We start from the raw sequence: 131043 nt of genomic DNA on the forward strand, positions 1-131043 counted from the left end.
GGTGCTATGCTCACATGCAAAAAAGGTACCTCTGCATTTTGCTGATAGACTTTACTATCCCCGTCAATTATTATTGCTTGTCTGAGCTAAAAAAAAAAAAAAACATAGACGTGCCAATGTAACATTTTCCGGTCCTCAACTCAAGATTTCGATTATTTCGAAGGATCCTATGCTTGCATGGCTAAAAGTCAGACCAATTAAAGGTCCTCCAATCTCCTTCCCAAGCAAAAAGAAAGAACCTATCCAGATTACGACCGTATGCAGTAATCTTGATGAATGCATTCCTTGGAAATTGATCGTAATCGTGCATCGTAGACATAACAGAACTTAGTAGCAAGTCCACGGAACTTCATTTTCTAATCATTGTAGAACGTTTTCTAGTGTTGCAAATCCATATTACTCCCTCCGTCCCACTTTGATAGTCTTGTTTTCCTCTTTCGTCTGTCCCAAATTGTAGTCCACTTTTCCATTAAAAAATGTAATAATCTTTTAAATTGTCTAAAATACCCTTATTAAATATCTTGTTATTAATACATTGTTATTAAATACTAACCCACTATATTGAATACATTGAGCTTTTCCAATACTAACCCATTAGCTGTAAATGATATTAATTGACACTCTTCGTGATTAGCATAAGGGTATTTTAGGAAATTAGTAATCTAAATTTATGTTTCCAACCAAATTAATTACACTTTTTTAATTTGTGTGAAAAAAAAAAACCAAGACTAACAAAACGGGACGGAGGGAGTACATGATAGTAGTACACTTGTAAATGAATTTGCCTCCTTATTTGAAGAGCTTGCCGATAATTTCATGTAATTAATTCCTCAAGGTATCGGTTTGATTACACCTGCCAGGTTTGATTACATCAAGGTCTTTGAATAACGGCAGAAGGTTAAATCTACAAAATTAGAGAGAAATGGGTCTCTTTCAGCAATTGTTAGGTATAGTAAGGGTATTGAGTACAACGAGTGGTCTGGACTAGTACGTGAGAAACACGTTTCCATAAAACGCTTTTACTAATTCCTATGGCAGGCTTTGTGCCTGTACTCATCCAACTGACAGATGTTCCTTCACAAGCCACCTTCCCTATCTTTTAATCCATTTTGGAGCCCTAAGGAAGAATCATGAAATCTTTGTTCTCTTTTCATTCTATTCTTTTCTAAACATAAGTAGTCGTGATTACCGCCTGGCGGTGGGGTTGCTGATAAAAGTACTCTAATTATTAATATACACAAATTATCGTTTTACTAGAGTTCCATTTTTCTTACCTTTTAATTACTTCTTCCGCTAATCAAGCTATCCGCCAGACACATTTTTTTTTACGTTCAAAAAATTTTTTTTTTTAACTTAGGCACGAAACTCGAACCGAACAAACAATAGCATGTGATTATTGGAATATCCCATGTATAGTCCACTTTGGATAACCTTTCTGGAAAAGAGCCTACTCCTTTTGGTATTCAAACAAAAAACCACCTACATCATCCATAACAGGTAAGAGAATGAAGGGATCCACACAAGTCACAAATGCGGGCATTTACTTCGATCCCCTTTGGAGAGGCACAGGATTAGGATCTCAAAGTGGGTACATGTTACTAACCATGCACCATGTTACCAAACAGCTTGTCCCATCAAATAGAATACTCTGGAGAATAAGCTGAACTTAAAGCCAGGTTAGAGTGCAGCCAAGTTTTTTTTTTTTTAAATAATAAGCTGAGAATGTTTTTGGCTTCAACAAATTTTAGCAATTGACTTTTTGTGACCCAAAATACTAAGTGGTGATTTACTCCCTATCTAACTTTGCATGACAATTTGAACCCTTTCTTCCACCTAAACCCTAAGATGCAGCATCAGTAAATACAGATCCTTGTTGACCCTGGTGCTTCCACTGCCAAAATTTACCCCATCCTCTCATGCTTATGAAAATTAAGACGGACGATCATATCAAAAATTAGGACAGACAATAATCAATCATGTTAGGTTATACGATACATAAAACTTTTTTAACTAGGATTGTAGGGCTTTACCCCGAAGGGAGCCCTTCCAGAAATTCTCAATGGCCTAGGCCAAACCCAGGCCAAAGAGGGGGTTTGGAAATAGTTTTCAACCAGCAATAGACGCGCCTCGGTTAGAACCTCACTAGCTGCGTCATTGCCCCAAGCGCAAAGATAGAAAGTACCGAGTCCCCAGGCGGCCTTTTATACTGCACTGCTCTCTTGGGTCTCCTATACCAAGTCGATGTGGGATGTAAGACAAATCCTACAAATAGATGTAATCGAGGCAAGACACACCAATCAATCCCACTCGAGGCTTCTAAATCAGAGACTTCTAAATTTTAAGTTCAGCTTATTATTTAAAGCAACCATCAGTTCTCCAGCAAAATCCTTCAATGAAGTTACCGACAAGAAGCAGGCTGCACTCTAACATAAAGGGCGCCAGCAGTGACTTCGAAGTCCAGATATTATATTGAGAACAAGATTGCATCCAGCGCTCATAGATGACGATGGTTTCACCACCTTCCTATTCCAAAATGTCATCAGATTCACTAATAATATCTAGAAACCCCCAGTAAGGAGTAAAGTTTGATGACAAGCTTAGCAGTTGAATTTCTCGTGATCCTTTTAGATCGCAGTACACTAGAACGCTGTTTAGATCATACACCAATATCACGAAACCAAGAGTGGGCTGTTCAGCCTTCACATTATAACCAGACATCAAGCAAAGAAGTGCAACAAAAGCTAACAGAAAGAGATGGACTCTCGCTGAAGATTAAAAACGGGTGCAGAACTTGGTATTTCACTGTCCTCCGAAGAAAATGGAGAAGGATATCTTAACAGTCACTGCAAGATGTATATATAAGAGCCCCAAGCAGAAATCTTTTTAGGGCCACGAATGGCAAATACAGCACAATATCTAGAAGAAATCTGAACCTAAAATGAAAGCAAAGGAGACATCAGTTGATGGTTTTAATTAACAGTTTAATATCTTCTGATTGCATTTGATGATTGAAATGTAGAATGTTATTCAGATCAAAAAGAAACAAAAAAACAAGTCAAAACTAGGCTGTTGACATTATAAGTGACAAGCGTCCTTGAGAAGAAAGCAACGAAAAGGAACGGTGAACAATTGGATGTTGCTTGAACATTAGAAGGGTGCATAACCTGGCAGTTCATCCTTTCAAAGAAGCAGAAAGATACTCTGTGATATACCTACTTAAGCTTGAGCACCAAATTCCAACAATAATGTGTGATTAACCTTGTCAGATGCTGGGCCAACAAATTGAATAGGACCTGATACCAAGTAAAAAATAAAAAATAAATAAAAATTAAGCGATTAACAGCGAAAAAGCAAAAATAAACAAAAACAGATATTAAGTTCTCCTAGGTAATAAGCCAGATTAGAGGAAAATAGAAGCTAGCATCTCTTCAGAGGCAAATGATATAACTAGACTAAGCACATTGAGATTAACTTAAAAACTATCTTCAATAACAGAACACAGGATGATATCTTAATCATACCAGGAGAAATGTATCGGTTGTTGAGAGCCCACTCTTCTCTCAGTGAAGCAAATTGTTTGAATGGTGCACCTGAAATATCCGTGATCAGAAATTAGTTTACTGTTACAGAAGGTCAGAAAAGAAAGTAAAACTGAATGAAAATCACATAAGTTCATTGTTCATGCATTTTGCAACAAGAACCACCACATTTGTTGTAGAACATTGCCAGCATGATGGACTGATGAACCACAAGAGGGAAAAAGAAAAACGCTTGTATGTGAAGATTTTCATACCTTCAAGTTCCACCATTGCTTTTTTAATCACTGGCTTGAACTTACCTAGACAGAAGTAGAAGTAAAATATAAAATGTAATGCTTTATATTTTGGCAGAGTCAACAAGGTTAAAAAAGCAAAAGCTCCTATTGCAGGCCAAATTTCCTAGTAGAATGATGTTCTGTGACACGAGCTGTCAGACAAGTTATAAATGGCTGTTGATTAGTATACCATGTCGCCTCTCAACATCCATTAATGAAGTCAATGCCGTTCCTCCAACAGTCCATTCTTCAACTGGAGCGGCCAAGTTCCCAACCTAGAAGAACAACCAACCACTGATACATGAAAGTCTGTTCAAGGGTAAATAAAAAGTTCTGAACACCAGTAGGAAACAAACTTGTAAGAAGACTATTGTGAGGAAATCCAGCCAGAATGGAGCTAAACATGCTTAATGATACAAATAGTAGTAAAAGAAATTGGGCAACAGAGTCAAGAAATACGTACTGATGAAATTAATCCCGTTTTCCCACTTTGAAGCAGTGCTCCAGCACCATAACCCAGTGCATAGCAGTACGTAGAGTCAAAGTTAGAAGGCAAACCGCACCTTCCTTCGTATCTATGATGTGGAAAAACGGAACAGAAAGCCAACAATTTAGAAATGTCAAAACTTGCTAAGACAAGGTGATATTCATGGTAAAAATTGACACAACTCAAAGGGCAAAACACCTTAAATAAAAAAAAAGAAGAAGAAAAAGAAAGTTGAGACATCAACATATAAAAAGCTGACAATTACCCGAAAAAATGAGATTGTCCTTTAAATTGAGCCTTGTAAGCACCAGCCTGCTTCCTGTTCTCCAACTCAGTTTCAACCATTTGAATGAACATTTTCTCTGTTTCGATTTTTGCAACCTGCATCCATGTAACAACCATAACTAAGATGCCCATCGTAACAAAGATATGCGGATTGACATACTGCAGCAGTGAACCCTATCAGCACCTGGACATTTCCATGTGGATCTCTCTCAAGCATCAGTTGTTCCTGAATTGCTGCAGGCAAAAGCTTAAAGAGCTCCAGGGACTGAGGCTGGAGTTTCTGTTTCCAAAGACCAGCTTCATCAACTTTGTCATGAGCCAAAATCTCATTAAGCTCTGCAATGAGCAGCTGGACCTGAAATTTGCAAGCAAAGAATCAGCCAATCCAAGGCCAAGCAAGAGAAAAAACTAAAGTGCAGATGGCAAGCAAAGAATCAGCCAATCAAAGGCCAAGCTGATAGGCTAAGGAAGAGAAAAACTGAAGTGCAGAAGGAAGAGCAATGTTACAAAAAAGACTTTCAATAGCTTGTGATCACCAACTAAAGAACAAACAATCAAAATAGCACAAGTGATGATTTTACCTCAGGAATGAAATCTATAAGCCCTTCTGGGATGAGAATCACGCCATAATTGTACCCAAATTCTGCCCGTTTTGTTATTATATCTACAATGTAGTCGGTCACATTCTTAAGCGTCTGCTTGTTAGCTGCAACCTGCATAATAGAACTTTTTTCAACAAGTGCTACAAGCTTCTAACTTGAGAAAGAAATGGCAGAATAAACTGGATAGGAACATATAATTCGATCTTTAAATCACACTAAGGCTCAAGCTTTTAGGATTATTATTTACCATACTAAGAGAAGATTCATTAGACATTCACCCCCTCACAATATGATAGATATGCAGTGCATTAAAACGAGTATGGTGATCCAGGAAATTGAAGATAAAGCTAGGTTAAGTAAGAAGTACCTCTTCTCCAATAAGAGTAATGTTAGGATGGGTTTGCAGAGCACACTCCAAAGTGATGTGGGAAGCAGCACGCCCCATAAGACGTACAACTGTAAAAGGTATAAAGTCAACAACACGTATAAGACAAAATAATAGAGAAATACAAAAGCTTATGCATAGGCTGAAAAGAGAATGCACAGCCATGAACTGTATATCAGATATTACCATTAAATACTTATATGTAATAGCCTGATCAAAAAACATATTTAGGACAAGAAAAATATGGACATAGACAATATCAGCCAGAATGAAAAGGTTCTAGTATTTAGTGTTATGTGATCATCTGGAACAAATACACAAGCAAACACACACAACCCAAGACACAATTCAAGTAACACCTGAATTTATGCTATTTTAAATAACTGAGCAGCGGTTGGAAAATACACAAGAAATTAAAAGCATTAAGAGACATCCAACAACCCAGGATGACAAGGTCAGAGGCAGGAGATAAGACAAAGTAAAAGAAGATTTACAGGAATGGAAGCACATGAAGATGGACAAAACAAATTATGCAAGAAACCATATACTGGCACCATGCTGGCAATTCATTATTTTCCCTTCCCAGATTCCTAAAAGAGTTTTTCCAGCCAAAGTCAAAGTTGCATATACTACATACAAATCCTAAAGCAGAATATGCTTTTGATAAAAATGCTGAGTGTAATTGACATTAGGGACAGGCTTCTATTTCTGCTTCAGGCTAAAGGAATTTGCAGACAATTCTTTTGAAGATTAGATTACTTAAGTGGTCACGACCAAGCAACAAGCTAAAGTTCTATAGCGGCCAATAATGGAAATATTAAACGCAAATATGGATTGAGCATGCTACGGTGCTTCCTATTTCATAATATCCATAAAAGTAAAAAAAAAATGTCATAGAATGAATTTTTAGGCCTACATCACTCACAATGATAATATTTTCCAGTTGAGCGAGCATCTACCATGACATTTCCAATCATTTCAGCATATATCTGCATTTACAATACATATTTAAACCAATCATCAGCAGTTGAGAAATAATCACAATCTTGACTGACAAGGAGAGTAACCAGAACAATACATACAGTGCCTAAGACAAGACAGATTTTGCATGCAACCTGACGTCCATTACCAGATAGCATATCAAGCTAAAATCAAATTATAACTACATGAAAAATAAAAAATTCATCGAAGATGATTTCAGTTTCATAATTGACAAAGACTGTGATGCATAAAAATGTAAAAGATTTAATATTGAAGATCAGATTTAATATTACCTTGCAGGCAGTATCAAATCCAAAACTTGCTGGAACCTCTTTGCATTTCAAGTCACCATCAATTGTTTTTGGACATCCAATCACCCGAGTCTTCATGTTTTTACTCCTGAAGTATTGGAAAAAGTTAAACAAGCTATATCAAAATTTTGCAACAACTTCTAATCACTACAGAGTGATGGCTAGTATCAAGAAAACTAAGCATCCTGAATGGATTTCAGAATAAAAGACTATCATGGCCAATTAAAAGCAATTTACCTGAAGTTCTCAGCAAGGAGACATGCATTTGTATTTGAATCATCACCACCGATCACAACAAGCCCATCCAAATCAAGTTTCAATGCAGTTTCTGCAGCTTGCTTAAACTGAAATCGAGTTTCATATGTAACCTCTTCATCAGTCTAAACCTCGACACCCCATGGATACAAATGCAGATAGTTTAATGGAGAACCGAGTCAATACCTGTTCAGGAGTCTCAATCTTGTCTCTACCACTACGGATCATATCAAATCCACCCTGATATGAAAGCATGTAGTTAGTGAAGATTTACTATACTAGCAAATGTACAGCAGAACTGTGTTCTGAGTAAAATGCAGAATGTTTGACCAATTGCAGACATCATTCTCAACTTTCATTTTCGAGTAAAAAAAATTTCCTAATAGAGTTAGGAACAAAGATCAAGACACAACATCTCATGGATGATGTGAAGGAATGACCACACTATCAACTTAAAGTGGTAACCATATTACTACCATAAGTTAATAAGGATACCTTAAGAGTGCAGGCTCAATCAGACATTCAGACATCTCGTCTGAAAAGTATAGAGCTCGATTAGAGGGAGAAGGGAATATAAAAACTAAGAGCAAAATCATTCATCATGGAAAAGTGTGGAATGCATTATGCCAGGTCTGGTGCCTTGTATTGTAAAGAAAAACACAGTGACACAGTAAGGAATCATAGGTTCCAAAATTTGTTGCCTATTCGTATCGACATTTGATGAATAACGTTATGTATATCAGAATATGTTGCATCACTCTGATGTGTGAGAATTAAAATCTTAACATTGTCATTGAACAGAATTTGGTTAACAGAAGTTTAAGCTTACCTGGTTTCTGAATGGGTAGATATATTCTGAATTCAACACTGTGTACTTGCACTTCATAATTCCAGCTGGTCCACCCCTAAACCCATACAACGTGCTTCCTTTGCAACGATCCTGCAAGTAATCTAGGAACAATTTCCATAGACAAACCAACGATCATCCATGTACCAAGATCATAGAAATGCCAACAGTCAAATGTTCACAGAATACTCTCAGATCTAGGCAATTGGAAAAGTAATGAATCAGGTAATTCCCTCTTACTATTAAAAGAAGAAAAAGATTCTGACCATAAATTCCAGAAATAACATTGTGTCCTCCAGGAGCTTGGCCTCCTGATAACACCACGCCAACCTTCAAGCTTTGTGGTGCATTTCCAGCATCACCTGGTACCAACACTGCTGATGGTTGTCCAAACAAGCATGGGAACAGCTTTTTTATCTCATCTATGCCATCAAAGCCAGAAAAAGACTCAGTTCAGCAACACCTCAAAACATAACAAACTCTGGATCTGATGTTTAAACTCAAGCATGGGGTGTCTTGGTGCAGCTCACAAGAGCTCATAATAATTATCGCATAAGCAGCCAATGTCAAAAAGAAAGAAACGGAGTTTCAACCACTTTCCAAATCATTCATCAATTGAACATCCAAAGTAGCCCAAACAGAGCTTCAAACTAAAAATCTGATTTTTATTAGCTTTGTAGTTGAGTCAACTTTCATGCTCCAACCAAACAGGGCCTAAAAAGGAAGGTGCACTTGATTTCTGCTGATACCAGCGATAATGTTAGTTCATTGTTAAACTATGATTTGTTAAGAAGCTAGAGGTTTGTCTAAACAGCCTCTTGCCCTTCCTGTAAGTTAGTTTCGCAAAACATGGACTAAGATAAACTTACAAAATTACAATTGTTTCATATCAAAGTGGAAAACTCAAAATCTTTTTTTTTTCTCGTAAGCTCAACTTTTATTAAGCGTTTGACAAGAACGCGCACGCATATACATCAGAGAGACTATCAAGGCAAATCTGTAAGAATATACCTTCATATAGATATAAAAACTAGGAAGGAAAGGCCTAATGACTGAGACAAATCTACATTAGCCTGACTTTGACTTTATTCCTATCCAACCTGCTGCAATCCACGTTAGTCTTTCAGAAAAGTCGAAAGCTTTACACTAATATCTATTATTCACGTGCAAGTTTTGAGTCAAATCCTAGAAGTCTTATCTTTCTACCTTGCTAGACAAATAAATCCAAAACTTTGACTTCATTCAGCAGTCTAGTGAACAGTCTTAGATCAACAAATCACTCACTGCTCTCAATGACCACGGATTAAGCTACTGCAACATACTAATCGCCAGTTGCACAAAGTAATTAGATTCAGGTGCAGAACAAGACTAACAAATATGTCGTCAAACATCTGCAATTAGCAAAAGACAAGTCCACAGAACTTCCGGACTCGCTACTTTTCCCCCATAATTTACCAATCTAAGCATAACCACTAGCGCAGATGACGAAATGCTATATTTTCTACACGCAGTCAGAAGTGTTGGCGCGTGCAAGCAAGCCACCAAGACATTGAGCTCAACAAAACAAAACAGATTCGAAGATAAATCCGACTACTACTACCACCACCACTAATTGGCTTCCACGAACAGATCACTTTTTAATATAAGCGCATTAATAAACAAAAGACTGATTCCTATACAGGAGTAGTGCTGACCTGGATTGCCGGCAGCGGAGCTGGGAGGACCGTCGACGACTTGGAAGGATTTGCGAAGGACAGCAGGGAGGGAGAGAGAGTGATCAAGACGGTTGTTCTGAACTTCACTGTAAACGGAGGCGAAGCGGCCAGTGTTCTGAGGCTTGGCGTCGCCGTTAGAGAGGAGAGTAGCCGCAGCGGCCGCCATTGAGATCGGAGGGGTGAGGAGGAGTAGAAGTGAGCTTTTGAAAAAGCAAGGACCAAATTCAGATTCTTTCGGGAGATAACTTAGCAGTAGAAGAAAGTGATAGCTTTTTGGGGCTTGCTTTGCGCCGTTTGTCTCTTTCTTTGCTTGTGAATACTACTTGACACTCTCATCGAAATGGCAAAAAAGTCCTCAAAGTCTCCGCTGGATTCCCAGTATAGTTGGGAAACGAGGTAAGGGCTTTTACGTAATCAATCATCCTAATACGCACGCGAGTTGAACATGCGCTTCATTGTCCGTTTGTCTATGCCTCCTAGTGCCAGTGGTACGGAAATGTTAGTAGTATGATCTGACTCGAGAAGAGGCTACAATATGTTTACTCCTAATTTCTCATTTTAAGTTTTTTACTTTTTGAAGCATCTCATTTTAACTTTTGTGCGTTTGAAATTGCATAGATTATTATTTGAAATATTTATCATAGTATTTTAATAGTTTACCTTTTTAAATTGATTAATTGTTGTTGCAATACCCAAACCTTTTCTTGAGTTTTTTTGGTTTGATGGGGAGTAGTTGGTGGTGGGGGATGGAGGGTTTTGTTTAGGAAAGGTGGTGCTTTCTTTTGGTTGTGGTTGGTAGGTAAGTGCAGGTATAGGTGTGAAAGGATATTTCAAAAGACAAGTCCGTTTGGATTAGTTATTTTCTGGAGTGTTTTGAAAAATTTTGCTGTAACAGAGTTTTTAGATTATATTTTGAAATATTTTCAGAAAATATTTTGGGATATTTAAGAGTAGAAGAGTTTCTAGAATATATTTTGAGATATTTTTTAAAATTTTAAAAAAATTTAAATTAATTTTTAGATTACCTTTTAGAGTACTTTTAAAAATTTTTATTATATTTGAAAAACAATCCCATCCCATCCTATAGAGGAACTTCGATCCCATTTGATGGGTAGGTATTTAACACTAGAAACAGACCCAACAACCAAATAATAAAGAAAAATGTTATTTGCACTCCCATCATTATTTTATCATATTATTTTTATTTATTAGATTATATTATAAAATAAATAGTGAAAATGTAATTGACAAAAAATGAAATCATATAATTTTATTTATTACACTATATGATAAAATAAATAGTCATACTGTAATTGATAAAAAATAGAGTGCAAATAACATTTATTGAAACTGCCCGCCTTCTAAGGCTTGGTAGTGTTGGGAGGTCAAGAGTTCGACTCTTGCCTCTCACCAAAATTATCACAATATGTGACGGTCTTCGTTGATCATTTTCGATGGAGTTTCTACTCATATCGAAAAAAAAAAAAAAAAAAAAGACAAAAAAAAAAAAAAGAAATGTTAAAGGGTGTGTTCTAAGATATCAAATGGACTTGTTCATTGCACAATTTGACAGGCCTATTTGCACTGGGGAAGCAGGCTGTTCATGTTTTCCCAACTTGCACATTTCAGTCCTCGAGGTTCAATACTTTAAATTTATCTCATTAGCCTGATCTCTTTAATGGGCCTTCGGCCTCTCGAAGTATTAGATCAGACGAACATGGAACTGGGTTCCATTTGGACCCTAGCCACTCCGCATAGCCCATAGGGATTTACACTTCACTAATCGAGCTCCAATCCAAGATTTTGTTGATATGCATAGAGGTCGGAGGGATCCCATCAGTCCATCCAAATCCTAAATACCACATTAAGCCTTCCAAGATTTTATTTAAATTGTATTAGTACTTTAGAGCCCTGCAAACTTTTTAATTAATGGTTATATATATATATATATATATATAAGTTGTGTATGACAACCAAACTGCTAATCTGATATCGTATTGGTAGAATGCAAACATAGCAATTCAAGATGCAAGGAAATTGAAAAAAAGAAAGAAATATGAAAGGAAATAGAACTCCATGAGAAATCTATTTGTACTACATCGAAATTAGGACAATTATCTCTATTAGCCTGTGAAACTATGTAAGTTATATAAAATGTAAAATGGGAGGACCAACTCTTATGCCTATGTAGTTTGTTGTCAAGTATCGGCTTTCCTTCATTCCTGCAAACTCTTTTGTTGCAAGGACCCTTTTATTTTTCTTTATAATTTCTTCTATTGTATTAAAGTCTTAGTTTACTTTTTATTTAAACAATTGTTTTTCTTTAGATATAAAGGTGCAACTAACCTTTTTTTCACGTAGAAGAACTAAAGAAAATTATAAATTTTATTTTAATATGTCATTTTATACATTCCATATTGATTTGGAAATCATTAATAAACTACTATAGAATTAGTGTCTCTTCACTTCGTGAATTTAAGTTTTGTTATTTTGATTCATACTTTCTCTTTTAGTATAAGCTTTTGAATGCTAGCTGTTGTGTTATAAGTTTTGAATTTTTTTTTATTACACTCTCAACCCTTCTCACACCTTTCCTACACCTCAATTGCTAATTCTAAGAATTGAATCCTGAATCTGATAGTGGAGAAAACTCTGAAAACCCTCTTCTAATTACTGAGCTAACCCTAATGGTTGAATTTAAATTTGTTATATTTTAGTTAGTAAATTATTATTTTTTTATTCTGTGTATTTAGTTCTTGGCCCCCCTCTAAACTAATGTCCCGGTGCGGTCCACACATTTGTTTTGTTCATATTTTCTGCATTCATTTGTATATTTCATTTACAAATTCAGCCCATTATGTATGATGTATTAGATATGTTTCCCTGAATAGATGAAACAACGAAGTGCCCTTCTATCACCCTTTCGACATTATATTGCTGATTCGGAATTGTTAAACGAATTGAATAGAAAGTTACAGCATGCAGAACGGGTCCTTGCTTAAACTGGAAATACTCCATACGATAATTGTCTTCCTTTTAACCAAAAAACAAACACTCGAAATCCTAGTGTATCTTTGCTTGCTGCATAGGTGCAACTAAGTCGCCTATAATCCACGTTCCTGTATTCATTATAGTAATAAGTTAGCAACTTCTATATGGTAAGGCTAAAGCTTGAAAGTACGTATTGCAGGTACAACTTGGGTTAAACAATCAACTTCTTGTCTATCATAACCAAATTCCGATAAAACTAGTCCAAGTAGTTGATTTCATGTCCTCTCCCACCCCAACCCTCGGCCAGAAGACAGTTTTCCTATTGGGCATGCTTTTGGTTTGTGATCATTGCACCCACCAAGAATCCATGTCTGTATAACAACTTGGTTGGAAGAAAATAGGAAGATTAATTAGTGGATAGAAACATTTGATACCATGCATGCTTTGTACCATAAGTGATATCCACTAAACAATGACACATATATATATATATTAAGGGTGCGTTTGATAAAATTGAAGTGTGAAAATTGAAATCTGAATCAATTAAATTATTGAATTGTTAAGTATTAAATATAATACATTTGAGTGCATATCACATTCAGTGATAAGTTAATTTTTGGAACAAGTTTTGCTTAAGAAATTCAATGCCAATTAATTAATTCAGATGTTCAATTTTTGGTTATCGAATGATCTGTATATGTTAAGATCTGAATCCATTAAATTCAAGTACCAGTACTGAATTGGGTTTTCAAACAAGGCCTAAATCTTTATTTGCTATACTTTGTTTTGTTCCTCTTGTCCGCATGAAGCAACCGTAGTACAAAGAGGATCTGTAAAGTGGAAATTCCCTTGAGCTGTGAAATCCATGCCTCGATTCTTTCCATGATTATAACAAGCTTAAACATTTGTTCTGGCTTCCTAAACTAGCTATATCAACTCTTAGGACATCAAGATAAACTAACTCTCTCTTCATCTTTAGTTAATATATTCAAAAGCAAAGACATGATAGGGTAAAACTTACTAATAATAGTACCGAATCACGAGCACCATCATAAATGATTTATGCCTAAAGGCAGACAAAGCTACATTCTCAAATTCCAACTTTCAATTGCTGCTCATTTAACTAGCCTAAGTGTTATGCATGTGGTCCTTTCCTGTTCATGAACATGTTTCTCAGCAATCATCTTTGCACCTACCGAGTGTTCAAAACTGTTTCTACGCTAATTTAATCAATGATTACGGATCAAGTTGCCAAACCAATTAAGTCAACTGAATCAAAGATTACGTCATCCCACATATAGATTCCTTGAGCAGCCACTTCAATCGGCGTGCTCTTAAAATTCAGGGTTGAAAATTGTAGCATACCATGTACATGAAATTTTGACATATTCAGCATTTGTCTCAGTGATATACACGTCAAATCATGTAATGTATCTACATAAGTCCAACTAAGATGTCAATACTGCTGGACTTGGGGACTGCAAAAATGCTACTAAGCTTACATTTCTTTTGCTCTTAGCCTGCTATTCAATGTTTCAAATGGCTATCCAAACATAACCTTGAAGATCTAGAATCGTTAATGTACCATTTTTTATTACTGTTGCCTAGACTTCAAATGGTCCTGGATCTATCACCAATCATAATAGGCTCAAAACAAAGCAAGGATATCTAGTAGATTGGATTCAAAGGCATCCCCAGTAGGTATTCATGCTTGAGCACCAAAACAGCGACGCAAGATGGAGGACTATGAAGGTTTTCCAGAACTGGATAAAAGAGGGTGTAATTCATCGTGCCTTTGATGATGAAACCAAGTGGTTTAACGTCAGAAGTGTCTCCCCTAACTTAAACTTACAGCTTCGATACCAACTTAGACTATATTAAATCAACAAGTGCGTGATAGTTTAGACTAATCAACCGATAGATCATCCCTTTTTCCTTTTCCCTCTATTCCCTATTTAGTAGTAGTATTTTAGGGTTAATGGAACGTGCTCTTTCCATCTCGACCTCACGTACAAAAGCTTCCCATCTAATGCACTCCAAGCAGCAAAATTAAAGTAGATCCTGATGCGTCATGATCATAAGCTCTTCTGCATATTTCCCCGTCTGACCTTCACACTACGGCCAGACTGCAACTTTTGGGATATAAATTACAGTTTTGTGGAGACATAATCACAATTAGTGCGCCCCACTTTCTCATTGCATAAATGATTTCTTTAGCTGGCATTCTTCTTCAGGGCTTTGCAGTAATGCCTAAGAATGCAAAGCACCAGAGAGGCCAAGAAGCAAAAGCTTCAAGTTAGAGGATGCAAGGCCTTGTGCTGCAGTTGCAGGCTGAGTGTTTCATCATCCGAAGAAGCTGAAAGCTCTTCCAGTTCTGATAGATACCCAACAATTTCAAGCCTTGCACATGCCATGGTACAAGAAAGATTAGACCAAATGATCAAAGAGAGGCAGGAAACAAGAAACGAGGAGAGGAGGCGACGATCAAGAGGTGTTGAAGGAACGAAGTTCGTTGTAATGGTAGCCATGGAGAAGTCCTCCTATGATCCAAGAGAGGATTTTAGAGAGTCAATTGAGCAGATGATAACAGCTAATCGGATTTATGAACCTAGGGACTTACGTCGCCTCTTGAATTATTATGTCTCAATGAATTCTGAAGACTATCAAGGTGTTATACTTGAGGTATTTCATGAAGTATGTACTAGATTATTCTTATCTTGTAAACACCATTTGTGTAGAGGTATTTCGTAACGGTCTTTATAGGTAGACTACTCCTGTTTCAAATGCCGTCATAGGATTTGTATGCTTAGTAGCTCATCCAACCGCAACTTTAATATTGTTAATGAATGCTCTAAGCCTGAGATATGTTTCATTTGTTTGAATCTTGAGTTTCCCATCACGCTGCAAGTAATTGCGTGTCATCCAATCAACTAAACCAAAACCAGGAACAAAGTGCATTGGCATTCAATTTCTGATTCGTGAATGCATTAAACATTTCGATTGAGGGTTTTAAGAATGATGTGGAATCCTTCTGGGTCTCTCTAGGTTGTATAGATGACTTGACAGGTATTTGGATTTGTAATTCATCAATCATTTTAGTACTTAAAATTAGGAAAATTTGTTCAAAATGTTTATCACATCTTATCAAATGAATTTTTTGTCTTTCATTTTTAAAATGACAAATTTACATCTCTTACAAAATCGAATTAGTAAAATTTGTTCCCAACTTAGATTTTCAACCACTTTTTATCTTAAATCTATCATATGATCCACACGTAGTCTTTTTTTAGGAGCAAAAAAATTAGATCATTTTAGTGTTTAAAATTAAGAAAAATTGTTCAGAATGTTTATCACATTTTATCAAATGAATTTTTTTGTCTTTCATTTTTAAAAGGGTAAAAGACAAAAAAATTTCTTGTGGTAAACCTAATATATAAAAAATTCCCTCATGATTTCAAAACATATAATGTGATACGTATAAAGGTGACAGAATCTGTTAAAATTAACGGAGACAGACGAAATGATAAAAATGCCCTAATATAATGAAGCAAAAGAAAGACAATAAAATCATTTCTCTCATTCTTTAGAGAGAAAGAATTGGGGGTTAATGGGTAGAACATGTATATTTGTTAAAATTAGGTATAAAATTTTTTTTTCCAATTAGTTATTTTCGTTAATTTTAACAAATTCCGTTACCTTTACAATTTAGTTCAGAGTATGAGGTATCGTTTTGTACGTTTTGAAACCAATGGGGACTTTTCTGTATATTAGGTTTCACACAAGAGGTTTTTTTTGTTTTTTACCCTTTTTAAAATGTCAAATTTACATCTCTTACAAAATCAAGTTAGTAAAATTTGTTCCCAACTTAGATTTTCGACCATTTTTTATCTTAAATCTATCATGTGATCCACACATGGTCTTTTTTTTGGGAGAAAAAAATTAGTTCGTATTTGTCAATAAACAAATGACCTAATCAATCTTTATTTTTGCCCCAAAAAATAAGATTTGACTTAAACCATATCCATTTTTTTTCCAAAAAAAAAAGGTAAGATCTAAACCAATCTATGTTCATTTTTGCCATTAAAAAGTAGGATTTGACTTTTTATACATAAAAGATAATTAAATATGAGTCATGTAGTATTTCAAGCTAAAAAATTGGCCATAAACTTAGGTTGGGATTAAATTTTACAAACTTGCATTTGATTTGTAAGAGACGTAAAGCTAACATTTAAAAAGAAAAAATTGAAAAAATTCATTTAGCGAAATGTGATGAACATTTGAAACGATTTTTCCTAAAATTATTTAAATAATCGATGGATTACAAATTCAAATATCTTTCAAATTTTCCAAACAATCTAGAGAGATTTGAGAAAGTTTCATATTTTTTTTAATCAATTTCTCAACCTAAACGAAGCCCAAAATAACTTTCCCCATGCTCACCCTACTTCTTGAGCTTTTCACTAGTTAATAAAGTAGCATGCCTTCCTTAGTTATACAACACAGCACAAGTTATTGTTTATGCATTTCAACCAGCCTTTAGACCCGTTAGGACAGGCAAGTAAAGCTATCTCGAGATTATAACTGTTTTTTTATGTCCGCCTAGTTAATTTAGGCAATGGTGAAACCGTGAAATCCTTATCGCTCATGATACTGCAACAACTTAGTCTGCAATGAAATCCAGACTGCATACCCTGCTTTCCACCTGCATAAATTAACTTCAATATATTTCATTGGCTTTGTATAACGTAGATTAAAAACCAAATGTTCTCTGTGTCATTTATGGCTCAAGAACACCCGAAACTCTGTATGTATGTCTTACGCCGTAAATGCCACTCTTTTCCAGGTCATGTAATCAACCAGAACAAACTCCTTATCCCCACTTGCGGGGCTGCAGGATCCTGCTAAAACAACAAAATCAAATCAAATAAACAGACCTGTAGGCTACAAACCTGCAATTCGTCCAGGCATGCTATAGGTGCTACAGGCCTATCTATACCCTTCGAGTTCCCATATGCTATACATGTCCCAAGCACAACCATATGGAGACATTCTCGCAGACATCAATTAGTCATAAAAATTTCCTTTCATACATATCCAGTGTACTTGATAGTTACATCTAGTTTTACAGACAGGTAAAGGAAGGAACATTATAGGTAACAATTCAGTAAGCAGTCTAAGGTTTCAGAAGAGGGCAGCCTTCCTTGATAAGCACAAAAATACTGCCTCCATCTCCCCTTGAAATCCGAAGCTCATCATCCAGGTATGTGGTGAGAAGCCACGACTCGGCATTCCTATTAGAAAGAGAGAATTTCAGTGGTGGTCGGCTAGAAATGGACTTTGCGACTGAGGATGCTGTGTCCTGGACAGAAGTAAGCAAGCCCTTAACGGGGTTAAGATCGATCTTTTGTCCCAGAAGCTCCACACTTTCTGGCAGCTCAATGGAGTCTGTCAACTGGGGAGTTCCAATGACACCTTCTTCAAACTTTATCTGAAAATGAAGTAAGCGCAATTTACGCGAGTAGCACCAACTTGTACCAAATAAAACAAAAGTGAAATAGGGCAAGATTAACATCTCCGTAATGACAAAGTTTAGAGCACTCCAGAAGAGTAAATTGACATAAAGACCACAAAGACCTTTACAATATGAAGCTCCAAAAAACACAAACACAGATTCTTGTTCATAAGAGAAAGGGCCCCCATGCTATTTAAGGACTATAAAAAGCACATCATTACAACATGAGAATGTCCTTCAGATGATCTACAAGACGAAGGTCAGAAACCAACCTGCACGCGCTTGGGACTGCGGACTTCAAATTTGGCATTTGTAGTAATGGACGTCGTAGCCAATGGCCCAGCAAACTGGACGACATTCTCAACAGAGAAGGCCTCTGAGTCAATGGTCTGTGATATCTCCTCCACCTTCACCAAGGGCAGTGTGCCTCTCGACAACAAAGGAAACAATCCAATAAAAGACGTGTACCTGCACTGACTCGCATGAAAGAGTTTTGGCATCACCAATTGATTAAACTGACATGACTAGAGAGTTTTTCATCGAGGGTCCTTAACACAATCAAGTTTCTAGCTAGCTGCTAATACAACCAAGTTTGATTAAGCCATTTTCATTGACAAAAACATTCCATATTTCGAACCTAAACAACCTTGTAGGCAGTGCAAAAGAGACATCAACAAGAATCACGATAACATGCATCTCCAACAGAAAAAAACAGTTTAAGCACCATGCATGGGTTTCAATTTGACCAATTGGATCAACTAATCAACGGGAAAAGTAAGTTTCCCCGGTCAGATAATTATCTCTGACCATCATTCAGCTGCACATCTCTCCAATTTCAATCGGTGAAGGAGTAACTGACGTAGATTCCTCAGACAGAATGTCCATCTCATCCACTGTGATTGTCTAAAAGAAGAAGAAGAATAAAGCAGAACTTTTGAAAACTAGCAGTTACTTCCAGCAACAACACACAAACTGATAACCATACAAGCATTATTTGTTGTATGAGTTGTACGCTGATATCATTCATGAATAATCCCGACCTATTTGTGTGAATGCTATTAAAAATTTAACATTTTATTCCCTAGCTGGCAAGGCCAAATTTTATCATTAATTAGACAGCAAATGGCACAAATTGCCATTAAACTAATGACTATTTTTTTCAACTGCTATTGTTTTGTGACGAAAAAATGTATCTTTTCATTAGTTGCGTTATCAAAATTAAATTATTTTTTATAATTGAAATAACTATTTTGGCAAAATAAAAAAGTTTAGTGACACAAATAGATAATTCTGAATAGCTTAGTGACTATTTTTGCTGTTAGCTCTTAATTAGAAACATCTTTCTTTGAGAGAAAACAAAAAAAAAAAAAAAAAAAAAAAAAGGCAAAACACATATCTGTGTTACTACTTACAACTAAATATTTGTGGCAACAGCCTGGTTAGTACGTCATATTGTAGGTGGTACGATTTAATTACTCCTACACGAGCATTATGAAACCGCAATTACCCTTACAAGACCTGTCCAACCAACGTGCACAAAAGTTCGTCAAGGAAAACACACCAGGTCCATCAACACTAGAAAAGTACCTTCACTGAGAGGTACAATCATTTAAAGGTTTAGTTCACCGTTAAAGGTCCACGTAAGTATATTCCCAAACTAAAGTACAAGAAATCGAAACAACCACATGCACACCCTTCGGCATTGGTTTTTTTTTTTTTTTTTTTCTTGGTTAAAAAAGAAAGTATGGAGATGGAAGGGATTTGAACTCATGACCTCTAATTTCGACGACAACACTTCCTACTCTATAAACAACAATAATTTTGGGGGAAAAAAGGAAAATTAGGATGAAATCGAAACTCATGGAACTGAACCTAGAAGGAGGATAAAAAGTACTTATCATAAAACTGATACAGGGTGCAATAATTAAACTTAAAAAGGAAAGATGATTAGCACTCACGCAAGAATCCATTTGCCATTGAGCAGAGTCAACGCCTCAGTTGGAGCCGGAGTTGGGTTTTTAGCCTCCAGCTGGGTGATCAGTTCCACCACCTCCGCCCTCGTCTCGCTGCTGGCATTCAATCCTCTATCGGTTCCATAAAACGAGTCCACCAACCGTTTCTTCAAGATATCAATCTCCCTCGGCTCCTTTGGCTGCGGCTCCTCCGCCACCGCAACCCCGGCTGCTTCCTCCTCTGGGCCATAATCATCGCCTGCAGCCACCAGTACTACAAACCCAGGCCTTTTCTTTGACGATTCTTTGATTGAAATAGAGCTTTGGAGCGGCTTTTTCAGTCCGAAATCGGTGAAATTCACGGCAGAATTTGAAACTTTAGTGCCGAATTGAGGATGTTGAAAGGTTTTAGACTTTATTGTGTATGAGAATTGATTGAAAGAAGTGATGGAAGCCATTTTTTGTGATGGAGATTGGGAATAGAGGAGCGTGTCCTGTTTGGAAGTGAAACAGAGAGATTTTGATTTTTCGAAGCTGGAGCAAGAAACAGAGGAACTCTTATGAACTGTTTCGAGTCAGATTGGCTGTTTGCATGACTTGGCGGTTGACGGATAGTCAAAAGACTTAACAGTCCTTGTTTTATTACCAAAGATTCGTTGCTTAATGAGGGTAATTTGGGGGTTTGGAGTTTGTTCTGCAGTCTTATAGTATCTCGACACGTGGTGGAATTTTACGAAGCAGGGTCAGATTGCACGTCTTTGATTAGTCAGTGGGTCCATTTGGATTCCTTATTTTTTCTTCTGTTTTTGAAAAATTGTTTTTCACATTCACCATATCCAAACATTATATCAAAAACAACTCCATATATATATTTCAATTTATATATTGCAATTATATATATTATATATATAATATTAATACAAATTAAAATATACAAATTGAAATTTATATATTTATATATTATATAAATATTTATATACATTAATATTATACACAATATTTTATATTATACATAATATAATATAATATACATAATATAATATACATAATATGTAATATTGTATACATAAATGTATAAATATTTATACATAATATATTATGTACATTATATTATAATATATACATTATTAATGTATAATATTATTATGTACATTATTGTGTATAATAATGTATAATAATGTTATGTATAATATATAATATACATAATATGTAATAATGTATAAATGTATATTATGTATAATATCTTATATTATATATATTATATTATATATATACAATATTATGTATATTATACAATTTGAAAATTATATATAATATATTATATATTATATAAATATTTAGATAATGAAATATACAATAAATATTACAAATTGAAATATTATATAAACACCATATTCATAATATTATAATATTTATAATTAATATTAATGTATATTATACATATTATATATTTATATATTATACATTTATATAAATGTACATTTATACATAATATATATATTAATGTATATTTATAATATACATTTATATTATGTATTATATATAATATAATACATTTGTACATTTATATTAATATACATAATATTAATACATTTATACATTTGTATTAATTATATTAATACATTTATACATAATATTAATATATATTTATAATATATTAATTTATACATTTATATAATAATCATTTATAATTTATGCATTTATAATGATATACACTTATACATTTATAAATATATTTATATTATGTATTATATATAATATAATATATTTTTATATTTTTATATAAATATATAAATATATTTATTTATAAATATTTATAAATGTATTATAAATCCATAAATGTATTTTTATATAAAAATATAAAAATTATAAATTATAAATTATAATTTATACATTTATAATAATATACATTTATACATTTATAAATATATTTATATTATGTATTATATATAATATAATACCCTTATAATACATTTATATATATTTATATAAATATATAAATATATTTATTTATATATATTTATAAATGTATTATAAATGCATAAATGTATATAAATATAAAAATATGAAAATTATAAATCATAAAAATACTCAAAAATATGTTTTAAAAATACCTCTAAAATAATCCAAAAAACATCTACAGTAAAAGTTTTTCATATAGTTTTTCAAAAACAACCCCAAAAACAACTAATTGAAACGGACTTGTATTTCAAAAATGAAATGCTACAGTGCTGTTTTTGGTGTTGTTTTTCAAAAACACCACTGTAGCATTTCGAATCTGAAAAACAAGTCCGTTTGGATTAGTTATTTTTGGGATTGTTTTTCAAAAATTATATGAAAAACTTTTACTGTAGATTTTTTTGGATTATTTTTAGAGGTATTTTTGAAACATATTTTTGAGTATTTTTAGAATATTATAATTTTTATATTTTTATATAAATATACATTTATGCATTTATAATACATTTATATTTACAAATGTATAAATGTATATTATTATAAAGGGCAAATTATCCAATTGGCCCTTGAACTCTTTATCTAGGTAAAAATAAGCCCCTCATCTATTTTTTGCTGACTTTAAGCCCTCGAACTTGTAAAATTGGGCACCCGTGACCCTTTTACCTGATTTCTCCGGTTTTGCAACCGGAAGGTCAATTCACACGAATGTCAGTGTGCTTCTTCAAAGGGCATTTTTGTCCGCATCTTCTAAGTAAAAAGGAACAACTCCTCCTTCCCTCAATTTTTGCAAAACCCTCGCCGCCGCCGCTGTCTCAACCTGCCCCTCATCTGATTTTTAACCTTGCTTTGCCTTGAGATACATCAGCTCCACCACTGGCAAAATCAAGCCGTACAAAGCCAGGCGGCAAGAAGGGCAGCGAGGAGGATGAGAGAGAGGGGGTTGGTGAGGAGAGAAACGGCGACGACATCGGTGATGACGGCGAGGTAATTGACGCGGAAGTAGGCGTAATTCTTGCGGATGCGTTGGGTGGCATCGGAGATGGAGTCAGGCTTGGAGAAAGCGGAGCGATCAGCGAGCTCAGACCAGGGGCGGCGGCTGGCGAGGCCGTTGCGGACGGTATCGCTGATATGATTTATAAAAGCACGGAAGGCGGAGGGGTCCGGACGACTGAATGGAGTCGGTTGTGGTGGTGGTGGCGGCGGCGGAGGGCTGAGGGTTGGTGATTGGAAGGATGGCGGGCGACGAGGAAGCCATTCCAATTCCCAATTTCTGATCTGAGGCCTCTGGTACTTTTCTTCTCTTATTATTGTTATTATTATTTTAAAGCTGTGTTTCTTTTTCAGAGGGAGGGAGAAATAGACAAAAGGCAATCTACTACTAACTAAAGGGGGAATTGGATGAACTTGAGGGTCAGGTTGAGAAAGCGGCGGCGGCGAGGGTTTTGCAAAAATTGAGGGAAGGAGGAGTTGTTCCTTTTTACTTAGAATATGCGGACAAAAATGCCCTTTGAAGAAGCACACTGACATTAGTGTGAATTGACCTTCCGGTTGCAAAACCGGAGAAACCAGGTAAAAGGGTCACGGATGCCCAATTTTACAAGTTCGAGGGGTTAAAATCAGCAAAAAATAGATGAGGGGCTTATTTTTACCTAGACAAAGAGTTCAAGGGCCAATTGGATAATTTGCCCTATTATAAATTATAAATTATAAATGAATATTATATAAATGTATAAATTTTAAATTATAATTTTTATATAAATATACATTTATGTATTTATAATACATTTATAAATAAATATATTTATATATTCATATAAAAATATATAAATGTATTATATTCTATATAATACATAATATAAATATATTTATAAATGTATAAGTGTATATTATTATAAATGCATAAATTATAAATGAATATTATAAATATATTATAAATTATAAGTGTATATTATTATAAATGTATAAATTAATATATTATAAATATATATTAATATTATGTAGAAATGTATTTATATAATTAATATAAATGTATATATGCATTAATATTATGTATAAATGTAAAATTAATATTATGTATATTAATATAAATGTATAAATGTATTATATTATATATAATACATAATATAAATGTATATTTAAATGTATAAGTGTATGTTATTAAAAATATATAAATTATAAATGAATATTATATAAATGTATAAATTAATATATTATAAATATGTTTTAATATTATGTTGAAATGTATTAATATAATTAATATAAATGTATACATGTATTAATATTATGTATATTAATATAAATGTATAAATGTATTATATTATATATAATATATAATATAAATGTATATTATAAATATACATAAATATTAATATATTATGTATAAAAATATACATTTATATAAATGTATAATATATTATATATTATATTATATATAATTTATATAACATATAATATTTATGTAAATATATTATAAATATATAAAAATATATTTTAAATAAAATAAAATATTTATGATATGTATATGTAAATATATAATATTAGAAATGTATAATATATATAATATACATTAATATTAATATAATTTATATATAATATAGATAATTGAAATATACATATTAATATATATTATAAAACAAAATTGCATAAATATATTTATAAATTTATATATAAATAAATGTATTTCTATAAATATATAATATTTATTTCAATTGACATAATATATATAATATTATACATAATTGAAATAAATATATTTATATTAATATAATATATATAATATACATAATTGAATATACATGTTAAAATACATAATTGAAATATACATATTAAAATATATAATTAAAATATATTAAAATATAATTGAAATATACATGTAAAATACATAATTAAAATATACAAATTGAAATATACTTATTAAAATATACAAATTAAATATGCATAATTGAAATATATTTGGAGTTGTTTTTGATATATTGTTTGGATTGGTGTTTTTGAAGTTGTTTTTGAAATACATATTTACTGTAGCATTTGGAATGTGAAAAACAGTTTTTCAAAAACAGGCTCAAAAACACCAATCCAAACGTACCCTATGTTTATGATACAAGTGAAATATCATTTGAAAAAAAAATTGATATCCAAACATAGCCGTCCTCATCCAAGATTTGTCATAATATTACTTAATACCTCTAAAATTTGCAAAATCTCTCTTACCTCCGTGCCCGTGATAAGACTACGATGTCCCTAGTGAAGATCATTTATTGATGATACTACCCCAGGTAATCCAAGTATTAATTACTATAAAAAAAACCAAGGGAAAAAATAGTTTTTAGAACAATAAAATCTAGACAAAAAATAACCAAATTGCCATCCCATATTCGCATCAGTTTGGGTGTATTTTTTAACATATTTAAATAAAAACAATACTTCTTGTTGGAGTCTATACTTTCTTGCTCTTGGAAAAATTGAAAAAAAAAAAAAAAAAAAAAAGACGAGCAGATTTTGATGACTACCGAAAAAGCACAAAAAATTGATGGGTTGAACTAAATTGGCTGAAAGAGGAACAATTTGGCAAGACTAGACCTTGCTCACAAGAAACCTGTCTGAAGATCTCAAGGCTTATCCCCTCAGTGAGGGTTAATTAGATAACCTTCTGCCATTATCGAGTCATTGAAAATAACTCTCGAAAACCAAATACTTAGTGAGATTTTTTTTAAAAAAAGCTGCTTCTTTTAAGGCACGTCATCCTGGTGGTGATGTTAATTTAATATTGAGCGTTCATGGTTTGGGTCGAAATTTGTAATAATTGCGTCCCTAATAAACAACAGATTAGTCACGTTGATGTGCATCAATGGAAATGCTGATTTGATCCCAAACGGTCCTCGTCCGTTAGGCAAGTCACCAAGCTCACGTGGCCACAAAGGGCTTCGACAGTAGTTGCGTTACGTGTGGGTAATCGTTGTTAAACAGGATTGCCGGTTGAAATGCAAACCGCGAAGACGTGCTAATTTCACAAAGTCGAGGAACACGCAAAACTAGTGCCCCCAAATGTCCATCCAAACGGGTCCTTAACTCCTCCTTTTATTTAGTTGTTCAAGACGAGACTCAAATACTTCCCGTAAATGCCTCTCCAGAGTCCGAGGGGCTATTTCATAACTCTACTTAATGTTACAAATTAAGTCATTTAGAACTTATTAGAATGTTAGTTTGTGTATAAAATTTTTAAGTAAAAAATATTTGTAAAACTTTTTTATTTGACTACACATACTACATACCTCACATACTCTCATATATGCTCTCACATAGAATGTGCTGCTAGTGCTCAATGCGCGCCCAATGTGCGTGCAATCAAAAGATATATAATATTTATGGTCATATATTTTAAATAAGTTTTTTATTACTAAAGTAAACTTTAATTTTTTAAATATTTTTCATAAAATATTTTTATATTGGTAATTATAATATTTAGGGATAGTTATGTTGAAAACATGTACTTTAATAGTTATAAGTAAAACTAGTTATAGGTAATTAAAATAAAAATAGTTTTTATAAGAGTAAAAATAAAAGTTTGTAATAAAGTGGTGATAAATGTTAATTCTAAACCCTTTTCTCAGGCCTTATATATGGTATAGATATTTGTTTACTTTCTATTCAACACACATAGATGCATGCATGCGCGCGCACACACACTCGCATGGAAATACACACACTTAAACACCATCTTTAAATTGTGTCATTATTTTTTTTTCTCTCTCTCTCTCTCTATTTTTTTTTTCACACAAACACACTTTCTTTCTCTCCAAATACATAAATAAAGGCAATTGTTTAAAGATAAAGACATATTATCTTTGTGAATTTCAATTCAACATTATAATTCAATTTGTTATCAACTAGATACTACAACTTTATCACTTTAGCAATTTAATTTTAAATTTCGGAATTCAGATTTTGGACTTTAATTTTAAATTTCCGCTATTGAATTGGACCTATCTGGGACTGAAGCATGGGCTCGGAAGCTTTCCACCTTGTCGTAGAGTGAGAGGAGCTTCCGATGACTTGATAGTATAAATGTTGATACAAGTGAACCCCTTCTGTCACACCCAAGGGACTGGGATCTGCCGAGTTCAGTCAAATGGCCCAAGACGAAACTCCCCATCTTGCCACACTTTCCAGATCGTTTTTGAAGAAAGGGAATGCATCTGATCCTTAAAATTTCGGGCTGGGCTTGTGTTCCCTGATCCTACGCACAGAAGCAAGTGAAAGCTTTTTTGAAAGTTCCACGGAAGCTGAGTGACTGAGGTTACAATAGCAGCAAATGCTAGAACAAGTGAAATGCTAGAACAATATGACGTGAAGTATGGTTCAAATCGAAGAAAACATGCCTTGTGGTCTCCGCAACATGTCTTGAATCACTAATTCGAACCATACTTGAGGATTTAAAATAATTGCTGCATTTTTATTTTTCTTCCAATTTATCTAATTTTTAATATTCATTTTTAAGATTTAAAATAATTATTAATTCAAAACTATTTATAGAAGCAAAAATATGATTTTTATAAAATAATAAGCAAAAACTTTTTTTAAAATTTTTTTGGATTGCTTCAAGGTTAATAAAATTAATGCATATGGATCTGTTAATAAAATGGCCTCAATAAGGGCATTTTCGGCATTAAGGGGGTTTTTGTTAAATGTTTGATCATTCAAAGGGTGAGACTGTTATTTGGACAGATTATAGGGATTGATTGGTAATATGATCAAACCTCAGGGGAGGTAAGTGTAATTAACCCTATAATTTATAAAAGGGTGTTTAACTTGAATATTGATTAAATCTATGGGCTACTTGCATCTTGTGCTTTAATCGAATAGCGTGTACTTTTCCTGAGTCTTCAGTCTTCACCTTCACGGGGTGATTGAAAAGCCTTGACGTTCAACCTGTGGATGCATATGATGCTATTAATTTCTTTACGCCAACCTAAATTATGGGAGGTTTTTTTTTTTTTCAACTGGATCAAAGATTTTATACTAGGATGAGACTTAACCGGGTTAAAGAGACTAAACAAAGGGAAATTCATGATCTTTAAATTAGAGGAATGCACTGCTACACCTTTTGTACGTTTATGGTGATTTTGATAAAACTGAAATCTGAATTTATTAAATTATTGAATTGTTAAGTATAAATATAATATATTTGAGTACATGTCACATTCGGCGATAAGTGAATAGTTTATCACTTAATTTTTACTTAGAAAATTCAGTGTCACTTAATTAATTTAAATGTTCAATATTTGGTTATCAAATAATTTGAATATATTAGGATCTAAATCCATTAATTTTAAGTGCTAAACTAAATTATCAATCAGGGCCTTAGTTGAAAAAGTTTGAATCCTTAACTTACGGCTTAAACTAACATCATATGGGTTGCTCGTGACTAAACCATCTTGTAAAAATTCTAGAGTCCGAACCGAGTCTCGAAGGATGGCCTCTTCACTTCATATCGAGCCATTTATTGTTGCACTTTTTTGGTTGAACATCCCACGTTCGGATTTAGTGATATTTAGCAAAAGCAATGAAAAGCTAAGGTTATATTGATACTCTTTCCAACAAACGTAAAGTGGAAGAAATCTAAATCTATTCCTCAATCCCACCCAAAAGGCAATTGCTGACTTCTGGGGGTGACTAAGGGACTTAAATCTCACTCACTCAACCCTCATTAGATCGATGTGGGAGAAATGGGGAATAGAAACGCTCGCACTCTTGGTTTTACCCTCAGCATTGGCTATTACCCTCAGCACTCTTGTTTTTTTCCAACAAACGCAAAGTGGAAGAAATCTAAACCTATTTCTCAATCCCATCCAAAAGGTAATTGCTGACTTTTGGGGGTGACCAAGGGACTTAAATCTCACTCACTCAACCCTCACTAGACCGATATGGAAGAAAGGGGGAAGGGAAACGATCAACTCGATTGATTGAGGGCAAAATGATCAGCTCGATTGAAAGGGAAATAATGTGATGCCTGGGGTACGTGTCTCATGACATTCGAAGTCGTAGACTCGCAAATCAATTATGGCATTTCTTTGTGTTAGGTTGCTCAATGATTAACCGTCCAAGATTAATCTGATTTAAAATTGTAGTATAATGGCACGGCACAGCGGTACAGAGATTAATTATCAAGATAACAAAAACTAATAAAGACGAAAGGATCACAAATATATATATATATATAAATACTTTTCTTTAACAAGTCACAGGTGACCTACTTATTATATGTTCCGTTCCGTTTGATTTAAATGTTAGAAATGATTATTATGGGTCACTCTGCGGATAACATGATTTATTTAGTTAGTACATATTTTTTTGAGTCCTCAACTGTTATTGCATGTATTATTTGATCTTTTAAGGTGGATTTTGAGCGGTGCAAAGGTATTAGTATTAGTTAGTTAGAGCGGATAATTTAAGAAACTCTTCGAGATTTCCGATAATTTGACCTACCACCGGTTCTTATTTTCCTTCATAATTTAAATGACTATAATATCCTCATAAAAGAATGGAACTCATCCTATTAAAAAATTAAGGCAAAAAGCTTTTTATAGAGGAAAAAAAAATTATGAAAATAGGTAGTAAAAATCTGTCTTTTAATTCTTTGGGAAGTACTAATAATAGTTGAAGCAGTCCGTCCAATACAGGCAATTTGTTTCCTTTAATCCCAAATGTGGCCGGTTCTCAAGTTGAAGCAAATGCCATATGGGTAAACCTCGGAGAGTGAGCCTGCTTCCCATCAACTTTCTTGCCATCGTTATGGGCCACTTCTTCGCATCAACTTTTTTGAAGTGTCTTCGCAGAGTCCATTTATCGAAACACTCATACAAAAAACTGTGAGTTATGAAAGGGAAAAACCTGTCTCGGGGAGTCTGGGGGGTCTTTATCTCTTAGCAGCGGGGCACCCTGTGGGGTTAAGTTCCCACATCGCTTGGGGGGGTTTGGGGGGTTTAGTAGTTAAGTGCTGCGGAGCACTTCAAAAGTTGCCGGCTTTTGAAGTGTCTTCGCAGAGTCCATTTATCGAAACACTCATACAAAAAACTGTGAGTTATGAAAGGGGGGTTATGGGCCACTTCTTCGGCCGGCGCATTGGCCAGCGGCCACCAACAAAAACAAAACATCACTACTGTTTTCTCTTATCTCATTTTTTTTACCAAGCAAGTTAAGACTTTTTATGGTAATAAACTAACCGAAACCCTGAGAAAATCATAAAAGCCGGCAACTTTTGTGGTTCCTCAGGAGACTAATATACTACCCCAAACCCCCCTAACAACCCCGATGTGGGACTGAACCCCCAAACAGGGCAGCTGCTACTAGGCCTAAACTTAGAACCCACTACCCCGAGCAAGGCTTTAATCTTTTTTACCAAGCAAGTTAAGACTTTTTGTGGTAATAAACTAACCGAAACCCCGAGTTTTCTCTTATCTCATCAACCCAAAAAAATTTATTGCAACAACTTCAATATTAAAATCCTCATTATTATACATTATTCCAACTCCAAACTCCAAACTTACTAGGATAACACGTAGGATTAATTATACTATTAAACACCCCTACTCTATGATTTCCAACTTATTAGTTTTCCTAGCACTATTTGTTATGTCATTAAAAGTTGAGAGTAAATCTTATATATACTTATAACAGTGTATATATTATCACTGTTACATTCATAACATGCGTATAAAAATTAAATATTAAATTTAAATTTTATATAATTACCATTCATTCAATACTGGCAGTATAAAAAAGATTAATAGTTAAAAATTAAGCCAATGGATCCTTAAAAAAAAAAAAATTAAGCCAAAGAAAGGTTACTTAAACCAACAAGGAAAAGTAGCAGAAAACTCTCCCCGACCGATAAGCCAAGAAGACCAACCAATTATATTCTCTTTTCGCTGCCTTTAAGTAACTTCTTCTTCTTTTTTTTTGTCCTTTGTTCACTTCTTCAAAGATTCTGAAGATAAAAAATGGGACGCTCTCTCCTTCTCCCTCTCTCTCTCCATTTTTTCTATGGCGGAGCTGTCAATGACATCATAAACGATTCAGCAGAAAAAACCCCACCTCATTTGAGTAATTGACTTCTCTCTCAATTCTGTTTCACACTATCCGCTAAACCCAAAACCGCCATCATTTATGTCAAGTCACTTTCTTCCCCTGTGAACTCCATCGCATACATACATATTATTCACAGAAGAGGAGGTGGTGGTGGTGGTGGTGGCCTTTGTACTTTGTGGGGCTTCTCATTCTTGATTCGACTCACGAGGATTTAATGCTCTAACCCCTCCATTCATCCATTTCTTGTACGTTTACTCTATCCCTTCTCTCTTTCCATATATATCTGTATGTATAGAGTAGTTCCTTATTGCATTCATGCATGAATGTGTATTTTTGCTTATTTTTACGTCAGCAAAAGAAAATAAAGAGCCTACTTGGTAAAAGAGCACAACAGTTTCCATTTGTCAGCTTAGAACAAGAATTGGAGGCTCAGACGCGACGAGAAAGATGTGTATTTCTTGTTTTTGAAGGAGGATTCGATTCTTGCCATCCTCATTCAAGATTTCTTGAAATTGAAGAACCGGCAATAAATAATAATAATGTTGGGCTTTGGATTTCAGGGAAGAATAGTGGGAGGAGAACGAGGAGCTACGATTACGTTGGTGGAGTTCTTGAGGGAAAGAATGGATGCTTCTGATCGCATGGTCAGAAGGAAGAGCATAACTGAACGGTTGGGATTGAAGGGGTTCAGCTGTTGTGGGGCCTCGTGGGGTCTTGGACCTGCTCATACTCATAGCAGCGTTAGTGTGAGAGATGATGGTGGGGAGGCCGAGGGAGGAGGTGAACGGCAGCGGGAAATTGAGGTGATAGACGTCGGTCATGCTTCGCCGGAAAATGGGTCAACGGCGGCGTGCGCCGATTGTGTCCCGGCAACTTCCGGGATGAACTTGGCTGCAGCTCTGGCGGCAGAAAGGCAATTCAGGGCGGCCCAAGAATTGGTGGGTTTAAGTCCAAGCCCAATGATGAGGCCCATGACTGAGGCTGATGGGGTAGCTAACGGTGTGGCTGCTGGCGGGACGCCGTTCAGGGTGTCGTTGATGACACTTCTTGAAGAGACGGACGGTTATGATTATGGGGACTGGGAGAAAGAGGAGAAGGAAGCGGGTTCTGATTCAGTGTGCTGCGTGTGCATGGGAAGGAAAAAGGACGCAGCTTTCATACCATGTGGGCACACTTTTTGCCGGGTGTGCTCAAGGGAGTTGTGGTTCAACCGAGGGCTCTGTCCCTTGTGCAATCGTTCAATTCTTGAGATTCTCGATATATTCTAGTGATGCCGATGCTCCTTCCTCTTTTTTTTTTTTTTTTTTTTGGGAGATTGGGAAATGATGGATTTCATCTGAGCAGGGCAATTTGATGATGAAATCCATGAATTTTTAGCAGAAGTGAATGATGTTCAATGGATGATCAGGGCAATGTATTCTCACATCTATGTAACACACCTATAATTCTATATCTGTCATTGCAAAATTTTTGTTGCGCTTCGACTGATTTGGTTACATGTTATGTGTACGAGACGAGAAATTCAAGTATGAATTATGTGTCATGCATTTTCAGACTGATCGAGATTGTTATTATAAAAAAATTTATCTTAATAGTGCTGAAGAAATTAATTGCATTCAATCTTGATCTAGTCTGTCTATAAGAACTGCACAGTTGGAAAACATGAAATGAGGATGTTAATGAATCCTGGTTTTTTCTTCCTCCTCTGAGTTTGGTGATTTTCTTAGTCCAATTTGGCAGATTCAACCGCATGAGGTTCAAGTAAATGGTGAATGAATGAATGGAATGTGTGATCTCAAAGTAACACAAGAATTTCTCGACTGAATTGTAAGGCCTGCAGTTGTTTTTTTGACAATATGTGTTCAGTGAAAAACGATGAAATTAATACTTTTGGAGACCATATCAATTAGATGTTTTTCACCCTCTAAATTAATATTGCTTAAGCGTCCATATCAGGCAAATTCTTCCCTCCCTTCCAATGCCTCTGGTGGCGTTTCACCAGTATTCTATCAAAGTTGATGCTCGACAAGCTCAAAAAATTTTCAATCAGCTTTTGAGTGATTATTAACAAACTTATCAGTGATAAATGTTTAATCATCCGACAGTTTCTAGATTAATTTATAATGCTGCTGATTAGTAATGCGTTTGTAATAATGTCACACTCTAGAGTTAGTGTAATATTACAAAAAAAATAAATAAAACTTGGAGGGATCCAATCAATAGTTAAATAACCTTAGTCATGTTTTAGCTCTAAATGTAGCATCCAAAATAAGTTGGGATGTTGATACCCAAAAAAAAAATTTAAAAAAAAAAAAGAAAATGGAAAAGTTGGAATTTACTGACAATTATCTATCCTTTTGCTATATAAACATTAAAAAAAACTAACATTTTCTTTTGTTGGGTTGGTTGGGGGGCTAAAGGCCCAACTGCACGTTTAACTTTTATTCCATGAACGACTCAGTATTTGTCGTCCAAAAGTCTGGCTTGAGGGGACCTTACTGGTCATGGATTCCAATATGGACAGGGCAGCCCAATTACTCTGGGCTACCGAGGGGAATTAACAGATGAATTTGTTGTTCCAAAACACTAGGCAGCCTCACCAGCTACCAATTACTATGCTTGTTATAATCGGTAATGCTACTATTTCTTTTAATCTTTTCATAAGAGCCTTTTAAAATTATAATTTGTAAAAGAGCCTATTATTAAAATTAACTTAAAATTAGTTATTGTTGGCTATTCATCTTCCAACATGTAAAAATAAAAAAGACAAGACAACAGTAGCCTTTTATACAACCGGCAGCAATTGGTCCAATCAAAGCAAAAGTTATGTAACCTATTCACTGCTGTCCGTCGTTACCACTTGCAGGTCATCGCGCGGCAATTGCTCCATGTAGCTTTTACTAGGGTGTATACCAATCGAGTCGAATTCGGATAGTGCTATAGTCGAACTTGACTCAAACACTATTGGCACTCTATTCGATTGAACTCAACTAGGTAAAATGATAAAAAAACTCGAACTCGACTTGATATGGCTCAAGGAAAAAGCGAACCATATCGAGCTCATGTACTCAATGCTGCTTTCAAGCATAGAAGCTCGATCAAATCCCATTTTTGTACATTTAAGCTCGAAACCTAGAGAATGAAATTGAATTATATTTATTTCAAATTCTATTACCTTTTTGCCATTAAAGAATTTTATTAAGTACACAAATCATCTTGTAAATTATTTGAAAGCATAAATCCTTAGTGGTAATTTCATATCTAAAAATATATATTATTTAAATTAAAAATACTCGATGAGTAGCTCATCGAACTAAAGTACCATATATTCGGACTCAAAATTTGACTTACATCCCTGCCCCGCTCGAGCTACTCAAGCTTGAGCTCGAACTCAATCAAACCGAGCCGAGTTGAGCTCGGCAGAAAGGCAATCTGCAGCTACTAGCGAACGGCGGCTCGAGTTGAGTAGTTGACTGAGCCGCCGTTCGCTAGTAGCTGGCAATTTGCCCCAGCCTTTACTCCATTTCTCCTAACCATCGCATCCTCTTTGACAGCAAAAGATGCAAATATAAATTGGGTGTTTCAAATAAAATATCATGTCAATATCAGTTTGTTGGAGGCGGCTTATAGATGGGCTGAATTATTAGGAAAATTTTGGAGTTGGGATTGTTGGTACTTACATGGTGGCAGAGAAGGAGTTCACTGGTGGCTGAAGAAAGAGGAGGAGGAGGAGGATGATAACGATGTGATGGGTAGTCGTTTTCCCGTCGACATGGATGAACGGTCAGCATTTGTCCGTATTCTAAGTTACGGACAGTCATGTTGCTATTTCCCCTTTGTAAATCACCAGCAAACAAACGGAGAATTTTTAAAAAGAAAAAAAAAAGAAACTTGAAGAGAAAGAAAGAGAAAAAGAGGAATTATTTACAATTTGCATGGATGGCTGTCTCATCTGCACACTGTAGTGGAAATTCAAGTTTGGCTTCGATTACTTCTCCTCATTGGTTATTTTCATAATCGAGAAATCCAATTACTGGCTATATAGTTTTGTTTTACCTTACCATTTTAAAAATTCAAGTCACTTGATGCCAATTAGTTACGGACTTCTATCGTACAATATGAAGTTTTTTACTTGTAAGTGGGAGGTTTTGAATTCAGAGAATTTTCGTACCTGCAATTCCTCCTTCCACATGCGAATATTTGAAACAATAAATACAGCAAAGTTGTTTCTTAACCTAATAAACTCGTATTGGTCTGAATAAACAAATTGTTGATCGTTAAAACACTTGCAGTGATACAACGTCAACACATGCACGTAACCAACACAAGAGCAATTATACGGAATTAATAATGATATTGCAAATTCGCCGTCTGACCATTGATTGGTTGCTTTCTAACACGAGCAAATAATAATTGTGGAATTGATCGCAAAAGCGACTTGACCGTTGATTTTAGAAAGTATTTTTTTTATATTTATTTTGGCACTTTTAATAATGCTTCCCTAACAATTTCTGGCGTATAACAAAAAATTTTTTTTTTTGTCGACATAGGGGTGTACGGGTCAATTCTTACGGGGCCCTACTAATCCTCTACGGCTCGAGTCCGGCGCCCCAACTCGACCCGAGCACGTTAAGTGCACGGAGGAATCCAGTAAAACGGAGACTCAAATATGTGACCTCAAGATTCACTGGTGAGAGGCGCTGCCGCTGAACCATTCACGCGTGCTTAACATATAACATGCTAGTGCGCACAATTGGAGTCAAGAGGTCAAGGAGGCAGTCAACAACACAAGCAAAATGCAAAAGAGAATTATTGTAAACTGCCAGCCAAGAAAGGTCCCGCACCCGTGATAGACTGGTCTACGTTCCCATATGATCTGAGATACAAGTGTTCCCACATGCATTTCAACATCAATACTCCAAGATCAATGACCAAAGGTTTCCTGGAACTGACAATTCTCTTCTCCCATTGACTTTCTTAGTCAAAAACCCAAAACGTTTGTTCCCATTGCATGTAGGTGCATTTTTAGATTTACTTGTTTGTTCTTTCTTTCTTTCTCTCTTCGGTGAAAACTGACTACTGAGAAGTGATCTAGACCCCTGTGGCCCCTCTTCTTTCCAGGCCATCCCTGGGCCCCGTAGAAAAATTGGACACTGTATCTAGACATTCATTAGGCAAAGACAGGCATATCGCTGATGCCAATTGCCAATTCCCGGAGGCTGAATGAGCATAAGAATACTAGTCTTGAAGGTTATCAAGAATTCGTGGAGGGCATTTATTCAGGTTCTCTCTCTCTCTCTCTTTTTTTTTTCCTTGCTTTTGCAGAAGAAAAGGACTCATCGCTCAACGCATTAATGATGTCCATCGTTATTTCACCTAACCATATGATTTTCCTTTCTCCTGAAATTAGTCTCTGCCTCTACCGATATTCTCGGCTCACTTCGAGCCCTGGCCAATGATTGCAGCCAGTAAAAACCATATTTTTCTCAAGGTGTGGAAGAAAGCACGTACTGTTTCAACATGTAGTATATAAAAATCTAGATTGAATCACATGCATTCTTTTGGGAACTATGTATAAAAGGTTTTCATCTGTACTTGTCTTGAAGCTAAATTGGTGCTGGAAAGGTAACTCGGGCATAGGAGATTGACACGAGTACTAGCTAATGTCTGTTTAGGAAATTAGGTTACATTATTGTTGGCACATAAAGTAGGGAGGCAAGGTAGCAATTTGTGCGAGGTATCTTATGTCTTATGCCATATTACCATGCTTGTCCCGTTGTGTAGTGGAGCCGACGTATGTTATCTATCAATTTTGGACTCCACTTACGAACAAAAGATCTGCAAAAATGTGGGACTGCAAAAATGTGGCAGCAGGAAAGATCATACACATATTCCTGGCCAGCAAAGTGAGCCTGCTTATATAACTTTTTAAGTGCATTGAGGGACCTAAGTATTGCATCATGTAACGAATTGGAGACCACGGAAGAAAGGGAAGAAGCTGCCTAAAGCTTGAAATTCAGAGAACCTAAGACTAGGTGCAGAAAACCAACATCCGACATGTTGTGTTTCTTGTTTCATTAGTGCTACTTCTAGATGTCGAATTGATTTTTGTGTAAGTTCTTTTCTGATTTTCTCGATGGAAGAATTAATGGAAAATTGTAGTAGTAAGTTGCACTAATAATATTTTAACTTGAAATAAAATTATAACGGATATCTGAAAAGGAGAAGACGATAGGGTGGAGACTTAATTAATGAGTTCAAGAAGTTGAGTTAGTTTTTTGCCAAGTGTATATTAAATATAAAAAATTTATTACACAGGCCTAGTTTGGGATTTTTTAAAAGAAAAGAAAAGAATCTAAACTAGATTCACAAAACCAGCACCCGACATGCTGTGTTCCTTGTTTCATTTACTGAATGCTATCCTCTACTTTTCCCATTATTTTAGATGCCATGGTGAGTGTTTTTTTCTAACCCTTTTTTTTTCTTTTCTATGGAAGACTGGAAAATGGTTGTAAGTTGCACCCTGATGAATGCACTCTACATGCTAGTGATTGAAAAAAACGCCTCATATTCATTATACTATTTCATCATGAAATAAATTATAACAGATATCCGAAAGGAAGAACACGAAAAGATGGAGATCTAATGAGTCTAGGAAGTTGAGTTAGATTTTACCAAGGGTATTTTAACAATAAAAAGTTTATCAGATATGCCTAGTTTGGGAGTTTTGAAGAGATAGAAACAAAAAAGAGAGAGAGAGAGAGAGAGAAGAGAAAAGATTCACGAGTTGTTTAGGAATTTAGGTAAGAAAGGGAATGATTTTAGATATGTTAGGTAGTACTAATAATTTGTTTAATGATGTTTTATAAACGAACTTGGCATTTAGAAAAAAATGTTGGGTTCTGTTTCTCTCCATGTTTGGAACTTTATATAACCATCCATCCCTCCATTTCCTTCCTTTTCATTCCACTTAGAAACTCCCAAACAAAGTAAAGATAGGCATTGCCTTTTAGGGGGTTGGCTTGGATGGTTTTGAGGTAACCTAATTGGGTCTCGAGATCGTGTATTTGAGTCACATTTTTACCGCTTGTGTATCTTTGAGGGGTGAGGTGCATAGGTACAAGAGGATTATTCTCACAAAGTTAGGATACTTCCTGTGTTGAAAAAAAAAATGTAAAAATAGGTCTTTCCCTTAATTTCTCTCCACACATCCATCCAAACAAGGCCTCAAAGATATGGTATGTAGTTATCATAATGTAGCAATAATAGAGAGGATTAGGTTACCTACTAAGATGATGTTCTTCTCCACGCATGTCAAGATGCAGTAAAGTGTACCCTGACCTGACAGCAATAATCAAGAAGGATCCCAAAGAGAGAATACTTGAAAATATATATATATAATACTACGAGAACAATAAAAAAAGTTTAATCAGAAATGATTACGACAAGTAATTTTGGCCATTCCTACTGTAACACGGTAACACTAGATTTTTAGCTTCCTCATAATCGAGGTAATCGGTTAAAGCAACACTCAATTTCAGATTTGCCGAAATATGTTTCTAGTACGGGAATGACGAGAGGCAGAAGCAATGGTGGGAAGCCAGAGATTTTTCGTGGCTGATACCAAGAAAGGAAGAGACATTCGACCAAGGTGTGATGAGAGAAATAGCAACAAAATTATTAGTATCAGCCATCAGCGGATTCTAGGTCACCTTTAACGCATGCAAGCAAAGTAGTGCTCCTCCTTTTTCACTTTGATGTGCATAGGACCTGTAGTTCATGAGCAAGAAAGCTGACAATCCGGAACAAGCTCTTTTTTTTTTTTTTTTTTTAATTTTGCATGAATTTATTCGATCCAATCCATCCCTCTCCCCCAGACCGAGCTATATATATCACTATAATTTCTCATAATTCCTTTGGTTTTTTTTTCTTTTGTTCTTTTTTCCCCCTCAAACTATTTCCCTCTGTTACTGTAATAAAAAGATAGAAAACGTCAAGTTGTAGGGTTTTTCCCTTGGCTACAGAAAGAATTCAATAAGTTGTCTCATGTAGCATTCTCATTTGTTTGGCATACAATACAAGTTGTGCATGAATCCAGGTGAGAGGGAGACCCTTTTCTAATTGTTATAATAGAAACAAATCAGGCGTCAAAACCCCTCATTTGTGATCGATTTAACATGACGAGTAGAGTTTAAGTTGTACTACTGAGCTAGGCGGCCAATATCCCCATCTTGACGAGGGAAATCCAAGCAATCTGGTAGGGACCTTATTATTAGTCTTCCTTCTTCCTCCAATTTTTTTTTTTGTGGGCTGTTCTTCTTCATTTTAATTTACACTATGGTGAGTATTTTATCTTTGTTTGTTTATCCATGTCAAGCATTAAATTGATGTCTAGATTCACACGTAAAGTTGGATTCTGAGTCTGTATTGCATGGTTGGTTTCAAGCCAAGGCAAGAAAGCCACGAATTATATATGCATGAAGTTTGTTTATTTTTTATCCTATTTTTCCTCGTTTGATCCTTTTTTTTTTTTTTTTGGGAGGAAGTGGGGAGGGGGGCTGTGCATGAATAGGACTTGCAAGTATTATGAGAAATCAAATCTCGTACGTTATACATGAATCTGTGTTTTATACGTTTCTTTCATACCATTAACGTTTTATACGTTTCTTTGCATTACCCACGTATTTAAAGTAGTGAAAAGGAGGGGCAAATAATCAAACAGTGAACAGATTCAATAATCTGTTGAATTTGCAGAATAATAAAACGTCGGGAGTGTAAGAAGAAAAGAAAGAAAAACATCTGCAGGGCCCCGCGTGCTCATGCCTGGCAATTGGCGTCCTCCATCGTTCTTTTCTTTAGATCAAATCATCTCCCGAACTTTTTACGGCAGAGTTTCTTTCTCATATGATATCAGGAATTCAGGATCCCATCTCACAAGATAAAAACAACAAAAGGCCGATTAGAGTTTATGACGAAAACAAAAATTTTCAGAAAGGCCCGCTTTGTTTGACACCTTTTTTTAGTCAGTTGTCACCACTTTATTGGTAGTTACTTTTTCAAAGGTAAATCCTACTGGTCCAGCTGATTTCTGATGCCTTCAAGTGCTAACCAATTGTTATCCACTGTGTCAGGTAAATCCTGTCCGTCTGGATTTCTGCATTCAATCAAATTTAATGGATCACCTAAACTATGGCCTTGCGCATTTATGCAAGTGCACGTGCATTTTTGTCCATCCTTCAGCCAGGCAGGCAGGCAGGCGGCAAGAAGGAATTATCCTTCCTTCTTCAATTCTTTGTACTCGCTCGCAACATATTATTATTAGTTGGGACAAGAATGACACCTTTTATTTCACGTACATAACATATCCCATTGTTTTTTCCTTGAAAAAAAAAAAAAGATGACATAATTGTTTTTCTGCCTTGGCGCATTTGAAGTGCACTCTACTACACTAAAAAAAAAACATTGGTGAACTTGTATAATTAGTTGGCAGTGTTTAATAAGCTCGGTTTAATGTTGGACAGGGAATCCTTCCTATATGAAATTTCTCGTGCTTCTTAAATTCCATCATTTATTTATTAGTACTTTCGCTTACAATATGATTGTACATATGGAATAATTACATATATTGAAATACAAAAAGGACAATTCATGAGATACGTCAGAGTATCGGTGAATATTAGTTGGACCGTAGTTTTAAGTTAATAATAAGAAAAAAAAAAAAGTGGATTTCAGTCAAGCACGAGAGAGTTAAATTAATGTTAATGGGGGTGGATTATATTCTATTCCTAAGTGAAGCCTCAAGGGCAGCTGCGTCAAGCAAGGGCTTGATTTGAAGATAACGCGGCGAGAATACTTGTCGGTCCGCATCGTTCTTCATTTAGCAACTTCAATTCGACATTGAACACTAGGGCTGTGAACCGGAAACAAAATCAGTAATTCGAAAACTTTGAAATCGACAATTTTTGAAATTTTGGCTTCGACCAAATTCGATTTCGAATTCATCAACTCCGAATTCAAATTCGTTCCGAATTCAATTTGAAATTCGGTAAATTCCGATTTCACAGAATTCAGAAATATAAAATTATTATTATAATATAAATGTTATATTACATATATATATATATATATATATGAAAAATAAATTTGAAATCGAAATAGGAATTCCGAATCACCGAATTCAGGAATATAAAAAATATTATTATAATATAAATGCTATATTACATACATACATATATATATATATATATATATATATATATATATATATATATATATATATATATATATATATATATATATATATATATATATATATATAAATGCTATATGTACAACTTAAATTAGTTACGTTCATTTTAATTCTATGCACGATGGGCTAGTACTTGTTAGAGATTTTGGCATGAAAAGTATGCCAAATGAGCACACGTAGGATCTGTAATGCTCAGGCCAAATTCTAAATAACTTAAGTACCTGAGATTTGCATGTCCAAAGGACTAATCAGTGTTTTGAAAATTGGATCGAACAGATCAATTAGCCATATCAGTCGATGATCGAACTGCAAATTAACCATATCTTTGGTCTGGTTCAATGAAAAAACTCAAATAATCAATTGAATTGGTTAAATCCGATCAAGAACCGATTGGACGGGTAAAAATCAGGAGGCTCAGCCAATTTTTATTTCCTAAAATAAAAATTTTAGTTTTATTCAAAAACTTTAGTACTAAAATAAATAAAAATTTATTAAACCTTTGAATTGGAATTGAATCGATCGAACCAGGGACAGGAAGGTTTTCTGCTTCACTCTTCGATCCGAGTTTAAAAACAGTGGGACTAATTAAACCATCAAAAAGTACCAGTTGACGTTGTAAAATGTTTTGAAGCATAGACTCACCTCACGTCGGCTGACCTGCAACTTTTTTTAGCGGGGGTACCGACATCATCTGGCTTTTTATTTGCAGCTCGTGGTTAACCTTTAGATCATGATTAGTGATTTATTTTTTTGCAAGCGTATCTAGTAGGGTACCACGTCCTTTTACATGGATGCCACATTAATTTCCAAGAAATTTAACCAAAAGAGCTGCTGGTATCCATCTACCAACCTGCCAATGAACATACGTAAAATCCTCTACTTTGCAAAGAAAAGTGAAAAGGTTAATGGAATCTATATGTAAGAAAGAAGCAACTTCATTAGATGACATCCTTAAAAAAATCCAAACATGTGCAAGAAATACGTATTTGCAGTCATCCAATTACTCGTTTTTCTCATAGATACTTATTTAACTTTAATTTCCAAGAACTGGTATCATGGAGACATCTTGTCATGATAAAGAAATCGGCGTGCATGGAGAGAAAAGTAGCAACTAGCCATTTGGTCGGAAAGCAAAGAAATGAGAGAGAGACCACCAAATTAGGTGCAACCCCACCAAAATGAGCAGAGGCAAAGCGTAGGGAGGTGAAGTACTGGGATAAATCAGAAAAGGCCATAAAAACCCCCCCTCCCTTGGCAGATGGCTCCAGGCTCCAGCCAGCTTAATTACTCCAAATTCTGCCAAACTTTGGAGGGGTCCATCAGAGGATGTGGTCACATACTTGCCCCACGAGTTTTGTTCCCACTAACTACTGTATCCTTAGATTTGGTTGTGATGCTTTCACTCGCTATTTTGCTTCCAAAGTAGTAATGGTAAATCAGCCAATCGATTCTTTCTTATCCCCTTCCTTCAAGGCCTATAAATATCCCTCTAACCCCCTCTTCAATTTACGCATAACACAGTAGTTTATTGCACAAACACACGCATTCTCACGCACTAAGAGAGTGAGACACATCTGTAAAAGAAGCATAAGCACAAGCAAACACAAACTAGAAAGAGAGATGGCTACATTCCCCGTAATCGACATGGAGAAGCTTGACGGTGAAGAGAGGGCTGCCACTATGGGAGTCATAAAAGATGCTTGTGAAAGCTGGGGCTTCTTTGAGGTGATTGAAGAACACACACACACACACACACATGCGAAAAAAAAAAAACTTGCTAAGTAGTTTTCTTACCGTAAAGCAACAATCTTTTTCAGTACTTTACTAGGTAAATGATCAGTTAGAAGTGGTTGCTAATTGTCTGGTCTGTTTTTTTTTTAATTTTTTTGGGGTTTCAGGTGTTGAATCATGGGATATCTAATGAGTTCATGGACACAGTGGAGAGGCTAACAAAGGAGCATTACAAGAAATGTATGGAACTAAAGTTCAAGGAAATGGTGGAGAGCAAGGGACTGGAAGCTGTTCAGACTGAGATCAATGATTTGGACTGGGAAAGTACCTTCTTCTTGCGCCATCTTCCTGTTTCCAACATCTCAGAAGTCCCTGATCTTGATGATGAATACAGGTTATTAGACAACTCTTTTCACTCCTAAATTACTGCCAGAAGACTCTGATTATCTTCCCACAATCTGGGACACTGTTAAAAAAAATATATACCTAGCTACACCTGTTCTTACCTACCCAGGACCACATTACTGAAAGCGACATATGACCCACTGACTCTTCCCAACTATTTTTCTGCTACAACTCCGTTCACATGCTTACACAGGAAAATACAGATAAGACCCAAAGATAAGAATGATCAAGGACCTACTACAGTGATTAAAAAAGAGTTATAAATAAAAGAATGGAGCAGTAGTCTAATCTTTTCATCATGGAAGAAACTACTAATTTGTTTCATTGCTGGATAAATCTGAAATGATTGCAGAAAGGTTATGAAGGAATTTGCGTTGCAACTTGAGAAACTAGCAGAGCTCCTATTGGACTTGCTATGCGAGAACCTTGGCCTAGAGAAAGGCTATCTGAAGAAAGCCTTCTATGGCACCAAAGGACCAACCTTTGGCACCAAAGTCAGCAATTACCCTCCATGCCCTCGTCCAGAACTGATCAAGGGCCTCCGGGCACACACCGATGCCGGCGGCATCATCCTGCTGTTCCAGGATGACAAGGTCAGCGGTCTCCAGCTCCTCAAGGATGGTGAATGGGTGGATGTTCCGCCTATGCGCCACTCCATTGTAATCAACATCGGCGACCAACTTGAGGTACTTGAATAAATTCCCAAATCTTTGCAATTGAACCTCCCAAATGAAGTCGCCTTACAGCTCCTAATTATCCACTAAATCACTCATTTAACATATTTGAAGGTAATCACAAATGGAAAATACAAGAGTGTGATGCACCGGGTGATAGCTCAACCAGATGGGAACAGAATGTCACTAGCATCATTCTACAATCCAGGAAGTGATGCAGTGATCTATCCAGCACCAGCATTGGTTGAGAAAGAGGCAGAGGACAAGCAGATATATCCCAAGTTTGTGTTCGAAGACTACATGAAGCTCTATGCTGGCCTTAAGTTCCAAGCTAAAGAGCCCAGGTTTGAAGCCATGAAGGCCGTGGAAAGCACCGTAAACTTGGGTCCAATCGCAACTGTTTGAGATCACGCTTTGATCTGCTGCTGTCTTATAATGCGCGTTTGCGTAATCATATCCTAGCATAGTAATAATATCTGAGATCTGAGTCTGTATTGTGGTGTGAGTTTGGTTTAGTCCCTTGTTAATGCTTGGATTGGACTAGTTAAATGTGGAGCTGGTTTGTTAGATAAGATAGTCTTGCCAGGATCTTTGAATAAATGATTCTGCGGAAGTCTGCGGTGAATGATAACGTGTAAAGCAATCCGAAAGTAACCTTTCTGGGGCTTTGTCATATGTAATGGAGAAGGAATCTTCCAATACCAGCATTGCTAAGTGGATACAAAAACTTTGATCCAGTTATCTTATCTGAAAGGGAATGCGGTAAAAAGCAAGCACTGTTATTTAAACCAAATCGGCCAGCAAGTTTGAAAAAAAAGGAGTCTGTGATTAGAGACTGACTTTATCCAACATTATTATGCACCATTTGGTTTCTAGTCAGTAGAAACTTTATCCAACAATACTACTATTGTTGTGCAAGTTCACCGCTGCATTCTTAGCGTCAGAGCGTGGGGGCGAGGTTTTGTCATGGCAACCAATAACTTTGGACCCCATGCCTAACCTGTCGCGCAAAGATACGCACCGACTTCCGATCGTTCTTTAGCAGCCCATAAAAACGATGATGTTATTGTTCTTCTTTCTTTTTCCTCGAGCAAATTAGTCCATCCATCAAGAAAAATTTTTCATAAGTACATGTCAATTCCGAGAAATCCGCAATGATCTTCTGAAGAAGAGATTGGGCAGCCTAAAAAAATAGTCAAATAGGAGATAGAGCACTACTATTTATTACTCCAGTTGGTCAGTACAACAGGGTCAGAAAAGAAACCATTTGCGGCTCAATTGACGAATTATGCTGGAAACTGGAGACCCTACCATGGTCTCTCAAAGAAGAAGAAGAAAATTTCCCTGGGCAGAATTCTTATTCCAGTTTGGCGTTTCGTGCGAGGTTATTGGACCATTCCTACACCGTGACCAGGGAATGAGATGAAACGCGCCGCGAGTATATTAGATTGACAAAATAGGCTGGATCTTCTAGAGAAAACGACTATATATTGGTGACAGCTATTTTCCATCTTCACGACGGAGCTTGCTGAGAAGCATCCGCATTTCCTTCCCCACTACTCCAAAAATGGAACTCAACTCTTCAGAAAGGGAAAGGAAATAGGTAAAGGTACTTCCTTGTTATGTAAAATCCCACTGCGAATGGTGGGATCAGCAAATTCAGCTGTCATTCTGATAACAGTCGCGTGAGCATGCATGTGCATCCATGCGTGCCGGGTATCCCATCAGGGAAGTGGAAAGACCTTGCTACCATGTATAACTGCAAGCCTGACTGACACTTCCAAGCCCCACCACCCCAACCTGAGATAAGAACGAACAAACCAAACGAATAGATAGAAAATTTTCCACTAAAAGCAGCATGTTAACTTTCCTTTCTTTTTCAGGAAAGTGAAAGCAACTAGGGAAAAAGTACTACCCCCTGTACTGCATAAGGAAGACTGTACATGCACCAATAATTAAAGAGGCATCCTCCCCAGAAAAGAAATTTTGAAGGCCAAAAGCATTAAAAAAACCAAATATCTCAGTCCTGTAGGCTTCAATAACAACCTATTGCTTTTGTTTGATAGGAAACATTCTACTATCGTCTCAAAAGATCAACGTAGTTGGCTGGTATGTATGTTGAAACAACTTCTGTATCCATGTGCTAACAGGTTCAGATAACTTCTGTATCTACTGGGGATGACATACAAGAACCGAGGGTATCCTTGTTATATTCTGACGAAGACATTTACACTCTCAGGCTCACTCTATTCTGTCAAACAACCGCTTCCTTGAACTTCATCTAATCTCCGTCTCAGTAAATTACCACCACCATGCTACTAAAATTTCATTGAGAACAACGCGTGAATATTAAAGAGTATGCTTTCTTTGATAGGCCACAGTGGGTAGAAAAAACCAGCGTGACACCACTAGCAATTCAAGCCTACGTGTTATTGTGTTTCGAGTGTGAATGGCAAGTATGTGCAGCACAGGGAGTGTCCACGGCATTTACCAATAACACACCTTGGCCAAACCTCAATAATCATCTTTTGATTGCCAACTTAGTCCCAAAATTCAGTCAAGCTGCCAGATTAAGGTGACAATAAGTTAGATTGTTCTCTGAATGTATACCCAGATTGTATATCTATTTCATAAATTGCAAAACTCAGAAAACACACACAAGCCAGATTACTCATAATGGTAGTATGCGAAATGCCCTAAAGATTTGTTCTTTGAAATGATAAGGGTAGAAAGTCAGCAAGATATCCTGTTCCAACCGAAGAGCCCAAGGTGAAAAATCCTAGTTCAGACTATAAATCGTGCTTGACACAAAATTCTGATTTATTTTAGCCATTAGTGTGAGCCAACTTCAAAAGAGATAAGTTCCATTTAAGAGGATAAAAACAAGAGTTTAAGCAACATCATCTCATTTAAGAGGATACAAAATTCATATCAAAATTCCTGCACTCAAAAGTTTAAGCAACAGCTGAAATTTAAGAGGATAAAAACAAGAAAGGGAGAATTCACACTAATAGTGCAGGAAAGGACATCATCTCATTTCATAAAAGTTCACTACACGGATTGGGAATAAAAAATAAAATCCATGAGTCAAGTGTGGAATATAACTATTGCAGCCTGAAGCCATAATTTAGATCCTAAGCAATGAAGACTCCTTAGCACTATAACATTAGCATCAGTCGAAAATTCAAAATTATTAGCATACCCCAAGAAACAAAACTGTTCGATTAAGAACATGTATCAAGAATGTTGATGCCCATTCTGTCTTAAAAATGCGAGTGAAAAACCTTAACCCTTCTGCAAAAGAGACGGACAATCTCTTACCCAATGAAACTTGAGGATGAGGAAAATGGTAAGGTATTTGGCTGAAGCTATAAGAAATCTCATGCACTCCAAACAAATTACTCCCTTGAAGTTTGAGTTACCTCATTTGGATCCTCCATCTTACTAGAAAGAGCCATGCTTACATTCTCAATTCTTTTCTCTTGTCCCTCACTAGCTTCTTCATTGGAGCAATGATTCTTCAGAACTGTTGCAATGTCTGTTTCAGAGGCTCCAGCAAGCTTGAATCTCTCGATTGCAGTGTCCAAATTCTTCTTCCAACCAGTCAAATTCAATTTAAATTCAACTTGGGATCGTTCAAAAAGCATATTACCCCAGAATAGATGTATTTGAGATCTCATCACAGCAGCTTGTTCTGCTGCTTCATCAGCTGAAAGTGCCCCCTGACTGCCAGCAGATGAGCCCTCATTTTCTACTCCACTTCCTGGCTTCTTCCGTCTTTTCAACAGTTCTTCCTTCTTACTTGCTGCTCCAGGATCCTTCAGTTCATTTGCTCTATGCTCTTCCAACTTCTCCCACATTTGAGTAGCTACTTTCATTTTTTCTTCTGCACTGTCAAAAAGTTGTAGGGTCTCCGTAGGATCCCACTTTGATAGGTCTTCTTTCTTTGCCACAACAAAGGACCAATGGAGCTTTGCCATTTCAAATTGCTGCTGCCCAAGTGCCAAGAGACCTTCATAAAAGTCTGGTTTGACAGAAAGTGCCTCCTCATACTTCTCTCTGGCCAACGAATACTTTTCCTTGACCCAGTCATAAGCAGCTTGAAGTTGTGAGGCCATCAAGTCCTTTGAAGCTGAGTCATCTATAGGAATCCGCTTCCTTGCTGCACACATGTGTACATTTCCCCAGTTAAAGAAAGCTAGAGCAGCTACTTCCTGAAACTTTAAAGCAGCCTTATCAAAAAGGGTTTGAGCTTCTTCACTTGTCACTGTCTCCTCCAGAGCTTCAGAGCATAGCTCCATCCCAAGCTCATGAAGATCAATGTGAGCATCTGGGTCAATACCGACATGGCTTCGGAACAACTGTGCAAACTCAAATAACCAGTCATCCATCTCCACTTCCTTGCACTCAGGATCTTCTGATATTCCAGTTTTCTCCTTTGGAGCTGGCTTTTCTGTCTTAACAACTTCATTGTCCACAGGTTCCACAACAGACTCACCTAGTGAAGAGTTAGATGCATTCTCATCTTCTTTAGTTGCCTCAGTCTCGGCAGGTTTCTCTTCTTCCTCTTCCAATAAAGGTGGCTCATGTTCAGGACTCACCTCTACAATATGCAACCTCAACGTCCCAGCTGAATCTTGTTTATCACTATCAGGGTCTTTCGGACTAAGCCGGTCAACACAGGACTCAGCCAATCGAAGCTCAGCCGTGCATGTAATTGTAACTAAATCACCGTCATTATCTTTATACTTAATCAGAACAGACTTTGACATTGGGAGCCGTTTGCCTACGATATCCCTTAACACCTTAAAATTGCAACTCACAGGCATTTGAGCAAGTCTAATGTCGTGATCATAAACAAGCTTCAATGGTCTCCATCGAGTTACAACCTCAACAGATTGCGCATGTGTTGAAACTGGCAATGATGAAGATGATCCATGTTCCTTACTCTCCTTAACTGAAATGGCACTCGGTTTGGAAGAACCCTGTGAAGGCTTTAAAACAACGTTTGGTAATTGAGATTTGGCTTCTGGAAAATTTTCAGTTGGCAAAGCTGGACAACACTTATCTGGCTTATTATTAGCTGATAAAGCTGATCCCACAGCTGGAGTTGCTGCCTTCTTTGATACTGGTCGAGCTGGCAAACAAGGTCCAAGGCCACCAATCGGAGCTCCCCGGACAGCAGAAGCACCCAGGGCAGCAGGCGATGGGCGACTCTGGAGGTCCTGTTGGGCCTCCTGGCGTGGGCCAAGCGCCATCCTCAATCTCCCCACAATCTCCAGTGCATCCCTGTGATTCGGGTCAGCACTCAATAACACTTGCACATCTTGCATCGCCATTTCATGCTTCCCTACTGCCTCAAAAGCACGAGCCCTCCGCAAAAGGGCCCGAACAAATCCAGGCTGAACCTGAAGTGCCAGAGTACATTCCGAAATCACGCTATCATAATCTATGGGCTTCATTTGCATTAAACAAGCAGCTCTATTGCTATGAAAAACAGCTCTTTCTGGGTGCGTTTTCGGGATCAGTTTAAGGGCAATATCATACTGTTGAAGAGCCCCTGCATAATCCTTGACCTGAAATCTTTTATTTCCCTCTTCTTTAAGCTCGTGGGCTCTTCTCAAGAAAACTGAAGAGTCCAAATCAACACCACCATTAATAACAGGTGCATGATTATTTTCCCCTGCAGAAGCTTGGTTTTGGTTTTGGCTAATTGCACCCTTCTTTTTCCTACCCCCAGATTTCCCCATAAATTATATCACGACCTTCTGAAAACTCAAACTTCAATCTAGATAGTGCAAAAAGTACCAATCTTTGACCTTTACTGGCAAGCTAGAGGTATAAATTAATATCTTTTTCTAAGAATTGAGGAAAAATAAAGGGAGGAGAGAAACCCAATAATAAGCCAGAAGGGGATACTTACAAGAACTGAAGTTCACGCCTTTTCAGCAAAGAGCAAAAAAGTTGTGTCTGGGGATTGAAATGTGAAGAACCCAGAAGCTGTAATGAAGAAATGCTGGACTAGAGAAGATGGTTTTTGATGAAATGCATGATTGAGCAAAGTCGACCGATGAAAGATGGGGTTTTTGGAAACCCTAGATAGGAGAAAATCAACCTATTAAACTGAATGCCCTCCGCCTCCGTGGGTTCAATCTTCTGGTTGTGCTGAAGACTTGGTTATATGTATTCTCGACACTTGGCACTTGATCGACCGTTCATCACTGGATAACTTAGAGTACCTTAATCGTGCGAAGCAGATAGACCCTCTCTCCATACGCGATTTATGGAGTTTTTCACTTTTTCGCATCAAAATGAAAGAGTGGCAAGTAGACAATAATCCTATCCAAATAATCAGGAGCTATTAAACTAATCAGGAGGTAAAGGGTTTTTTTTTTTTTTTTTTTTAAGGATCAGGAGATAAAGGTTTTCATTATTATTATTACATGTATAGTATGCATGAGACCGTTGAAATAAGTATATTTGGGTATGAATTCATACCAAATATGGCAAAAAGGCGTTTTTAATTAGAAGATTATTGGGAACAATACTTCAAGCATTTTGTGTGATACGATTTATACGAGATAAAATGATGATTAAAAATTACATTTATGATGTAATTTGAATAATATTTAAAAATTAATTTTGCAAATCATGCTAATTTCAACGTGAATTCTTTGAACTAAAGAAATTTCTATTAGAATATTGTTTGAAATTGATATTTTGTTATGACTACGAAATATCGTATATAGCCTTGTTCTTATAACTAGACCTACATTTCTTCTTCTTCTTTATGTACATTTCTTCTTATTTGTAATAGAAGTAAAAACAAAAAATTGGCGACACAAAGAACCTATATATATAAACCAAATAAATGCTTTCACTTGTGCATCTAATTTGCCAAGCGATTCAAAATCATTATTGGTATATTTGAGGAAATCTTTGGTGGTGAAAATGTAGAATCGAACAATTAAACAAGCATTAGTAGTTTGTATATAAGATTATGAGTCTTTATTTCCTATTTATTTTATTTTTTGTTGTGTCAAACAACAATCATGTTATGTTAATAGCGGGATAATACAAGATTAATTAAAAAGAAAAGCAACTGTCCTATTATATCATCAGGCACATTCATCCTGAGTTACACTACAGAAAGGCTTTGTTTGGATTGTGGTTTGTTTGTCAAAATATATTTGCTTACATCATCATTACAATTTTCAACACACCTTTTTATCTTTTCAATTATCTTTTTATCTCACATACATCACATCACAATAAGTGCTACAGTAAAAATATCTTTTATAATTCACAATCCAAACAAAGCCGGTCCCGTTTGCGTTTTGTTATTTACCGTAGCGGTACAATGCATATAAGATTAAAAAATAATTATAAAATGTATTCACAGAAAATATAAAAATTTTTTGATAAAAGAAAAAAACTGCAATACAAACACAATCCAAGCTTCACAACAAATTTGCTAACGTGTGAGAACAAAAACATTTCATGTTACATGAACTATTGAATAAGTACATTATTCAAAACATTTCTCTTGTGGAAGAGTTCCGGTGCCGGAATAATCAACCGCATTATCTTACGTGATGGATGAATGAAGATTGAAGATTCTTTTATTTGCGGCTTTGGACTTCAGGGAGGGGTTAAAAAAAAAAATGCCCTACACTTATGATAAGGCCAATCTGGTAATTGCACTCCATGTTAGGGTTTGTGGGCTTATCATGCGGGGATGCCGCTATATAACCCCAACTTCTACCGCAGCTGTTTTCCGTCGCAAACTCGATCTTCATTATTTTGCCTCGCTCACTATAAGACTGAGCTGTAACCTTGATTGCTGGAATCAATTTTATGCCTTCTTTTTTTAAAAAAAAAAATTTTTTTTTTTGAGTTTTTTGTTCTACTTTTCATTTTGTTTTTGTTCCTGATGATGAGATTTACCGCATGATTTCTCTTTCAAATCAGTATATATAACTTTGAGAATCCTGTGCTCGTGAAATAAGAAAATGTGAGAGGCAAAATTTGAAAGCGTGCCTCGTCATTGAGAAGAGCAGCAGGTACAATAATGCTAGCGAGATATCGTTTCAGTCGTCATATCTTCAGATTGACGATTCGATTGTTGCTCGTTCACATTTCATTCTAATTTCTGAGGTTGCTTTTTTTGTTTTCCTTTTCCAATTTAAGTGCATTTGCTCATATAATTCTTTCTATAAGCCCATATTTGCTTGTTTGTGCATATTTGTGTGTTTGTATATATGCTGAAGAGGTGCGGGTGATGCATTAGATAAGATCTCTTTCTTCAGTTTGAACCTATGCATTAGATAAGATCTCTTTCTTCAGTTTGAACCTATGCATTAGATAAGATCTCTTTCTTCAGTTTGAACCTATTGGGTGAAAATCCTATGCGGATGTTTTGTTTGTAAAGGATGTCTGATGCACTCTCTTGTTGATGGTTTTACCTGCTCTCGAGGGTCTCAGGATTTTGATTTTAACTGCCTTTTGTTGTTTTCTGCTATTAATGTATTGTGTAATTGGCTTGTTTGTTCTACATATGTTGTGTAGTTTTAGATTTCCAGATTGTAGGGTAAGAGTCTATGGTGGCGACACTCCATTGCCATCACCTCAGTGGAGACCTAAAGGTACAGCCCTAAAACAAAGTAAACCTTCTGGTATCTTTAATTAGGAAGGTCATTTATCGTGTAGTTTTTGAATTGTCTCACCATCAAAAAAATTCTTAACAAGTAAACTCTGGGTACTCAGAACCCAATTATGCACACTTAGTGTGGTTGAAGGTGTGACCACTGACCTGGATGCGTCTAGGGAAAAAAATTCCCTTTGGATTGGTACAGTTTAAGAGCTTGACAATGCAGGCTCCTTGTCAAATGGCTAGCCAATGTGATTTGTGTCTTGCATTTTACTGCATTGGGCACCATTTAAGGGGAGTTTAGATGAAAAACTTGCGAGTAGATATTCTCATGTTACTAGGTTGAAGTGATGATTGGAAATGTATAGAATAAGGAATTCTAGTTGAAAATGAGACTTTACAAAATAAACGTGGCACTGGGTTGAGAAAGGCTTTATTGATTTTTTTTGGTTTGGATAGACTTTGTTTATTTTTTTATGGCGGGGAAGGGAAGGGAAGGGAAGGGAAGGGAAGAGGGGAGGAGAAAAGAGAGGGAGAAGGAAGAGGGTGGGAGAGGAATGAGGAGGAAGATGGTGGGTGGAAGAATGAGACAGCGTAGATTTTATTTTTTAATTTTTTTTATATTTGGAATTATTTTTGATATATTGAATGTTTTTGGAGTTGTTTTTATTTGTGTATTACTTTAACATTATATATGAAAAACTTGTTTCATATTAATGTAGATTGTAACTGACGTCAATGTGCTGCCAGAGTTGTGAAGGGATATAACAGCCCAACTTACCTAATCGGGGCTCTAATTCGCGCAACATGATGAGAATTGGCGTCTAATCATCAGACACTGCTAGCGTCAAAACTTCATTTCAGGCTAATGTTACTAGGCAATGAGAAAAGGTGAAAAACTCGATGTTCAATTCACTGGCATGTCTGGTAACTGAATATAAATTCAAATTTTCGTACATTATAATGCCTCAGAAGACAAGGGCGGATATCGGCAGGGATGCTCTCCTCTCCCTTCTGAGTGACTGATATTCGAAAAGCTTGATTGCCTGTATGTATGACTGATTTTCGAAAAGTTTGATTTCCTGTATGTACATCAGAATGGTGACGAAATGGAGACAGGTCAATATGTGGAAAATTGAAACTGTTTTCTAAAGCTGCTATTCTATGTTCGTAACTAAAATTGCATATTGATTCGCGTCATCTTCATGTTCCCATTTCTGACAGATAAAGAAAGCTTCAAGATAATACAAACGGAAGGAAACACCTATGCAATGAGTGAAATAAAGATGACCGGCCCCCTTTAAGAAGGGTGAGGAACTTCAAATTTTTTGGCTTGCACTTAAAATAAAGATGAGTCCAGGCAAAATGTACTAATGCGTGAAATGAGGCAAAATATTTCCTGCACTCAACGGAGAAGGAATTCAAGCAACAATGCGTTTCTGAAGGGCATTTTTCCACTAATTATTGACCCTTAGAACTTGAAACAGGTACGCATGATTCCTTCAAGCTGGAGATTTCGAATAATTCAATGAATCTCTGGTCTGAAACTCTGGCTTTGTCAGCAGCAAACCTCTGGTACTCGTCAAAAATAGAAGTTAAGCACCATCTTTGAAGCTTTCTCAAGCATCCAACAAGACATCCAGTTCGGTGCTGCACAAATAATTAAAACAGCATTAGAAAAATGAACTCTTATAGGAGGAAAGCAAAAGGTAAAAGAAATACCTTCCCACGTTTGCAATGCATTAGGAGGGGCCGGTTCTTTTCATCTAAACGGTGAACGTTCAAAACAAAAGTTAGTATATGATAGTGCAAAGACACAAACGCCTGTCCTACGAGAGAATTGAGCGCTGATTTTGTGTACCTAAGACAATTTCCAATGCTTCACGAATCGAATCCTCAGGGATGTTTACAAATGGTTCCTGTGCAAAGTATTGTTAAAGCTTTAAAACAAGCCTCTGTATGCACCGTGGAGAAAGATGTCACTGTATAAGAACCCTCAAGAGTTCCTACTTAACAGCAGACAACATGTTAAAGCTTTGGAAACCTATCTGTGACTTGATGCTGACCTCTCCAAATCCCATTGCTTTGTATATCACATTAGCAACTTATATTTCATTTGATATTAGCTTTTGTAAGTCAATGATATAATTCAGTCCAAATCATCTGGACAAGGATGCACTCCAGAACTTTCCAACAGATTTTTACGAGTCATAAACAAGTATTATTTTGTCAAACCCGTGCTAATGGAATACTCTGGTTCCAGTCACCTATACTGATGGAAGTTTATGCAAGCCAACTTCAGTATACAGGCTAACATCTATACAAGCCAGGTAACTATAGAAAGCATTCATCTTGGTTTGGTACCAGTAAATCATAGAAAAGATCGCAAATCTTTTGGCGTACAGCAGACAACCAACTTGACAAAATATATATATATAATCTTGCTGACTTTTCCTCCTATATTAAATTAGATAAAGTTAATAGTAAACCATGATATTCTGGAAGAGTAGAACCCTATATGTGACGGACTATGTAAATCTTAAGTGAATAACATGATTGGGTCTTGTACATCATAAGGCAATTGCTGTTAGTCTCCACCGGAGGAAAGAGGGAGACACGGGTAGACATACGTATGCCTACAGTCTAACCTTCTAAAGTAATACCTTGAGAAAAATGCCTCTCTCATTGCTCTACAACTTCTACAAGAGAGGCATGTGTACATACCTGGGTCTTAACGTACAATGAGTGATTTGCGAAATTCAAGCAATTTACCCTGCTGATTTTGAAGGAAATTGTCGTTTCATATCACCAAGACAATGAGAAGAGATGAACCATTAGATGATGTTAAGGTAGCTTTATAGAACCCAAACTTTTAAGTAGATCAAGAAGTTAACTCGTCTGTCAAAGCATTATCAAAATTTCTTTAGCTCCTCTAAAAACACGACCATAATTCAGCACTAGCTCCTCTGAAAGATGATGAATATGTGATCACTGAAATAAATAATTAACCAAAGATTTTTAAAATACCTTCCCAACCTCTCAATAGCACCGGATGGAGTTGCAAGTGTACTAAATGTTGCACAAAAGTGTTTTGCAGCTCTATCAAATTTATATGGCTGTAGTATCTCTCAAACCACCGTATTACTCCTAAAACTGTCTTGAATGAATTAAAGAGAAAAACTGAAACATAATATAGCCTTTTTTTCCTTTTAAACAAACAAGTTGAGCACCTAAAATTTAGAGATTTTTCCTTCCTCAGGAATCTAATTGATAGCACCTTCATCAGTGTAGCCTCCAATACCTAGCCTCTAGCATCCTTTCTTTCTCCCAATCCGAACGACCAGCAAATTAACTCAAAAACGTACATCAACTTCCAGTAAAAGCGCTAATTTACACTACCAGCACATGCATACGCGCGCTCACAGACACAGACACACACACCAAAAAAGAATAAAAACCTTTGATCCTTCAATGCCGAACTGAAAAAGCCGAATTCCGTTGGCTTTCAGAAACTCCGCATTCGCCACAGGATACGGCTCTGGACACAAGTATCTACAAGCACCGCCAATAAAATAAAATTAAAAAAAAAATCAACTTTGTTAAACGAGCCAAAAAGAGGAAAAGACTAAAGCAGAATTATTGATCATAAATATCGGACCGACATAATTGAACGGAGGCCTAGGGTTCGCAAGAAGGAGAAGTTAGCAGGCTCTGGAAAACCGGACCGGAAAACACCATAATCAACCATAGAAAAATTCAGTGGCGGCGCGAGAAGCTCTTCCCCGGGGCTGTCGAAAGAATTCTTCTCCTGCGGCGAGTTATCTGCTTCGGCGGCGGGGAAAGGCTGCAGTTTTGTAGCTCCGATCGCGTTTTGGCACATCGGTGTGTTATCGTAATCATAGGGCCCTTCAATTCTCATAGCTTTTCGCGCCAAAGTCAGTGAATATGGTCTCTTTTTTTTTTCCAGTCAAAAAATATTCATCATGAATATTCAGTTGTTATTGTTTCGACTAATATAATGGTCAGAATATTCTGGAATTTATGGATTTGGGAATCAGAAGGAAGAATTGAACTCCAATCTTAATGCCTCCAACGACCCATCAGAGGTTTTCCCCCACTCCACAGCAGGGAAGGGTGAAGAGACGGGGGACAATAAAGGAAATGCAAGTATAAATAGCGTCCCATTTTTTCCCCCCCCCCCTATTTTCGTTCTTTTTTTTTTTTTTTGAAGCATTCCTTTTTTCGTTCTTTGTTTTTGGTCAAAGTGCAGAGAAGAATTTGCTATTCGGTGGAAGACATTAGACAACGTGACGCATTGTTTGGTGCCTTCTTTTTTTTTTTTTATTTTTTTTTATTTTTTTTTATTTTAAGGAATTGTTTGGTCCGTTTCACTTACCACTTGCGACTCAGCAGCATATTGCAGCAGTAATATTAGTTATCTTATCATAGCCGGGATCCGATTATATTCATTTGCTTGTTTCAAATTTCAATTTGGAGAAAGTATGGAAGATTATCGTTCGGATTCAGCCTCTTATGTTACAACGAATCCGGTTGTATGATGGGAAATGGGTAAAATAGATGATAATAGAACATTAAAAGTATCTCGACAGTTACTAAATGTAAAAAGTGAAGGATAAAATGCGAACTTACATGTTAATTGATTGCAAAAAGAGTGAGTGATAATCTCAAGGGTGATGAATTCCACTACTGCTCTTGTAAATTAAGGGCACGAAATTTTAAAAAAAAATTCACCAAGCAATTGTAACTTTAAGTATTGTAGAACATAAGAACGAAAAAAAATAACTATGCTAATTTCAACTATGATGATTTTTTTTTTAGCATTGGTGATGCTTTTTTTTTTTTTTTTCTTTCAAAGCCCAAAAAGCTTGAATCAATTTTTACAAATCTAAACCCCGAGAGAACCCCAAAAATCGGTATCCTTTGAGGTCCCACAGGAGACTTATAACTACCAACCCAAACCCCCCCAACCCCGATGTGGGATACATCAAAGGGGATGACACCCCAAACCTCCACAACGGGGGGCTGCTGCTAAGCCCAACTGGAACCCAACCCCTCAGAGGCGATGTTTCTTTCTTTCAAAGCCCAAAGAGCTTGAATCAATTTTTACAAACCTAAATCTCGAGGGAACCCTAAAAGCCGGCATCCTTTGAGGTCCGCATTGGTGATGCTTCAATAGTTAAAAAATAAAATAAAACCATGGGAAATGAGTGTGTTTAAAAGTGATTGGGCCAATTGGCATCCTTAGAAGTAGAATGTATGCCCATAGTCTTCGGAATTTGGTTCACATGCGTGTGAGCTATTATTAGAAAGTAGAAAAGCACATGTGAATTACACAAATTATCGCTTTGACATTTAGCCATCTTCTTATGTCCTTCAAGCCAGCGAATTTAGAATTCACAACCAAAGCAGGCTTAAAAAGAGAACCAAAGGTCCTGAGTCACATCCTTTTTTAATTTTGCAGTATGAGAATCAGTCCAGTTTTACGATATAATAGTCTTCTCTTATAGCAAGAAACTTAACGCAGACAAATTTCTCATCTTTCATCACTATCGTTCTAGAAGTTATTCAGCCAATAGAAGCACTTTTATAGTCCCTTGACTATTGGCGGTCAACATTGTCGGGCTGTCACTTTTCCAACACACGGCACTAATGAAGTAAGATCCTGCATCTTCATCCGCATCCTGTACATCTGAACCGAATTTATGCCAAGCAGCTGGTTTTGAAATAGCCTACAGGTTTAACAGCAATGTCAAACTAGGGCACCCCAAAATTCTTTCAAACTAGATGTATCATGATTACAGACAAGCTCCAGCTAATATACAAACTTAAAGGTACCTTATGATAGACAAAGACTTCGTTTGTTTCACTACCACAAGCAATGTATTCGCTGTTCACGGCAAGACCCACAAAATTCTTTTCATTTGTGTGCCCTTTAAAAGTCCGCAGCTGAAAGATAAGAGCAGCAACACAAAGGTAAATTTAAACTTCCAAGCAAAATTTACAACTAAGGAGTCAATTTAGGCTTACAGAAAAACTTTACAAGCCAAGCCATCAAAATTGCTATCCAGTACGGTTACCCAAAAAAAAAAAAAAAAAAAAATTGCGATCCAGCATGGTTTCTCATAGTAGTTAGCATACGTCCAGCCTTGCACTCATCCAAGTCAGGATTTTATGAAAATCGCATGATTAAAGGCCATTAAGACAAGAACCACTACACTTGTAGCTAACAAAACCAAAACATACTGTCAAACACCATTTTAATGACAGAAATTGATGAAGTTCACAAAAGTTGATAAAACTGTTAGAAATTGGCATACTAGAGTTTAGATGCAACTAGCTTCTGCATATGTTGAGGAAGTTTACGCGCTCAGATATCGTTTTCTTAGACAAAAGAGTCTTGTTTTTCATTTATACAGGTAATGCGGCGATCCGGCTAGTTGGATGGTCATCTGTAGCAGTAACAATTTGAAATAGCACCTCTTTAAAAAGACTCCAACCCTTCGGACAATTTGCCTGCACTTTTATAGGGCTAAGGTTTGGTTTAGCTGTATCATGCAAACTCACAACACAGGTGCCTTTCTAGCACCGTCTAAAATGAAGAGAGTATGCGCATGGACGATACATGACTCGTATGCTATGCAATCTAAACCTTGAAGAGTATAAATTATTACAGGTGAGCAAATAGACAGGATGAACCTGTACCCGTATAAAAGAGGAAGACCTAAAACAAGAAACAATTTTAGCACACCGAGAATGGGTTAACACCCGAATTCCTGGAGAAAACCTACCAATGAACCAGCATAGGAGCTGGAGAAATCCGAGCTTGAAATACTATAACTTGGAAAAACTAGGGCAAAATTATAACAGATGAACTCTTTGATTAGCCAAATAACCTCTTAAAAGAAACCATCAGGAAGCAACAGTGGACAAGGACGATATAAATCCACACTACAGGAAAAAGGTTACGGAATAACTTTTGACTTCATCAAAATGAGGCAACTTGAAAGAGAATATTGGATTTTCAACATTCAGTTATCTGCAATTTAACTGCACGATTTACCATGAGGAACAATCATAGCAATCTTGTTTTATGAGGTAATCAGAATTATAAGAATATCAACTTACTGGGATATTTTCCTTAACATCCCACAAGCGTAATGTGCTGTCAGTAGATGCAGAAGCTAGTTCACTGTTGGACAAAAATTTGACATATGAAACAGCTTTCCTGTGTCCACCGAAAATATGCACTGGTTGACTTGTATTTCTCAAGTCATAATAATGGATGTGATGGTCAGCTGAGCCCACCTACAAGATGTATTACATGGACTTTATATGCCTAGTCAGGGTAGTAGTCACTGAACATGACCAAAAGACACAGGGACTTACTACTATGTGGATGCCAGATCCAGGATTGTACTTGACCGAACATATGTTAGCTTTCATGTCAATGTTAAGAACACTGGCTTCTTGATTCGTGCACCAAATTTTGACCTGTTGGACATTCGACAAGTTACCGATTATTGGTCAGAGAACATAAAAGAAAATCGTTAGTTTTCTTTCGTACTTTCATTTCAATAAAAGATCTTTACAATTTGGGATTTGCCAATTTACAAAAAAAACACATACTTCAATTCTTGAAAGTGAATAAATGATAAAACATCATTTGAACAACAAGATGTTATTTGAATTGAAGAGACCATGAAAGAGCAACTTGCAGAAACCATAGAGCTGTTGCTTTAATAAACCCAATCTCACACATTAAAAAGCCAGCCAACTGTAAAAGTTATTGAAGAATTACTACAGTCATATAAAAGCACGGAGTAGAAGAGCTACCCAAGAGAAATCAAATATAGATGAGATTAGTGTCAGTCTGTCAGATAAAGTACAGAAATGGTGAATGCATGAAGTTTATCCATATTTTGGTCAGCACATGCTAATATGAACAACTTTGAGGTACTGCTTCTGAAATATATGGTTGAAAATTTCAGATAAGACCACTCAAGAGTCGAGAGCTATGTTAAATTTGAACTGGATTTAAATCTAGACCTATCAAATTATGGGAATAAGATATTTCCTTATTCAAAATGCGCAGAATTTTAACCATCATAAGGACAAATATGCTATTTCATGTTAACCTAATCACCATGTGTGACCCAGATTCAGACAAACCACAAAGTTTCAACCTTCTTGAATAGCCTGGGTTGTCTATGAGCAAGTTTTTCCCCGAGAAAGCTTGGATTAAAGGCTAAGATTAGTCAATATTTCTGTCAAAGTAGGTTCAAAGGCTTCCAGAAGTTAACAGAAACCCCTCAGTCCATTATCTTAAGATGGATGCGGACACAAAAGAAACACAGGCAGCAAATTTTACCTACAACCTGACAAGGACTCAATAACTCAAAAGTAACTATCCATGGGCGGAAGTTTCCACCATTTATAATTTACAATGTATGATATTGTTGATATTACCGATATCCAGCCATATGAAGAGAATCTAAATATAGGCCTCCAGCCCTGTGCCAAACTAAGACATATACGAACAGGCATTTGCCTACAGCAAAGCCATTTTGTCACACAAAGAAACACATAGCAATATACTGGCGTCCACATACTTAACAAGTACCTTGCAGTCATCACTCCCGGATACAAGCATGGAGGGTTCAGTACGTGAAAAATCAACACTCCATGCTCGTTTTTCATGCTCCTCATACTCCATCACACTCTGAGCAGAAATAGTTTCAAATCTTAAGTCAAATGAAATTAGGGAAAAAGCAAAAGCAAAATTCAACACCAAAACTACCTGATGGGTGGTCACATCCCAAACAGTCACTATACCCTCATAATCACTACTGGCTATGTGATTTTTTGTGTACTTGTTCCAGCTGAGACAACTGAGCTTGGAACGAGTGGACATTTCTGCAATAGGACATGGGACATCTGCTGGTTCATTCACCACCTACAAAGAGGAAATCGCTACAAGCTTGGGAAGTGATCTTAGAATGTTGTCATCAACTTCATAACAGAACAGTTTAGGAATATGACAATGTGATCATCCATGATGAACTTGCTCAGTAAAGAACTTTAGTCAATACAGAAAAGCATGAAATCCTAAAAATACAAAGATAAAATAAGCACTTGACAATATATAATGGACAGTAAAAGGAGATGTTTATGTATTCATAGAAATTATTACTTGAAGAAGTAAGAAATAACACAATTGTAAGAACAAAATAGCACAATTGTAAGACCAAATTTTAATGATTACACCAGGTATGCAGAGCAACCCAACCTCAATATGAAACACTACACAAATCTCAGAAAGCTTTGCAATTCAAGAATGCAATCCCAATCTCCAATTTAGAACGAGAACCACATACAAAAAATTCATAAACTTCCATACCAAAACTCAAAAGCTGCTAAACCTTACCGATGAAAATTCGAACACTTTGATACGCCGTGAAACTCCAGCTGTAGCAAAGAGTTCATCATCACGATCAAATTCTATACTGCAAAAAAGGGGATAGACAAAATCCCCCAAAAAAATGAAAAAAAAAGGGCAGCTGTCAGGCATCACAGAAACACACGATCACCAGTAGCAAGAGAATATAGTGCAGGAAGTTTCAACTACTGCACAATATGTGATCACAGCAACCCCCTCAAACTCCCTCAGGAAACTTATTAGCAGTTCCAAAGTGAATGACGGCACAGATTAGGAAGTGTGAGTCTAAAACAACAAATTAGGGCAGCCAACTCAAGAAATTATACAAAGGGAAAAAACAGGAGCGTCTCCCAGCAGCTATGTATTTGAAAGTACAACAAAAGGATGTATCAAAGCGATATTGTGACTCTGCCATCATAGATTGAACGTCTATGGCACAGTTGGCCTGATGATCAGTTAACACGCTACCAATATGTCAAGCAGCGCCATGAGCAAGGAGCCATTTATCCACATTGAATTAAGAAATTATCCAAAACAAGCAGATAAAAAAGAAAAAAATGTGACCAGAAGTGATAGTAGAAAAATTTTCTAATGAATGATTTTCTCACACAATCAGTTGGATTTTAGTTAGATCTATCACCAATACAAAAGGGATGTGGTGGTGCAATTTCACCAATGCTGCAAGTTAACTCTGTTACACTTCTTTGGCCAGAAACTCACATGACACAGGGACATGGTCAGCAAGGTTCAGTACATTGAGCTCATAAACCAAAGTTGCACTTTGTCACCAAGAAAAACTAGTGTAGAACTGAATGTAAAAATAACATTTACCTTGAAACAATATTGGCAGAGTGAAAAAGATCTCCATGCCTAAGTTCTGCAACAACCCGCAACCGACTATAGGAAATCAAGCACGAGGGAACAATAAATTAGTTGTCTGAAAAAGAAGGCATTTCTCAAGATGATGAGTTCTACACAAAATATGAGGAGACAACACAGTATATATGTAAAGGAAAAGAAAAAGAACCTGTATCGTGTAAAGGTTGAGAGCACAGTCTGAAAATCTTCAAGCCCTGTGCTGTAACCTTCTCTTCTGTCTCTTTCATCCTTTTTTTGGGATTGTCTTGTCGAGGACCGTCGCCTTTGCATATAACAGTCTTGAAGGTCATTGAACTGTGCCATGAATGGAGAGAAGTAAAAAGAGATCGAGAAACTAGAGTTTTCTTTCCAGCATGCTAAATGAGACTTGTACAAAATTGCAAGTAAAAATAGACAATCTGATTAGATAAGTAACCTGTGCATGGACTCGCTTCTTTCTTGCTACAACAAGTCCTGATTGAGTTAGCTGCTGTGAATCCAAGTCACTATTAGCATCCTTTATCTGGATTATCTGAGAGCCTGAAGGGGTTTTCTCATCAGCTTTCCAGTTATGTGAAGTACTGGAACCCATGTGGCACTGGCTCTGTGGACCAGGAAAACAAGGTAGCACACCACCACCACGTTTTTCAATCAAAGAGGGCCATGATAATTTTGCATGAGGATCATCACCAAGCATCCTTACGTTTGTTAAATATCTATCTCTGGACCGGTATAATTCTATTCTACGTCTCTCTACAGAATTTATATCCTCCTTAATGTACTGGAGGTCAGTTTGTAACTGTAAAAGATGACATGACAAATAGACAATCATTAATTTGTTAGCATGAAGCGTTAGAGTTAGCGAATGTATTATGAATCTCTATCGAATTGCAATGGCATAGCATGATAAGAAGTCAAACAAAAGCTGTGCGACAAGAAGAGATGAAAGTGGCCTCCCACCCCGCAACCCAAAGTCTCCTTCGTGCAACAAATGAGCATCTCACTTCCGTAGAAAAAAAAATGTCAACTATCAAAGAACTCAACAATAAATTCAAAATAGAAATGAATGGAGCAAGTTTGGTACCTCATTGAGCTCTCCAAGTTTTTGATTTCTCAGACAATGCAGGAAATCAAGCATAATTTGCATATTTGTTTCAGCTTCTTGTTGCTTCAACGTTCTTTTCTTCTCAGCAAGAAGAGACAAGAGACTGTCAAGCTCCTTTACTGACACCTCATATCCCTGTCTAAGAATTGGACTAGAGTCATAATCCAACAGTGAAATTTCAGCAATCTGAAAAGAAAATGACAAAGTAGCAATACAGCCAAAAACTGCATTCATGGACCTAGAGAGAAGAAGAAAAATGAATAACACCATATTCGTCAACATAGAATACAAATTTAATAGGAATGTACAATCATCTCTTAATCTCATCTCTTGTAAAGAGAGAGAATTTTTGGACAAGCAACTCCATATACTTCAATCATTCTACTAGGTACAGCAAATGGCTTCATCCTAATTTGTTAAGAAAAAAAATGCAAAGGATTTACAATAAGCCTACCAAAATCATCAGAACTGTTTCTAGTACAAGCTGTATCAAAACCCAGAATGCACTGACGTTGAACATCTAAATGATCAAACAAAATATTAAATCATTATCTCCATTTACCAGAATTTGAAGTCATAACGTGAAGATACATTAAATAGCATATCTAAACTGTGACAGTTCAGTAAAATACCCACAAACCAGTGCTAAAATATCACTGGGTTTTAATAAATCTTGTACATATCAAAAAGCTTCATGGAATGTGAGATACAGAGTTCATTAGAATTACTTCACTTGCAAAAACATCCTACATGACTTTTTAACCAATCATTGCATCCTTCCACTCATTGAAGGACCAAAAGTCAAAGCACAAGGAGAAGCGTGTAGCATGCAATGGAAGATGCACTACCAAAGAAGTTTCTAGAAATGCCTTCAATTTCTAGGAAGTGGCATTACCAGCAAGCAACTTTATCAAAAGACTTACCTGTTGTAATGCCTTATGAAGTTGTTCAGCTGGAGTAGCAGTCTTGGCCATTTGGCAAGCAGAGGCTTTCATCAATAACTGCAAATATACAAAAATGTTCCAAAGCAAGCTCAACTTCAAATCGTGCAACAAGTTATAATTAGAAATTCCAGCATAATTTCAGATGAGAGAGAAGTATAAAAGTAGAGCCTCATCTTTCTAAAACCAAATAAGGATTATTCAAGATAGCTAGTTTCAGAACGATGGTTATAAATAAGCCTGCAGAAACCACATAGATCAATTTTTGCAACTTTACATGACCATATTTTCAATTGCCTAGAGTATTTTCCAATACAAAAAGCATGGATATAATTCGAGTCAGCTAGCATTCTGAGAAGCTTATTGAACAAGGTCCAGATATCAGTAAACATCTTTGAAGCAACTTCAAAACTTCAATGGCTGAATACTCTGAGCATTTTGCCAAGCATCAATTGAATCTTTTCCACTAAAATTAAAGTAGCATACGATCATTCCTAGTTCTTCCATTTGAATTCCAAATATTAACATACATTTCTTCCCCAGCAAGCTTCCTCTTTATGTGTCTCAATATGCAATTGCCAGAACCAATTCCTCCCCCATCCCATTTCTTGCAAAGACCATTTCAAAATAGGACAAAGCCAAATCAGGTAAAAATGTAAACAACGAGGTGAGGAAGGAAGGAGGGAACAAAGGAAAATAAGAGCGAAGCTGGTGTCCTGAAATGAGAAATTATGTCAGTAGCTAACTCAACCCCCACGACGGTAGTGATTTTAGTTGACCTGTCAAGAGAAAACTGGAGTGGAGTCCAACTCTAACACCGTTCTCTGGCAGACGCATTTACGGAATTATAGACTAAAATTCTCATTTTAAGGCGCAAAACTTCCTTTGTATACAGTGAGTGCATGTTACAGTGAAGATAAGCAGCTGATACATTAACAGACGCAGGAAAAATTTCCCAAAAAAAAAAAAAAAGAGTGACAGAGAGAAAGTAATCTAAGACATGCCTTGTTGAGGAGGAAATTAGGGTAGAGATGATTAGGAGTGAGGAAATGAGAACAGCACGGGCAATCGCTCTTGTTCTGCAAATGCGTGACGATACACATGTAACAAAAGCTGTGTCCGCAGGAGGTCAAAAACGCGTCCTTAATCAACTGCATGCATATCGGACACAACATATCCCTGTCCGTCATCGCCACCTCCTCTTCAACAGCCATCGCCTCCGGTTGCTGCTGCTCCTGCTCCTGCTCCTGCTCTCGCTGCCCTGCGGCTGCATTATCATTGCACCCAAGCTCCGATTTCACCGTCGGCACTAACGCTCCGATTGACGAACTCTCGCCTCCCATTCGCGCGCGCGCGCACACACACACTGATCAGACGTCTCTCTTCAATCAATATATATAAATCAATCCTCTTCCGGACAACTGAAAGAAAGGAGAGGAAGGTGGGTACTTAGCAGTTTGCGAGGGTGTGTTGACTGTTGCGCGCTGCAATAGTGCAATGCAAACTCATTTATTGGTCACTTCTCTGATGGAAGTCATGGAACGTGGAGCGAGTGGCATAGCTTGGGTTTAAGAGGGGACATTTGTGAGGGTGGAAACGGACCACGTTAGGCGGGAGCGGGCACTCCTTCTCTCTGGCCGTCCTATTCTCCTATTTCCTATTTCCTCCTGCTGCCGCCGATCGAGGCCGTCTGTAGAGCTTTCAACGAACGGCATCAAGCCGAATATTAACGTGTATTATATGAACAAGGTTTAAATTCAACTTAAATATAAAATCAAGGCTTGAATTCGGCTTAAATATTGAACCAACTAACCACACGTATTGTTGAAATTCGACTCTTTTATTTATTTGTACAAATGAATATTTGGTGTTCAACCTCTATTTAAATAAGTATTATTTAAATTTGATTTATTCGAATGTTTTGTGTCTAACCTTTATTCAAATAAGTATTACTCAAATTTGATTCGTTTATTTTTATAAATATTTAACGAACCGAATATTTGGTGTTCAAACTCATCTATTATATAAACATGGTTTGAATTTGACTTAAATATTAAATCAAGTGTTTGAATTCAGCTTAAATATTAAACTAACTAAGTATACACAAATTGTGTGTTTGGACAGCAGATTAATTGCCCAAATATATTTGTTTACATCATCATTACAATTTCCAATACATCTTTTTATCTTTCCAATTACCTTTTTATCTCACTTGCATCGCATCACAAAAAGCGCTACAGTAAAAATATTACAAATAATTTACTATCCAAACAAAATGTTTCAATTCTTTTATTCGTATGAATGAATATTTGATGGATTCAAATATTTGGTGTTCAACCTTTGTTCAAATAAGTAATATTCAAATTTGATTCGTTTATTTATATAAATATTCAAGTTTGAGTTTGAGTTTAACGAGTTTGAGTTTTGAGATGATTTAATTATATTTTAAATAAATAATACATTATTTAGAATAAATTTAGTTGTATTTTTTGGCTTAAAAAATTAAATAATACTAATTTATGTATAGTTACCTGTATTAGTAAAATATGATATACATGTAATAAGATTAGACGTATTTATATTTGTATTTATTTTTATAATTGTATAAATATTCACAAACTATTCGAATAATACACGAACAAATTCGTGTTCGATTCGATTATTGAATGAATCTAATATATTGTGTTGACGCTCAATTCGTGCATTTTTGGAATTCACAAACATGTTCGGAGATGATTCAATTCAGTAGATGAGGCCCTTATTTGGCTTTTACGATTCCTACCTAGGGGTATGTGCCTTAAGCAATTACAGTGTGTCATTCTGGTCTGACGGCGCCGTTTTGTTTCCATAGCGATTCAGCAAGGTTACGAGAGTGCCATGGTACTAACCTAAATTGCTAACATGAATTTTAGGCAAATGGCAAGAAATGAATTCGAGGAGCATCACACACACCAGTTTACCTGTAAAAATCCCACACTGTGATTTTTAAAGTTACATACATATACAACTATAACTTAAAATTTTGTAAAAATATTTGTCACTTTGTCAATAGTTTATTTGTATCACTTGAGGGAAGTCATTGTAAATAAAAGATTTTGAATTCGAAATTTTTCACTTAAAAAAAAAAAATAACGAAAAAACAAACTTGTATCACTTGAAATATTAGAACTTTGTGAAAATATTGGCAAATCAAAGGCAAAAATACTTAATATATAGGAATAAAAGATTAAAATACAAAGGGAATTGGAAAATCAATGACAAAAATATTTGTAACTGCCTTTCCAGGTCCCCACCTTTCTCTTGTCGCTGATGAAAATTACTACCTGTAGAATTTTGCGTGCCGCAAAATTGGGATATCAAAATGAGAAAACTAGCAGTTGGGATTATTCGGTCTGTCAATTACATCTTCGACAAATGGAATGAAGTTTGCGCAAATAATTCACCTGTTATGGGATTAAATTACATCTTCTCGTACTTTTTTCCCCCCCTTCTTCTCGTATTGTGGGTAATTAATACTGTAACTTAATTATGAGATGATAATTCCAGATTGGTGGTGTAATTAAGTTGGCCGTTATGGTTGGTGTAGATATTTTTGGTGCGTCATTAAAACACAAGCTTCGCGAAGATCGAATTGTAAGTGCACCTTAATTCCTTGAGGTCGAAGAGCAACTCCCGGAATTTAATGTGGCCCCTCGTCCTCGATTCCGTGGTTCAAATTAAGCTCAGATTGAATTATTTGCAAAAATTAGGTAAGCTGATGTTGCTAGTAGTTTTAATTTTAACTGTTCAAGTAAGTAATAAAAGCATAGATTTTGTCGGAGTTATAACTGTTACGTTGTTTGGATAGAAGATTATTTAAAATAATTTTTCTAAAAAATACTGTATCATTTTTTTGATGTGATATATATGAAATAAAAAAATATTTAAAAAATGTGCTGACGATGTAAACAAATCAGTGTACGTAGAATAGAGTATAAATAATGTGCAATGGTATGATTTTTATCAATTCTCTAAATTGGTAGTATCTGATTCTTCTTTTATATATATATGTATGTAATTTCTGTCATTATTATAGATTTTATAAGGATTTGACGTTTTTATAAAGAAAAGAAAACAGAAAAAAGTAGTAAAATCAAATAATTACTGTATAGAGAAAGACATTAAAATCCATATCAAGCTTAATTAGGAGAACCAAAAAAGGCAATCAAGAAAGTGATCTCATCTCGTGAGTAGCAGTCACCAAGCAAAGCAATATAATGTCAGCCTACTAGATTTTTTTTCTTTTTTAATAGGAAGATCAACAGTGATTGCTCATTTATACCCTTAATAATGACTCGAAGCGACCTATTGATTTCAAGTAACTAGACTATATGCCTTCGCTATCAGCCTTGGTGACTTGTTCACCTGCTTATCCACGCAAATGTCACGGCCCAGCCGTACAATCCTCAAATTCTCTTGACCTCACATTGGCTTGATTGGAAAACGAAACGGCAAATTGACATGAAAGCAAGTTTGACAATAGCATTTGTTACCAGTACTAGAATGCTATCCAGAATCACATTATTAACTCTTATATCGTCGGAGATATTTCTCCACCAACGCCCCTATGTCATGCGATTCGGGTCCTCAAAATTCTGCTTGTTTTAAAAGAGAGTATATTAAGCTAATTACCAGCAGAGTATATTAAGCTATTACACCAGCATAATTAGCGCGTCCTTTGTTCTATTGTGTGGTGGATTAAAAGCGATGGGATATTAAACTTGAAGATCTAGTTAGCCTAAAAGTTGTTAAAAGAGAGCTCCAAATTAAGAAGTATTTGACTGACGGATTATGCTATAAACACGTCACTCCTTTCGATTATTGTAAATGTAACCGTTGGTAAACAGTGTAATACTTTTCGAACAAGTTGTAATTCATCACAAACCATTTAGACAGATTTATAACAGTCATTACATCAAAATCATATGTCGTAATCTGAGCTGTACAATTTCAAAATTTGTACCGATGGTTGAATCCAGACCCTAGATTATTTGGGACGCTTGCCGGGGCAACCGTCCTCGCCCCTTGTCCATCGTCATAACACTTAAGGGAAAAAAAAAAAAAAAAAAAAAAAAAAAAAAAAAAACACCACCACCAGAGCATCTTGGACAATACATGAACAAATACTGTAACATCTTTTGTGATATGATATATATGAAACAAGAAAAAGGACCTATACAAACAGCACCATATATTCATTCAAATATGTATATTCTTTTACAAAATACAAGCAAGGATCTCAACAAATTTTACTGCATTCAAAGTTTCCTTCAAATTTTCGCACTTCATCAGCAACAATTTGTTAAGCTGTGTTACCGGGCCTTGGCTGTCTTCTCTACTGGGTCAGCTCTGGACATAAATTAGGACCATAAGAATAGGAATTCTACAACTTCAGATAAGTAACAGAGCTTCTGCAGGCAGTTATTACTATCACGTTGAAGATTATTATTTTTTTTAAAAAAAAACACCTATATATTAACTGATTTCATTTCCCTGTGAGTATGCTACAATCACCATTTCATTGAAATACAAGTGCGCCAATTCTCAGACTTCATATACTATAAAAGCTTCAGTTTACTTGGGGCCTGAAACAGATTTTGTTATACAATCTACAATACCTTCACAATCAGCCCGGGGTAGGCCATAACCTGCATCTTCTTCACACGCATCATCTGTATACGAGTGAGGAGAGCGAAGGCCCCCATGAGTTTGGCAGGCCTTCATAGTCTTGCAATGCTCGGCTTCATCGTCTCTGATGTTCAGAAACACATCATACATGTTCTCTGCAGATAGACATTGAAGTAACCAACAAATTATGCTAAATTTAGATTCCTTAATTGGTGTTCTTGAAAACAATTACTTGGAAAGATGCTGACTCCACTGCATTAATCAAGTTACAAATCATGAAAAGTATGCACTAAAAGTCAGACAATTGATCACTTTAAATTTCTAGCAAATCATTCTTTGCAAGATTCCATGAAAGGGATGACAAAAAATAAAGTATTATACAGAGATTCTTATTCAGATTGCCTGAAAGCAAAAATAAGTTAACCAACAAGCCAATACGTATATATATATATATATATATATATCAAGCATCATTTACCTATCTTTGGCCTTCGAGAAGTAGGCGGTCTTGCGGTTTGAAATTCATCTGACAAAATCAGATAAGCATTTAAGATCAGTACAAAAAAAACAGAGCCTAATAGACAACATCAAAGAACTTACCAAACAAGTACAAGTTCCCCTCTGTGTAATACTTCACAGCAACATTTGATGCTGGTAGTTTCTTCAATTGCTCTACATGTCAAAACATTATGATAGCATTACTCACCTTCGCCAAACTTACCAAGAAACGAATAAAAGTTAAATTGTCGTAATATAACATGAAAGTTGTATTTATTAGAAAAGTTAAACATGCACCAAGTTCAATAGCTTGCATTTGACATTTGAAAAGTAAATCAGCTATTAAAAATTGTAGTACTGAAAAGATAAACAAATTGATGTCCATAGCTTCACCTAGTATGGGAACAAATTGACCTCCAAATTTTTGACAAATCTACTCCTGTGCATTTAATCAGGAAATCTTCACTTAGTGTGATAGATCCTAGAGTTTAGGCAGATTTGATGTGTATTATCCAAATTCAATAAAAAACTGAATATATGAATTAGAGAGACTTGTATGAAACTTATATGTCCCAAATGCCTAGCCAAGTTATCAAACCAAATCATGTTCAAAGATCAAATAAGCAACATAATTTCAAGCTAGTATTGTTATCTCGACAACTTAGTTTGCACAAGCAGTATAACACCGATCTTACGCTACCTCCTTGATCCTTGATAAATTTGTCATAGGTTTCAAACGCATGACTTTCCACACACTCAGAAAAATGATCTGCAGCAACAAACAGACAAGATATGAAAATCAGCTCGATCAATTCTATCATGAGATTTCCTGGTTGAAACTTTATAATTGCCACTTTCCTACACATAGGATTTTGGTGCACTTTCAGGAAATCTACGTCAAAAGGACAGAAAATTTGTGGACAGAAATATGGAGCCACAAAAGTATAATGAAGTATGGAGGTTTGCTTGCATTGTTGAACAGGTCGCAAGGAAAGAATTACAGCAGTTACCACACATAAAAGCCAGCTACTTACACGCCATCCTTGGGCTCAGCATATACATAAAGACTGTCATAAAGTAGTAAAAGACTGCAATATGTTGAGCTAGAAACCGGTCAAACCACCAAGAATTTCCACCCAGTTCCTGTCGTAGAACCATCAGAGTTGTAAAATCAAAGCCAAAAACTACATAGATGAACTGAATAATCTGAACTGAAATGCACTGCAAGTAGGTCTTTGTCCTCATAAAAATCTCAGCAATATTATGTGTAGGACCTTCAATTTTCACCACCAAGCATTAAACTCCCAATTCTGAAACAACTCGAGACAGAAAAATTTATGCTGAAGACTTAACTTGTACGACTAGAAAACTAAAAACATCTTTTACTAAAATAAATTTATATAGGATAACAGCATGTAACTAACCACCCTATAAAACAATGCCTACCCCCAACTTACAGCGAAAACTGAGTTCTGCTTATTCATTTCCTTCTTTTTTTTTTAAAAATGAGCAAAACATGCACTTGACAGTCCATTCCTAAAACCATCCCTTTTATGCCGGACTCTACTGGGATGTGTTTTGCATGTTCTTTTCCTCAACATTGAGCCTTTAAATCTATGACTAGTTACCAAAAAGGTAACACGTTTGGAGTTTACAGCAAGGGGTTATGTTTTCAGGCACAATGACAATTTAACTAAGAGACGAATAAGGTAGATATTTATCCAGTTAGAGCAACAATATTAGCCTTTCTTACCATGATTTACTTTTTCTTGAAAATTTGGAATTTCCAAGCTAAAAGAATTGATGTGATAAGAACCAGTTTCAAGAGAAAATCTTCAATTAGAGAAATAGTTCCCAATTTTCGAAGGGCAATGCTTCAAATTGGTAAGAAAGGAAAGAAAGTAAGATTCTTTGTGTTAAGAACTAAAGACCTAATGAAGTTTATAGCAAGATCCTTACTTCCATTATGAGCAGATGGTGCATCTCATTCCAGCTCTCTGCAAAATGAACTTTCAGATAATCCGCCCTTCTCCACCAACCAAAACTCTCATACAAGTGCAGAACAGACATGAAAGCTGTCATGACACATAAAGTATCAGTCTTTACCAGAAGCAGTGACCATGGCATGCTATAACTTTCCCACAACAAGATTGCATCTTTCTTTTCAGTAAGTTTAATATCTTAATGCAAACAGTTTCAATAGCAACTATTAGAAATGCAAAGTATTAAATTAATCAGTTTAGCCTACCACATATACCCTATCTACATATACGCATAAGTTAATAAGCGGTCCTTAGATTATAGTACTTGTGCTCTTTAAGGATTTTGGTTCAATTTTTTCAATTGGATCATGCCCTTCAAACAAAATACATAGCCACATTCTTTTTCACAGCCTGCTTCACCAATACTGGAGACAAATGAACAGGCTCAAATATTCGCATAAACTTCAAGGTAACAATAATTTAGCCCAAAAAATTGGACCTCAAGCAAAAAGTGTGTTATAAGAGCGCTCCAGGTCCAGTGATTGCAAAAAGCAACTTCAAAGGCTTTAACTGAAAATTCAGCAACATAAAAATTTCTAAGCATTTACCAAAGTAGGGAACCCTTGCAATAGTTTCCAGAACAAAAAACCTCGCGTAATGTCGATCATGATACAAAGTGTCAAGTATCTTTATCACAGAGTCCTGCACAAGCACACAAAATTTTATGGTGCTGTTGGCATAATAAATAGCAGATGGAAAAGTAAAGTTAAAACAAACAGCCCCATATTTAGGGGGGCTCCGTCTTTCTGGCTTGATAAACCTAGATTCCTTTCTGCCTCACATGTATAAGAGTACACACTCTCTTAGACATACAACTAATGATTACCAAACTTCATAACAACAATCAACAATATCATTCATGGCGTCTAATTTTGAGTGGTAAAACTGTCACTTTCAGCAAAGATAGGGTAGGAGAGTTTCATTGCCAGACAAAGTTCTCATTTTTCTTCCTGAACATTGCAAACCACATACAGGAAACTCTAAAACAGCGTAAGAGAATCTAAAAGTAAAGACTTTAACAGGTATGAGCAATAGAGATCTGCCCATTTATATAGGAGAAACGGATGCAATGTGTACCGTGAGAAAGATATTTATGGATTGCTCAATCTTTACAACCCATTTCTCCAAACCACTAGAGGATGAAGCATCAGGTGGCTCTCCGTTTGCTCCTCCTCCATTTTCAGGGTAACTTTTCGCTTGAAATGATTCTTCCACCACCACTTTCTGTTCATCCTCTTGCAACACAGTTGCTTGGACTCTAAACGAGTTCCTACATTGAAATTTTGAAGTTACGCAGAATTAGCTGATAGAACAAGTACAATGATACTAAACCTAACCAATTAAGTAATCAGGGTATAATCTTTGCTCAAAAACAAATCTTTACACCCTTTAACTACAGACTCAACTTTACTTTAACATACATAAAAGAAATCATATCCAAGTCCCAATTTAAAACATTGACAAAATTCAATCTAAAGAACAGAAAGCAGTAAACCAAATCTTCTATTCCCATCAATCCCAATATCAACAAAAAAGTCTCTAATAAAATGAAGACACCTCATGATAATAGAAAACAAAAACTGAACTATGACGATGTCTTTGTTATTTTTCACCTCAATTCTAAACTTTTACAGACACCAAGTATAACCTTGAACTAAAACAGAAACCATTAAAAGGCTAACAAGAGAAATAGCATATGGTTTCGACAAAGACCAAAATCTCGAAATTCACAAAATTTACCTGGAGAGTGGACGTTGAGTAGCAGTATGCCTATGATGAGGTGAAGTAACAACATTTAAACCAGAAGGGGTATGAGAATTTAACACAGTGGGCACATTTCTAAAACTCCTTATTTTCAAAGAAGTAGAAGATGATACAGAGATTCCAAACACCACAGAAGACGTTGATGTCGCCATATTTGTTACCACTAAGATCCTCTCTCACCCTCTGTTTGTTTATATAGGTGGTGGAAGAAACAGGAAATTTGGAGTTGAATTTGAACTTCCACAAATAAGAGAAAAAGGAGGATATGGTGGAATCGAGAGGGACGTTGATGGGAAAGAGCTTCTAGAATTGAGGTATTTCTTATATTTATGCTATCCTTGTCCTCGTTAGGAATTATTGTAGATATTTTAGCGGGCGCTTTTGTTGTTTATCGCTGACTGAGGTGGCTGTTTTCATTGGGGACATTCTTTGGGGATAATTTCACAAACCTTCCCTAAAATTTATGACAATTTTAAGTAGCACCTTTCTCATTTCAAATTTTACACTTTCCGTCATTTATAATTTTGATGACTACCATACCCTCAGCATTATTTTATACTTAAATACAAAAATTCAAAAGAACTTAAAAAAAAAAAAGGTGAAAAGGCACTCACACTTTCAAGTTTTTTTTATTTCCTCTTCCATTCTTAACCTCCAGTTAATCCAATGTTTCAAAATCTTTTTGTCAAGTCTCTGTTCTCTTTCTCTTGATTTAGTGTCAATATCATTGCAATAACATTTGTAGCATAGTAATTAGCCTCCAACACTATTACTTTTTTTTTTCTTAACTCTCGACTACTTTCTTTCAATAACACTAATGTAGAACTTCCAATTTCAAGGCTAATTACTCTAATTATTGCCGAAAAAAAAAAGTCGGAACAATGTTGTTCTAAAAATTTGGCTGTATAAAACTATGCCTAGGCAAGAGAATTCTTTTTTTTTTTTAAAGTTTGGCTGCCGGGCAAGTCTGAAAATTTGTTAAGAAAAGCTGCAAGCTGTCAGACAACCTGCAGCTTAATTTTTTTTTTCTTTCAAAAAAAAGTTTTCTTTTCAAGCTGCTGGGCAAGTTCTTTTTTCAAAAACTTTTTTTTTGTTAATTTTTTTCAAAAACTTAAGTAAGCCCGGCTGCCTGTAGCTTACTTTTTAAAAAAATTTAAAAACTTATGCTACCGGGCTTTGTGGTTAATTTTTTTTTTTAAGTTCAAATGTAAGAAAAAGGTCAAGATAAATTTGCTAAATCAATTATTTTTATTTTATGTTAAACCCCAAAAAAAGTTTTTAGATAAGAAAAAATCTCATTCAATTTACAAGAAGATGCATTTCCCAAATCTTTGAAAAATAATCGTTGAAATTATTATGTATAAGATTTGGTTTTATATTTTTTATAAAATATATAGAAATTTGATATTTACCTAAATAAAATACACAAATAAATTATTATTTGGCAGTGAGTTGTTATAAAAATAAATGTAAAAATAAATATAATAGTGGGTAGTTAAGTATAAAAGTAATTTTTAATGTAAACTATAATTTTATAAATATAAAATTTTTGTGCAATATAAAATGAAAAGGCAAACAATAGAAAAGAAGAAAATTTTGATAATGTGAAATGGTGAAATTTAAAAATAATGATACTCATTCAAATAATAGAAGTTTAAAATAATGCTAAATAGCATATTGAAATGTGAAAACTCAAAGATCTCATGTTAAGAGTTCATGCACAATAAATGCACGTGCAAATTATAGATTAGACACAAAATTTTATCAACAATTTATTTTATCCAAACATATATTGAAATCCTTGAGTTAGATCATTCAAGCTAATTAAGAGTCTTACTGGTAGATCTTCATAGTACAAAATGGTAAACTCTATTACTTTTACTATCAGAAAATATGACAAATAAATAATTTGATAATTTACACAATAAAGATACATCAAATAAGCTGATCCTCATACGACAAGATCAGCAAAAGTAAAACTTGCATTATTCCATCCGGGGGAAAAAAAGAAAAGGAAAGGAGCAAGTGAGCTCCATTGACCGAAAAGAGATTCCCCTGCACTTTTTTGGGCTAATGGTGCAGGCGAACCCCAACTACGGCCAGCAAAAGTTTTTAATTAAAAAAAGGAATTTAAGCTGGCTATCGGCTTGCAAGTTTTTTTTTTTTTTTTTAAGTTAAGTTGCAAGCTGTCAGCCGACTAAACATTGTTAAGTACTTTTAAGTATTATTATACTTATTTTTACTTTTATTCTTTTAACAACCCATTGCCAAATAATAATTTATTTGTATATTTTATTTAGATATATATCAAATTTCTATATATTTTATAAAAAATATAAAACCAAATTTTATACATAATAATTTCAACGATTATTTTTCAAACATTTGAAAAATGTATCTTCTTGTAAATTGAATGAGATTTTTTTATCTAAAAACTTTTTTTAGGGATAAAAATAATTAATTTAGCAAATTTATCTTGACTTTTTTCTTACGTTTGAACATAAAAAAAAAATTAACCACAAAGGCTACCGATAGCATAAGTTTTTAATTTTTTTTTTAAAAGTAAGATACAGCTGCCGGGCTCAAATCTTAAAAAAAAAAAAAAATTTATCTTGTCTACTGGGCTGACTCAGCCCAGTAGGCATAGTTTTCTACTGCCAAATTGTCAGAACAACATTGTTCCGACCTTTTTTTTTTGGGCAATAATTAGAGCAATTAGCCCAGTTTCAATTATCAAAATTAAAAAGCAAGATAGGCTTTCAAAGTTGAAATTTTGATACAAAAATGCACATGTATCTTAGAAAATTTAGTCTTTACTTTGTAATAAATATGATGACTTTTATTTTATATGGTTGTGCATTTGTTTATTCAATTATAAAGGGTAACTAATTGCTTGAAAATGTTATTATGTTGAATATGCTAGATATTTTGGAGAAGTTTATTATAGTTCTTCTCTAAAGATAGAAGATTGTGCAGTGTTTCTTTCTCATGCCATTTTAGAAGGAATTTTTTTGTTTTTTTTGTTTTTTTTGGTTTGTTTACAAAGTTTAATAGATGGCATATTTGGCTTACAATGTCAAATTGGATTTTTATGCTGCTAGAAACAGGTAAAGAGAGGGTGTAACTACACAATATTTGAAATTGGAGTGGAACTTTCTGCAATTGTCATAAATCTTGGGAGAAGTTTGTGAAATTATCCAATTATTCTTTTTCATAATTGGGCTGAATCAATCGTAATCAATCTTAGTGTGGGCTGGTAGGAAAATTTGGCGTGAATGAAAGATTTGCAATTTTGATGCGCTCGAAGTATTGCACACCAGGCAGTATACCACTCGAAATGGAAAAACGTATTCACTTTTTTTTTATTCCTATCTGAATCAAATTTAATTTAAAATGAAATTAATTAAAGTAAATTAATAAAATTAGGAGTCCATGAAGAAATTCAAATTATTATATATACCACATTAAAATAAATACCATATTATTACTCATCTGTAAAAAGGGAGGGAGATCAATCTTGTATGTTTGGATAAGAGATTATTTAAAATAATATTATAATATTTTTTTATATATAATGCATGTGAAATTTAAAAAAAGTAATTAAAAAATATATTTATATAACATCGTAAGTCAAATCACATTTAGAATAAAATCTATATCCAATGCTCAAAGGCAAATTCAGTCACAAAATTGCACTCGAGAGCGTAACGGGCTCGTTTCGCAGCTCCATCACTTCCAAGTCATTCGTAAATCAACCGACGACCTGCTTAAATGATTCCATCCTTCCAAGCTTAGTTCAAAGTACAACGTCAACGTCTGACGACACCATTAGCTTCTTGTAACCGGTAGTCTGTAAGGTCTCATCATCACGGCAGTTCTTCTAGACAAAAGTAAGACATATGTCCAACTAATCAACCCCGACATCTTTGCCACGCGTACCCGTACACCGCGAAAACCCAACGGCCCCGCAACTTCTTCCAACCGCTCCTTTCCTCCCACGTGGATCCCCCGCGCTTTTTTTTTTTTTTTTTAAATCTTTTTTAGCTTTGTCGAGATTCATCAATTGCTTTGCTAGGTTCACGGGCCCAGTGGGAAATAAATTGGGAGAGAAGACAACTTTGCTCGCGCAACCTGTGAGGGTTTTATCTACCCGCAAAATTACCATATTTGTGGTGTACATCTCGAAAAGGGGAGATAAGTCAAACTCATTATTGCAACAGTTCTTTTGGTTTGCACCATTTTTTATAGAAGAAGATGATGAGTGATAAGGAATGGCAACATCAGTAGACAAAGGCAAATCAGAACACTGTTGAACAAGCCATATTAGTTTTCCTTACTGAATCTTTCTTTACACCTTAACAAATGAAGACAGGTCGGCTGTCCCTATTTGTAAGCTTTTGGGCTCCAGCTGCAGACATTATTGTTTACTCTAGGCCTCCAAGGAAACCCTTTTAAAATTTCTTCCCGGAAGCAGATTCTTTTGATTGGAGCAGCAATAGAGAGAAATAAAGGGTGAAAGAAAGAGGATATCAAACCATGGAAGAAGATGAAACAGAGGTTCTGCTATCAAAGTACAAGTCACTTCCTGCAGAAAACTCGTTCCACGAACACGAAGCCACCGTCGGACTGAAGAAGTTTACATCAAGTCCGGCATGGTTTTTTCTAGACCAGTCTAGTCTCTGGAGGGCAGGTCTTTCTTGGTCACTCTTCTTTCTTCTAACCATTGGTGTCCCTCTTGTATCCCACTTCGTCTTTGCCTGCTCAAGCTGTGATCAAGATCATGTGAGGCCTTTCGATTCGATCGTCCAATTATCGCTTTCTGTGTTTGCAACGCTATCTTTTATCAGCCTCTATTCTTTCACTCGCTCGTACGGTCTGAGAAAATTTCTGTTTCTTGATAAATTAAGTGATGAGAGTGAGAAAGTTCGACACGGCTATACCCTTCAGATTGAGGTGAGTCACTTTCCATCCCTTTCTTCTTGTCTGTTGAGTATATATTATACTGATTAACTATCATTCTTGGTTTCTTTATTTGCTAATCTAAAAGGAACAGCAGGATTTTTAGCATAATAATTGAACTCTTGATGATTACTCCAATTCGACGCTGGTATTTAAGAAAATCCTTAGCGATCCTTTTCATATTCATTTTGGAAACCTTATGACACTTGTACTAACAGAATTCAGGTAGCTTCATATGAAAGCTGTGACGCGTTCTGAGTTAGGCTAAATTGCTTCCTCTGGAAAGTCATCCGTTTCTGCTTGCTTCTAATGTTTGCTGCCACAACTTACCAACTTTAAGCTTATTTTTAAGCAACCTCAAGCTTATTTTTAAGCAACCTCAAAATTTTATCTTTAAACTGACACTGGCTTCTGAATCTAAGGCATAGATTTTGCCATTACAAGGTTATGATGCATAAAAAAGTACATCTTGAAGAAGTCTGTATGCAGATAGAATTAGGAACTGTCCTCACTTTTTTGACACAAAAATACTAGTATCCAATCCTCGGATGGCGACATTTTTCCCAAAATTTAATTTCAGTGATTTGCGTGCTTAGTCTGCTGCTTCAGTTGCCGTGGCTGAGCAACCACTAGAAAGAAGAAAAACAATGCGGTCCACGGAAATACTTTATCCTTTACATTTTCAGTAAGTAGCAGAACATGTTAAAAGAATTTACTACTTTTACCGGCGAATCAAATTTCTTTCGATCTCAAACTGCAAGTCGAATGGTAAAAATTCATGACGTCTAGTGAATCCCATATACATACTTTTAATCGAATCAGATTTAGGCTACTTTTTCTATGTTAATGGAATTAGAATCGCATGCTTGAAATTGAAGGATAATGCCTATTGGTGGTGCAGAGATCACTGAAGATCTTGTCAGCATTTGTCCTTCCCTGCTTCCTGGCGGATGGTGTCTACAAGATATGGTGGTTTGCCTCTGGTGGAACCCAAATTCCCTATTTCTACAATGTCTACTTGAGCCACATCATTGTGTGCGTACTGCTGTTGTCTTCATGGCTTTACAGGACATCAGTTTCCTTCCTTGTATGTGTCCTGTTCCGCCTAATATGCTACCTGCAGATCCTTAGGCTGGAGGACTTTGCACAGGTTTTCGAGAAAGAGTCTGATGTTGCTGCAATCTTGTTGGAACATCTCAAGATCAGAAGAAATCTTCGCGTCATAAGCCATAGATTCAGACGGTTTATTTTGTCTTCACTGATCCTTGTCACTGCCAGTCAATTTGCGTCTCTACTTGTAACAACTGAGTCCAGCTCCACTGTCAATATTTCTACTGCAGGAGAACTTGCAGTAATCCTTCATTTCCAACTCTCTACTTTGTCGAACTAATGCTGTTTCATCATTGTGTTAGCATTAACTGCATTGTCGTATATTTTGACATCTATCAACTTACTCTTGTGCAGTTATGCTCCATCACCCTGGTAACAGGCCTTTTCATATGCCTGCGTAGTGCAGCGAAAATCACACACAAAGCCCAGTCTGTTACGTCTCTTGCGGCAAAATGGCATATCTGTTCCACTACCAATTCCTTTGATGACTTCGATGCTGAGACTCCCAGGTCTCACATTACCTCAGATCAGGCCATATACACAGATTCTGATGCCTATTGTGACACTGATAATGAAGAAGGAGATGGAGATGATGAAATTGACAACACAAACATGGTTCCAGTTATACACGCCGTATCCTACCAGAAGAGGCAAGCACTAGGTGAGTTACAATAGTTATTCCAGAGATGTTCCTTCTATCAACTTAATCTTAGTACCTGCAAGCCTGAACAATAAGTGTTTCTGGTTAAAACATCTTGCAGTGACATATTTTGAGCACAACAGAGCTGGAATTACAGTTTATGGCTTTATGCTGGATAGATCATGGCTTCACACCATTGTTGCTATCCAGTTGTCGCTTACGCTGTGGATATTAAACAAGACAATTGGTATTGGGCAATAACTTAAAACTCGTTCATCCACTCCTCTTCATTCTGTGCTTTGTGACAAAAGGGGAGTGGAGTCCCAAATCACTCCTCTGGTGGGCTGTTCACAATATTGCATGCGCGTGCATATAAGAGAGAGAGAGAGAAGCTTATTGTTTGCCCTGATCTTTAAGTCGAATGATTGTAGCTAGTGCCTGATCTGGTCATATGCTTCCTCAGCTAAAAGAACTGAATGGTATTCTAAGTACCCTTGTACAGGTGGTGTTGCTGAAAGAAAATTCAGGGCACTCTGTCTTCTCTTCTGCTAAATAAACGTCGATTGTTTCATTTTGGCAAAACTTTTAGACGGTGCAATTTGAGAATCTCAAAAAGTTTTAGTTCGCAAAACTGAATGTACCAAAGAAAATGCCACCTTTTTGCCTAGGAGTGGGCACTTTAAGAGTTAAAACCTGCCTACTTGAACTGAGTGCAATGCAAGTTTGACCAATGGGGGCCGAGCGACTGCACATTCCTAGAATCAGGCTATATTTTGGTTTGGACTGTATAACAATTTCCGAATCCCAATCTGAGATTAGACTCTGGGAGAAATTTTTTTTCTTTTTGGCTTTTTGGCAATTGCGGTCTCGACCAAATATATGAAAGTGAAGTAAGCTATTTCTAGGACAGAACTCAAATATAAAAAAATTCAGTTTTACATCTACCTAAGGGCAAAGACTGGACCATTTGGTATGATACATAGCTATAGGATGGTGTAAGAAAAATGATGTTGAGTGATTTATGATAATTCTCGTGCTCGTGTGATTATTACACGTTCACATACTACCACAGTTCAAGCCTACCCACTAGTTTGCAACTCAGTGGCAATTGAATGAAACCTTTGCAAGAAATTAAGAGCTGATATACTTTGAGCAACCTATGCGGGTGTTAGTTACCATGTTGATTGAGATGATGTCGGAAAATGGAGTTCCACTACTCTTGAATGGTCGAGAATTTGAGCTGCACCCTGGCTATGATGAGTCCACCACTCGCAAGTAGATGTCAAATTCTGCTTATGATGAGTCAAATATACCGTCCATTTGATGTGAATCAACAGACATTCAACTATTGATTGCAATCATTATTAGCACAGGGCTTGTTCTCGATAACTTACAATGGGCGGATAAAGCTTTGTAAGCCCCGAAATTCTAACTTGTTTTCCTGATCAGGTTAGGAGGTTAGTGTTTGCACTTTGCAGCCGTAGTTTATGATATCAGCTATGGAAAGTGAGAAAACAAGCAATCTTTCAGCGGAAACCTGTCTCTGCTATTGACATTGTGGCTGCTATAGTACAAGATGTGACTGCAAGTCGGAGAAGAATTCCTCGCACTAAGTTGAATTGGGAACTGGTTTCGGAACTATATAAAATTTTCTTCTCTTTTATTTTCTCCTTTTCCTTCCTTTCTTTGCGAACACGCTTCATCATGTGCTATGTAGGGTTCAATGGCTTTACCGTGATACGTATGACTTTGGCTCATGATACAAGATAATGAAAGAAAACGATATACGGCATTTTTTTCTTGTTTTGCTTCCACTCTTTTCGAAACATCATCTTAAATTATTAATTGAGATCGAACAATGAACGAGGAGCAAAAAGACGTATGATAAAAGAAACATCTGCTTCATTATTGCTACAGAAATAAGTTCCACACCGATACAAAAAGACTTAAAAAGTTTGCAAGAAACATTTCCTTATGCTATGTTTCCACCGTGGTGGCGAGGAGTGACTCTTCCTTCCTTTGGCGGATTTGTGTCGCGATTTAGAATCTGCATACCACCAAATTTCAAGTCGGGCAAATGAATTAGTATAAGTAAAAATGAAAACTTTGGTTGAAAGGAAAGAAGCAAACACATACATGGAACAGTTGAAGTTGCGATCAATTGTCATGTTGATATGGATGTTGCAGGATGAAACAAATTGGGTAACTATCGGAGGAGGGACAGCGTGCAGCCTTCCAGCTCCTTTCAAGCAATAGCAGGAAGATTTCATGTTCGGTTCCGACGACTCAAGTATGATGCCCAGCGCCTGTGCACCAACACAGCAATCAGGACTGGGCGAATGGGTGTGAGAGAAGAAGAAAGGTTGGCATGGAGCAAGTAGTCCCAGGAGGGTTCGACAGTCGAATGCGCTCTTGGTGGCTATGCCTGGGCTGACAACCAATGCCAAAACCACCATGCCCATCCACCTTATAAAAGAATCGGGTATGGTTTTTTTTCCCATCTCAGTCGATATCTTTTAATGTGTCTGGTTGGAAAAGATGGGAGTACTTTTCTGTGTAAGCTTACTACTGCAATGAGCAATATGATGGTATATGGATGCCTATTTATAGTGCATAAAAGGATAAAATACGTTGTTAATTAATTATTTTTCTTTCTTTTCATGAAACTAAAATTTTTAATTTGGTGTTTAAAGTCTACACCCCCCGTTGGAGAAGGGTTCTTGTAGTCAACTCTCTCATGTATTGACTGTCAACTTTTGAATTCCTAATTGTTTTGAAGTTTTTCCCCACACAAAGTTGACATATATATATATATATATATATATATATATATATATATGTTCCTAGCTGATACATGAATGACTTCATGTCGATTTTTGAAATAAACACTTGGAATTCAGAGTTAATAATTTAATTCTGATTTCTTTGTTGAAAGATAAATGAAAGACTTCATAAATAAAATTACCACTGATAGCCAGTAGTAGCTGACGGGTAGTATCATAGTCTGGTTGGCGTAAGTATAACCATATCATATTGTTGCGTTCGAGAAAAAGTTCGTATACATAAATAAAATATTTCGCACACATTTAATACAATAACGTAATATTTTGTACATCAATAAGTATAACATATAAAATAACGGACCAAAATTAACATACCACAACTTTACTTATCTCATACCGTAATCGATCGCCAAATTAACCAATTAAGAAGAGTACAATGTATAAAATAGTGGAGAATGTGTCACGAGGCATTATGCACATTCCCTCTGAGCCCGCATAATTAAAAAGTGAGAATTATTTTCGTGCTGTATTTGTCGTCATATTGGCACCCTATCAACACATATGCAACCAGTCAATTCCGTCTTGTTCATAATGCAAATACCGCTTGCTAGCTAGCTACGTGCATAAATGCACACTTATTTTGATTGGTGCCTAAAGCTTTGATTCTTTCCTTCTGGTCTGTGCCTTGTGGCGTGTGCTTGCGGTTATTCTAATAACTTCTATGCCATTCGAAAAATATTTTGTTCAGGAAGACGAGGAATTGACTGCTATGGCACTCGTATTAGTATTTGAAGAATACTCGGTAGCGTGCTGACGGTCTTTTACAAATTGGAATTTGGAGCGAAATTTGATATGTTTTTTTTTGAGTATTTGTCTTTTATTTTGTGAGTATTTGTCTATAACTTTATTGTAATTTACTATAATTATTTATAAAAAAAATGCTGGTGTTTGTCTAATACACTCAAAACATCTTCTACTTTTTCAAAAAGTTACCTCGTGCCACCCACAAACCTCTGTCACCGACATTCTATTTAAATTTTTTTGATATTTTTCTAAAACTTGTAGATAGTTTAGAGTGTCATCGTAGATGGTGTTATAAACAAATTCTGTTTTTCTAGAATAGACCAAAAATAGGCCATCCAAATAACCTTTTTTTCCCTAGAAAAACATGTCTTTAGTTTCAATTAGAATTTGGAATCCTCTTCCAACTTTTTCTTGTGTTAATAGTTTAAGAGCTTTTGCCAAGCCACTGTACTCGTGGACCACAAAATTGAAGAAAAATCAGCCATATTTTTAGCATCTTGACAATTTCTTGAAATGATAGTTGATTATAAGTTATATAGTATCAGATGATTACGAATCACCTGCTTTGTTTGGATTGCGATTTATTTGTCAAAATATATTTGCTTACATCATCATTACAATTTCCAACACACCTTTTTATCTTCTCAATTATCTTTTTATCTCACATACATCACATCACAAAAAGTGCTACAGTAAAAATGTCTCTAATAATTCACAATCCAAACAAGAATGAGTTTGGTTTTGATTACTACTAGAAGATAAGATATGCTTTCGTATAGAAATTTTTATAAACCGTCTGATAACACACTAATATCCATCTTTTGTGTGAAAAAGATCCATCATGAGTCAACTTGTGTTTGTGTCACCTTGCGATCCTTCTCCTGCAATTTCACTATGGGTCAACCTTTTTGACTTAGAAGCAGTGGGAAAAGCACTAAAAACATTTTGCAGCAAAAGATTAACATAGAGATCCTCTTCGTGCATATTGGTCTACGGTCTACGGTCTACACAATTACTTTTTCGGTGGTAGCTTGGCTTCAAATTGATTGTCCCCCATGTCCACAAATGTAATTCAACGAGGGAATTATTTTGGCGGTGAAATTAATGTCTAAGATAGTATTGTACTTGAACTTGTCAGGGGATTGATGGTCCCAATCAACTTTGCGATTAGAGAGACAACTGAAAATTCAAGAACTGAAGGATCGCAAAGCTCCAGTGTCGCTTCGGAATTTTTGCAGTGACAAATAAGAAAACGGTAGGGATCCTTGTAGACAAGGGATCAAGATGAAAATACTTGAAAGAAAAAATAACAAGAGAAGAGAAAAATTAAGAAAAAAAAAAAACAAATTCGTTTCCTTAGTTTGAATGACAGTTTATAGGAGAAACGGACAACAGTTTCTTTCATTTATATCTAAATTTAGAATATAGAAAGAACCATTTAAGCATTCATTTTCACCTTGAAGGATTCTAGAGCAGGGTGTTTTTTTTTTTTCGGAGACGACAACAGTTGTATAAGATAATCTATTCTACACTAAGGGGGAGAGGACTGATCTAAGGAGGTCCAGGAATAATTCGAAGGGGACTGAACTACCACCAGACCAAATATATGCACAACACACCTGACTGAATTTTTTGAAACAAATCATTTAAACGTGGCATTTTAATGGGTCCCACCAAGTTAGGTGGTTTAGAGCCAGGGTGCTTGAGTACTCGCTTTGTTCGAGCAAAAAGAATCAGAGGAGTGCCAAGTCCCGAAATCGTTGGCCTATGTTAAGAGATTATTACAACATCAAGCCAATTAGTAAAAGATTCACACAACCATATACAGTTGAACCAAGTCAAGTATTCTGTATGTCTTACCGTAATTAATTAATCCAAAATATTAATTGGCTTGATAAATATAGGATTACTAGACATTGAATATTTCTTTTCCTTTAATGTAAATGTAATTTCCAAGGTCTTGAAATAATCAAAGTAAAATTCAGATGTGGAAAAATAATCAAAGATTTATTCCAAAAAAAAAAAAACTCGTGCAACTATAGAAATAAGAATACATAAGCCGCATTTAAAAAACTTGAGCAATTTCATTGTGTTGCTCTTTGATGCGGCCACATACAACGCAAGAGTCACGTTCCACAGGAAAGAGAAAGAGTGTAAAATAGCAAATAGCAGCTAAAATTGACCTATTTGGTTCTAAGTAGAGGCATCAAAACGAGTAAGTGATTCGGACGGATTTGAGCGGATCATAATTGGACCAACCCATTTATCAGTCATTTAAAATTTTGCTTATCTTTTTTTCTATTTTTTGCGTGTTGTTTAACAAGAAATAACAGTATTTTATTGTTATTAGATTGATAAAAAATTTAAATTTATTTGCTTAACACTCACTAGAAGTTAAATTTAAATGTATAATTATTTTTAAATGAATATAAATAGATGAATCAAGTCAATCCATTATCTACCAATTAAATGGACTTAATTAAATATCCATTTAGACCCATCCAAAATTAATAGACGGATTTGGACGGATCAATATAATTGGGTTGCAATTGATGCCTCTAGTTCTAAGGACCAAGAAATAGTGGCAAAAAGTTGTAAGTCGCTTTTTTTTTTCCCCTTAAAACTAAGAATCAAAGTCCAGACACCGAAGACGAGGAATGACATATAACATATAATAGATGAAGATTAAAGGGACGTCAAAACAAAAATAAAGTAGTGAAATCGAAAGCCAATTTCTGGGGGCGAAAGAAGTAAACGTACTCGGTGCAGTCAATGTTAGGATCAGTGGTAATGCTGAGGTTGACGTTGCAGACGGCCGGCAGTTGCTTGGCGTTGTCACAATTTAAGCAAGGATAAGTTTGCGCAGATCAGATTTCGAGCATTGGCAAGCGGATTGCAAATCAGTCCTTATATCTACGAACTTGCATGAGAGTATGCGCGTTGCATGTTGCAAGCCAATCTTAGTTAGGACTCAGTTTGAAATTACACATTAAAGTTTAAATGAATCCTGTTAATCTTATTAATTTAATTTTATTCCATAAGAAAATGTTACTCCCTCCGTCCCATTTTCTTAGTCTTGGTTTTTTTTTCACACAGATTAAGAAAGTGTAATTAATTTGGTTGGAAACATAAATTTAGAGTAATAATTTCCTAAAATACCCTTATGCTAATCACGAAGAGTGCATTGGAAAAGTTCAATGTATTCAATGTAGTGGGTTAGTATTTAATAACAATGTATTAATAACAAGATATTTAATAAGGGTATTGTAGACAATTTGAAAGATCACTACATTTCTTAATGGGAAAGTGGACTACAATTTGGGACAGACCAAAAAGAAAAACAAGACTATTAAAGTGGGACGGAGGGAGTATTGATTTCAACCGAATTTGGCAACATCTTGTGCACCAGAACAACGTTGGGGTACTTCTGCACAAACGCATAATTATTTCGTTTGGTGCGTAATTCTTTCATTTATCACCTTGTAGTTTGTGCATGCGCCAGCTTGCGCTGAAAGGACTCAATAGTGTTCTTATTACTTCTATTTTTTTTTTCTCTGATAGGAAAAAGTTTGAATAGTTTCGACTCCGATTATCACGATGAATTAAGGCATGTTTCTAGTGCTTCTATGTCACCATGTGAGTAAAAAAAAAATGTTTAGGAGTACGAGAATTTGACACATATTGAACGCTATGATACTAACAATGAATTAGTACTGTGACGACGGTCTTATTAAATCCGAACCTGTAAAAACTTGACTAAGCATTAGTATGATAGCTTGATACTAGTAGGCATTAATACATAGATTTTAAATCTATCTGAACTGAGTGTAATTAATCATCATGTTTAACAACTTTACCAGAGCAATAGCACATTCCTTCAATCAGGATGAAATTTGTTTTGTATGGTGTAACCATTTAATTAAAAGCTCGTACCCAGAATCAGATGGCTCCTCTGCTGAGTTGTTTCAACAACCAAGGGGCAATCCACCAAGGCGGTCCCTCCATCGCGGAATTAATGTGGCCGTGGAAAATGGGTGCAAAAGGAAAACACCCTCTCTATGGGACGAAATTGCTTGCCCATCTCCCATTGTATTTTTCCTGACGAAGATGTCTTTTTGTTCAGTCAAACAGATCCAAATTCTACCATCTCTGCAATTAAACGTGTTTTAGAAGACTTTTGCCTCCGATCGGGACTCATTCATTATGAAGCCCGAGCTTCAAGGTCGGAAAGGATATCTATATTCTCATTGGCAAGAAGTCGAAGTAGAAGCAGGGCTTTAATTCAACAAATTAACTATAGCAACCATTCCTCCTTATTAATTATTCCCAATCTTTACGCTTAGTTACAACTGTGAAGACATTGATCGGGAGCAAGGAAACTTCTTGTGGGGATCCACTAATGAAAGGAGGAAGATTCAGTCATTCAGCTTGTCAAATGGGAGCGGTAGCTACGAAACCCCAAGAGTCAAGGTACGTGGTCTCGGCATTCATGGCTAAACCTTGCTGGCAAGTTATGCACGCGAGCGAGAAGCCCTAAACCCAAAGGCATCAGTCGAAAGTATGTTGATAAACATAAATCCACGCTAAGTTGGAAAGCTTATTCCTTAAGCATGCTAAAGGATCCAACATCAACTTTAAGAAGTCTTCAAAGAGGTCCTGTATTAATGATGAAGGAATCAAAACTCAAAGGTATTCGAAATGGCGTGAATACCGTAAGTTTGGGAACAAAAGTGGTTCCCTCAAGGACCCACTTGGAATATTGATAAAGGGGCCACTTTGAAAAGAAGAAGAAGTCTTTGTTGTAAATAAAGTGTGTATTTCAAAAGATCTTGTCTCACCTTGGAAAATTAAAGGGACTCCTCGTCATTTATAATGCTTAGGCCCCGTTTGCCTTGGCAAATGAATTTTTTAGATATTTGTTTAAAACTTTACTGTTATTTACTATAGAAGTTGTAGAAATTTTTTTTGAAATATGTAAATTTTTGGATATTTTGAAATGTATAGTTTAAAAATTTTGAGAAATTTTTTGAAATTATTGTGGTTAAAGTTATTAAAAAACTTGTAGCAGACAAACTTGGTCAAAAACTTGCTTGCCAAACAAGGCCTTAGTCTTTTATTGGACTTGTGTTAGATTGGTAACTAGTGTAGACTCACGTGCATGAGAGGGTAGTTAAATTGTACTATTTCAGTACAAACTGACGGATTTGTACACTCTGCGTGAGGGTTAAACATGGCCCAAGATAGTTTTTCTTCTTTTACATTTTTTTCAATGTTTGATTGAGAAGATAAAATCTTATCCCATCGGTTATAAAAGTCAGGCACGTTCACAACGTTCTTTTATTAACATTGTTTTCTGTTTGACAAAATTAGGCACTTTTCTTTTTATACTACCAGAAATTATCTCTTATCCTATCTCTAATGTCTATAAATAGCAGTTACTCCTACTTTAGAAAGCACACCAAAAGCTGATAGTAGAGATCTTCCTATCAGTTTTCTTCTTCTACTTCTACTTTTTCTTCTTCTTATTCTTTTTTCACTCTGTGCTGGATTTACGCAACATTTGTTAGTTCTCATCCTTCTTATTTATAACAAGAAGAAGGCTTATTTAATTTTGAAAAAACATTTCAACTTCTTGAAATAGTTTCTTAGAACAGTATTATTAAATACAACTTAAGCTACCTTTTATTAGCTTTAGTTAAGCTATTTTTCCTACAGTCTTGAGGGTCAACACGAGTTATTTGGCGATAACACCGCTATGAGATTGCTCCATGAGAAGAAAAAAAAAACCCACTTTGAGAGACCTGACCAAGCTTTCTTTTACACTTCCAAGTCCTATTACATTCATTCCGAGACAAACTTATAATGCTGCCAATGATGTCATCAAATGGCTTTATTCCACTAATAGCGTTTTTTCTACAAATTCTGTTTATGCGTTTCTTCAAAACTCTTTACACATGGTGGATCAAATCCGTCCCAATTCCTATTCTTGGGTATGGAATGCCAACACGTCTTCAAGACTTGAATGTTTCATTTGGCTGGCAGTTCAATCGCGTCTTTCCAGAAGAAGCCTTCTTACAAGGAGTGGGAAAATGTTGACTGCTGATTCGTGCCAGATTTGCTATCAAGACTCTTGAGGATGTTGAACACGTCCTACGACTTTGTCCTGCACCTCAAGAAACCTGATCCCTCAAACGAACCTGCAAAACTTGTCTCAACCTTTCGCCTGCGGTTCTGAGTTATTGTCACCATTCCAAATCAATCGCAGTGTATCAGTCGCGATGGCGCCGCGACACGTATTCACCAAATAAATTAATCACGAAAAATGCATGTAATAGTACATCTTAAACTTCATTTTGTATTTATTTTATCAAAAAAAAAAAACATTTTTTGACTCGGCTTATAGAAGCACAACAATGTCCAGGGATTATTTATTTTTATTAGTCTATGGAAATCAAGAACTAAAAATTTTCTTATTTTTTTTCACTTATTGTTAAATAGTATAAGATTTTTAATTGATGTTTCAACAACCATTGTGTATTTCAAACCATAATAAATGTTGAGTAAGTACATTTTTTATGTGCTAAATACTCACATATATGTACATCTACTCAAATTGTAAGAGGAAAGCATAAGTATATTTCAAACATTTGAGAATTTTAGATTTCAGTGTTAGTGATGTTAATTAGAGTCCCGTATTAATGCTAGAAATTGCTAAATTAGGCTTCAATTTGGTGCTAATTAAATGTAATTAGTAGTCAATCTTGACAAATTAGTCCTTCAAGAAAGTGATTGAGTCAATGTACAACTTAAAATAATGAAGTCCAAACGGAAAGCTAAAAACTAAAACGCTTTAGGGGTTGACTGCATTTACTCAGAAGATTTGGGGTCAAAATGCAGTTTTCTGAAACTGGTTTCATCGTCACCCCATTTACTTCTTCAATGGCTTCCAACAGTGGAGGATGCAAAGGAGGGACAGCCGCCTCTCCCCATCTAACTTTTTCTTGTGTTGACCGTATAAGGGCTTCCGCCAAAGCCATTGTACCCATGGGCAAAATGAATTAAAATTAAAGAAGAATCTGCCATATTTTCAACAAATTCTTGAAATGATAGTTGGTCATAAGTTACACAGTATCAGATGAATTCGAGTCACCGCGCACTGCCAGCCCTCCATTTGTGCTATGCAGTGGCATGGGTCAACCTCTTTTGACTGAATGGCAGTGGGAGAAGCACTAAAAACTTATCCGGCAATATGATTAATGGAGCTCCTCTTCGTGCATGTATATGCCTACACATTTTGTTTGGTGGTGGCTTGATCGGCTTCAAATTAATTGACCTCCATGTTCGCCAATGTAAATCACGAGGGCATCATTTTGATTTTGGTGGTGGAATGATGTCAAATCGATCGTGTTTGAACAATAGCAGGGCATCAATTAATGGTCTTAATTAACTTGATGTGTAGAGCAAATTGAAAATTCAAGAACTGATGGATTGCAAAGCTTCAGAGTGGCTGCCTAATCTTTGCGATGAAAATTATGGAACACCTGGAGACATGGATCAAGATAAGAAATTATGCATAGACAAAATAAGAAGAGAGAGGGAGAGAGAGAGAGTGTCTAAACTTTCCTTCCTTTGAGAACTTATAGGCCAAAAGGAACAGCGTTTTCTGTCATTTGTATACTACTATTTTATTTACTGCGGGCAATTATCAGTTCTTCGTACACCGGATACACTCATGAGACGCATATTTGCATCATATCGAATTTGCATTTTCTTTAATGTTTGCAGAAAACCCAAAAAAAAAAAAAAAAAAAAAAACCGTACCATGCAGTAAAAGTAATATAGTTGAAATTTGGTTTTTTTGGACTTGTGATGGTAGTATATAACTATTCTTCCGTGATATCGCGGTTTATCTTGGCAGAAACAAATGACAGCAAATATTTATGTTGAGCGAGCAGAAACATGAACGCGACCGAAATATCAATCCATAGATGAAGGTCCATTCCCAAACGTGAAAAACAAACATCTGTTCATTCATAGAAGCCACGGTATTAATAAAGACGAGTAGGCAAGTAGCAACATGCAAGAACGACGGATACAAGGAGACAGTTCATTGCCCTTCGTCTCTTTCTTTTGGTATTGGAATCTGAAATTCCGAAAAGGATACACAAGAGATGTATTCAAATTAACAAAATTTGTACTATAAGGCGACACTGCAGCACGCTGATAATCTCCATCTCCGTTGTCATTCAGAGCCTGCACGTGATCAAAACTCAAATAGGTAAAGAACGATCAAACATCTATCGGAAAAAATAGTAGTGAAAGGGTCACTAAGTATCAACCCAATATGTGGCTGCAACGAGAATGGAATTTGTGTCAATCCATCCATATTTCGGCCTTAACTGCTATTTGATTGTAATTTTACCTGGATTTTGGTTGTTCATGTCTCTTTGTTTATTTGACTCAATTCAACTTTTATTGTACTGATTGTAACGTACAATTTACTGTTTGAGAATAAATTTTAACTTACCCTGAAAAAAAAAAATAGTAGTGAAGGGCGGAAGAAGTAAACGTACTTGGTGCAGTCAATGTTAGGATCAATGGTAACATTGAGGTTGACGTTGCAGAGGGCGGGGAGTTGCTTAGCGTTGTCATAATTTATGTTGGGATAAGTTTGCGCAGCAGATTTCAAGCATCGGCAGGCGGATTGCAAATCGTCTTTAGACAAATTAGCCGAATTGGCCACATCTTGAGCACCAGAACAACATTCAATGCTGGGTGCGGGATCAGCAGCTTGCCAGTAACTTAGGCATGGAATCAGCTCTTGCAAGGCACCAATGCAGTCAAATGCCTTGGACGGCCTCACAATCAAAGCTGCAGCCACTATCAGCCATACAAAACAATGCACCATGGTTTTTGCCATTGTAATTAAAACTGGCCTTTCTGCGTCAGACGGTATTAGAAGGAGAAGAATTGGAGGAAGAAATTGTTGACAGAGAATGTCATTTGGACACTTATTTATACCACAAAGAAGATTTCAAAAGGATTAAGGCTTAGTCCTTTTCCTTTACTAGCAAGACAAGTTCTTGGTAAGAGTCATGTCTCTGTTGTTGGAGAAGGGAGACGGATGCTGTTCGTTCATGCATCATCAGCACTGGATTTAGATTAAATATAACGAGTCGGTTACCTTAAAAACCTCCATTCTGTGTATTGCCGATTGTCAGCAGCATGTATGGAATCAATGCACGTATATACATTTATAACCTTTTTTTTTTTTTGGGATTTGTTGATCATCTTAAATGCATTTTCTTATTTGTTCGTTATGTGGACCTTACTGATGAGGAGGATACATGTATCGAATGCCATTTAAGGAGGATCTTGGTGTTGTCTGCAGCACTAATGTTACTTCCTATAAAGGATCATTCCATGATTGAACAGTTGTTGGTTCATTAAGTCATAAGGAAGGTTCTTGAATTTGGATAGAATGATTTGGGAAAGATTTTTGCAAATAAAAAAATATATATATATTTTACTTGTATAAAAAACAATTTTTCAATTACTTTTTTTTTAATATATTTTTAACCATATTTTTATCTCACATGTATCAGATTATTAAAAAACAAATTCTACGACATTATTCCCAATGAAATTTTCAAAAATTCTCGAATCGGTGAGATATTTTCCCCTATATATGATGTGATCTCTGTTTTAGCTGTGGATTTATCTTACAGAATCTTACTTTTTGCCTCAAAAAAAGAGAAAGACAATGTAGATGCCATAAAATTCCAGCTCGCACGATAATTTTCAAGTTCTTCTAAGTTTTAACTGAGCTAACTGATGGCACAAAGATAATGTCCATGCAGTCAGGAATTGTTTTGACTGGATTAAATGCACCAAGAGACCTGGAGACTCGGCCTCGCTGAGTTTTTAACATTTTGAATTGATAAAAAAAAAAAAAGGGATTTATTGGGCATTTCGACGGTATCAAAATGGGTCTAAACCATTTTATTCACGCCAATATTGGTCCCATAACTTTTAAGGGACTCCTTCGGTATATGTAGACTCATATTTTTTTGTACTATTTAAGTCCCCGCGCCCCGCTAATTTGCCATCTCTATCTTATAGTCATTAGTCCAATTGTAAACATTGTTAATGAAAATGGAAAGTAGAATACATGAAAAGCTGGAAAGAAGAGATATTTGCTTGCTGGTAAGTACCAATAATACGGCTAACAATATTTATTTTCAAGTTTTTAAATTTTTTTTTAAAAAGGAAAAACCGTTCAAAACGTCCCTCACACTTTGCAAAATAACTTTTTCCGTCCCTCACTTTTAAAAATGTAATTTTACGTCCCTTACAAATTTACATTGGTCAAATTTGGTCCCTACTTAGGTTTCCGACTAGTTTTTGGTCAGAATTCACCATGTGCCTTGCACGTGATCATATTTTAAGGGCAAAATTGTCAAATCAAATTTTATATAATTCGATTTTTAATCCCTCACATTTCATAAAATAAATTTTTTCATCCCTTATATTTCATAAAATGAATTTTTTCATCTTTCACATTTTTCAAAATGAATTTTTTCATCTTTTATGGATCATGTGTGTGAATAATATGTTTTAAATTTATGTATATATTTATTTGATTTCACCTAAACAATACGAATAGCATGTGAAATCAAATAGAGATATATTATATACTATTCGTAGTACTCAAGTGAAATCAAATAGATATATACATGGATTTAAAAAATTTGTTAGTTTTTCGCTTATATTTATTTTCTTTTACTCGAAATTTGAAAATAAAGAAGACATTTAATCCTAAATATTATCGAGTGTTTATATCGAATTAAATTTGGATAGAAAAAGTAAACAAAAGAAAAGTATGACAAAAAGAAATAAGCGATTGGCACTTTCAAATTTTAAAACAATCACAAGGCAAGTAATTCAATTGTTGGTTTTAAAAGTGTCGAATAGAAATTTCAGATTTAAACTGAAATTTATTAGCACAATTATAGAATTCGAGTTAGGACCCATTAATTGGATGATCTTATTATACATCTCAATAAATAAATTATTACCAAAAGAGAAAGGTTACAAATATTGAATAGGTTCAAATGGTGAAATCATATAAATATATACATGGGTTTCAAACAAAATTATTAGTTTTAAACCCCTATATATATTTATTGAATTGCATGTGTATAATTACAATTAGTATGTTTAGATGAAATCTAATAGAGATAAATTACATGTTATTCATACTGTCAGATAAAATCCAATAGACATATATGTGGGTTTATAGAAAAAAAGCTATTCGTACAAATGATCAATGAGGGATAAAAAAATTCATTTTGAAAAATGTGAGAGATAGAAAAATTCATTTTTTGAAATGTGAGAAACGAAACAATTTATTTTGTAAAATGTTAGGGTCGAAAAAATTCATTTTGTAAAATGTGAGAGACTATGAATCAAATTATGTAAAAATTTGATTTGACAATTTTGTCATTAAAAAATGATCACATGCAAGTCACATGGTGGATTTCGGTCAAAAACTAGTCGGAAACCTAAGTAGGGACCAAATTTGGTCAATGTGAATTTGTAAGGGAGATAAAATTACACTTTTAAAAGTGAGGGACGAAAAAAATCATTTTGTAAAATGTGAGGAACGTTTTGAACGATTTTCCCTTTTAAAAAATCAGTCAATAAAAATCAGTCTATATGACAAATATGCTTAGAAATTGAAATATTTAGGACTGCATTTGTTTTTTTTTGCTAAACTTTAGGGACTAGAAGGGCTCATGTCCCAAATATTTGGGACGAAAAATGCAATTCTCTTTGGGCAAAAATAATAATTCATAAGGGACATCATTGAATATTTTTAATTTTTCAAGAGAGAAAAAAACTTGATTTTGTAGGACATGGAGGAGGTGGGCGGTGAAGGGGCCCTCTATTTGTATTATGTGTGTGTTATGAAAGAGCCCCTAACAAAATTTTGAGAAATTACTGTTGATCTCTTGTAAGGGTAGTAGTTAGGCATTTGTGGCAAAATTGTGATGATATTCGTTGTGACATTATCGTTAACCTTTTCGTATTTAGTTTCAGGCTTATAGCATGAACCTTAGCTGATTCTTATTAGAAACAAGTGTTCTGGAGCGCTCCATTAGAAAAAATAAAAAATGTAAGTTTCAGGAATGATTTAGCAATATTAGCATCTACTCTGAACCAATGATCCAGTATTAAATGAAAGGGGGGGGGGGGGGGAGGGGTGCATGAGGAAAATAAATAAATAAACAAAACTCAGAAACAGAAAGCAATTAATATGATTTTGTATTTGCATAAGGACAGTCACTTCCACATTAATTTCTTAACAAACATGGCCTAATTATCCCAAGATCGCTCCTTATATATTCGGTCCTTCCATGAGACAACCAAATTCTACTTCACCTGAATTCTACTTCACCCATCAACTTCCTTAAAGATTAACATGGCAGAAAAAGACGTGATTTCCTGGTGTTTGGTGGTTTTGGGTCTGATCTTAGTAAGCCCGGCAAATGGGATGCAATGCAGAGAGGCGGTGATGGCGATATGGCCTTGCGAGCCTTTCTTGTTGGGGTATGGAATAGTCACATTCCCTTGCTGCTTCGGCGCTGCCGCCCTGAACCAGATTGCAGCGTCTTCTCAGCCGCACCGCAAAGACATCTGCGAATGTCTAGTGCGAGTTGGAAAGGCCATGGAGGTCCAACTGGATAACGCTAAGCAACTTCCTCAGCTTTGTCAGATTAATGCCACAATCCCCATTGACGAAAAAGTCGACTGCAACAAGTACTAAAATGAATTCCCTTTCAGATTTTTGTTAACTTTGATTTTTTTTTTCTTTCTTTTTTGACTCGTCGTTTTATTGTGCAGACTTTGATTAGTATTCCCCGGTGGAGCAGGATGAGGAGGTGGCTCCAAATTTTAATAATAATAAAAAAAAAAAAATGGAACCAAGAACGGCTAGCAATAGCATAGATTTTTCTGATGATTCTTGATAAGATGTATGTGTATTGCAATGCAAAGACTGTAAGAAAGCAAAATTGAGTTTCAATTCAATCAGAGATAGAGTTTCATGGATCGGTTTCTCCAATTTCTAAATTAAGGGTTCTAATGTGATTGCTCAACTCTTTTTATGTCCAGAAAAAAAAAAAAGGTAAGGTGCAATTTTTCTGATAAATTAAGAACGCATTGGGGGGTCAAGTCAAGTGTTTGGATAAGAGAAATGGACCAAAGCCTGTGAAAGTTATATGTTGTATCTATCCAATTACAAAGAAGGGCGACGCGTTAACATTGAGCCCAGCGGCAAAGGCCAGGCCTCGTGCAGAAACTTGTATATGGTTTTCAATTGATTCCCTCTCCGTTGCAAAAAAACGTAAAAGGGATTTGAAAATCAAACACAGAAAAAAAAAATAAAAATAAAAGGAAAACAACGAGAAAATCATTTAAGAGTTCAAAGGGGGACAAAGAAATAAAGTACCGAGGTAATAGATTAGAGTGATGACAACCTTGATTTGATCATGTAAGAATTGTTGGTCGGCACTTCAATCCCACAAACAACACACAACTCTCTACCAAGTGAATGAACGAGACAAGTAGTATATGTTACAAACAACATTCCAACAGAAAAAGATTTGCATGATTACATTACTGTTTAGTCGAACAATGTTTGTTTTAATTTGCGTTCAAACAAATGCGGTTTATTGGAAACCAGCGAATCATCAGCTGCCGCAGTTTGCAGACCCATTCCCTTATTGGGATTTCCACCTTGAAATGGACCTCTCAGTTTTCTCGAGGGCCTTTCTTAATACTAAAAAAGAGGTCGTTCCCAGACTCAAACATCTAGAAAGACAAGAAGCATAATCGCTTCATGGCGGTGAGTTCTATCTTGTCATCCTCTCCCTATTTTCTTGTTTCTTGTTTCAGTTATGGCATGGTAGTACTTCTTTTCATCTGCACGCGGTTTTAAAGTGTTTCGTTTTGCTGTTGAACTGCTTTTTGTTTGGTGGGACTAGTTCAACTCTGCAACTTCAGAATTTGTTGGCTAGGACCATGGTTCGAAGTCTCGGCCGAGACCGAGACGACTCGGCCGAGTCGTCACCGTCTCGGCCCCTACCGATACGATACCGTGACAAAACGATACCGAAATACTTGACTCGCCGAGAAATCGGCCAAGTCGTCACCGCGAAGGATTGACTCGGCCGAGTCACACCGAGTTACTCCGAGTTATCCCGAGTCAAGACGAGAAATCAGCCGAGTTACACCGCGACGGATTGACTTGGTCATTTCTTTTGCTATTTTTTAATTATTTTTATTTAGCCTACTTTTTTATAATTTTAACAATTTTTAGAATATTAAATACTTTAAAATTTGTGTCTCACCGAGACCGCGATCGATATGCCGAAACCGATGTGGAACGTTCCTGGCCGCACCCGCGACCACGACCGTGACTTTAAACCATGGCTAGGACAGGTGCAACCTGGGCTCCAGTTTGGTGCAGGATTGTTGTGATTGCATTCTAAAATTTAGCATAATCCTGCTAACTAAGCATGATATTCTATCCGAATTGCAACAATCTATTATTAGAGGCAACAACGACCCTTTTTGAACAAATCATGGCGAAAGATAGTTTTAATTTGGATTCCTCCACCCGACTCAATTGCAGTATTCTAGCATAGACAGCTGGTGATCTTTTTGAATCCGGCTGTCACAAGTACTAACTCATCTAGCTGAGAATACAACAAATCTTCTTTGGCAAGCCCTTAGACAATTTTGTTTTCTGAAAGACTCCAGCTGAATTATGCTTGAAATCACTTGTATTATGTGTTCTTCCTTGCATACGGTGCCCAATTTCTGCTGCTGTTGGATAGCTTTTTATAGTTATTGCAGGTATTCAAGTTGTGTTGTGTTTCTTGTTACCTTTTGGAATTTACTTGCAACATTGCAGTTTCTAAGATAAGCGCATGAATTTTAAATGACTTGGCTGCAGCAGCGATCGCATGTTCCAAAGTTTGGAAATTGGGAGGGTGAAAATGTACCCTACACGGCCTACTTTGACAATGCGCGGAAAGACAAGATAAGTGGTACCAGAATGAATCCAAATGATCCGGAGGAGAATCCTGAGGCCTTCGTGTTTTCAGGATTGATAAACGGAGGTGAAGCTTCTGAGTTCAGCCCGACTCCTTTGCAAAGAAACCTTGTCAGGCCAATTTCTTCAGAAAAATACCGACAAAAGCAGCGCTATGGTCATTGGAGAAACACTTCTGATGAACCAAAAAGTGTTGGTCAGAAGAGCCCTGGTTCAGAATCAATCACTGATAAAAACAATTATGACAATCCACACCAGCAAAAGAGATCTGAACGCAAGAAGAGTATGATGACTGAGAATAGCAATAGTTTTATTCCATTGTCACCTGCACGCAGGGCAAGAGGTGGAAGTGATACATCTGATGACCTTGTAAGCATTTGGTTTCCCATCCAGCCGGTTCTCGATTGTTTCTGTGTGTAATGACAGGCTAAAACTACAAAATTCTAAACGGTGCTTTCAGTAAAAATGATTTTGTTTCAAAACTGAAGAATACATAGAGGAACTCATCCTTGTGCCATGCCAAGCTGTATGGTTTGAACAGTGTTCTTCATTTCCAGGCAAAACTATATGTTTGTGATTCAAAGACTGAACATGCACTGCACTCTGCAGTACCGTAGATATGCAAACAACAAATTAGTTAAAGCAGGTTAACATTTGCTTAATAATTGCAGAATACCGGTCTGGAATTGCTACTGTTTTACACATCTCGTTAGTTGCACATTACTAATGTTGCACTCATAATTGACCTGTTCGTATGCTCCTGCCGATTTCTTCTCAATCAGTCTTACAATTCAGCATCTGTTCCCAAATTCGGGGCTTGGGATGAACGAGACCCCAGATCTGGAGAAGGTTTTACTGTAATCTTCAACAAAGTGAAGGAGGAAAAACGAATCGCTGCATCAAAATTCGCACCTGCACAGCAGCCTCAGTCTAGCAACAATGCAGAAAGCCATAAAAGGGACACTAAATCAAAGGTCTGCAATTTATTTCTACAAGGAAATGCTCGTAATTTGGACCCGGCACGCGCATTTATCTCACTTTAATCGTTGTTTCTCTGTGCAGATGTTTTGCTGCCTGTTTTGAACTGCAACAAGTTGATCCTGGCGGCTTGGTTCGTCCGTCTGGTTAAAGCTTGAGAATGTATTGGCGGCGATACACTCTCAGTGTTTGTTTTATTCCTTCCGCTGCATCAACATCAACAGGGTTTCTGCAGTAAAATCTGGAAGTCTTGGCATGCATACTGGTACTACTTTTTCCGGGCATTCATTTCCTTTCGTCGCATGAATACAAGCACTTTCGGCAAAGTTTTCCAAAGGGGAGTGTGTTTTTGTAATAGAATCATCATACTAGCTAGTATAAAGCAAAATGTAACAAAACCTAGAGCATTATCAGAATCAGTCACTTTCTATATCTCAGTCTACTCCGCTGGCTGAATATTTCGGTGCTCTTCCATCACTTGGGAAGTGAGAATTCTGAATTTGCAAGTTCCTCGCTAATAGTATAGAACCGTTCAAATTCAATTTCTATACCATATACTTTTTGAGGAAAAGTTTCAAAAATTCAAAAATCTTTGGATTAGCTTAATTTGATTATGTAACATGTGGGTCATGCCAGTCTGTGATGTGCTCATCAACTTTATTTCCATCACATCCGTGGAGAAGCACAAGCAGCTATGAAGAAATCATTAAAAATTTTAAAATAATTCAAATGCTCAACTTTTTCTTTCTGATTGCAAATAAATTTTTATTCGGCGGAAGATTACAAATATATAGTTCAATCACTAATCAAACTTATAAGATCGATCCTTTAAAAAAAAAAAAAAGAAAAAGAAAAAGAAAAAGAAGCTCATTACTAAATTCACTTGTTTAAATGATTGAGCAAAACTATTTGAATGAGAGAGTTTCTATCATGGTTGATTTGCATTAATCATTTAAAGAAATCATCATCTTCCCCTAAAACGAGATAGCTCATATTCAAGCAAAACACTTATTAGGAAGTTGAAGCCGTTACAGGGAGATAAGGTTTTAATTCTCTCTCTTCTTCTTCCTTTTTTTGGGTTAATTGCACTTTGCATCCAAAACTATTTCCAAATTGGACTTTGCATCCTAAACTTTTATTTTTCGCAATTCACTTCCTTTAACTTTGAATTTTTTTTTCAAGAAACTCAAACTTACCTAATTTTGACCGGTACCCTATGAAGGAGGTAAAAAAAAAAGCACATGAGTTTTTTTAAAAAGTGTCAATGGGTACTCGTTAACATATTAATAATTAATATCCTCATTTATCCAAAAAGAATTCTCTTTCACATTTATACACATTTCCTAAATTATGACCCTTTATTGCATTTATACACTTTGTCTAATTTTCTTTATTTTTTAAAATATAGTAATACGAGTACTTGTTGGGCTCTCTGTGGACAAGTACATGTACAATGGGACATATTTACGCGTAGCAAACGACGTCGTCCATCAAAGTGTAAAAATAAATTATTTAAAAAAGGGGCGCCACGTCGGATATCGCCTCCGTCTCAAGCAAATGGAATCCGGTTTTAAATTCCCTCCCTTTCAGGGTTTTCAAATTCTCTCAACAAATACCAAATACTACGACTACTCACCTCAGTTTCCTCTCTCAAACCTCTCTCCCAAATCCGTCCAAAAATGGAGAAGACGGTTTCAGTTCCAATCACTTATTCTTGCTCGAAAGATCACCAGAAGATCTATCAGTATTGGTTCAACTTCGCCGACTCAGGTTTTCCTTCTTTTTTTGGTCATAACTTTTTCGTTCAAATTAATTCAGTTGCTGTTCTTCCCTTCCAATTAATCGTTAACTATGTTCTTCCTTTCTTTTTTTTTTTTTCTTTTCTTTCCTTCTTATAGATTTATTTACTTAGCATTCTACTTTTCCTTTTGTGCAGACGGCGATGGCCGCTTGACTGGAAATGATGCTACGAAAATTTTCGCCATGTCCAATTTGTCTAGGCCTGAACTGAAGCAGGTATATTCTATTATGTGTCTGGATGGGGAATTATTGTACGCACATAGTAGGTAGGTGATGTGGATGAATAATTTAATATCGATTATGGAAAGGACCTTCTCTCTCTCTTTCTCTCTTGGAGGAAAAATGTTAAATGTGCGATTGGTCTACTGCTCAAGAAATATATTATTAGTACAGTCGATTTGGAGTTTTTTTTAATTGTTTTGGTTATTGGTTTAGTAAGTGAGTCGAAGTGCTAGATTTATGAAATCTGATGTACCTGTATCTGTGTTTTAATTTTATGCACTCCAAAGTGGAAATTGTCGATGTCAAAGGCAGTTTTGATATATTCATCTACCAGCGGAAAACTCTAATTGCCGTTAGGAGATGAAATTGAATTGCTAAGACATTGAAGGATTTTACCTTCGAAATTTTTGTTATCTCTCTTTTGCTGTTTACCTTTATTGCATTGATCATCGTCCTTACCAGGGTTTTAGAGCCATAGCGAGCCATATTTCTTTTCAATTGCAGGACTTATGGATTATCCGTTCTCTAGTTTGTTTGACCATTGTGATTGTTACCACAGTTGGTAATTTGCTCTTGAAACATGTTTGTTAGTGTATTTATGATTTTTTTTTGAAGGTCTGGGCATTAGCCGATTCCAAAAAACAAGGTTTCCTTGGTCTGACGGAGTTTATCACTGCAATGCAGGTTTCACTATAGAACCCCTTTTGTATTTAAAGTCAATTCATTGTCTTTCTTATTTCTTTTTTCCCCTGATTGATAGTTGATAGCTCTTGCACAAGAAGGTCATGAAATAAACTCAGCTCTCCTTAAAAACGCAGGCAAGTGGATTTTATTACCCAAATTTTCCAAGCTCTACCTCATTTATGCCATTGGAATTTAGAGAAATTTAATCTAAGGCATTTTCTATAGACTTAAATTTTCGTCATCTAACTTAAAACCTTCATGCTGATTATTTGTCTATTGCACATGGGCATGTAGATTCTACAAATTGCCTTCACTTTTTTCATTTTCGATGGAAAGAGACTCTCTCTGTTGGTATGTTGAGAATTTTGGTTATGAGCTAAAAGGTGAGGCTAACTTGTTGCAGTTTACTATTGCAGGAGAAGAATCTCAAAAGAACAGTATATACAATTGCACCTAAATAATTTCAAGATATCTGTGAAAATTGTGGTTGGGAAGTTAGGTTTTTGAGCCAATCTACTAAAAGTTGTGAGACTATTTTGCACGAGACATTTTTATGACTAATTTGTCATATTCTTTAAAAGAAATCTCACTACTGTCCTAAGAAATTGCTTTAGTGTTCATCATTCCTGTATGGCTTGTCTCCAAGTATACATAAGCAGCCAGATAATGCTATATAGCTGAAAATGCATTTTGGTGAATATCAGTGTTGGACGGTATAGGATGTCATAGAATATCTTTGCTTCTGAATTGAACACTTAGATTCCAGGAATCTCTTCCTCCTAGGCAAGATTTTAGATATATAACTATTGCTCAGAGTTTTCTTCTGAAGTTGATGCTGTGATCCTTTAGACATCTTTTTGCTGTATTGAAGTTTTTGTGTCTTTGTCTTTTTAGCTGTCTTGGAAAGTCTGAATCTCCCTGTGATGGAAGGTTTGGCTGCCTTACAGGCCGTAAGTACACCATTTCATTTTGTTGTAATAAATTTATGATAAAAGCTTCAAGCTTCTGGTTTCTCACTCTCTTCCCCTTCCTTCCAGAAGACCAACGTATCACCAGTCAAGGAAAAGCTTGAAGGAAATGGTCTGATATTTTTTCTTATTGTTTAATGTCACTCTTTCTCTTTTTGACTAAAATATAATCTCATGCCATATAAGTCTATTGTTAAAAAAAATGCAGGAACTGCTGAACTGCAGTCCAATCCCCTAGTCAAATTATCTAAAAGAAAATCTGCAAAGAAGGTATAGCTTTGATTCATCCAAACATTACCTTGTAGATCTACCTCTCAGGAGATTATTCTGACTTTTTTCACTCTTTGCTTTCTTACTGTCTCTATTTGCATGAATGTGATGTTTGTGTCTTTCCATTTCACAAAGTCGTCCAATGACTTAAATTAAGTCCTCGAACAGAAAAATCTACTACAACTTCTTGACTTGGAAGAGTACCTTTTTTTTCAATGCATAAATTGACAAACAAGTGTTTTTTTTTCGTGTTTTGGGGGGGGGGGGGGGGGGGTTTGAAGTCCGTGACTGATGTAAGGTTCCATATTCTTACAGTCCCTGAGTTCCGTTGCCCCTGTTACTTCTGTCACTGATGGCTTGAAAAGATTGTACAACGAAAAGCTAAGGCCTTTGGAAGTTACCTACCATTTCAATGATTTTGGGTCGCCATTACTGGTGAGTGAATTAACAAAACATCTATGCTTGTGTCCTTAGAAATCTTGCTTTATTAGCTGTTATTCACATCTCATTGATTCTTATAATCATCCTAGAAGTTGTAGATATCTGTATTCATCTGATTTATTTCCTTCAACTTTCAGACAAATAGTGATTTTGACGCCAAACCAATGGTCATGCTTTTGGGCCAATATTCAACTGGAAAAACCACATTTATCAAACACTTGCTTGGGTGTAGTTATCCAGGTTGGCCAGCTCGATATATCTGTTAATTGAGTCTTCAAATACTTTTATTTGGTGGCGACTTTCCTCGACTAAAGGTTTATTTTTATATTCGCAGGAGCTCATATTGGACCAGAACCAACTACTGATCGTTTTATTGTTGTTATGGTACTCAAAATCCACTAATGTATTATCAGAGTTTTGTCATTTAAGTCTAATATTTCTTAGGAAGTTGAGATTAATCTGGAAGTATGTTATAATCAGATAAGATAGTCAATGTAGATTTCTAGGTATTGAAGGATATACTGATTTTCACTCCTTTTTTTTTGGGGGGGTCTTCTTGGTTGCTTATGTTGCTCAAAGAACTTTCATTTGCCTAGATTGTTGTTCATTGGGCCACCAGTGTAGCTGTTTATGACGGCAAATACTTGTTTACTTCACATTTATAATATTGGGTCTATTGCAATTATTGTTATCCTCCTCTATTGTTCACCACTTGCTTTTTCTTCTACTCAGTCTGGACCAGATGAGAGAAGCATTCCTGGCAACACCATTGCTGTTCATGCAGAGATGCCATTTACTGGCTTGACAACTTTTGGAGGAGCCTTTTTGTCCAAGTTTGAGTGTTCCCAAATGCCACATCCTGTGAGTTATTACCTGCTGCAGCCATACGCATTGCCTTTTGAATTTATAAGATGTAATTATCTAACACAATTTTCATTCGATTTTAGCTGCTTGAACATATTACTTTTGTGGACACTCCTGGGGTTTTGTCTGGGGAGAAGCAGCGGACACAACGTAGTTATGATTTTACCGGCGTTATCTCATGGTTTGCTGCAAAATGTGATATGATACTCCTGCTTTTTGATCCACACAAATTAGATATCAGCGATGAATTTAAACGCGTCATCTCGTCTTTACGTGGTAATGATGACAAGATTCGTGTTGTTTTAAACAAAGCTGACCAAGTAGACACGCAGCAAGTAAGCTCCTTATCATATTTTAGGAACTATTTCCAGCATTTATTTTTTCCAATTCTGTGAAGCATCTAATCCTAGGTAGCTTCTAACTACGTTATCTGTTACAGTTGATGAGAGTATATGGTGCATTAATGTGGTCCCTTGGGAAAATTTTGAATACCCCAGAGGTGGTGCGTGTCTATATTGGGTAGGTTTACCTTCATTTCATCTGTTTCATTCAATTTTCAATGTCGTGTTTTCCGTAGTTTCCAAATAAGTAACGCAAATTTTACCCAGATACTTGTAGGTTATAGCTTCATCATTCACTTGCGCAGAAGATTTTTAATAATTCAAATCGAATTAACAGAACCGAAACAAAGTAGAATACAGAATCTCTAATCCCCTTTTCCTAGCCCCTCCCCAAGTTCCCTCCCCTTAGCAATAATTAGATGTTGAAAAATTAAAAGGAAACTTGAACATTAAGTAATTGCAGGAAAATACAGACTCAAGCATACGGCAAATACGTTGATTCAATACCATGCATGTGTTGGTCTTTTTGTTTTTCAATGTGGTGGCCTGATATTGGAGAAGGTGCTTCAATTGTTGGTCTTAGTTAAAAAAACTGGACATGTGACTTGTTTTTTTTTTTGTTTTGCCATGCAGCTCGTTCAATGACAAGCCAGTTAATGAAGAAGCAGTAGGTCCAATTGGAAAGGATCTTTTTGAGAAAGAGCAAGATGACCTTCTCGTGGACTTGATGGACATTCCTAAAAAAGCTTGTGACCGACAGGTATACTTACTTTTTTTGTATGGTTTGATATGTCTCAGCAAATAAATATGTAACTCTAGGACTTTTAGAATTGGTTTTTAATGGAATTAATTAGTTTTTGACCCAAATTTTATATGTTAGATCAATGAGTTGGTTAAACGTGCACGAGCTGCTAAAATCCATGCTTACATAATGAGCCATCTCAAAAAGGAGATGCCTTCATTGATGGGCAAAGCCAAAACTCAGCAGCGACTGATTGATAATCTGGAGGATGTATTCTCAAAGGTTAACATCACTCTTGCATTCCCGTTGTCCAATTGTAGGAGTGTTGGCAGATCTTTTTCTTTTTAATTGATCATTGACCTTATTAAAACAGGTCCAAAAAGAGTTTCATCTACCAGCAGGAGATTTTCCGAGTGTGGAGCACTTTAGGGAGGTTCTAAAAAGTGGCTACAAAATTGATGATTTTGAGAAGATAAAGCCTAAGTTGATTCAGGCTGTGGATAATATGTTGGGTTATGACATTCCAGAGCTCCTGAGAAACTTTAGGAATCCTTATGAGTAAAGTGGTGGGCGATTAAATTTTACTTCAAGACGTCTTGAATTGTAAAACTTGCCGTTGCTTAGTGTCATAGCACATATCTGCAAAATCGAATCAGTTATATTATATTATTTCTATCTTAGATTCTAGCGTTATATTATAAGTGCATGTTTGGGGAGAAGTTAAAATTGAAATGCCAGTTTGAAATACCAATAAACAAGTACTGGCTTTGTTAATGGTAAGGCTTGGCATCTCATTCTGTCCACATTTTGCCTCTTCATTCTTCCTTAGCAATTCCATAAGATCTGCAGTCAGCCCAATTGGAAGGAGGTTTGCCCAGGAAAGGCGTAATGTGAATGCACCAAACAGTCAAATGGAACGAAACAAAGGGACGAACAAATCTAGGGTTGAAAAGTCCATTATGGATGGCTTTCGAATGTGTGTTTAATTTATTTCTTAGATGCTTCATTTTCTGAACTGAATTATAAACTTTAATGCATGTCCATGATAACTCTCCTAACGTGACTCTCTTTGTAAACGTCTAAGATCTTCTCAAATTTGCATTAAAAGTATATAAACAGTTAAGCCAACAATTATTAGGACATTGGTCGTTTCGCATTAGTAGCCTGAAATTCATATCTGCCACAAAATAAATATACTTTTTCCGATGACTGAGAAACTCAGACTTTTTCGTTACTAAAGTTGACCTGCGAGAAACCTTCAAAAGCCGGCAACTTTTGAAGGCTCCCGCAGACCTTAATAAACCCAAACCCCAAACCCCCCCGAACCGATGTGGGATAGAAACCCCACAGGGGTGCCCCGCTGCTAAGAAGTAAAGACCCCCCAGACACCCACTGAAATGGAGAGATCACCTCCCCGAGGTTTCTGTCTTTTTCCGATGACTGAGAAACTCAGACTTTTTCGTTACTAAAGTTGACCTGCGAGAAACCTTCAAAAGCCGGCAACTTTTGAAGGCTCCCGCAGACCTTAATAAACCCAAACCCCAAACCCCCCCGAACCGATATGGGATAGAAACCCCACAGGGGTGCCCACAAAATAAATATACGCTTGTCCTGTTTGGTGCATGATTAAAAATTCTTGATTATTATCTAGGTCCAGTCAGCAACAAGATTATCAAAAGAATTTGGTAAAAAATTACAAAGAAAAAAATATTGTGAAGGAGAAGAATAAAGGGCAAATTATCCAATTGGCCCTTTAACTCTTTGTCTAGGTAAAATTAAGCCCCTAATCTATTTTTTGCTAACTTTAAACCCTCGAACTTGTAAAATGGGAAATCCGTGGCCCTTTTAGCCAGTTTCTCCGGTTTTGCAACCGGATGACCAATTCACACGAACGCCATGTGCTTCTTTCAAGGGCATTTTTGTCCTCATAGTCTAAGCAAGAAGGGCACACATAGTCCACCTTTCTATTTGATTTCCCTCACCTCCCTTACTCTTCCCTGCGCAACCCCCACGCAATCCCATGGCCGTCTCTGTCACATTCTCGGGGATTGCTTCCAAATTCTGCACATCTAACAAAACCTCCCAGTCCAAATTCCTAGATACATATGCACTCTCCTCCCAGGCCATCACCGGCATGTCATCATCATCCAGAAACATGCTCAGAACCTCTCTCTCATCAACTCCTTCATCCACTTCCTCCCACTCAAAATCCTCATTAACTTCTCTATGATCCTCAATCTGAAAAGAATCCCAACAGAGCCTAAGGCTTGGATCATCATCACCCTCACTTATATCATCATCGTCAGCACTAAAATCAATCTCAACGTCATGGTTTATATCAGAATCCGATTCCGACCCGATATCCACGACTCGCAACCCAGTTACAAAATGGTCCCCACCCTCAAAATTTTCAGCTACGAACCCTGAATTTTCCACATTTGCCGAAGTGGGCTCTCCAAGAAACCCTAGATTCAGATCAAGATCCAAATGGGTCGGCTCCATTCCGTCGTTTCCTTCATGAATCCCGAAATTCGGGTCAGCATCGGAAATCTCCGAGTCAATCACCACACAGGTTGTGGAGGACAATTGGGTTTGCTCAACTCGTTGGTGCAGGAGGTCCATAACGAAATTCACCTGATTCTCGCGGTCGAAAAGATCAGCGCTGGTGACAACCGATTCGGGCTCCGACACGATGTCGCTGGGGGGATCAACCAATAGCATCGAAATCGGAAGACCAGTAGGGATCGAGATGATGGCGGTGGGGATGGGTTTGATGATGAGAAAAATCTACTTCTTTAATGACGTCGTCTAGGCCGTCATCGTCCTGGTGGAGTCTGAGTAGTTGAAGCAATGACGTCTCAGCCATTCTGTTTCAGCGGGGTGGGGAGAGTAGGAGGAATAAAAGTGAGAAAGGAAACACCTTTTTTTCGAAAATTATTTTTTATCTAAAAATTCCCATCTTTTTGCGTTTTCTTTTGTTTGATATTCTACGGCATGGGGCAAGGGGGGTAGGTGATCAGCAATTTCCCCTTTTATTTTCTCTCTCTTTTTGACTAAAAATGAGCACTTTTCCAGCTTACTTCGGTGGATTATGTGTGCCCTTTTTGCTTAGAATATGAGGACAAAAATGCCCTTGAAAGAAGCACATGGCGTTCGTGTGAATTGGTCATCCGGTTGCAAAACCGAAGAAACTGGCTAAAAGGGATACGGATTTTTCATTTTACAAGTTCGAGGGCTTAAAGTCAGCAAAAAATAGATGAGGGGCTTAATTTTACCTAGACAAAGAGTTAAAGGGCCAATTGGATAATTTGCCCAAGAATAAAAAACAACAACAATTGAGAGTGAGTAATTCTTGCGGTCAATGTTGGATTCTAGTTTTAGACTTCGGATTCAGATTAACTGAACACAAATAAATTAAATTTAGATGAACTGAAACAAACAATTTGTATTGTCTATTGTGAATGAACAATTTTCCACTTCATCTAGGCATTTTCATCATACTCCCTCCATCCCACTTTGATAGTCTTGTTTTCCTTTTTCGTCTGTCCCAAATTGTAGTCCACTTTCCCATTTATATTCCATAAAGCATCGTCCTAGAAATTAACAGAGAATTCATCGAAATGGCATCTTGTGGGCCCCAAAAACTACCAAAATGGCAAAATTATCGTTTCGTCGAGTGTGAATCCAAATCGGGCAAATTTTTTTTTAAAGGAAAATAAAAGAGAATGAAAGTTCTGGAAAATGTACAAATACAGCCCCTTTTCTCCTCAGACGACGCCTGATGCAGCACTTCTACCTTTTGAATTAAATAGACTTTGTGTCTGAAATTGAAAACCCCAATTCCCCAAATTAGAAAGCCATGGAAAAAATAGGTAAAAGGCTTCAAGGGAAAGTTGCAATTGTCACAGCTTCAACTCAGGGCATTGGCCTTGGTATCGCCGAGCGGCTTGGGTTAGAAGGCGCCTCTGTTGTCATTTCTTCTCGCAAACAGGTTGCTCTTAGTTTCTGGGCCCCTCTACTTTAGCGTTGTTTACCTCTGATCTTTGTGTTTTTTTTTTTTTTGAATGAAATTCTCATCTGGGATTGGGGAATTTTGCTGGTTGGAATTTTGTTGAACTAATATTTTGGTTGGGTTCACTATGTGGGTTTTTCTTTTCCTTTGGTTTCTAGGATAAATTTTTGATCTTTTGCAACTTTATGTCTTACTTATGGAATCTGGGTGGTGGGATGATTTCGTTGGTATATATTTGCAGATAAATGTTGACGAGGCAGTGGAAAAACTTAAGGCACGAGGAATTGAGGTTTATGGATTAGTATGTCATGTGTCAAATCTACAGCAGAGGAAGAATCTGATTGACAAGACCATTCAGGTGAAGTATAACCTGAGAAATGATTTTCTTGTGGTTGATTGGTATAATGGAAATGCCCATTTATTTTTTCTTTGTTGCCTGTAGCTGATTTCTTTTGCTTCCATGTGTCTAATTCATAAAATCGCTGTCCCTTAATTGAGGGGCGATGGTTTATTCCTCGTTTATCTGAAAGATGGTAACTTTTCCAGCTTTAATTGTTGATTGGTTTCATCAAGCACATGGTATTCTCTTTTTTGCCGAAACTGTGGGTATCTATGGCTATGTATGTATCCATGAAAAGTAGGAGCAGCCTCTCCTACTGTGACCATCGGAGGTGGAATAACAGCCTTTAAGCTTCAAAAAAGGAAGGATGGCGAACCTAAAAAGTTTACCTATGCATTGCGGTTCTTTAGAATGCACCGAAAAAGGTCTTAGTCTCGGTTCCAAGTGCCTTCTGAACATGGTTTTCTATAGGAAAAGGGGGCTTCAGCAAGTCAATTTTGCTGGTGATGTGTTGATGAATTATCTTTGTTTGGTTGAAGGAAGGCTTGAAGCTTACCTCGGATCTGATTTAACTTGCATGTTATTAGTATTGTACTTTTTATTTATGAGGACAACTTAAGATATTCCCTTGCTATGAGTCATGCTATTATACATCTTTGCAATCCTATGATGTTGACCACCTGGCTTCGTGCATTCTGTAGAGCGCACGGTTAGAATATTTTGTTCTTTTGCTTTAGTAATATTCCTCGTCTATAGTAAAAGAAATAGCGGGGATTGTGGGACCAAGTTTTCTCCACATGTTTTGTTTCAAGTTTTTCTTGAAGATTACGTGTTTAGTTTTACTTCTATTACTTAAATCAAATGCTTGTATACTTCATTTAATTTTAATTAGTGTTGAGGATATTACTGGTGCTCTGGCAGAAATATGGAAAAATAGATGTTGTTGTATCAAATGCCGCTGCCAATCCATCTGTTGATTCCATTTTGGAAACTAAAGAACCAGTCCTTGACAAGTTATGGGAGATAAATGTGAAATCCTCTATACTTCTTTTACAAGTAAGTCCATATTTATGAGCATTTCATTGTAATTATTCTATGTTTGGCACAATAGGCCATGTTTAGATGATGATTCTACTACACCTTATTGTTTGAACCAGCAGAGATTTTTTGTTGTTTTATCACGTTGGTCAATATTTTTTTTCGGTCTCTATCACCGTGATTTATTGAAGCTGTTGACTGTTTTAAAATGAAATTGTGGTTGTGGCATTTTTCTGTGGCAGGAAGCAGCTCCTTACCTTAAGAAGGGTTCTTCTGTAGTTCTTATTTCCTCTATTGCTGGCTATCAACCACAGGCTTCCATGGCTATGTATGGGGTGACCAAGACAGCCCTTCTTGGGCTTACCAAGGTCTTAAAAATATTGTTTTGATACCCTTGTCATGGATTTTGTTAAACCTTGGGGATCATACACAGATTTCTCATTTTGCGTTGCAGGCCCTTGCTGCTGAGATGGCTCCAAATACTCGTGTAAACTGTGTTGCACCTGGCTTTGTGCCCACACATTTTGCTGCATTTATTACTACTAATGCTGATGTTGTAAGATTTTAATATATGTAGCTATATGTTTTTTGTTGGTTTGGAAGGTTTAGTGCCTACCACCCTCTCATGGAACCATGTGATACTGGCTTGTTTTGCAGAGGAAGGCCATAGAGGATAAAACATTGCTTAACAGACTTGGAACCACAGATGATATGGCTGCAGCCACTGCCTTTTTGGCTTCTGATGATGCTTCGTATATAACTGGAGAAACTTTGGTAGTTGCAGGAGGAATCCCATCCAGACTTTAAGTTATACGTTAGCTTTTATATAAGCTTGCGTTTCACTTTTCTTTATTTATTATGTTGCCATTTTCTTCTCTTATCCGACCTTCTGTCTTGAGGACCCATCATTGTAAGAAGTGCTTAATAATTGACTGGCATGCCTGAAAGATGATCAGATAAATCTTTTGGTTGCACAAAATCATTTGCCATGAACTTTCCTCATTTCTGGATGAGCTTTTGGATGGTTTTCTCCTCCTGCTAATTTGGTTGATATATTTTGTCTTTGGGTGGATTCATTTGGTACGTAAAACTCCTGATGCAAATGTGGCTGGGGCCAATTGATAGATAAAAGAATTGATCAAGGCCCTGAGAGCAGAAGGCTCCAAATTTCCGGTTTCAACGTTGTGTAGGTAGATTGTCCAAGAAATGCCATTATGCATCTTGCTACATTGCTGCTCATGCTATCATCCTTGACATAACAGAGAGATTTAGCTTGTTTCAAAATTCCCCTCTGAAAACTCAGTTCAGACCTTGGGAATAGATCGATGTCGGTGCCAGTTTCCAGTTGCATAAATAAACAACATCAGGCCAACGTTCTTCGTATGATCAACTCTCGATAAACACCGTGGTAAAGAAAAGGAAAAACAAAAAATCTCTTGAAATGCACGACGTACATGGCAGGTGAATCCATATGTTTAGTCTTGCTGAATATTTGCTTCTGGACGTACATGTTGGAACTGGAAAACAGTTAGGTATAGCTGTTATGACTTTACACGAGATATATCATATCTCAGAAACCAAGGAAAAGAAAGAGCTCTGGTTCTGATAAATGCCTTCACTAGATATTATCCAATAAAAATATAAATGCACTTAGCTCTTTCCATTAACATTGAACTGAAACATTAAAGAAATAGCTACAAATTTTTTTGAAAAAAAATCCAAGTGCGAGCCAAAATAGTTGGCGACTACTGGGGCTGGCCTTGCATGCACGGCAGCCTGAGAAGCGCCAAAAAGAACATCGATCCCTCGATCACGAAGCAAAAAGGACTACCCCGACTGGGTCTGATATCCCTCTGCCGAGCTATGTATTACTCTGCAAAGACTAATCCGACATAATACAATCCACAAACAGCTCTGTAGGTCAAATGTCACGAGACACATCAGCTCAGTAATGTATTCAAGTTACTTTAACCACATATGCTTAGTTTCACATATGACCTAGAATGGAATCAATCTAAAGAATGCCAAACCAGAATATACATATGAAGAAAACCATCAAGGCTAAAGGCACCACGACAACTTATGTACATAACGCAGTTAAAGGTCAAAATGCTGAAATAAACATCAGCACAACAAGCACTGCCTAGCTGCAGGAACTGCTTTTTGGTCACTTCCAGGTATCCATAAAAAGCCAACACATAATCAGCAACATGATTTTTCATAATTTACACTCACATATTGTGAGATCTTTGGTCTTCCTAATTGTCTTTTTACAGGCCAACTTATATGGCATACTTGAAATCCTCGGCAAGTATAGACAATGTGGTTTGGCGGGTTTCACATATGATCAGGTTCACCCTTCCACTGTATACTTGTAGTAAGCAGTAAACACAAGTTCAACTGATGAGCTTAGGTATATCTATACAGGGATAACATCAGCAGTCTGACTTTCATCACATGTCAATACAAGACCTTCAACATAGGTCGGTAGAAGGCAGCGGGTCCACTGACAACCGGTTGATATGGGCTCTGTGGGTGGCACAATCATAAGCACATTTTCATGCCGACTGACAGTTCCCATGACACTTACAGTGCTTCCTTCTTTGATATAACTGCCATACAAGGAACAAATTCAGATCAACTTGGTGTCAAAAGCGATTGCGGTAAATAGAATACAAATCGCATCCAAACATGCAATCTACTAAAACACACTTCAAAAGCTCATCCATCTCACTATTCAGGTGGAATCTATATGGCCCCTCTAGATATTCTCCTTGTTGCGATATTGTTGCGATAAGCTAACACAAAGAGGTTTCCTTTCACTGTAGGTGATATGTTGAAACTTCTATTTCACCAACATACAAGCAAAGTAGCAATAAAGCTTCAAACCAGGTTGCTTCTTAGAAAATCGCTCAAGACATTCTTACATCTATTTCTGGCACATCAAAATCATTCCTTTCCAAATCCCATTCAAATAGTTTTTCTCCTCTCTACTCTACAGAACATATGTAGAATTTATGCATGCATGTAGATAGGTAACACAAGTACGCTGATAACCGAAGACACGGGCATGTGAGATACATTAACTACATATAAGTTTCCTTTCCTCCCAAATTCAGACAAATCATACACAATAATCCAAACAAAGTTCTATAAAAAGTACATAGTCGTGAAGCATTTTATATTGCCCACTTGAACTTCCTAAAACTAGTTACTTGCAGTATCTTTTCAGAAACAAAATGTAAAAGGAAAGCAGTTCAAAGTACAATCTTCTCATTATTTTGAAGTGATTAAGACATTAACTTCCATATAAAGGTTATTTGTGAACCCTTTACAATATTTCCATGCATTTGGCAAGAATTTTTCCCCGTTATTTTAAATCCTCCAATTAAGCAATTTCCATATACAAACTACAACATATGCGTGTGTGTGAGTGTGTATAACCTTTAGAAAGATGCAATGTAGCATTTTATATATTCCACACTTTTGCTTAGAGATATGGTACTAGCAATACAAATTTAGAGATATGGTACTAGCAATACAAATTTAGACACCAAATTTCATCCATGGAATTGTGCATGGAAGGATAATAATTTAGTCGTTGGTCAAATTCATTTTTTGCCTCATCAACTAGCTGTAACAGAATTACAGAAATAACAACAGCAAAAAAGATTAATGAATTAGATTAACATGGAAAATCAAGAGAGCTGGAGCTCCCTTTCCCCAGTTTTTCAGGCATATACAAGTGAGAAACTCATTTAGAATTCTAAAGCCTTGCATGTGTTCCCAGAAACACGACAAAAATGCTGAAACAACAATAATAGAAGTAGATCGTGAGACTGTTCATGATGTGTGCAAGTTGCGAAAAGTAGTATTAGCAATTAGGATACAGAACGAGAGTAGATTGCATGAATCAAAGCAATAACATGAATGAAAGAATCCAATCAATTTACAAACTTACCCTTCTCTAAGACGCATAATCCGGTCATCACTTGAGAGGCTTCGATCAGCAAGCCAGCGCAGAAAATTTGGAGATAATTCCTTGTTCCCTTTTGTTATATCAACAACCGTTGTTGGTTTGACCAATGGAGTTACCTTAGCTCCGTACCCAGCTTTCACTAGAGCTCTTAAACCAGATTGGAAGTCCGAAATGTAAAAGTCAGCCACATATTTCTGTTAAAAGAGATGTAAGGTACAAGGTTATTGTAGCCGTAAAGCAGCAATAATTGTAACCTTCACATGCTATCACCCCAATAACAACTATTCTGAAGCTAAATACAGAAGATGCCGCCAACTGATTTCATGCTTGACTCTCGGTATCAACTTATGTTGGATAACAATACTAAGACATTCAAACAATTAATTTCCTGATATTAGAACCAAAATAATGAACTGACCTCTGAATGTCTACATCCCCATGAGAAAAAACGGTGTTTAGCATTTGCAGATTTTCCACCCCATCCCCTGTATTCATGCAATACTGTTGATGTATAAACACATCTTGGAACCCTCTGAAAAGAAGATTCAAGAGGAATACTTCCACAGGTGACGACCTACATACAGAAGTCATCAGGCAGCTCTTAGCTTCTGAAAGGATTAGGAAAAACCATGGAATGTTGTTACAATTTGACATCTGCATACTTGCTATATAGAATTCAACTGTAAGCACAGCACAATGATAGCTACATTTTGTAGAACACATCTCCAGTGACACTCAACTATGTCCTTACCATTTGAATGCCTCAAATCAGAAATGACAATAGATGAAGTATTCACAATAGGAGGACAGACTTCCACACACATGATGAATAAAACTCAGAGACTAGGAGGGACGTATCACCAATGTTACTTACCAATGAGATTACTTTTCAAAAAGTAATCTCACTGCATCCTCATCTCCGGAAGGATTCATATTCTAAAGGAAATGCTTAAGAAAAAAAGTAGATTTAAGGTAACAAACCTCAAATTGTGGGGTGGGGGAGGGGAGAAGGAGATGCTGGGGTGAATCAATTTTGGAGATATATATTAGAAATAGCAACATTAATTTGTGGCAGATAATACTAGCCAGATTTCTAAGCTTTCTTGGACGAGAGGAAAAGGAAATATCTGAAGAAAATGAGCGTCGACAGAAACTTTTATGCTTCTAAAAAGTATGAAAACCGGAAGTCAACCAATAGTTTATATAAACAAAAATTACAGCAATTAATGAAATAAGCCCTGATTCCTGAGTTCGGACATATAGTAATAACCGGAATTTTTTTCTTTACAAATGGCACATAGCGACAGCAGAATAAAAGTCCTTTAGCCTCACCATGCCATATGTAATGATGCTACTCGACTACAGAAAAATCCACGAAGAGAGAACATTAGATTGTTGGAATTTATTGACAAGCACTTTGTAAATGAATGTAAAATATCTCGACCAATCATGAGAAGGCCAATCAGTTCACGGACATTTTTTCTCGGAAAAAGTAACTAGAACACTTTCTAGGAGAAGAATACAGAACATATACTTAAAACTCCTAGTTTTAAGCCAATCATTTTCTTTCTTCCCAATCACTAAAGATATGTCTGAATTACGTCTAACTTCGACAAACAGAACATCCAACTGCCTTAAACCGACAAGCCGCCGAAACAATTAGCAATTAATACAATTATTCTGCTTTCCAATGGTAATGCAACAATCCACACAATCAGAAGCCAATCAGTAAATTCTTACTCATTTGATATTCGAAAGAAATCATAACTAGTTCCAAACCTAGCATTATTTTTTTGCTATGCCTTGAACGTTCAAAACCCTCCAACAAAAATTGGCAAAATTCAAATGCCTGCAAACACAGTCACATCACATTCTGCATGAGATATCTACAAAAGAAGACCTTCAGGGTTAAATTTGTCAATTGACAACAAATTAGCAACACAATAAAAGAGGGGGGGGGGGGTTGGGGGAACATGCAGGAACCACAATTACCCCCTCTATACAATAAAAGAACCACCACTAATAAACCCACACTAAACAAAAATGAATCCCCAAGTAAATAATAGAATAAAAACTCAAACAAACTCGATTAACCATCAATAAAATAATAAGACATTGCAATTAAAAAAAATTCAAAAATTGAGAAATTACCCCCGTGACCTTGACGTACTGCCCATCCACGGCACCTCTCAGCTCAGCGTCCGGGTATCTCCTTAAATATCCTAATAACCCTCTCTTCTTGTAGGCAAAATTCCACAAAAGGATGACCAAAACCGGAGCCAAAACCCCCGCCACGGCCAACAAGATAACCGACTTCTTCACCGCCACCATTAAAAACGCCCCCACCACCAAACCCATCACCACCACTATAAAAAACACCCACATTGCCGCCCGCGAAACCCTGAACCCGTACCTGCCGTCCTGGCTCAAGCTAGTGACGGCGGAACCGTAAGCAGGTTTAGTGGTCGGTCCAGCATGCGGCTCGAGCTGGCCAGACCGACCGCTTCGGGCACCGGCGGCACTGGTGGCCAATGGCCCAGAGGTAATCAGCCCTGTGGGCTGAATCGGGGTCACGGGCCCGGAAAAGGAGGAGGAGGAAGAGGTGTACCTCTTGGGCGGCATGGGGCCGGAGTTACCGGATTTCTGGCCCAATGGGCCTGAGTTCGGGCCGGATCTGAGAGATCCACTGTTGTGCTGCGAGGACGAGGAGTGCCTCGACGAGGGCTTCAGAGGAGGTGGAGCCCCGGAGGGATGGGGATGGGGGTGGTGGTCCCCGGCTGCGGCGGTGAAGTCGATGCCGTACATTTTCCCCAGCTCGCCGGATTTCTTAACGTCGCCCCCCGTGTAGGGGACGGCGCGGGAAGCCATTGTTGGCTGCCGCTCTTTCAGCTGTTCGGGCCTACCGGATACGTACAACCCATTGCTCAGCTGGTGCGACCCGGTCCGACCACTCATCTTTCCTTTCCTTCTCTCTTTTTTTTTTTTTTTTTCTTTTCTTTTGATTATATAAATTCAAGCTTCTCTGAACGACCTTTGCTAGGTTCTTTCTTTCCCTTTTTTTTTCTGCTTTGATTTATATGTTTTAGTTTTTGGTTTTTTTTGTTTTTGTTTTTGTTTTGGTTTGGGAGAGTTTTCAAGCACAGTTGCGAAGAAAAGAGTATAGTGAGAGTGAGAGTGAGAGTGTGAGTGAGTGTGTTTCGGTGAGACTTGAGAGAGAGTCAGGGGAGAGGAGGGTGACGTCAGGAGGGAGGGTGTTCGTGTGAAAAGACAAAACAGGGGCTGTGATTTGTGATAAGGACATGTTTGTCCACGTCCGGCGTCTACTCTCCGGTCTTTATTGTCATGTATATATACAATACAATAGAAAGGTCATCAGTTACTCATCAGTATCAAATCAAAGAAGTAGGCAAATGAGTAGTGCATACGCTGCTGCGCTCTGGCAAAGCATGAAACCAGTTTGTGTTTTGTTTTTATTTTGGGTTGTTGGCTGTAATTTCCGGGTTTTGGTTGTTTGCGTCGGTGACAATTTGGGTTAAGGGGTAGGGTCAGGGATTTTAAACCTTCAGATCTTTGAAGGGATCCATGTGGTGCTTGGGTCCCAAATTGTAGAGTGGGGTCCTTTTTATTTTTTTTTAACCCATGGAATCCTGTGGAAAATGAGAGATATTTTATTGTGAAAGAGGAATCCATGGCTATGATGGAATGGTAGTTCGGAGCTGCCGACCATCCCTTTCATCCTAGGCATTTCTCAATTAAACTGACTGAGCGACCCCCCCCCCCCCCCATCCAAACCATGCACAGGATTGATTGATTGTTTACATTTTACTGGTAGGTAGGTAGGATTTACTTGGCTTTGAAAGTTGGATTAAAATTTACAACTCGTTTAATAAGCAGTAGCAGTGTGATATCTCAATCTTAGCTACTACAACATCAAGCCCTATTTTATTTCGCGTGCTTAGAATGCTAAGTACCATTAGTACATTACCTAGTCCAATGCTTTGATGATGATGGATAGACGGACGCCTTTGCTTTCTAACAAAATTCAGGAGTTGGTCAATTAAGCTGAGCACGTACATATATCTTTGGAAAGAAAAATGTACTCCCTCCTCTCCTCCTCCGTTTCAATTATTCAGTCGGAATTCAATTTTTTAAAAATAGTGATTTGATTGTGATGATCGTGCTTATCTTTTCAATTTTATCTCCTGCAAAAGAAAAAAAAAAAAGGAATTATATTAGAAAGAAAGAGGAATGTTTTGAAACGTCCCAAAAAATATGATACTTTCCATGGAAAATATTTGCACCACGTTTCGAGGAATTTGAAGGGGTTGGTTGGTGTCTCCATCAATAATACTCCGTTCTGCAGTAGTAGTGACTAGGGTCAATTATATATAGTTATTCAAATGCGACTGATCCAATGCGGTGGTAAAACGTCAACCAGGTATGGTGCTGGTGTCTTTTGAGGGAGCCTGGCAGATGTTTAACAAATCCAGCACCGATTCCATTTCCATTAAGATCAAAATTCTTTGGAAACTATATAAAACTCTCTTGTTTTCAAGTAGTATAATTGATGTCACCATCAGATCTAGCAATAAACAAGGCAGCGGTGGGTGATCCTTTGCTTTCTTAAGAAAGCTTAGGCTCGCAGAGCCTCTCATTTGGCGCATGCCGTCGTATATTTATAACGCACAATTAATGCACCGGCTTCTTTGTGCTGTAGTTTACTATGTCACATATCCCGGCGTCAAACCATGTCCATATTTTCTTTTCCAATTGTCAGAAAACCGGAGACTCCTCCACACCCTGGATGGCTGGCCATATCAAACCCTCTCCTAAACGTCTGATGATGACCGGCAGTTGTGAGGGCTTGCACCGCTCCGCCGCAATCACAACTTACTGCTGAGTGAGCCTAAGCAGAGGACGGCAATCTCCTCTCGTACATGGTCAAGAATTAGCACGCAGTCAATTCAATAATATGCTATCGATAAGGAGACAAGTGCAACAATAATGCTGTCTTCAATACCATTATCTGGAATGGATCACTCGTTGCAAGCAAATGCACGAAGCCACTAACCTATCGGGCCTCTTAGACACAGAATCCATGATCTTTATTTACCGGAATTCAGAGTGAAAAGTGAAACCGGAGCAAAGGCAGCAAGCTGTCAACGCTATCAAGTTGATTTCAACGGTGCCAAGGCCGATGAAAAGATGTTCTCAATCGTTTCGTCTTTCTGACTTGATGCGGATACTAATTAATACTGCCTAAAACTGCTTCTCCCTACATTTGCACCGGTTTATTGCCTTTTTCCACGGTAACCCGTACAAAGTTCGACGCTATCAGTACGCAGAATCTGATATCTCTCTATAACCAAACCCCGGAAATGCAGATCCAGCGTTACATAGAATGGTGAGACCAGCATCCTAATGATCAAAAACCAAATGAAACTGATACTAACGATGCCTGCTTATGCAACCTGGCCGCAGTATATAGGTCAAACTTCCTTCCCTTTCCAGCTACAAGTTACGCAAAGAATGAACACTCGTGTGCAGAAGTAAAAGTTCAATTACTAAATTTAACCACAAAAGCTCTGTACCTGTTCCTGTTCAGTGACAAGAAGCATCAAGGACATGCTCTGAACTGGTACGTAAAAAAATTTTGGAACCTCGGACTACATGTTTAATACCTCAGCAAATGATTGAAGCAAAAGTGGGACATAATCAGCATCCCCACGTGCATCAATCAGATCAAAAATCAAGCCTCATGATGAATCTAGATTCTGCTGTCTAAACACCTAATTGTAACGTTCTTCACTTCTAGATGAAAACCCCATGCTTTCATCCTCTGTAGATTCGTCAGTTCCACAGCTCAGAAAACGTCATTCAATTTTGATACCCCCAAACTTTCACGTGTTAAAAAGAGGAAATTGACAAGAAGAAACAGTCCCAAATTAACATTCTTCTGTACGTTGATACCGAAACCATTATATTGCAGCCAACAACCTCAAATACTTTCTAAGTTCTCAATTGTAATTTTGCAGCTCACCAGATGCTAATATGTTAGCAACAATCTATTAATTTCAGCCAATTAATGGGTTCCCATCTGCAGACAAATATTTTACCGATTCTCAAAAATAATGACGAGGGAAGATGTATAAAATTCACCAAAACGAAGAAAAACTAAATTTATTGGGGGGAAAAAGGGAGGCGGATCGGTATCAGTTAATAATTAACGAAATGAGGTCCGACTAATCGAAGCAAAATAGCGCTATCTGCTCATACCCACAGAAACAACGATTACGCTGCCGAAATTCGAAAATGGAGAATAAACGTACCTTCAAAGATTGAGAGCTACAGAAGATATTTAAAAAAGTTCGATCGTGATTCAAATAGGGAGATAGGAAGTCATCATCAGGAAAATAAGTACACTACCGAGTAGTAGTAGCAGTTTAAATCTGTACGGAAAATGAAGATGAAGAAAACCGAACCTTCCGGAAGAATATTAGGATCGTGGAGAGGAAAGCAAGTAAAATTTGTTACCGATAAACGAATCGATTTTGCAATTTGCAGCAGCGATTTTACAAGGAAGGAAGATGAATTTACGGGCGGGAGCTCAGAAGGTCGCTGGGAGTTTGTCAAATTACCGTCTACTCCTCGGCAGTTTAGTCTTTTCCTTCTTTTTTTTTTTTTTTGGGGATAAAAACCTTTTCTTTTCTTGAATAGTCTTGAAATGAATTTTTTGTATCGCAATTTTCTAGCTACACATAAAAAATTCTGAATAATTTCTACATGCAACGAACATAATTGACAGTTTGCAATGTTTATCTTACTATCCGTGATAGGTGTAGTCTTTTTTTTTTTTTTTTTTTTATCAATAGAAAAGTAGATTGTAAAGTAAGAATGTAGGATGTTAAAGAGTGAGATAAAACATATAATCTTTTTTTATTAAGAAAAATTTTTCATTTTCTTCAAATTTAGACAATTATACGATCTAGTGTGATAAAATAAACTAATGGGATAAGCACATCTCATGGATGTGCAAATTAAAACAAAGTTTTTTTTTTTTTAACAAGAGAATGGTAAGAGATTTTTTTTTTCTTAACAACAAAGGTAGAAGTTATTAGAAGTTTGATTTGCCAAAAGAAAAGACGAAAAAAGAAGAAGAGTTATTGGAAGTTAAAATCTATATCTATATGTATTCAGGAAGGGATTTTTAGCAGAAACCCTCTCAATGACCTCTAAATTTCTCATTCTTTTTTCTAGATTTTTGTATTTATTTTAATACATAAAATGTAGTGGGTTATAACCCACCTTATCACCCATCAATATTCCCACTATCTCACTCCCACTATCCCACTATCTTAACTCATCCTATAACCACTCCTACAAATTCTCTATTCCCACTATCCCACTATCTCACCCCCACTCTCTCTCATTTTCTTATTTGTTTTTTGTTCTCTATTCATTTTGTAAATATATTGATTTTGTTTATTTTATGAGCAGTAATGGAAGATATTATGTGTAGAGACTTTAGCAAAACTCAACCTTCTTGCGGAGAATTGGAGGTATATTCTTGCCAACTTAATTTTTCAGGTCAGTCCCCTCTGCCTTTTAAGTATGTTTTGCTTTTGCTTTACTTTTTATCATGAATGATATTGCATTGATTTTCTGATCATCCATTATTTCTGAAATTTTTTTACAAAATCCTATGAACGGTTGTTTGCTTATTGTTACACTGTAAAGCAAAGATAGTCAATAGTGAGATAAAATATAAACACAAAATCACAATCGCATTTCTAACATAAGGTATTGCTTGCTTATATAATTGCGAATGGTATAGATTCATGATTGAGGGTTTTACTATTTCTAACATAAATTGTATATTATAAAATTTATTTGTTTGTATTACTGAAATTTTTTTAATTATTTTTATTGCACATTTATCACATAAAAAAGGTGTTACGATAGTTATTTTCATAATTTTATTCCAAAAATGATCGTGCATGAAATAAAAAAAATATTTTTTTGATAATAAAAAATAATTAAAAATGGTTTATAATTAGAGAAAAACAATTCAGATACTACTAATAACTAAGGCACTATACTCCCATTATTAAAATTGGATTAATTTTTAATTTCGTCAGAAATTCTTTTGGCAAAATTGCATTCTAGCCTTTCTTTTCTTTATCATTTTCTCTCTGCATTGACTGCAATAATTTTCACTTCACTTTTAATGGTTGGCCTTTCAAAATTGGTAGAAAGAGAGTTTATTAACATTCAAATAACTGTTCTATGTTGCATCTTTTTGAGATGCTAAAGAAGGCATGAAACTTCTTGAAGGATGGTATCCTACTTTTTAGAGTTTGAATCACAATATTACCTTCATTTTTTATATTTTTGTATTTTTGCATCCACTGGATTAGAAAAAACGCGTCCTTCTAAACTTGGATAATGTTCAGTAGTGATGCCAAAGACCTAACGATATCTATATGAAAAAAAAAACCCAAGGGACATAATTATATATCATACCAGATATCAGGAAATTGCACAAAAGAAATAATCCTGACTCATATTTCGGCGCTCTACCTGACTCAAGACAGTGATTTAAAAAAAAAATCTGGTTTCTCTTGGTATTTGAAAAATTCTGAATTCTAACTGAACTTAAACCAAAAGAATAAATTAAAAATTATAGAGGCTGCCAAATTAAAAGACAATGTTGAATTGGATATTAAAAGATGGTTTAAACATAGTAGGGACTACGAACCAAAATATTTGAAAAACAATTCTGTATCCAAAAAATAAAAAAAAAATCTACAAGAACAAACTCATTTTCCCAAAAAAAAAAAAAAGAAAATAAGCCTATAAGAACATACGCCCTTTTCCAAATTTAATATTTTATCTATATTATGAACATATTATAAACTAATACATTCCTTTTTATTTAATATTAAAAATTGATTTTAAATATACAAGTGATAGCAGAGGGAATGAAGCAGTTAGCGACATGTGAAAAAACCGAAAAGGACAAAAGCAATTAGAGGGATGATTTTGCACAAAATTCATGGGTTAAAGTGCAATTTGAGGTATAGATGGGAGGCATTTTAGTGCATTTATTGGTTTGTTTTCAATAAGTGGTAATTGGTTTTGCGGGATTTAGGGGGTCTACATATACCAAAATATATTTATATAGGGATTACTTCATTAACTATGAGTGCTAATAACAATTCCATTGGTGCGTAATTTTCATTTGATTACAATACAATTGTATTAAATTCTATTGATGCTACTTCTATATTAACTATTGTATTTTTTTGTTAACAATTCTCATACAATGTATCACTTACTACACATAAAATAAATACAAAAACTATTTATTTTTGATTTAATATATATATTTTTTCTAGATCAAAAAAATGAAAATATTGCCTCTCTTCAAGTTCGACAGCCATCCGCATCACCAATACTTTTGCGTGATCATGGTAAATATACAGTTTTTTATATCGTCAAAGATCGTGCATTTTCATTTGTAGTACATACTCCACAAAATTCAACATAGTTAATTAAATTATCAATTTTGGCTTTCGTACTAAAAGTGGATTGGTGTGAAGAGTGTTCGCACCTTCAAGAAAGATTATCAAATCGAATGCTTAGTATTTGTAAGTATTTCATTTTAACAACATTCAATTGCATTCATTTGTAGAAATATATCATTCCCTTTTTTAATATAAATTTTAATTTTTTTTTCAGGATCCATCTTTCGAAAAAAGACAGTTCTTGAATGATATACACATTCTATTATATTTCAAACTATTGTTAAACAGATATTACATTTAAATTTTGTTGGTTCAATTTTTTCACCTTTAGTTGTTCACCATTTTATTTTTTTCAATAATATCAGCACCGTGCGTAGCACGGGTATTCACACTAGTTGAATAAGTATTATTGGTTTGTTTTGGTAGTTATATGTATAAATTTCTTACTTATTTGAGAGTACAAGATGAAAAACAAATAATCACAAAAAATTTTGATACCAAAGATAATGACTCATGCTCTAAAGATAAAGATGGTAAATACAACATGTGGGAAAAACAATTTCTTTTCTTTTTTTTTTATCCGTTTATTTTTCGTATTATTTTTGGGATCCGGCCAATGTAAAGTGTTACTCGAGAGGTGAGAAACTGAGAACCCCAAACGAGACCAAAATTTTAGCCACTTAAGGGCCTAAAAGCCCAAACCCTTTGTGGGCTCTTATGCGTGGATCATCATAGGTAGTTGCCTGTCTGCGCAATCCAATTTCTATAGTATCCTCTTTCACACAACGATACCACAAATTGAAATTGGCAACTGCCATTTTCCCTTTGTTTTGTTTTGGTTTCCACTTTTAAAATTCCTATAGATGAATGCAAATTAAGCAAGATCTTTGCAGCTTTAGGTAAACAAGTGCCTTAACGTCTCCTTGCCTATTGGTTAGTTCACCGCAAAATATGATTCATTCCATTTTATTCTATTCTCATGCCTAAATAGATTTCCAAAAGTTGCCAACCTTGTCACCTTGCAAAACAATCCTCGGACGAAGGACTACGCACTGTTAGGCCTTTTTACGGATGCAATCGAGGCTCAAGTCGAGCAGAGTTCGAGTTAAAATAAACTTGGATTCGATATAGAATTTGAAATCGATTTTGTTTTGCATTTACTTAAATTCGAACTCGAGCTTTTGCTCGTCAAATCTAGTCAAGCTTAATTTGCGTTCAATCGAGTTTAATCGAACCTCATCGAGTTTAAGAAATATAAATTTATGTTTTGTATAAATTTAGACAAGGGACAAAATAGATATTTCATACTAATAAATTAAAAATGTGTGTGTGTGTGAAACTCAATTAAACTCTTAAGCTTGATTTCGAGTTTCACATATTAAACTTGAGTTCAATTCGTCAAGTAGCTCGAGCTACTCAAACTCGATCAACGCAAGTTCAAACTCGAGTTTTAACCGAGCAAATTCGCGAACTATTCAATTAAACTCAACTCATTTGCACCTATAGGCCTTTTCTGTTCACATTTTGGAAAAGATTGTAGAATAAGAATATTAATTTCGTCTTCGTGCATAAATGGTGATGAGATTCATGGTGTAACAATATTAAGCAAGATTTTGACAGAAACTAACCATAAATTATAAAGCCAAGACAGAACTGGTATTACAAAAAGGAATCAATTGACGGTGATAAAGTTTTTCGCCTAACCAATTATAGCTGTAATATCGAGAATCCACAATACGTAATTTTTGTTCAATTTAAACAGTCATAGCTATTTTTGGCACATCTTACAAGAACTAACAACTATTTTCTTGGAGTTAAAAATCATGATAACTACTACATTCGATTCGAGTGTACCAACTTGAAAAATTTATGAACATGTTTCCTGGTCCGCGCAAGAAAAATGGTGGACGGATTTAGAAATACCTTCTTCTGATTGATTTCACTCTCATATTTCTTCTCATTTTTATTTGGAAAAAGCCTACATATTCACCATTTGGACAACAACCAAAATTGAGGCAACTCGTTCCCCAACAGCCCAACGCTACTGCGCAAATGATACGGCAGGTTTTTGCAGTACATAATTGATGGAAATTCTTGGATGCATAGGTTTTGGTATCTTTTTCGAGTGTTAGAACTTGTAGTTTTGACGTAGAACAAGTTCTCTCAGCTTGCAGTGCACAACAGAGGAACTTATGAGCAAAATATTTGCTCTTTTTGCCTTGATAGATTTGAGGAGGAGTTTATCCCGCGGTATATTATCCGAATCATTTAAAATCTGTTAAAAAGAATAAAGGAAAAAATTAGTAGGATATGGAAAATACTCGAATAAAAAACATGAAGGAAACGTTAAGACCTGTGACAGCAAGTTCGCATTGAATGGCACAAAAGAAGAAGAGACGAAGAAGGTGTTGGATTGGATTCCTTTGGGAAAAAGTGAAGTCTCTTCCCCTCTTTCTGTAAACTTTATTATGGGAACCAAGAACTCACGGGACTTTCCTGAAAATTTCTCCTTTGAGTTCATGCCTCTGTGCCAAACTGCCTTTACCTCATCATATAACAAATGGCCATTGTTACTTCACAATCTCTCTTCCTTTGGAAAAAAAAAATTTTTCATTTCTGAATTTTGATGGACATATCCTTCACTTCATTCCACCTTTTTATCACCATGAAAGTTCCGACAATCCTTGCCTAAATACACACATCTTTTTTCTGACTTTACAAACCACTTGATGAACTTCTTTCTTTAGTAATCATGCAAATTCATTCTAGTCGAGAAGTGTGCTCGCTTCTGCTTTCTTTCTCTCTTAATCTTCTGTGTTTAAAGCTTGTGATGGATTATCTTTATCTTTGATACGTCTTTAACATATTATACATGAAAGCCATCATCCCTTTTCTAGTAGATATTCAGGACCACCCATGTTTCTGAATCAGTTCATGCATTTCTTGAAATCAATTCATACTTTTAGAAGGAAAACACTAATTATTGAAGACTATGTGTTGTTTCTGACTACAAAGGCTTTCTGATTAAGCCCCCCCCCCCACCCCCCTCCTCCAAAAGGAAAAAAAAAATAAGAAAAAGAAATAAAAAACCGAGCTTGGCAAAGGTTTGGAATTCCTGATGGCTTCATCATGTTTTAAGCCATTCAGGCTGAGAAAGTCTAAGAGCAAGCCATTATCAATTCCCTCCTCCTCTTCCAGAACTCAGTTAAATACTGATACTTACAACATGGAAAGGAAGAGATTTGACAGTTTAGAGTCATGGTCAATGATATTGGAGTCTGAGAATGTGGAGACTTGGGAAGCATCGAAGGAGGATCAAGAGGAATGGACAGCTGATCTATCTCAGTTGTTTATAGGTAATAAATTTGCTTCTGGGGCACATAGTAGGATCTATAGAGGGATCTATAAGCAGAGAGCAGTGGCTGTGAAGATGGTCAGAATTCCAACCCACAAGGAAGAGACTAGAGCTAAGCTTGAACAGCAATTCAAGTCTGAAGTTGCCCTGCTTTCGCGTCTCTATCATCCCAACATAGTGCAGGTTCGTTGTGTTGAATCTTTTGAGTCAGTTTCAGTGTTGCTTTTTATGCAAGTATGTGATTAAAGAGGTATATATTTGAAAGCATCAATTAATGTTTAGATCAATAAAAATACAAATTATGTGGTACCAATAATCCAATCGTATTTTCTATGATTCTGTCGATGTCTATATCATTCATAAATTGATATGCCATCATGATGAGATTCTTCATTTATATGGTTGGCCTTGTTAAGGTCACGAGTTATGTCCTTAAAAATCGATTGATAACTTATATATTCGAATGCATGTTCAATTCATCATCACAAACTAAAATATGTACCGATTAGAAAAGTATTGGTATTTCATTTCTATGAGAATACCATTTGCCATCTGACAAAAACACAATACATAACTGCTGCCTGTTAATTTCACTAGTCTCCTCATTTCGCATTTAGAGCAATGGAAGCTCCTAGTTTTTGAAAGAGTAATCTTTGTACATTTGATGGGATTGAATGCTTGTTCAATGTATTCAAGGCGTGCATTTTCATTTGTTATATCTGAACCTCATCAAATTCACAACTATTGCAGCAATTGCCATAGCATTGATTGTCTGCCTTAATGATGAAATGTCTGAGTAAATGAACACCTTTACTTTTTCCTTATTTCGTATGCCTAGATA

General features: G+C 36.2%; 15 protein-coding genes, 3 long non-coding RNA genes and 2 other non-coding genes across 33 annotated transcripts in view; 10 read left to right on the top strand and 10 right to left on the bottom strand.

The window, feature by feature from the left end:
• Window positions 1-2022: 2022 nt before the first annotated feature.
• Window positions 2023-2173, bottom strand: LOC113709148 (U4 spliceosomal RNA). The gene has a single exon (XR_003452571.1). It is a non-coding gene; the product is annotated as a U4 spliceosomal RNA (small nuclear RNA).
• Window positions 2174-2766: 593 nt separating this feature from the next.
• LOC113708675 (pyrophosphate--fructose 6-phosphate 1-phosphotransferase subunit beta-like) lies at window positions 2767-9965 on the bottom strand. 2 transcript variants are annotated; one of them, XM_072064870.1, is made up of 17 exons: window positions 9662-9965; window positions 8234-8389; window positions 7950-8071; window positions 7307-7360; window positions 7103-7209; window positions 6848-6953; window positions 6499-6562; window positions 5556-5644; window positions 5168-5299; window positions 4771-4941; window positions 4567-4682; window positions 4278-4389; window positions 4005-4089; window positions 3794-3838; window positions 3522-3590; window positions 3213-3293; window positions 2767-2933 (listed from the first exon to the last, which is right to left on the bottom strand). In XM_072064870.1, exons 1-16 carry the CDS (start codon window positions 9846-9848, stop codon window positions 3217-3219), a joined length of 1692 nt encoding a protein of 563 aa, XP_071920971.1. In that variant the 5' UTR covers window positions 9849-9965; the 3' UTR covers window positions 2767-2933; window positions 3213-3216. The 2 variants fall into 2 exon arrangements, with proteins under 2 accessions (XP_071920971.1, XP_027087042.1); XM_027231241.2 differs by lacking the exon at window positions 2767-2933 and having other exon boundaries at window positions 2961-3293.
• A 7772-nt stretch (window positions 9966-17737) lies between these two features.
• Window positions 17738-20700, bottom strand: LOC113707644 (light-induced protein, chloroplastic-like). The gene is made up of 3 exons (XM_027229908.2): window positions 20144-20700; window positions 18458-18653; window positions 17738-18161 (listed from the first exon to the last, which is right to left on the bottom strand). Exons 1-3 carry the CDS (start codon window positions 20593-20595, stop codon window positions 17847-17849), a joined length of 963 nt encoding a protein of 320 aa, XP_027085709.1. The 5' UTR covers window positions 20596-20700; the 3' UTR covers window positions 17738-17846.
• Window positions 20701-31064: 10364 nt separating this feature from the next.
• Window positions 31065-32650, top strand: LOC113708056 (uncharacterized). Of its 2 annotated transcripts, none has more exons than XM_027230506.2 (2): window positions 31065-31428; window positions 31536-32650. In XM_027230506.2, exon 2 carries the CDS (start codon window positions 31723-31725, stop codon window positions 32449-32451), a length of 729 nt encoding a protein of 242 aa, XP_027086307.1. In that variant the 5' UTR covers window positions 31065-31428; window positions 31536-31722; the 3' UTR covers window positions 32452-32650. The 2 variants fall into 2 exon arrangements, with proteins under 2 accessions (XP_027086307.1, XP_027086309.1); XM_027230508.2 differs by having other exon boundaries at window positions 31744-32650.
• A 10217-nt stretch (window positions 32651-42867) lies between these two features.
• Window positions 42868-44943, top strand: LOC113708882 (1-aminocyclopropane-1-carboxylate oxidase). The gene is made up of 4 exons (XM_027231571.2): window positions 42868-43157; window positions 43331-43557; window positions 43921-44254; window positions 44357-44943. The coding sequence occupies exons 1-4, from the start codon at window positions 43053-43055 to the stop codon at window positions 44645-44647; spliced, it is 957 nt and encodes a 318-aa protein (XP_027087372.1). The 5' UTR covers window positions 42868-43052; the 3' UTR covers window positions 44648-44943.
• Window positions 44944-45434: 491 nt separating this feature from the next.
• Window positions 45435-50403, bottom strand: LOC113708881 (protein CLMP1). Of its 3 annotated transcripts, XM_027231570.2 has the most exons (3): window positions 50166-50402; window positions 47665-49650; window positions 45435-46042 (listed from the first exon to the last, which is right to left on the bottom strand). In XM_027231570.2, the coding sequence occupies exons 2-3, from the start codon at window positions 49579-49581 to the stop codon at window positions 45989-45991; spliced, it is 1971 nt and encodes a 656-aa protein (XP_027087371.2). In that variant the 5' UTR covers window positions 49582-49650; window positions 50166-50402; the 3' UTR covers window positions 45435-45988. The 3 variants fall into 3 exon arrangements, with proteins under 3 accessions (XP_027087371.2, XP_071920983.1, XP_027087369.1); XM_072064882.1 differs by having other exon boundaries at window positions 47665-50403; XM_027231568.2 differs by lacking the exon at window positions 45435-46042 and adding an exon at window positions 46069-46804 and having other exon boundaries at window positions 47665-50403.
• A 1403-nt stretch (window positions 50404-51806) lies between these two features.
• LOC113708590 (uncharacterized) lies at window positions 51807-55126 on the top strand. Of its 5 annotated transcripts, none has more exons than XR_003452440.2 (4): window positions 51807-52887; window positions 53615-54011; window positions 54117-54379; window positions 54458-55126. It is a non-coding gene; the product is annotated as an uncharacterized lncRNA (long non-coding RNA). The 5 variants fall into 5 exon arrangements; XR_003452441.2 differs by having other exon boundaries at window positions 51832-52305; window positions 52811-52887; window positions 54117-55126; XR_011820958.1 differs by having other exon boundaries at window positions 51819-52887; window positions 53615-53783; window positions 54117-55126.
• Window positions 52252-52381, top strand: LOC113709187 (small nucleolar RNA snoR111). The gene has a single exon (XR_003452608.1). It is a non-coding gene; the product is annotated as a small nucleolar RNA snoR111 (small nucleolar RNA).
• LOC113708589 (inositol diphosphatase DSP4-like) lies at window positions 54169-57049 on the bottom strand. Of its 2 annotated transcripts, XM_027231081.2 has the most exons (5): window positions 56555-57048; window positions 56351-56444; window positions 54754-54811; window positions 54615-54658; window positions 54169-54542 (listed from the first exon to the last, which is right to left on the bottom strand). In XM_027231081.2, exons 1-5 carry the CDS (start codon window positions 56809-56811, stop codon window positions 54354-54356), a joined length of 642 nt encoding a protein of 213 aa, XP_027086882.2. In that variant the 5' UTR covers window positions 56812-57048; the 3' UTR covers window positions 54169-54353. The 2 variants fall into 2 exon arrangements, with proteins under 2 accessions (XP_027086882.2, XP_027086883.2); XM_027231082.2 differs by lacking the exons at window positions 54615-54658; window positions 54754-54811 and having other exon boundaries at window positions 56555-57049.
• Window positions 57050-58241: 1192 nt separating this feature from the next.
• LOC113707832 (E3 ubiquitin-protein ligase COP1-like) lies at window positions 58242-66961 on the bottom strand. 4 transcript variants are annotated; one of them, XM_027230167.2, is made up of 13 exons: window positions 66258-66956; window positions 65236-65313; window positions 64292-64447; window positions 63644-63811; window positions 63377-63522; window positions 63181-63246; window positions 62338-62416; window positions 61711-61866; window positions 61534-61632; window positions 60300-60404; window positions 60039-60218; window positions 58749-58859; window positions 58242-58642 (listed from the first exon to the last, which is right to left on the bottom strand). In XM_027230167.2, the coding sequence occupies exons 1-13, from the start codon at window positions 66594-66596 to the stop codon at window positions 58475-58477; spliced, it is 1851 nt and encodes a 616-aa protein (XP_027085968.1). In that variant the 5' UTR covers window positions 66597-66956; the 3' UTR covers window positions 58242-58474. The 4 variants fall into 4 exon arrangements, with proteins under 4 accessions (XP_027085968.1, XP_027085966.1, XP_071921191.1 ...); XM_027230165.2 differs by having other exon boundaries at window positions 63644-64006; XM_072065089.1 differs by lacking the exons at window positions 58242-58642; window positions 58749-58859 and adding an exon at window positions 58877-59426 and having other exon boundaries at window positions 63644-64006; window positions 66258-66961.
• Window positions 66962-70416: 3455 nt separating this feature from the next.
• Window positions 70417-75555, bottom strand: LOC113709117 (ubiquinol oxidase 4, chloroplastic/chromoplastic-like). Its single transcript, XM_027231871.2, has 10 exons — window positions 75201-75555; window positions 74538-74730; window positions 74009-74102; window positions 73378-73493; window positions 72453-72561; window positions 72119-72187; window positions 71521-71592; window positions 71399-71446; window positions 70911-71075; window positions 70417-70641 (listed from the first exon to the last, which is right to left on the bottom strand). Exons 1-10 carry the CDS (start codon window positions 75374-75376, stop codon window positions 70628-70630), a joined length of 1056 nt encoding a protein of 351 aa, XP_027087672.2. The 5' UTR covers window positions 75377-75555; the 3' UTR covers window positions 70417-70627.
• A 3906-nt stretch (window positions 75556-79461) lies between these two features.
• LOC113708601 (uncharacterized) lies at window positions 79462-82515 on the top strand. The gene is made up of 4 exons (XM_027231110.2): window positions 79462-80177; window positions 81085-81534; window positions 81648-81954; window positions 82055-82515. The coding sequence occupies exons 1-4, from the start codon at window positions 79761-79763 to the stop codon at window positions 82192-82194; spliced, it is 1314 nt and encodes a 437-aa protein (XP_027086911.1). The 5' UTR covers window positions 79462-79760; the 3' UTR covers window positions 82195-82515.
• Window positions 82516-83818: 1303 nt separating this feature from the next.
• LOC113708602 (uncharacterized) lies at window positions 83819-84508 on the bottom strand. Its single transcript, XR_011820962.1, has 2 exons — window positions 84070-84508; window positions 83819-83980 (listed from the first exon to the last, which is right to left on the bottom strand). It is a non-coding gene; the product is annotated as an uncharacterized lncRNA (long non-coding RNA).
• Window positions 84509-97931: 13423 nt separating this feature from the next.
• On the top strand, window positions 97932-98612 carry LOC113707849 (uncharacterized). The gene is made up of 2 exons (XR_011820838.1): window positions 97932-98342; window positions 98427-98612. It is a non-coding gene; the product is annotated as an uncharacterized lncRNA (long non-coding RNA).
• A 1904-nt stretch (window positions 98613-100516) lies between these two features.
• Window positions 100517-102225, top strand: LOC113708509 (RPM1-interacting protein 4). The gene is made up of 3 exons (XM_027230969.2): window positions 100517-101010; window positions 101424-101615; window positions 101704-102225. The coding sequence occupies exons 1-3, from the start codon at window positions 100528-100530 to the stop codon at window positions 101722-101724; spliced, it is 696 nt and encodes a 231-aa protein (XP_027086770.1). The 5' UTR covers window positions 100517-100527; the 3' UTR covers window positions 101725-102225.
• A 1012-nt stretch (window positions 102226-103237) lies between these two features.
• Window positions 103238-108644, top strand: LOC113707928 (EH domain-containing protein 2-like). Of its 2 annotated transcripts, none has more exons than XM_027230328.2 (16): window positions 103238-103389; window positions 103556-103635; window positions 104257-104325; window positions 104402-104459; window positions 105220-105275; window positions 105363-105405; window positions 105502-105563; window positions 105879-105998; window positions 106142-106244; window positions 106339-106388; window positions 106737-106865; window positions 106952-107203; window positions 107308-107387; window positions 107843-107969; window positions 108090-108233; window positions 108325-108644. In XM_027230328.2, the coding sequence occupies exons 1-16, from the start codon at window positions 103299-103301 to the stop codon at window positions 108511-108513; spliced, it is 1653 nt and encodes a 550-aa protein (XP_027086129.1). In that variant the 5' UTR covers window positions 103238-103298; the 3' UTR covers window positions 108514-108644. The 2 variants fall into 2 exon arrangements, with proteins under 2 accessions (XP_027086129.1, XP_027086130.1); XM_027230329.2 differs by having other exon boundaries at window positions 105366-105405.
• Window positions 108645-109883: 1239 nt separating this feature from the next.
• Window positions 109884-110672, bottom strand: LOC113709007 (uncharacterized). Its single transcript, XM_027231759.1, has one exon. It carries the CDS (start codon window positions 110670-110672, stop codon window positions 109884-109886), a length of 789 nt encoding a protein of 262 aa, XP_027087560.1.
• Window positions 110673-111678: 1006 nt separating this feature from the next.
• On the top strand, window positions 111679-114343 carry LOC113707864 (short-chain dehydrogenase/reductase SDRA). Its single transcript, XM_027230231.2, has 6 exons — window positions 111679-111942; window positions 112205-112321; window positions 113225-113359; window positions 113584-113709; window positions 113796-113897; window positions 113999-114343. Exons 1-6 carry the CDS (start codon window positions 111811-111813, stop codon window positions 114146-114148), a joined length of 762 nt encoding a protein of 253 aa, XP_027086032.1. The 5' UTR covers window positions 111679-111810; the 3' UTR covers window positions 114149-114343.
• Window positions 114344-115398: 1055 nt separating this feature from the next.
• Window positions 115399-120396, bottom strand: LOC113707863 (uncharacterized membrane protein At1g16860). The gene is made up of 4 exons (XM_027230230.2): window positions 119472-120396; window positions 117739-117894; window positions 117303-117514; window positions 115399-115953 (listed from the first exon to the last, which is right to left on the bottom strand). The coding sequence occupies exons 1-4, from the start codon at window positions 120273-120275 to the stop codon at window positions 115761-115763; spliced, it is 1365 nt and encodes a 454-aa protein (XP_027086031.2). The 5' UTR covers window positions 120276-120396; the 3' UTR covers window positions 115399-115760.
• Window positions 120397-129191: 8795 nt separating this feature from the next.
• Window positions 129192-131043, top strand: part of LOC113708080 (serine/threonine/tyrosine-protein kinase HT1) — a 4127-nt gene continuing 2275 nt past the window's right edge. Inside the window, exon 1 of the mRNA XM_027230543.2 lies at window positions 129192-130385. Within this exon, the coding sequence (XP_027086344.2) occupies window positions 129966-130385 (420 nt within the window). The 5' untranslated portion in view covers window positions 129192-129965. The remainder of the gene's footprint in view (window positions 130386-131043) is intronic.

This window comes from Coffea arabica, chromosome 9c, assembly GCF_036785885.1.
Source record: "Coffea arabica cultivar ET-39 chromosome 9c, Coffea Arabica ET-39 HiFi, whole genome shotgun sequence".
NCBI classification, from domain to species: domain Eukaryota; kingdom Viridiplantae; phylum Streptophyta; class Magnoliopsida; order Gentianales; family Rubiaceae; genus Coffea; species Coffea arabica.

Coding starts and splice junctions, on each gene's coding strand:
- LOC113707864 (XM_027230231.2), top strand. CDS start 111,811: ATGGAAAAAATAGGTAAAAGGCTTCAAGGGAAAGTTGCAATTGTCACA. Junction 113,360..113,583: donor CCTCTATACTTCTTTTACAA/GTAAGTCCATAT, acceptor TTTCTGTGGCAG/GAAGCAGCTCCTTACCTTAA. Junction 113,710..113,795: donor CCCTTCTTGGGCTTACCAAG/GTCTTAAAAATA, acceptor TTTGCGTTGCAG/GCCCTTGCTGCTGAGATGGC.
- LOC113707928 (XM_027230328.2), top strand. CDS start 103,299: ATGGAGAAGACGGTTTCAGTTCCAATCACTTATTCTTGCTCGAAAGAT. Junction 105,276..105,362: donor GTTTGGCTGCCTTACAGGCC/GTAAGTACACCA, acceptor CCTTCCTTCCAG/AAGACCAACGTATCACCAGT. Junction 106,866..106,951: donor GTTCCCAAATGCCACATCCT/GTGAGTTATTAC, acceptor ATTCGATTTTAG/CTGCTTGAACATATTACTTT.
- LOC113708589 (XM_027231081.2), bottom strand. CDS start 56,811: ATGAGAATTGAAGGGCCCTATGATTACGATAACACACCGATGTGCCAA. Junction 54,659..54,753: donor AGCATTGGAAATTGTCTTAG/GTACACAAAATC, acceptor TTCACCGTTTAG/ATGAAAAGAACCGGCCCCTC. Junction 54,543..54,614: donor TGCATTGCAAACGTGGGAAG/GTATTTCTTTTA, acceptor TTATTTGTGCAG/CACCGAACTGGATGTCTTGT.
- LOC113708882 (XM_027231571.2), top strand. CDS start 43,053: ATGGCTACATTCCCCGTAATCGACATGGAGAAGCTTGACGGTGAAGAG. Junction 43,158..43,330: donor AAAGCTGGGGCTTCTTTGAG/GTGATTGAAGAA, acceptor TTGGGGTTTCAG/GTGTTGAATCATGGGATATC. Junction 44,255..44,356: donor ACATCGGCGACCAACTTGAG/GTACTTGAATAA, acceptor ACATATTTGAAG/GTAATCACAAATGGAAAATA.
- LOC113708509 (XM_027230969.2), top strand. CDS start 100,528: ATGACTTGGCTGCAGCAGCGATCGCATGTTCCAAAGTTTGGAAATTGG. Junction 101,011..101,423: donor GTGATACATCTGATGACCTT/GTAAGCATTTGG, acceptor CTTCTCAATCAG/TCTTACAATTCAGCATCTGT. Junction 101,616..101,703: donor AAAGGGACACTAAATCAAAG/GTCTGCAATTTA, acceptor TTCTCTGTGCAG/ATGTTTTGCTGCCTGTTTTG.
- LOC113709117 (XM_027231871.2), bottom strand. CDS start 75,376: ATGGCGACATCAACGTCTTCTGTGGTGTTTGGAATCTCTGTATCATCT. Junction 72,562..73,377: donor ACCATCTGCTCATAATGGAA/GTAAGGATCTTG, acceptor GTTCTACGACAG/GAACTGGGTGGAAATTCTTG. Junction 71,447..71,520: donor GGGGAACTTGTACTTGTTTG/GTAAGTTCTTTG, acceptor TGATTTTGTCAG/ATGAATTTCAAACCGCAAGA.
- LOC113709007 (XM_027231759.1), bottom strand. CDS start 110,672: ATGCTATTGGTTGATCCCCCCAGCGACATCGTGTCGGAGCCCGAATCG.
- LOC113708881 (XM_072064882.1), bottom strand. CDS start 49,992: ATGGGGAAATCTGGGGGTAGGAAAAAGAAGGGTGCAATTAGCCAAAAC. Junction 46,043..47,664: donor AGATGGAGGATCCAAATGAG/GTAACTCAAACT, acceptor TTCTTATCTCAG/GTTGGGGTGGTGGGGCTTGG.
- LOC113707863 (XM_027230230.2), bottom strand. CDS start 120,275: ATGAGTGGTCGGACCGGGTCGCACCAGCTGAGCAATGGGTTGTACGTA. Junction 117,895..119,471: donor AGTACGTCAAGGTCACGGGG/GTAATTTCTCAA, acceptor TTCTGTATGTAG/GTCGTCACCTGTGGAAGTAT. Junction 115,954..117,302: donor ATTATGCGTCTTAGAGAAGG/GTAAGTTTGTAA, acceptor CTTGTATGGCAG/TTATATCAAAGAAGGAAGCA.
- LOC113708601 (XM_027231110.2), top strand. CDS start 79,761: ATGGAAGAAGATGAAACAGAGGTTCTGCTATCAAAGTACAAGTCACTT. Junction 80,178..81,084: donor GCTATACCCTTCAGATTGAG/GTGAGTCACTTT, acceptor TTGGTGGTGCAG/AGATCACTGAAGATCTTGTC. Junction 81,535..81,647: donor CTACTGCAGGAGAACTTGCA/GTAATCCTTCAT, acceptor ACTCTTGTGCAG/TTATGCTCCATCACCCTGGT.
- LOC113707832 (XM_027230165.2), bottom strand. CDS start 66,596: ATGGGAGGCGAGAGTTCGTCAATCGGAGCGTTAGTGCCGACGGTGAAA. Junction 62,417..63,180: donor TCTGCCAATATTGTTTCAAG/GTAAATGTTATT, acceptor CCTTTTTTGCAG/TATAGAATTTGATCGTGATG. Junction 61,867..62,337: donor AAGTGTTCGAATTTTCATCG/GTAAGGTTTAGC, acceptor TCCTCTTTGTAG/GTGGTGAATGAACCAGCAGA.
- LOC113708675 (XM_072064870.1), bottom strand. CDS start 9,848: ATGGCGGCCGCTGCGGCTACTCTCCTCTCTAACGGCGACGCCAAGCCT. Junction 4,090..4,277: donor AAACGGGATTAATTTCATCA/GTACGTATTTCT, acceptor TTGTTCTTCTAG/GTTGGGAACTTGGCCGCTCC. Junction 3,839..4,004: donor GGATGTTGAGAGGCGACATG/GTATACTAATCA, acceptor ACTTCTGTCTAG/GTAAGTTCAAGCCAGTGATT.
- LOC113707644 (XM_027229908.2), bottom strand. CDS start 20,595: ATGGCTTCCATCACTTCTTTCAATCAATTCTCATACACAATAAAGTCT. Junction 18,654..20,143: donor AATGGCAAATGGATTCTTGC/GTGAGTGCTAAT, acceptor GAGTCAGTGCAG/GTACACGTCTTTTATTGGAT. Junction 18,162..18,457: donor GCAGTCCCAAGCGCGTGCAG/GTTGGTTTCTGA, acceptor CTTCATTTTCAG/ATAAAGTTTGAAGAAGGTGT.
- LOC113708056 (XM_027230506.2), top strand. CDS start 31,723: ATGTTGGGCTTTGGATTTCAGGGAAGAATAGTGGGAGGAGAACGAGGA.